The sequence below is a fragment of the Acipenser ruthenus genome, chromosome 1 (genome assembly GCF_902713425.1).
Source record: "Acipenser ruthenus chromosome 1, fAciRut3.2 maternal haplotype, whole genome shotgun sequence".
NCBI classification, from domain to species: Eukaryota; Metazoa; Chordata; class Actinopteri; order Acipenseriformes; family Acipenseridae; genus Acipenser; species Acipenser ruthenus.
The window spans coordinates 44,134,172-44,278,350 of NC_081189.1; the positions used below are offsets into that span (position 1 = coordinate 44,134,172).

The following is a 144,179-nucleotide window of genomic DNA, read 5'->3' on the forward strand; positions in this document are numbered from 1 at the left end:
GATTCAAACATTCAAAATCCTAAAAGGTATAGACAATGTCGACCCAGGGGACTTTTTTGACATGAAAATAGAAACAAGGACCAGGGGGTCACAAATGGAGATTAGATAAAGAGGCATTCAGAACAAAAAATAGGAGGCACTTTTTTACAGAGAATTGTGAGGGTCTAGAACCAACTCCCCAATAATGTTGTTGAAGCTGACACCCTGGGATCCTTCAAGAAGCTGTTTGATGAGATTCTGGGATCAATAAGCTATTAACAACCAAATGAGCAAAATGGGCTAAATGGCCTCCTCTCGTTTGTAAACTTTCTTATGTTCTTATGTTCTTATGTGTAATATAATTCACATATTTATCACAATACATTGTGTTTTTTTGTTATTTAAAAAGCAACAGCATAATTCAAATTAAATTCCATTTCATATTAAAGAAAGGGCTCCTCAGGATGTACTGTTACAGCAGTTAAAATGAGATACTGTGGAAAAATAAGCCTCTCATCTGCTGCACCTTGACAGGGTGAATCTGCATTCAGAAACATGACTATGCACTGCTTAGTCAAATTTGCTTTGACCATTTAATATACTCCAATACTGCTTGTATCTAAAAATTGAATACAGTAGAACCTGTTATATCTGATTTAATTGGTTCCAGGGGTCGATCGGATATGTAAAAATATCGTAGCTCAGAGGGAGTCGTATTACTACATTGCTGTTGCTTTATTAACATCGGGGCATTATAAATTAAAAATGTCAGATACTTCAGTTTGTCTAAAACACCAAAATATGGTACTACGCATATACCATACCAAAAAAAGCTGTGAACATTACTGCAAAACAAAGCACAGTAATACAGTATTTGGAAATTTACAAAACAACGTTCTAAAAACAGCTCTTACTATGCTTCCTCAGTCTATGCCAAAGTAATCCAACAGGATTTTTTGCATTGTGCGTATTAACCTGACAGAAACAACAACTTCAACTGAATCCATTCTGTTCTGCTAAGAGCTGAATTTACTGTTTTAGTAAAATGTGCACAAATCAGTTTCCTTCTGTACCTTTCAGTTGGTAGTAACAAACACATGCCAGAGGTCCATGGGTTAATTGAGGGTATCATATCTAACAGGATCAGATATGAGAGGTTCTGCTGTAATTCAAATAATGTATGAAGAGTTTTGGAAACCCTTAGGTATCAACATAAATTGATCTTTCTGGCATTTACTCTTTAGGACTTGTAAAAGATCATGGGCTTGGTTAACATGCAGTTTAGAAACTCCACAATCTCTCCCCATTGTCATGACAACGTGACGTAGCACACACATTCCTCACGCTATATAGGAAGTGTGCAGCCAAAACATGGTGCGGCTTAAAAGAATGGGTAAACCGCCTTCTCATGTTAAAAGATCATGCAAATTGACAAAAAAATATAAGGTTTTTTTCATAGCAACAAGTTCGAAAGCTTACCATATGTTCATGAGCCTTCAGCAGTGAATATTCGGTTTGTGACGTAACCTAATGCAACTTTCTACTTAAGCAATGGTGCCCGTCGATGAAGGCTCTACCGTGTGGTAGTTGATCACACGGTGGTTGGAGCGAGCGATCAAAATAGGCAAGCACGGCTGAGGAAGACAGTCAGTCTAGAGAAAGAAAATAATACAGAAAATAAATTGTTGCATATCCGAGGGGACATGTATCAATAGAAAGGGAACCTTGGCCACCCCAGTGTATAGTGCATAAGAGTGTAGCACGAGCTGACCGGCTTAGTGGCAGTGTGGGCACTGTGTAAGCAGCACCTTTATTTTGTAGTTTTATTACTATGTTTTATTTTCCCTTTTCTTTTGCCTTTTGTTATTTATTATTTCAGAGCACCTGTGAGTGCACCAGCATTTAACTGTTTACCAGTATTGGTATTTCTGTGGTCCTGTTTACCGCTGCCGCTATTCAGGCCATGGATAAAAGCACCCTCTGCGGGCTAAAAGAATATATATATACAATAATAAAACTGGGCACCAGTGCAGTGTATTCAAGTAAACCTTCTGTCTCCCGTGTGTCAGTGAATTGCACACCACCCTTCCACAGGGGCTAAAACCAATTCCCAAAATTTTTTCCAATATTATAACAGCAAAAGAACATTCAAGGAGAAAGTAAAATGTCTAAGAGATACAAATGGCAAAATCATAGATGAAGAAAAAAAAATAGCAAATATATTAAATGATTACTTTTTTTACAAAGGAGGATATGGACAACATGCCCCACACGTCGACCTGTTCCTATCCAGTTTTAAATAACTTTAGCATAACAGAGACAGAAGTGCTAAAGGGACTAGGAGCTCTTAAAATAAACAAATGCCCTGAGCCAGATGAGATCCTCCCAAAAAAAAAAAAAAAAAGTTATTTACAAATCCCTACTAAGATCATGCAGCAGTCTCTAGAGACAGGGATTGTACCGACAGACTGGAGAATTGCAAACGTAATACCGATCCACTAAAAGGGAGACAAAACCGAACCAGGTAACTACAGACCAATAAGTCTGACTTCTAATATATGTAAACTTATGGAAACTATCCAAAATGGAAAATTATTTATATGGTAACAGTATCCTGGGAGACAGTCAGCATGTTTTTTGGAAAGGGAGATCGTGTCTAACTAACCTGCTTGATTTATTTGAGGATGCAACATCAACAATAGATAATTGCAAAGCATATGACATGGTTTGTTTAGATTTCCGGAAAGCTTTTGACAAAGTCCCGCATAAAAGATTAATTCTCAAGCTGAATGCAGTAGGGATTCAAGGAAATGCATGCACACGGATTAGGGAGTGGTTAACATGTAGAAAACAGAAAGTACTGATTAGAGGAGAAACCTCAAAATGGAGCAAGGTAACCAGTGGAGTATCACAGGGATCAGTATTAGGTCCTCTGCTCTTCCTAATCTACATTAATGACTTAGATTCTGGTATAGTAAACAAACTTGTTAAATTTGCAGACACAAAAATAGGAGGAGTAGCAAACACTGTTGCAGCAGCAAAGGTCATTTAAAATGATCTAGACAGCATTCAGAACTGGGCAGACACATGGCAAATGACATTTATTAGAGAAAAGTGTAAGGTACTGCACGCAGGCAATAAAAATGTGCATTATAAATATCATATGGGAGATAATGAAATTGAAGAAGGAATCTATGAAAAAGACCTAGGAGTTTATGTTGACTCAAAAATGTCTTCATCTAGACAATGTGGGGAAGCTATAAAAAAGGCCATCAAGATGCTCGGCTATATTGTGAAAAGTGTTGAATTTAAATCAAGGGAAGTAATGTTAAAACTTTACAAAGCATTAGTAAGACTTCATCTAGAATATTGTGTTCGGTTCTGGTCACCTCGTTACAAAAAGGATATTGCTGCTTTAGAAAGAGTGCAAAGAAGAGCGACAAGAATTATCCTGGGTTTAAAAGGCATGTTGTATGCAGACAGGCTAAAATAATTGAATCTATTCAGTCTTGAACAAAGAAGACTGCGCTGTGATCTGATTCAAGCATTCAAAATTCTAAAAGGTATTGACAATGTCAACCCAGGGGACTTTTTCAACCTGAAAAAACAGAACAGAAAATAGGAAGCAATTTTTTACACAGAGAATTGTGAGGGTCTGGAACCAACTCCCCAGTAATGTTGTTGAAGCTGACACCCTGGGATCCTTCAATAAGCTGCTTGATGAGATTCTGGGATCAATAAGCTACTAACAACCAAACGAGCAAGATGGGCCGAATGGCCTCCTCTCGTTTGTAAACTTTCTTATGTGATATTTTACCTGTAATGAAAGGGACACTGCAGACAGAAATAATTGCACCAACTCAGAAGAATAAAACCACTGTTTATTTAAGCAGAAACATGTGCTGCCAACAATAGCATTTGAAGCAGGCCCAGTGTGGTCATGACTGTACAAGGAATATCAACGATAGTGAGGAAACATATTAAAGTGAAATATCACCTGAGACCATAACCTGTTATACTTACCTAGTCTTGTGAAGCGCTTCCTCTGCAGGACTCCTGAAGGAACAGAGTCCACAGAGTACACCCTGTGAACTTACCATGACAGCACCAGACAATCTACCTGTGGAAGGAAAAGCAAAGCAACAGAGTTACCAGGACATCAAGGGGAATACAACGGACAGACTTGGAGTGTACAGCCCTATCAACCCTGAGGCCTTGTGAACCAGACCGTGCACCCAGATACTGGACTTTGGCCAGCTGTAGTCATTTTACTACAGAATACTACACCCTGCAGTATATAAAAGAAAAATATTGTTTTTACCGGTTCGATTAATTGGTTGTTCCAAACACATGGAATGTGTACCATCAGGTACATGCAGAGAGTAAACATGCCCCACCTCATGATTTGATGTGCGCTACCAACATTGTGTACATAGTTTGACACAATTTGGTGAGAAACTCAACAACATCTTGCTTGTGAACTCTACTGAAGGGTTCGCGTAAGAAGTGACAAATGTCCACAGTACTGAGAGATGTAGTGGGTGGCAACTGATCATAGTTGGTAACAAAAGTCCTGAGGGCTTGTTGTTCACTCTGTTTTAATGACCCTTTCAGAAGTTGGCAGTGAAGAAGAAATTGTTACACGGTGTTTGCATAGCAGGAGGTGAGATTGGTGTTACTCAAAAGCCTCTGATTGAATGTGTAACTGCAACTGTTCCCTCAGAATGTATCCTTCACCAGGGATTCTTTGTGCATGTTGGTCTCCTTCAAGCTTCTCAACTCAGGGCAGTAAAGACTTCTCAGCCTGTTGTACTCTGCAACTGCAGATGGAAGTGCTTTAATGCAGGTGGGGGTCCATAAGGTGGACGCCACTTAAGGAAGTAACTCTAGAACGTGCCACAAAACTTTGGCCACAGGAGAAAATGGAGTTACCAAGGTCCATCATCACTGTTTTGAGTGTAATGCCCTGGCATTTATGAATGGTGAAGCACTCCATGTGGATTCAGGCACCGCCCAAAATAGACAAACTATCCAATCACAGGGGTAAAGAGAAGATTACTAAAGCATGAGCGTGACACTCAAACAGCGCTCCCGACATGAAATCCAAGGTTCTCGATACGCAAACAAGTCTATGAACTGTGACAAGCTGAAGATCCAGCCTGCGACCAGTTGGAACAGAGATACCGTTTTCGGACACTCTAATACGAGATAACTATTCTAGTGTTTGCCTTGGTGTGGGAGTCTGCTGCGTAAGATATCCAAAATCCTAAAAGTACTTGTAATCAAATCTCTAACTTAGCCCTGACTGATAACCAGAGAAAGAGTTGGATGAACATTTGACGTCGACATAAATTGAAGTATATTCAATTTATTGAGCTAGCAGTGCTGGAGTTTTGCGGTGAAATATCCCAGAAATAACCCGACGAAGAGTGCACATATTGGTGGAGGAATTGCTGTTTCAGTGGAATACCTAAATGGTTAATGACTCTTGTTTTTGTAAAGACATTTCTTTCATACGCTGAAGTGATTTATACAAATTGATGTGGGTTTCATAAGGCAGTTATCATTCTGCGTTTAAGGCTAGAATTCAAATTTAGCTGTCCTGGTAATAGATCATTCTTGATAGGTTGTCTGGACGCAGAGAGCGTCTTTATCTCGCAAGATTAAGAATTGCCTTCGGAACCAAAACATACATATGAGACTGATTTAACAATGCTTTATCAGATATTAACGAAAGTACATATTTGTGTTACTAACGATACCCTTGTTAAGACTAACCTTCGTCTAAATAGCTGTCAGGAATGCAGTTGTAACCTTTAAGAGAATCTCCCATAGATTGCTTTGGATCCATAATCAACCAGCGGGAGTGGGGTGTCGTTTTATATTTTATTTTCTGTACTGTTTAGTTTAGTTAATTCATCCTTTCTGTATTACTTTAGCTTAGTTGTTGCACCTTTAATTTGCCCTTTTATTTAGTTTTATTTCTAATAAAACTGTTCCTTTTATATTCACTAGAAACATTGTCCAGTCTGATTATTTCGATAAAGTTGGGTTCTACATGATTTGAACTCAAATAAGGTATTATATTATTACAACTTAAACTAGTCCAAATAAAAAAAGTTACCATATTAAGAAAAATCCAATAGAGTGCTACGTTCTTTGTGACCTACGTGTTCTACTATTATCGTAATGCAATAAAAAGTCTGGAATAGTACAGAAGTGGCAGACTCATTTATAAGAACTTAATAATAGTGATGAGCCAGTACAGTACACAGTTCTGCAGTAGCACAGTCCTGCATTTTGATTGGTTGAGCAAGTGTCCAACATTCTAGAAGCAGAAGATTTTTTTTTTGGTTCAAGAACACAAACCAATGTCTTATACAATTTATTTTTTAGCATAAAAGAAAGAAAACAAACATTGATTGTCATCTACAGCAAACATTCAGAATATTCTTTGCATTAAAAAATGAACTCAACTTTTTTTTTTACAGAACTGGAAATTAGACAATGATAATCTTTACATTCTAAAGTTTTGTAATGGTCTTACATACATACATTTGTATTTACAGAAAAAAGAAGACAGTAAGTGTGTCAGTGTCTGAAACTACAATAATGGCATGAGCATCCAATATTATTATTATTATAACATGAAAAACAGATATTAAACATTAACAGCAAAATTATCAAATTAAATGAAGGTCTCTTTTCTAAACATGTTAGGCCCATCATTCATTAAACAGAACATGCATTGACATCAATTTAAAATTACACACACACAAATAAAATTCACCCTAGTCCACATGTTGAAATGTGTTATTGTGACTTGACAAGGTTTTTTTCAGTCAGTTATACTTACTTTAAACTCGTAATATTCTAATTTATTTGTAATATATATATATATATATATATATATATATATATATTAAACTCAACATTAAAAAAAAAGATTTTTTGTATTTTTAAAATATAGTATTTTTAGTCTTTGAGCTTTTATGTTTCAGCTGTTTTCTAATGTTTCAGTCATACAGTTTGGGGTTATTATTGTAAAAAGATATTTCCTTTCACTTGTTCTACTTTAGTCTTCCTCTCTAATTATTGGAATCTTCAAAAGGCAAGGCAGTAAAAAGGAGGCACCTCACCGTGTACAGAATAAGCACTGGGATATGAAAATGTTTATTCTCCTCTTTATATTAATTCATGACTTATCTGAGCCCATAGTGCTAAATGGGAAGGGTTGGTAAACCAGGCTTGAATTTTGCACTTAATTACCAATGTCATTCATTTCTACTAAAAGAAGCTGGTCATTCAATATTGGGGATGACACATCCTGTTATGCTATTATATACAAATGAGCTGCTGCAGAATAGTATAAAACTGCAAACATACATAAGAAACCTTTGCATATTAAATCTTGAAAGATGCAAACTATTAGTGTTAAGTGAACATTCAGTTAATACTCTTTGGAAAACCAGAGCAGTCATTACTAGTATTACAAAGAAGGACGTGTTACCTTTGCTGACAATAAATCACAGAGGAAACCAGAAGACGCATTACAATCGGTTCTTAATAGAAAAAGGTACATTATTCTTATTGTAAGATGAGGCAGATGCATCAGTATAATTTGCTTTGTCATCTATCCCTCCAAAATGTCTGCAGAATCTTAAAACATGTATCTAATCAATTTTCACAAATTATTTACACAACAAATGAGACAGTAATCCTTGTATGCTCAATTTAAAAACATATTTAAAATTCAGTGCTAAACTTGGTTTTTGTTTTATAGAAGGACTCTATTGTGAAGTCCTTGCCAATGGAGGTAACAGGGACACAGTTTACCAGAACTCGAACCCTCAGATGGCAACCTTAATTGTACTTTATGCAAGATTGATGCCTGAGGTTTATAAAACAAAACAAATCAAAACAAAAAAACTAGTTTTTAATAGTATCTAACAGCCACATTGGATGGCTTCTACAGGTTACCAAATGTGACATGTAATAGTCTAATGGTTTTAAATACATGTTATTAAATATTGTAGTCAGAAAAATGCTTTTATTCATGTGAAAATGTGTATTAACCTGCATAAATATAGTACATGGGCAGATAATTACATGGGTTTAAAATGGTTAAAACTGTGTCAAACCCTGGTTGATCAGTCACAAATTAGACACCTATGAGATACAAATTAATTCCAGACTATAGGGATTAAGCTAACTTTTTTAACATACAATAGAGGATGACCAGTCAGGTGTCCACTTCACAAATATGCAGAGGAAAATATATCCACATAAGGAGGACCAGTTGAATGCTGCAGTTGTTAGTTAATCTGGCTGTTACCCTTTAGCTTTTAAAATGAACTGTCTCTTAACAAAATAATGAAACTGCATATAATAAGGAATGGCATAATTACAACAAATTAATTTTGATTATTGCTACTATCCCTAACACAGTTGGATACCAAAAATAAGTAAGTACCAAAAATAATCTCAATGCAACACAGACCAAGAGCTTTTAGCTGAATTCACAATTTGGTGGAGATTAAACTACTGTATATCAGCACCGCCTAATGGGGATACTGGTAATCAGGATTTCTGCTTAAATGGGATACAACTCTGGGAGACGGTTCTTCCCAATGCTATTTATGTTGTTTAATTGGGATGTCACTTCGTTTAATTGGGATACAGTATTTTCAAATGATGAACGGAGATTGCTTTTCAGAGCAAGAGGTCGCGTAGCACAGTGCAGTGAGTACGTGATTACCCTGTGACTTGTGTAAAGTGCGTAAACCACATTGAACTCCTGAAGGAGGAGTCTCTTTTGGTTTCCCGGGTTGCTGTTGCAAAGAAAGTTGGCGTGTCAACATCGCAGGTGTGATTAATTTTGCTTAGGAATAAAAAATAAAAAATAAACATTGACTCGTATTTTGAATTATGTATTTAACTTTAGAATTTAATGTGATTGCATTCTTTTTCTTTTCATTAAGAATCAAAAAAGTGTGACTAAGGTTATCCCAACTGCCTCTCATTTAATTGAGACAGCCACTTATTAAGGATATATTTCCTTGTCCCAAGGCGTCCCGATAAAGCAGCACCGACTGTAGCTGCAAATCAATGTGACCCCAACGTCCTTATGATATAGTGAAATACTCTAAATAACTGTCAGAAATAAATAAGCCTTGTTGTAAAACATTTTTCAATGCTTTAAAACTCTTATTATTGAATTGATTTATAAAAAATGTTATTTAATTGATCTCAGAAAGGGCTCCTACCTGCAGTACTAGATAAGACCTAATGAATAATTCTCAACAACTATGATTATATTAATGGCCTCTTCACATGTAGTTAACTTTTATCAACCTTTTCATTTTCTGATTACTTACAATGTTTAACTGTTAACTCAGCTGCTAGATCTTTAACAACCCTGAAAGCCTTGTTGGGGTATTTTCTACTTATAATACTGTACTAGAGTGCTGTTGATTCCAGCCAGCTACATTTAACATTGCTTTAGCTTTTTAGCCACAAAGAAAGGTCCCTGAGTGAGCTACAGTGCAATGTCTGCACCAATAAGTGATTGTCTTTGACAAAGTGACCATTCAGTAAATGGGACATTAAGACGTTGTAGTACTGCCTATAAAAAGCTACAGACCATTCTGATTTGCCTACATTTAAATAAAATATGTGTTTGGTTTATTACCAATTACCAAAGATTGTAGCTTCAAATGGAGCTGTTTAATGCCACTGGCTAACTTCTCTTTCTCACAGCGCTTTTTGTCAATGCTAGCCAGAATGGCATCATCATAAATTGTACTCTTGCTATTTAACACATTACTAATGGCTGTCATCCGTTTTTTTTTTTGTTTTGTTTTTTTTAAGTTGTTTGAAGCCAGCATTTGTACACATCAACACATCATAGCTTTACATTTTGAAAAGAGAAACATTTTCTGATCTTGATAAGCATGTTGCCAGAGGTGTTTTGTGTGTGTGTCTCCATGCGTGTCCCGAACTGTATTAATTAACAGCTGAGTGAGCTTAGGTTTCTGTGATTTGAGATAGTGGATAGCCCTAAGAAAAGGACAGGTTCTTCCCATGGTCTTCTGCATTCTGACTGACTACCAATTGACTTAGCACAATAATTGTTGAAGTTTAAAACATCCTTGGGGCAAATACACCAACATAGTAAGGATATATTTTTGCCTCGTGATACCGCAGTAAACCTGTGTTTATTTTTTAAAGGTTAAACTTTGTATTCATAGCTTCACTACTATAACTACTATTAATAATGTACAGCTATGGCCAAAAGTTTTGCATCACCTAGAATTTTTGGATTGAGACATCATTTAAAAAAAAAAAAAATCTATGAACATAATTTAGATCTTTTAGTTTAAAGAAACTATAAAATGATATCGCAAAAGTCTGCCGGAAGCCATAATAGTAGTACAGTATTTCATGTCAGATTTCAAAATGTCACATTTTTCACTTTTGTCAGTTTCTTGTTAAGTATATGATAATGTAACATTATTCAGCAGGTTTCATTCGACTTTATGTGTTAACTCTATAGAGGGATGTGTTAATTCTATAGAGGGATGCAAAACTTTTGGCCACAGCTATACAATCAACATTTTGTTGAATACAATAAGAGACCTCTCAAGAATCCCAAGGTCACTTTTAGTGACCATTTCAAAAATACATTTTTATTGTCTTTGACCTGTATCAAGTCCACATGCCTTGCAAACGCAACTGCATATGTGGTAAAATACTAATTTTAAATAGATATATACATACATAATAAATAAATACATAACATCTCAAATCAAAATAAAACATATGTTTTACTTTCACTACAAATGTTGACATGCAGTTGCATAAACAAAAAGACTGAAAAGTTTGCTACCTTAATGCTGTTTATGCCAGGATGTACCCGAATTTTTGAGTGAAACAAACTAGGATAGAACACCTTAGGTAGGCTTTGGAAACCAAGAAATTACATCGTTTTGTTAGTATGCCAGTTTTTATTTTTCCCCCCACCAACAATTATGCAAAATTACAGGAACAAATATTGTGCGTTTTGTGTTGTGTGAATTATAGTTGGGTATTAATCATAGCTTTTATCATGCTGTCATCTGGTGGAGGAAACAAGAATAACAAATGCCAACCACCGGGACAAACCAGACGCATCAGGAATTAAAATAGTTTGATACAGTATTTGTAATTAAGTGATCTTCAGTTGAATGCTTATGACTAAAATGACCTTCAGTTTTGTAAAACAACTTCAGATACTAATTCATGAGTAATAACTGTATCTTGTAATCAATGTATCTTCTCATGCACACTAAACACTTTCTTAATATTGTACCACTAGCTTCATCCAATAAAGCATTACAGTTCTCAAAAATGGGTGAATTCAAACCAGATGGTCTTTATAACCGATTATTGGAGCTCGTCTGCTAACAATATAGCTTAATCATTCCCTGAGCAGTCAATACAACAACCAAGGAGAAGAAGCAACAAAGAAAACAAACATAGCAAACAAAATGAATTATTATAAATGGGCACATTATTTATTTATATTACATTTAAAACAGAAAATAGACTTTTGAACAAATGTGCTGTGAAACTCAGAGAAACATTACCAAGCACACACACTAAGTGATTGTCTATCACAAATTTAATATAAAATAACCCCAGAAAACAAAGAAACAAACAAACAAACAAAAACAAATGCATTCGGACATAACCAGCTCTTCAGTGGAATGACTTTCATTACCCTGCCCTAGCATGAGAATCGCTACCGATTCCTTTACATGACATTGTGAAACAAGCTAAGAGGAGTGACTTTTGCTACCACAAAAGTAAATGTTACCAAATAAACTTGAATAACAATGTTAGAAAATATACAGTTTGCACAATGTATTGCAGAAATCTAAGAACGGAATACTCCCCATCCCATAATGCAACTGGTCGAAAGGAATAAGTTAGTGATATAAACTGTTTTTGAAAAAAAGGTATTCTGATATATCATGTTATCACATACCATGGTTAAATGACAGCTATCTATGATATCAGATACGTACATGTACAGTACATTGCTTCTTCTGGGTGATGAGTGAGTTAGTAGCCTAGTCAGGTTACACAAAAACACTCAGCAAAGAAACACTGAGACACCGATATGCATTGGCCACTTGTGACTTTTTGGATACACAACCAGCTAAAGCTCTTCATTGGGCTAAAGGCCAGCAAAAGTTTAGCCGATAACCATTGGATGCGAATGCACAGGAAAATAAACTACAATTGAGAGGGATGTTGTTTAAACACTGTTTAAAAGGAGATTCAAACTTTGGAGGCTGCTTTCTTTGCCTTACAAAATATTCAGCCAAAATATCAATTTGAAAGCATTCATGTACTCCTCAAATATACCTTTTGCAAAAAAGTTTGTAATACAGTAATGCAATTTGTTTGACAATATGTCATGCTCACTAAAATAAAAACTACTATGACCCTATAGCTTTTTGGGATACAGTAGCTTAATAATTATTGCTGTTCTTGAGCCTTCATTTGTCTTCAGTTGATAACATGTGTAGGCCAAATGTGCAAAAGACAGTCTTCAACACTGTGGTCTGAGGCAAGGAAAAATAAAATAAAATCCCCAGACATGCCAAGTGGTGTACAAGCTATGGTTATAGTGCAGTAGTTAGAATGGAAACCCCTCCGGCCGAGCTATCTACCACAATATAGCAATTCTGCTAAAGCAGTCCGGTCGTTGTTGACAATGCTATTTAAAGTATGTCTGTTTGTCCTTTTTTCACAAAAATATTTCTTCATATGGAAAACTAGCAATTAATCTAGTTCATTAGAGGTCTGCAGTAGTCTATGAAACTTGAAATATCGCACCTTCTTTTCATAAAAAAATTATAAATAATCCAGACAAGGCTTTTATTAAATTTTAACCAACCTAATTATTTTGTTCCCAATATATCACAAATGTCTGTTACAAATCTTGTTTCATTTTTACAAATTCTGTACATGTAAAACTAAACTAAAAACATAAAACCAATTATTAGCCTCACAGGCAAATGTTCTCTTAAATTACATCTAAAACAATGAACAGAACAGGTATTACTACTGTATGCTCTGCTCTAAGGTACAGCTACAATATAACTATTGTAAGATTTACTCTTTCAAAACTCACCAACAGATTCTCCAACCTCCCCTGCACACACACCCCCAAATAAAAAACATCTAAAATAAGTTACCCAGAGATAAGATGACATACAGTGTTCTAAGTCTGTACATTTCTGGTCAGTTATGAAAAGCCCCTTTTAATAGGTGCATATTTACATTCTTTAAACTGTATCGGTGAATAAAACTGTATTAAGTGCGGGACATTCCTAGTGTTGCAGTAGTGATTATTTTCAGTCTCCATTCACAGATTGCTTTATTAGTAACAAGTATCTTATTCCAGTGGTTGTAGTGGGAGCTCTGTTTCACTTGGAGCAAGCGGAAGGGTCCGGATTAAAGAGTTCCTTGTACAATGGAGGAAAGAGCATGTTGACAGTTTCAGGGTGTAGCTGTTTAAATGCCTGGAGTTCCTCTGTGTGTAGATTACAAAGTGCTGATAATGTTGGGATCCTAGCAATCAGCTGTGAAATGAAGCAGGATAAATATGAGTTATTATTTTATGTTGCCAGAATATTGTGGAAACTAATGTACATTACAACCAAACTAATTTAGTACAGCTCGGTTTGCCATTTAACTGAGTTTTAGCAGCAGTGCTTATGCTCTTCTGGCTTATAAGCCTCTGTATATATGTTGTAATTATCAACGATTGAACACATATAAAATGGAATAAACATCCCATAACTAATAAAAATACATAATGACCTTACAGAGGGTTTTTTTTGTTTATTTTGGTGTCATTTTTGTAGGACCTTTACAAACCAAAAACCGATCATGAGCCAAGTTAACTTAAGGCCCTAGTTATAAACAGCTGAACTTATATTGGTTTATTTGCATGTCAATATTAAATATGGTCCTCAGTGTTTGGATTCCCCTCAGCAGATGTTCATTTCAATCCCATGAGGCTCCTTTGTTAAAAGCCTGACCAGTGTCTATGATAACCTACTTTTGCCAGTGTGTCATCATCTAAGTGGTTCTTCTGCATCACATGCTGTAGTGCAAAGTAAATCTTCTCTTGCAGCTTTTGAACTTTCCTGGCTTCCATCAGCCAGGGTCGATCTACTCCAATAAAAAATAAAACAAAAACATTGTTATTTTTCATTCCAACTAAGGGGCCTAATAAATGACAATTAATCCCCAAAATCCATCAAATGTTTGTTATTAATGTATTATTTAATTGTGTCAGGTACTTATACTCACTGAATAAATATTTAATACTAAACATGAAGCTACTAAATGATGTGCTTATGTTAAGTTTAAAACAAATTAAGAGAAAACTTTTAAGACATTAGCAGATGTGTAATTTGTGTTATCTTTACCCTGATAAAATATTTCATTGGTAAACAGATATCCCAGTGTCTTAGTAGATAGTCCATAGCACACTTCTTGTCACCTTTCTTGGAAGACTGGACACAGAGTATGAGCAATCCTGTGCCTTAATATATCTGGGTTTGAAAAGTACTGGCAGGACTGTTTCCACAGACAACCATTAAGTTGATTTCACTACATCTACTTCTGCCTACCAGACTCCAGAAATACAAAGTTCTTAATAATTGATAAAAGAATACAAATAAAACTAGTAATGTCTTCTTCTTTGGTCTATACTACGTACCAGGTGATATCAGCACAGCTGCTGAGAACAAAGCGATTTCCTCTTCGGTAAGCTGAAGAGAGCACAAACTCTTTGCAAAGTCAAAGGCTGCACTGACAAGATCATCTGAACCTGATTCAAAACCCAAAAAAGAAAACAATGAAGCAGCACTTCTAAAACAGAATTACAAATCCATAACATTCTGAAGTCAAATATAAGTCATATACACTGGAAGAACCCCAAAAGTTTACCATATTAAAAGCATAGCAAAGTGTAACAAAGCATAGCAAAAGTATGGTAAAGCATACTGGGCAGGATTTTCAAAAACCTGTGTTATTGTATCGAACTTGTGGTATTAGTAACGAGAGCTTTAGTAGCAAGTGATTTTCAAACAATGTGTTAATTAAATCAATCCGTTAATGCTTTGAAATTGAGTCGATGAGGTCTTTAATGGATGCATTTTTTCATTAAAAAGCTTAATTTGTCGCAGGTCATTTACATCACTTCCTGTCTCAATGACTAGATAAGGGGAACTTGTTAATCAAAATGCATGTTAACAAGATCAAGAAAAATGAATGGAAGCATAATTCACTGTTATGGAAACTACTAGCGTACAGGGAGACAGCTCTCCCACCAGCGAGCAGCAGCCAAATGGAAATAAAAAAGAATATCTATTTTGTAAAGTTTTGTGATGCAGAATGTACAATTTACTATATACAACTCTTTTAATGTGCATTTTGCAATCTTTTTCGTTGAAAATAAAAAAATACACAACACCGAACACACAATCCCGAGTAAGTGAAACGTACATCTATATATACTGTTGTGCCGGGATTCAATTACTAATTAATTATTCACTTGAATCCCAGCACGTGAACTAATTTGTGCAACCCCGTGCTCACATACTATTACTTACTTTATTACATACTTTAAATGCACGTGAAGTGTTTGTGCAGTGCCTAAATACAACTATACATTTTAAATCACTCGTGCTACACAGACCCATTTATATCCTGTGCAGCAATATCTATACACCAACATTAACACTCCACACTCAACACAGAACACATAAATACGCACAGGGGCGGGCACTTGGCCACATACCTCCCCCCTTGTGCGCAGCACACATGGCCTCAATGGCCACCTCCCCCATTAAAATCCTCGCTGAAAGTCCCGGGCCAAGAACAGGGACTTTAAGGGGTTCATGGGTGGCAATGTTGCCAGTAGCCTAGCTGCTACTGGCAATGCTGTCAGCAGATATGCTGACAGCGGGGTGAGTTCTTCCTCCCGCTGAACCACTGGTGGTGGAAATGCTGCCGGTGGTAATGCTGTTAGCAGACGTGCTGACAGCAGGGTGGTACACTCCAGCAGCGGAAAGGCTGTTTCCTCCCGTAGCACCCCTGGCAGTGGAAAGACTGCCAGGTGCTGACTCCTTCAGCCGGGGCAGTCTTGGCAGCGGAACAGCTGCTAATGGTAAGACGGTCAGCTGACTTGCTGACCGCACCAAGGCTGTCTTCTCCCGTTGCGCCACTGGCAGCGGAAATGCTGCCAACGACGAGGCTGTCAGCAGACGTGCTGGCAGCTCTAAGGCTGGCTTCTCCAACCCCAGCAAATCCCTGGAGGTCAGCAGCAAACTACCTCCAGGGCAGGTATCTCCCGGCACTAGCGCACGGGCACCCCCAGACGATACCAATGGTGTATTGTGACAAGCAGGCTGTAGTGGTGACATCAGACCCGGAAGAAACACACAGTACTGCGAGGTGAAATGTGAATTGTGCTGTTGCGCGGTTTGATAATGAACAAAATACAAGGTTTTAAACAAAAACAGCACACAGCACTTGAGCCGAAAATAAATAGACAAACAGAATGGACTAACACTAAACAAACAGTGGATGAACAGACAAAACAAACAAGTACCATGCTGGTCCTCCAGCATGACATAGCAATTGCTTTTTCTTTTCTTTAAATTTAAATTACTCCTCTCCACACCTGTTCTCCACTCACCAAACACACAACCCCGAGTGAGTGAAACGTGCATCTAATATACTGTTGTGCCGGGATTCAATTACTAATTAATTACTCACTTGAATCTCGACACTAATTTGCACAATGTGCAATCCCGTGCTCACATACTATTACATACTTTAAATGCACGTGAAGTGAAGTGCAATCCCTGTGCCTAAATACAACTATATATTTTAAATCACTCGTGCCACACAGACCCATTTATATCCCATGCAGCAATATCTATACACCAACATTAACACTCCACACGCAACACAGAACACATAAATACGCACAGGGGCGGGCACTTGGCCACAGTATACCATGTATGTAACATTATATATTTATTAAGCTTTTAAAATTATGATAGAACTCCCTATCCCAATACACAATTGGTTTATAATAGATTGTTCAGTGAATACCTCTAATCATGCATTTCTCTGGTACAACATGATTAGAAGTAGCCACCGAACACTTACAGTATTATAAGAACATTCTATATGCATACAAACGTGTGAAGGTGAAAGTGTACATTGTACATAAAGTGTGGGGGGAGTCTGACAACATTACAAATACGTTTAGTTAAAATCCATGCCAATGATCTCGATCACATTCCTAGTGGATCTGTGTGTCCTTGTACGCCTGTACTTCATTCTTGTGTGGATTAGACACAGGTGTTCAAGCCAAGGACACATTGCAAATCCGCAATCACCTTAGGAAACTTTATTGTAATATCTAATATGCCGTTTTCTATACCAAGATTTCATTATTTACTCTTAGGTTATTATTTGTATAATTCAAATAAAATCTACAATAGAGGTGAGTTGTCATATAATGTACGAATGCAGAGTTCAGATAGGCTACAGCTGCATTGATAATTTCTTGGTAGTAACATCACACTGGGTGCAAATAACGGTATATCATTTTAGCAATACAACAAACGTTCCGTAAGTTTACACATGGTTAAAACAAGTGAATGAATCTCATTCCACAAGTCTAGAAAAGGCTAAAATATTTTCCTAACTACAAATATTGAATTACCTAGGTAGTCTGTAAGAAATGAATTCTGGTCCTGTACACTTTCTCTCTGTATCGTCAGCGTCACAGCCGCGGTCTGTTAAATGTCTCTTTCGTTAATTCAAACCCTCCTTTTTCAAGTGCAAATTAACTCCTGATAAATTATGACAATTAACATGGATTTGCTTTTAAATTCCCATGCAAACAAAAGAAATAGTTACAAGAGCACTGCTCGTTAAGATATCCTAAAATCAACATAATTTCAGAAATCACATTAGGATATTTAATAATGAAATACGCATACGACCACTTGAAAATGCCAAAATCAATGCTACATACAGATTTGTTGATTAACACTGGAGTTATCATTTACGACCTTTTCAAAATCCTGCCCACAGTAGCTAAGCACTGAATAGCGAGGTATGGTAAAGTCTAATTCTCCTCGACCTCTCTGATGCCTTTGATACAGTTGACCACTCTATTCTCCTTTCCTCCCTCGCTGACCTGGGACTCTCCGACACTGCTATTCCCTGGTTCTCCTCCTACCTCTCTGATCGCACATACCGGGTGTCCTGGCGTGGCTCACCCTCTGCCTCTTACTCTATTTCTACAGGCGTCCCCCAAGGCTCAGTCCTGGGACCCCTCCTGTTTTCTCTACACTCGCTTCCTGGGTCCCCTTATCTCATCCCATGGCTTCTTGCATCATTTCTATGCTGATGAGGCTCAGATCTATCTCTCCTTTCCCCCCTCTGACTCTCACATCTCTGCATCATCTTAAACTCAACCTATCCAAATCAGACCTCCTTTTCTCCCCCCTCTTCATTCCCCACCACTGATCTCTCTATCTCCATTCTTCTTGAATCCACCACCCTCTCTCCCTCCTCATCCACTAAGAACCTTGGTGTCACCCTCGACCCCTCCCTCTCCTATGAGCACATCTCTACTCTGGCACGCTCTTGTCGCTTTTTCCTCAGCAACATACGCAGAATTTGCCCTTTTCTCACCAACTACACCACACAGCTCCTAGTTCAGGCCCTGGTACTGTTCTGCCTTGACTACTGCAACTCCCTCCTGGCCGGCCTCCCTGCTTCCGCTATCCATCCGTAGCAGCTCATCCAAAACTCTGCTGCTCGCCTTGTCTCTTCCCTTCCTTGTTTCTCCCACACTACTCCACTGCTCTGCTCCCTCCACTGGCTCCCTATTGCCGCTTGCATCCATTTCAAAACTCTTGTACTCGCCCATCGCTGTCTCAACCTTTCTGCCCCCTCTGTTCCTCTGCCACCGGCAGAATAGCTGTAACCCCCCCTCCGCTCCACCGCCTCCAGAGCTCGCTCCTTCTCCACCCTTGTTCCTCAGTGGTGGAACGACCTACCCACGGATATCAGGACTGCTCAGTCCCTGACCACCTTTTAGCGCCTCCTCCTGTTCAGACAGCATCTGTAAACCTCACCTCTCGACTATACTGCACTATATGGCACCGAATTGTATCAGTACTTGCATCATCTTGTACTTGCACTTAACTGCTCCACACTTTGCTGTATTCTACTACTGCTCTCAATCATAATTATATTTTCTGTATTGTTTCTTGTACTTAATTTTACTCTTAAAGGTAACCATATTCATGTTTTTTGTAATTGCTCTTATTTGAAATCGTTCTTATTGTACTTACTACTTGCTCTTAATGGAATATTCTTATTACCAAATATTTTTTAAATTTAACTGCTCTTGGTCGTAATGTCAAATGTAATTATGTGCTGTCTTTTTAATTCTCTCTCATTTGAATTTACTCTTACTTACTAATGATTTTACTGTATTTTATAACTGCTCGTATGTGATATTTTGTATTGTGATAATTTGTTATGTGATATTTTGTACTGTGATACTTTCTAAGTCGCCCTGGATAAGGGTGTCTGCTAAGAAATAAATAGTAGTAGTCATAGTCGTAGTCGTAGTAGTAATAATAATAATAATAATAATAATAATAATAATAATAATAATAATAATAATAATAGTAATAGCAAACCAGGGTAAACTATGAAAAAAATGTATAGTATAGCCATGGTAAAAGCATGGTAAAACAATGAAAATACAGTGCCAAATATACTGTGGTAAATGTTTATGGGGGAATGTTTAAGTATATTTACAGTTAAAACAAATGTGGTCACAAAATGGTTCATTTTTATCTGACTATAACAATAATCAAACATGACTGTGATAAGCATAGAACACATGTTGTGTAACAGATTTGAAGACACTACTGTATAGCACAGCCTGTAGTCTCTTTCAAGGATATTACCAGAGATTAAGAAAGTGGTTAATTTTACGGGATGACAGAGGATAAATATTTGAAAGGGTGCAGTGTTTATCATCTGGAAATGTGTTGTAAATATGTTAATGCTACATTTTGTTAGATGTTTTTATTCAAAGTACCAAATGTCTGAATCTCAAATGTTTTATAGATATGAAGAGATGGCTTTCCTTACAGGGGTGCTTAAGTATGACTTGTCAGCTCTTATCCAGCAGTATCCTACATGATATTCAATCTTCATTTCTTAAACAAGTGTTAATATCCTATGTTATATTGAAGTGTTACTTAACAGGTTGTAAGGTTTAAAACACAACGCATTACTTTTTCTAGTCTCCTGCTTTGTTGTACGTATTCCTGCAATATCGTTTTCAAGATAATTGCGATTGTTTTGATAGTTTTATTAACATATCCTGGTCATAAATTGGTTTTGACCAGTTATTTTCATCTCACATTGGTTATGTATTGGGTCTTCCCATCAAAATGTCTTCTGAAGTCACAACATCGGCAGCTTCAATCCAACCTGTTTAGAAACATTGGTTCCCAAATCCTTTCCCTACCTGTCCTATCTGCTTGGTTTGGCACAGGTTCAGAGGGGTGGGAACAGATTGTGTTTTAAACCCTACAGCCTGTTCAGTAATACTAAGAATCATATATTAGAATCAAAGGTAATTACACATACCTAGTGCTTTAAACATCTGCATTCCTCCATATTTTCCCTCGAAGAGCACAGTGTTGTTCAGTGGATTGAAGGCACGGCACATTCTCACCAACACCACTTCCAAACAACCTTACAAGTTAAAAAATGAACACCTTGACTCAAACATGCTGCAGAGACAATTTTATCCCCATTTCCCACCAAAAAAAAATATTCTTCTTCTGATTATTATTATAATTGTTGATATAAACAATGTTTCATTTTTTTTTTTTTTAGATTGCAAATAACTAATACGTGTTAATAGTGAAATCCTGGATTTAATGTTGTGCCACAGACTCCAACTGGAAAGCCATTATTCTAAGCAAAATACAAGCTTTCCTGGCTGTTCCACAGACAACCTTACCTGATTTAAGGAGAAGAATTTGATCATTCTGACATAGATCCATAAACCCTGTTATCCGCTTGGCAAATTCAACCACATACTGAATGGCATGTGTGATCTGGATTGCACATTGCTGCCATAACACTTCCTGTGTCTACAAGGAGAGAACCAAAAAAAAAAAAAATCAGAAAACAAAATATAAGAAAAACACTAAAGAACATTTTCTCCAAAAAATACAATTATTAAAAACAAAAGACAATTTTCTTACCATAAATGTATTTTTAGAGCTTTAGTCTCTTTTTATAATAATGATTTTAGTTCCTGAGTAAATCATCATCAACAATTTATTTATTAAAATCAAAGCAATTAAAAAAAAAAATTAAATTGACATTTTTCAAACATGTTTTTTAAATAACCCAGATTACATGAAAAGCCGGTCTCATAAAGGGTAGCTGGCGTTGATGGGGTTAAATCCCCATCCCGATAAAGCCCGTGGGAATGTGGCTGGAGCCTTAATAAGGCAATTGTTTAATGAGTAATTAAGGCTCCAGCCACAGTATAAAAGACCCACTCTGGGCTCAGGCGAGTAGAAGAGAGTTGTGAGGAGAATTAAAAAGATAATGAACGAATGCCACGAAAGCGAACAAGCAACTCGTCGTTTGTATAGAATATACTTATAGTACTCATCGTTATTATAGAATATACTTATAGTACTCATCGTTATTATAGAATATACTTATAGTTCTCATCGTTATTATAAAATATACTTATAGTACTCATTGTTATTATAGAATATACTTATAGTTTTGTGTTTGTTTTACTTTGGCCCGTGTGCCCTTTTGTTTATTGTGTGTTTTGTTTAAATCTTTGTTTTATTATATTATAAAGATATGGCTGCGGCCATTTTAGCCCACTACCTTTGTTTTGCACTTCTTCCTGGTCCGTGACGTCACCATGTTCACCACTGTAAGCCCATCCTTTCACAAGCCATCATATATTTAAGTACTTCATTTGTGTAAAACTAACAAATCTCCTTTGTTTAGTTGGCAGTGACTTTTATTGATGTACATATATATATACATATATATATATATATATATACTGTATATTATTTTACAATAGTGGCAGGCTTTGAAGACATATCATAGGTGTAGCAAACCTAGTAGACATCCAAACCAGCCTAAAGTGAATAGATCAGAGCAAATATGCTAGTCATATACATCTACCCACAATCAGCCTTTCGGCGTTTCAGCTTATAAACTTGGAACTCTGCCAGAAAACACCTTGTTCAGCATATTCTGAAAATTCATTAATGTTTGCTGTCTGATTTCAGATTCATCAAAAGTTTATGGTTTGTTTAAAACATTTACTGAATTACAGTAATTACAGTATATGAAAACTAATGCTAAAATTGAGGAAACAGGTCATTTAAAATACCATTTGGAAGGTCTTTGTATGAACACACCTATTCATAGAATAGTGCAAAGTCCAACAATGTTTGTGTCTTCCGTATCAATTTGGCTATGTACTGACAATGCAATGTTAAGAGAGTTTGACAGTAAGGCATTCAGGAGCTATAAACAATATTACCTTATTTTGATAAATTTTAATGTCTTCATATGTGTGGGTCTGCCATGCCAGCTGCTGCAGCTCCTCCACAGTGTATTGGCATGTCTCCAAATGGGACTTAATAATATTCTGTGCAATTCGATCTGTTTGAAAAATCAGGAGAGGTTATTAAATTGGAATGAAAACATAACATCTGAGGTGAAACACTGGGGAAATGAGGATGTTAAAGTCAGAGTGTGAGCTTCCAAGCTTTGCAACCACAAACTCAAGAAATTAACTTGGAGAAAAAGCCTTCAGTGTGGGGATAATGGATCAGAACCATGTGCATATCCAAGGACAATTAATACCAACTTCATACCAAAAATAAACTCAAAGGCTGAGATGGTGAGATAATGTAAAAAACCCCAACCCCCCCCCCCCCCCCCCCAAAAAAATAAAATAAAATAAAATAAATAAGGGGAGCAAACCGAACAATATTGTGGCTTGAAAGAGTGTATACTGTATAGGCAAATGTACTTGTTCCGTCTCAATAGATTCTAATGCATATTATTAACTTAAATAACTTAACTTAAATATTGAAATCAGCCAATGAGGTTCAGAGTACAGTGGTCATTATCCTATGGTAGATGCACCTTAAGCTAACAGGTCTCTACACTCTGTAACAGCAGCTTTGATTCAATCAGCTTAATGTGATTCAGCACAACAGATTGCATCAAACACACATTTATTCATACACACAAATCATTACACTACCCCTATGCAGAGGGCAATACTGGCTGGATCACTGGCCTTTGTGGTCATCAATTATCTAACAAGTAATACACTGCTGAGAGTACAAGTCCTTAATACTATCTACACTATATGTATGCTAGGAAAAAAGTTTTTATGCTCTCAGACTTAAGAAGTCTTCAGCAAGAGGTGTAATAACTATATATCGAATGCTCTAGTCTTGTCCACTTTCAGCAAACGGCTAGATTAAAACACTTCACAAATAGGGATAAGACAAACCCTGGAACCTGCATGGTGCATTACCAGATTCAAACTGGAGGTTCATCTTTTGTCACTTATTACTTCCTGAACTAAAACAAAAAAAGAGAAAAAACAGATAAAGCCTGAAAAGCCTAAAGTTTTTTTTGCTTGAGGAATACATTTGCCTTGCCCATATATAATTCACTTGGACACAACACGAATCATTCCATTAAAGTTTTTAATTATGCAGTAGGGTATGTTAACACGCAAGGAGATATTCTTCAGTACTAGACAAATGTTTAATGTTGTTCTGACTACTGGCCAAAAGGTGGTGGCAGAGGATAGTATGTTTCATTTCCCGATTAAAAATGCTGTTCATTTTACGATGGTGACAGATTAATGCATAACAATTTATTTTAAAAGTTTGTTTGTATGTTATACATTTTTACCACAAAAATAGAATTTAAATGGATTTTTGCATGGAACCAGTCAGTTACTCATTTGAAATTTTTACAACCAGTAATTCTCAATCTTTTGAAGCATCTTTTGAGAATTTATATTTGAGCACTACTCATATTCAGACAGAAAAGACAAAAACGTGTGGGTTCTTGCTTCTGCAGCCAGTGGGGTAATTAAGGTGGTGTGACTGAGATTCTGAACTCTCTTAACTTACTGTATCATTTGTGTGTAACTACACAAACCCCTACCAAGAAAGACCTCTGCTTAAATGTTTCCTGGTTGTAGCCAGAGGATTCAGCCAATCGTGTTACAGTTAAATACATTAAATCTAAGAAATGCAATAAGAAATAAAAGTCTACAGCTGATGTGCTGGCAGTATATTAATAGTTTCATGCAAACCTCGGTCAGATGACAGGAGTGTTAGTGAATCTATGTGGTGAGTTTTGCTCTGAATGCCAAAGCCAGTTACTGAGGAACTGAAACATTTTAGGTCAAATCACATTTCACACCAAGTACTAAATATCGCAACACATCTCAACCACTCTTCAGTAACAAACTTGTAAAAGTAAAATCCTTACGGGCATAAGTCAAACGCTGACACCATAATATGATTAAAACTGGATTTATTGTGCGTGTACACTTACAACTATAAACTACCATTGACTATAAAGTGTCTGTCTTTATGATTTGAATTTTTAAATAAACTTGTCAATTTAATCTTTAAAGTCAACTTTCATATTTTTGTCTAAAAAGAGCAAATCTAAAGTATAAACTTACGACATAAAAAAGGCTTACCTTATAAACAGAACAAATTTGCTTTTCAGCTTTCAGATTTAAGTGGAACTTCTTGAAAACATGGGGCTTAAATCACTAAGCAGTATACACCCGCTCCTCAGTGTTTACTTACCCATGAAGTACACCAATTTATAATAACTGAATTTGTTTCATAGGTGGTTGTCCTTGCCAGCAGTTCTAGGAGTACAGAGAAGTCGATCTATGTAAGCTGGGTGATTCCTTTTTTACATGTATAATGCTTCATGTTCCGACAGCTGTAAAACCTATTTTGGACAACTGCTGCAAGGTAAAATTAAACATGGAAAACTGGCATGATGTAAGCAGCCCACAGTACTTGGGAACAGGTCTACCTACCTAACTCAGTCATTGTTACTCCAGGGGCTAGCTGACCATCTGTAAAAGAGCTGTATGTAAACAAGTTTGGTACAGGCGTCAGGTCATAAATAGGCTCCTGTTTGATTTGCTTGATTTCAGCCATGTCTATTCCAGACTGATCCGGGGAGGGCTGAGTGGAATCAACACTGTAGTAGGCACTGCCCCCCTCTGTTTTTGGCAGGTCGATTATGTGTCCATTGGAATAAGTGCCTCCGATATCACTGTTAAGGTTGCTGAGGCCATTGCTGATGCTGCTGGTGTAGACGCGTGCCAGGGCCTCCACTTCCCCATTCTGCTGCTGCAGCTGCTCCTGCAGCCTCTGCTGGTGTTTCTGCACCTCCGCATACAGGCTGTCCCGCTGCTTCTTAGACATTCTTCCAAATTTCACAGCTGGTTAGAAACAAAAAAAAAATGCACATGGTTATGAAACAGGGCTCTGTGAAACCGGCCGTTGATCCCTTAGTTTTGGAAAATGTTTGTTGGCTTTTTAAATGTCTCAATATAAAAATAGGCATGTTGAGACATTTGTCTACTTATGTACAATTTAAATTATGTTATGTTCACTTAGAATTTCACTACAGTTTTACTTTTCATATAGTAGCACAAAGGAACGTTTTAGACCACGATGCCCTGTCATGCACTTTTGGTGACAGCTTTGTCCTGTCCTTTTCCATCTGCATTCGTGCCAGTGGTCAGCATAACTTTCAGGGTGTGGCTTCATTTGCATGTTATCTTTAAGCAATGTTGATGATGGCATAGATGGGGGTGAGTGCGTAAAGGAAGGCTTATTTGAAATGCAGGCACAGCCAATTCCACTATGAAAAGGGAACAGCAAGTGGTGAACGAGAAGTGGCAAGCAAGTGAGAGGGAGAACTCACTTTTTCCAAAAAATGTTATATATTTTTTATATTTTCAAATAAACAAGAAATATATAGCTGTGCAAACTGTGATGTGGAATGTGCCTTAGTTAACTTTAGGGCTGCTCTGAAAAATATAGATTTATATCCATCCATCCATCCATCCATTATCATTAACCGCTTACTCCTTTACAGGGTCGCGGTGAGCCGGAGCCTAACCCGGCATACACAGGGCGCAAGGCGAAACTGCACCCTAGACGGTGCAGATACAGACGTGCTCAAATTTGTTGGTACCCCTCCACAAAAAACGAAGAATGCACAATTTTCTCTGAAATAACTTGAAACTGACAAAAGTAATTGGCATCCGCCATTGTTTATTCCATATTTAATAGAAATCAGACTTTGCTTTTGATTTTTTATTCAACATAATATTGTAAATAATAAAACAAATGAAAATGGCATGGACAAAAATGATGGGACCGTTAACCTAATATTTTGTTGCACAACCTTTAGAGGCAATCACTGCAATCAAATGTTTTTTGTAGCTCTCAATGAGACTTCTGCACCTGTTAACAGGTAGTTTGGCCCACTCTTCCTGAGCAAACTGCTCCAGCTGTCTCAGGTTTGATGGGTGCCTTCTCCAGACTGCAAGTTTCAGCTCTTTCCATAGATGTTCGATAGGATTCAGATCAGGACTCATAGAAGGCCACTTCAGAATAGTCCAATGTTTTGTTCTTCTCCATTCTTGGGTGCTTTTAGCTGTGTGTTTTGGGTCATTATCCTGTTGGGAGGACCCATGACCTGCGACTGAGACAGAGCTTTCTGACACTGGGCAGTACGTTTCGCTCCAGAATGCCTTGATAGTCTTGAGATTTCATTGTGCCCTGCACAGATTCAAGGCACCCTGTGCCAGGCGCAGCAAAGCAGCCCCAAAACATAACTGAGCCTCCTCCATGTTTCACTGTAGGTATGGTGTTCTTTTCTTTGAAAGCTTCATTTTTTTCGTCTGTGAACATAGAGCTGATGTGACTTGCCAAAAAGCTCCAGTTTTGACTCATCTGTCCAAAGGACATTCTCCCAGAAGGATTGTGGCTTGTCAATATGCATTTTAGCAAATTCCAGTCTGGCTTTTTTATGTTTTTCTGTCAAAAGTGGAGTCCTCCTGGGTCTTCTTCCATGGAGCCCACTTTCGCTCAAAAAGCGACGGATGGTGTGATCAGAAACTGACGTACCTTCACCTTGGAGTTCAGCTTGTATCTCTTTGGCAGTTATCCTTGGTTCTTCGCACTATCCTTCTGTTCAATCTGGGGTCGATTTTCCTCCTGCGGCTGCGTCCAGGAAGGCTGGCTACAGTTCCATGGACCTTAAACTTCTTAATAATATTTGCAACTGTTGTCACAGGAACATCAAGCTGCTTGGAGATGGTCTTGTAGCCTTTACCTTTACCATGCTTGTCTATTATTTTCTTTCTGATCTCCTCAGACAACTCTCTCCTTTGCTTTCTCTGGTCCATGTTCAGTGTGGTGCACACAATGATACCAAACAGCACAGTGACTACTTTTCTCCATTTAAATAGGCTGAATGACTGATTACAAGACTGGAGACATGTGTGATACTAATTAAAGAAACTAATTAGTTTGAAATATCACTATAAGCCAATTATTTATTATCTTTTCTAAGGGGTACCAACAAATGTGTCCAGGCCATTTTAGAATATCTTTGTAGAATAAGCAATAATCCATCTCTTTTCACAGCTTCTTTGCTTTATTCTATGACATACCAAAGGCATGCAAGTATACATGATAAAATAGCTTTTAATTTCATCACTTTTCAGGAGGAATGAAGCATTATTTCAATGAGCTGTAAGGGTACCAACAAATTTGAGCACGTCTGTATGTTTTTGAAATCTAAAGATCTAGCTTTCAAATGATGTGAATTTATAACGATGTATGCAGTACACAAAGTTACAGCAACTTTATTAATTCCCCCAGTTCTCTGTATTTTTGATCAACTATTGTATGACCTAACTTACATTCCAGCAATCTGTGTCAAAAACAATGTTATAAGTATCTCCAAATGAGTGTAAATGACTGATTGGACTCATTCTGTATAGGATATACAGTAGACATGGCTTTGCTGAATGACACAGGCTAGCAGTGATGTAGTGGGGTCGGAGCGGACCTGAGCGTTGGTTCCCAACTCACATTCATCAAGGATCAATGGCCTTTCAACTACTGTCACTCAATATCATACAGCTCACAGGGTGTATGCCTCAGTCACACAGCACTGGCTTACTGTATAGACTATACATAGAAACACTGACGACATGAAGAAGTGTTCACTTTTCACATTACCATAGCAACCAATAATGCATTGTGTGTACTGTTAACACTGACTTTCACTGTTTTCTGATTACACTATTTTACAATATTACCGGGAAGAAGTCTTAAAAAAGAGACTACCATTTGCTTTTGGACACACGTTGGATTCTAACTTTTGCATTTCTTATGAGGAAAAAGTGAAGTGTCAAACAACGGTAAATGCATTATTATAGTTCAAGTAACTGATTTAACTGTGCTACCTGAGCTAGTATAACCTTTTTTAGTAAACATTAGTTAGTATGTGTATCGGTTAACTCAGTTGGTATTTAATTAAATTAAATATAAATTGTGTAAAGGTTAACTATTATAATGTACCATTATTCATTTTTAGGACAGCTCCAGTGCTTTGTTTTGCCACTACACACCAGCTGCCTGCTTCATAAACTTTAGTGATGATCAAAAATATTAAAATTTTCCAAAAAAATAAAACTGTTTTCTTAAATAAGATAAACCCCATATTTCATACATGTGTCAAGTAATGTATTCCAGATAATTTAATATTTTTAAGTGCACCTTTTCTTTGTGTGTCGGGTTTGAAACATAAACAAATGGTGCTATGACAATAAAGAGCATCTTTTTGTTCATCAGGATCACAGCAAAGGGCCATCATTTTCGTACAGGGAATGTCAGTTGCTTCTGATTTGCTAGCAGCTTCTGTCTTGCACTCTTTCTTTATTGGTCAGCAGAATTCCGAAAGCATCTACCTCAAACTCGCTTCAAAATCACAACATGAAGGGAGCAGTGCAATCCAGCACTTTGCCCTTATAATTGCATTTTACCACGTTTCCTGAAAATTGGGCCCTATGTCTTCTCTGTGGTTTGTGGGAAGAGTTATTTAATGTTTTGATAAAGCCTATCCATGCTACATTAGGAGTGTTGATATCTCAGCTTGAGGAATGATATACAGTGACTTTCCTCTTGACAAGATCATCGCCTACTCATGTGCAAACAAACATACTCTACAGGCCTTATATTCTTTATTTTTGTATTCTTGTTTGTTATAAGATCTTACCATCTCGAGACATTCCGAGGGCAAGACACTTCTGCAGTCGGCAGTGTTGGCAACGGTTTCTATTTGTTCTGTCAATTAAACAATTCCTCTGTCGTGGGCAGGAGTATGAGGCATTATTCTGTTGACTCCTCCGAAAGAAACCCTGACAAACAAGAGACACAAACATGTTACTGAATGGATTTGAGTTTAATATTACATTGAACATGCTTAATATTGTATACAGTGGAATCACTGACTAAAATGGCCTAGATAAGAACAAGGTAGCTCTCCAAGTCGAAACGGATTGACAGGTGGTCACCGGGACTTTTTTTTAGAGATGATCCCACAGTTTACTGTATAACTGTTAACAGTTTTTCACAATTTCTAAAAAAAAATAAAATAAATTACTGTGAATGTAATGAGTTATATACAGTAGTTTGACTCCTTTATTGAACCAGTCAGCATTAGTTTTAAGCACTGCTCGCAAAGCGTTTTTTTTTTTTTTTTAATAAAGATCAATTATAATCTTATGTGCTTGTTTTGCAGTTAAATTTTTGTTCTAGAAGCAATGAATCTTTTTTTAATTCTATGCCCACTGGTGTTCCATGTTTAATAAAATCAATGTTACATAATCCTTCTATAAACATTATAACATTGAAACAATGATCTATCTAAGGGCCCTCTACACTGGGAGAGTTTTCCCTGATATTCCGTACTCGAGTACAGTTTGTAACGCCTGGCTTTCAGTGCGAAAGCTTCAAACATTCTCTACCAGAGGTATTGCCTGCACTTGGTAGCAAATGACTAATAAGGGTACCAAACAGGGTCAAATATTATTTCCTTTTTACTCAGCCAGAAGCTGTTGTTACATACAGGAGGCCATGGATTAAAAAAAAACACCTTGCCTATTTTTTTTTTTTTTTAAAGCCATGGCTTTGAACTGTTCACTGGGTAGATAAAACTATGATCTATATTGAGAATAACAATGTGATTTCAAAATGCAGTACAGTTCTTGAAATCTGTTCCACATATGCTGTTTAAAATGCATAAAAGTCTGCTCGTAAATGCAGCCAGTAGCCACATGACTGAAATAATGTTGCCCTGAAGTGGACCATTATTGCGTTGTTCAAGCCAACTGGTGGGGCGGTGGAAGTGTGCCTTTGCTGCAGATTGAGGGCAACCTTACTGCTCAATGATACATTGACAAAGTCCTTGAGGCAACAGTGTTTCCGTTCCTGCAAGCCAATCCGGAAGTGTCGATTTTCCAGACCACACAGTGCTAGGATTACAATTATACAACTTCAAGCAAACAATGTCGAGGTCTTGCCGTGGCCAGCTTTTTCTCCTGACCTGAGTCCAACAGAACATCTGTGCCATCCACAGGAGACAACCGTGACCAGCCAACCTTCGCTAGCTGGCTGCAGCTGCACAGGAAGAGTGTCTGATCAGGTGTATTAGTCAATGCTGCCAGGATTGTGTTAGTGCTCAGGGAGGTCATACCCAATACTAAATTTGTAATGTTTTCATTTTGACAGTGTGTCATGCACTTATCCGGACTACACTGTTCTATTGTTCACAATAAACTGTATTTGCACCATGAGCACTAAAGTACGCACTGTGGACTTGTGATTGTGTTTTGTGTTTTACGTGTGGGTGTTAAAGATCTGGACTATTATTATTTCGGGACTAAGCCGTGTCTCTCAATGTTAAACATGTTTCTCAATGTTATTATTTACTGCCTTTTGTCATCAGACTTTGGTTTGTACAAATAAAACACCATTGCACCTGGATTATCGTCGTCTGTCTGTTTATTGATCACCGCAGCACTCCTGCACCTGTACACTGTTAACCACTTTGCCACACCCCTCCTGGACTACATCCCCCAGACGAGTAGCAGAATATATCTATATGATTGTATAATAAATGTTAACTGCTGCACATTCGGATCATTATTTCAAATGTATATATAATGCATATATCTTTGCATGTTACATTTGATGCAAAACATTCCCTCATTGATGGATGTTTTGTCATTAAAAAAATAACCTCAATATGTAATTGAATTATTTTATTATTGACAAATAAAAAAAAAAAAAAAAATAAAAAAATAAAATCAGTATTTCTTTTCATTTTATTTTTGAAAAATCTGTAGCAAATTATTTCACAACTATTATGTTTGAATTGCTTCCTTTCTTTAAGTAGTAGTGTGGAGTAGAGGTTAGGGCTCTGGACTCTTGACCAGAGGGTCGTGGGTTCAATCCCAGGTGGGGGACACTGCTGCTGTAACCTTGAGCAAGGTACTTTACCTAGATTGCTCCAGTAAAAACCCAACTGTATAAATGGTTAACTGTATGTAAAAATAATGTGATATCTTGTAACAATTGTTAGTCGCCCTGGATAAGGGCGTCTGCTAAGAAATAAATAATAATAATAATAATAATAAGTGGAATATAAAGGTCCTTCAGACACATAAAACACCAGAATATCTTTGTGAATAACTTTAGATTATTTGGAATGACAATTATTGGTACATGTTTGTGCTCCTAAGGATCCCACTGTAAAACAGCCCCTTGGCAGAGTTGGGCCAGCAAGCTAGGTTAAATGTATAGTGTATATATGCATGTGTGGTTGTAATTGCTTATCCTTTACAATTAATTAATCAAAAATAACCTACCTTACAGCCTTCACATGTGATAACACCGTAATGAATTCCAGAGGATTTATCTCCACAGATTTTGCATGGTATCACTTCAATTTGTGCTGCAAAGAAAATATAAATACATACATCAAGCTTTCAAACTTCCTTGAATTGTTCATTCAGGTTCTAACAACAAATGTCATGAAACTAAATAGAGTCACATGAATGTTACTTCAGAATACTACAGAGAGGAAATAAATATAAATGTTAATTTCTTTGGAATGACAATGATAAATCAGACTTGACAGAGGCAATACAAAACTACACATCATTCTCAGGCTGCTTATTCAGAAACCAAAAATGTCACATGACTGCAATCTGGTCTCCCTATTAGGTCTGAGATCAAGGCTGCTGGTTCATTTAGTAATCCAATGCCTCTATATTACCATGCAATAATGAAGTCTGCATCTCAAATGTCTTCTGAGATGTTGAGATATAAAGATGGCAGGCATGATTGCAGTGAATTAGGAACAGTATGCACACAACAACAGCCTGGATCCCTTTAATTAATGGAATTAAAAGAACACATAATGAGTTCAAGCTTATTGAACATAGGTAAGCACTGCAAAGTCCAGATAGTTACGGTAAAGAATATAAAAAAAAAACAAAAAAAAACAAACATGACCAACAGTAAATATGGTGCAGTCGGTTCTATTGGAAAATGCCCCAGGCACCAGTACCTGATACTACATTACATCCTGACTGTACACCAGATGGTGACATTTCAAATGATGTGGCACTAACACATTTTAAACAGTAACTGAAGCTAACTCTTCTATCTGAAAAAAGAAAGAAAATATATATTGATTGGAAAAATAAATTGAATGTTTGTATTTTTGCAAGAAGGTTTGATTAAACAAAATGTATATTTATTATATTAATACTATAATGTACATCGAGTTACACTGCATAGTATAACCATAGGAAAAGTATGGGAAAACTGCAAAATGACCACGGTAAACATTTATAAAGGTCATAATGGCAATTTAAACCATCAGTGTGGCATTATAACTCCTGATAATAATTTATAATTTATGTACTTTGGGTTTTAATGCTTCAGTTGAATTGAACCAGAGCTCCTAAAGTGTACATCTCATCAGGCACAAGCACCAGTGATAAGACACCAGTCATGAATTGATTTTAATAACAATTGTTACTCATGAGATACTTTCTCATGAGATAGTCTTTCTTTGAGACTAATTTTGCTTCAAGAAGTGCCTGCCTATATTACTGTTTGTGTGTGTAAACTCTCCCAGTGCTGAGACAATATTCATATTGGCTAATGATACAGAGGTGGACTCTAGAGTCTAAGAGTTGCACTTAATGATTTGTGTTATCTTCTAGTTCCATGGTTGCTGAAATTCAATTCAATTTTTGGCAGTGTTTCCAAATAAGGGCTTACTGAATATGGCTACACCTCGTCCTTTCTTTACCTGTCCTAAGGTTATAAGCAAAAACACATTTTTTTTTTACTCCTCTTCCTATTAAAAATGTGGGTAATAAAAATGTCAATAAATCAATATTCTATTTCCATCATGCTTTCCTCTATCATCCACAGAAGTTATAATTAACTCTTATAACCAAATATTTTTTAAGTTTAACTGCTCTTAGTCATAATCACTCTCAAACGTAATTATTTACAGTATTTTTTTTTTATTTTCTCTCATCTGAATTTGCTCCTACTACTGATTTTACTGTATTTTATAACTGCTCTATCTGTAATGTGATATTTTGTATTCTGATATTTTGTAATGTGATGCTTTGTGTAACAACTGTAAGTCGCCCTGGATAAGGGTGTCTGCTAAGACATAAATAATAATAAATAATAATCCAAAGGGATTGGATGTTACCTGACTGAACACAATGCAAGTACAGCATGTAAAAGGTACAGCTTTAGAATCAGCAATGACATTTATTATTATTATTATTATTATTATTAGTTTTTATTATTATTTGTTTATTTAGCAGACGCCTTTATCCAAGGCGACTTACAGAGACTAGGGCGTGTGAACTATGCATCAGCTGCAGAGTCACTTACAATTACGTCTCACCCGAAAGACGGAGCACAAGGAGGTTAAGTGACTTGCTCAGGGTCACACAATGAGTCACTGGCTCAGGTAGGATTTGAACCGGGGACCTCCTGGTTACAAGCCCGTTTCTTTAACCACTGGACCACACAGCCTCCTATACAGTCACAATGGGGAGAAATCCTGCTCTCTTGTGAGCTGAAACGATATACTGTATCTGTTGTGAACTTGTTTATTAGAGCAAAGCTGGGGTTTTAAACTTCATAAGCATAGTCAACTTTTAGTCAAAGTTTTGATGAGAAGTCCTGTCTTCATGCCGTATAATGTCACTCTGTAAACCACACGAAGACATTAATAAAGATTTTCAGTTCAAATGACTTACTTACAGTGTCTTTTTAGCATTTTATATATTATTTGATTGAGATGGATAAATACATCTTAAACTGCTTAGCTTCAGTTTACAGTAAAAAACAAACAAACAAACAAAAAACCCTTTACTTTACTTTTATAGATCTGTTTTAGAGCTTCAAAACATTGAGTTGCATTAAGGAACACTCTAGTCAAGAGGTTCCCAACTGGTGTGCTGCGAAATTTCACAGGCAGACGGTTAACACCAAGTCAGTATATCCCACACCCTGTCGTGCCTTATTGCTTACTTATTACTCTTGAATTTTGCTCTGAAGTCTCTGCTTTTACTAGTGAATCCTCAAAATGAATCACCAGTTCTAACTTTTTTTTATGAATATTAAACTTTTTGGCAATTTTTATATTCACTTCTTTTTTTTACTTAATTAATAACAAACAGTTGAACATTTCAATGGTAACTTCTTTTGTTCAAGAATACCAACTTTTACACTGAGAAATGCAAGACTGTTATATAATTAGCTTTTCTGCAATTTATAATTCAAAATCCAAAAATGCTGGGCAATTGGATTTCGAAACATTTAAATCTTACATACGGGATAAATTTGAAAATTGTATTACAAAGGTATCTAGGCAAAATATTACCTATTGCTCCGACTTGTAGCCTGGGGCATTGAAAGGCGTTCACTGTAAAAGGCTTAAACTGATAAGAAATTCTTTTGAGGGTGGCTTGAATTGTTTTTAGGAGGTTTAAAACGTAGAAGCTTTTATTAGAGGGCGAGTTCAGTTGGAGAAAATAGGGTGGTGTGCCTCAAAAAAAAAGATATATCAAGGTGTGCCGCAGCAGAGAAAAGGTTGGGAACCACTGCTAGTCTGGACACGACTAAGACAGAAAAAACAATTGAAGGACTTGGTTTCACTGTCTCATCCCACAATTCCTCATGCTATCATCAAATCTACAATTAAGTACCAAGTTAACTAGCATGAGGAAAGTACTTTTGAATACTTTATACATCATTTAATATTAGGATTTGTGTTTGTACAGACGTGCTCAAATCTGTTGGTACCCCTCCACAAAAAACGAAGAATGCACAATTTTCTCTGAAATAACTTGAAACTGACAAAAGTAATTGGCATCCACCATTGTTTATTCCATATTTAATAGAAATCAGACTTTGCTTTTGATTTTTTGTTCAACATAATATTGTAAATAATAAAACAAATGAAAATGGCATGGACAAAAATGATGGGACTGCTAACCTAATATTTTGTTGCACAACCTTTAGAGGCAATCACTGCAATCAAATGTTTTCTGTAGCTCTCAATGAGACTTCTGCACCTGTTAACAGGTAGTTTGGCCCACTCTTCCTGAGCAAACTGCTCCAGCTGTCTCAGGTTTGATGGGTGCCTTCTCCAGACTGCAAGTTTCAGCTCTTTCCATAGATGTTCGATAGGATTCAGATCAGGACTCATAGAAGGCCACTTCAGAATAGTCCAATGTTTTGTTCTTCTCCATTCTTGGGTGCTTTTAGCTGTGTGTTTTGGGTCATTATCCTGTTGGAGGACCCATGACCTGCGACTGAGACAGAGCTTTCTGACACTGGGCAGTACGTTTCGCTCCAGAATGCCTTGATAGTCTTGAGATTTCATTCTGCCCTGCACAGATTCAAGGCACCCTGTGCCAGGCGCAGCAAAGCAGCCCCAAAACATAACCGAGCCTCCTCCATGTTTCACTGTAAGTATGGTGTTCTTTTCTTTGAAAGCTTCATTTTTTCGTCTGTGAACATAGAGCTGATGTGACTTGCCAAATGGCTCCAGTTTTGACTCATCTGTCCAAAGGACATTCTCCCAGAAGGATTGTGGCTTGTCAATATGCATTTTAGCAAATTTCAGTCTGGCTTTTTTATGTTTTTCTGTCAAAAGTGGAGTCGTCCTGGGTCTTCTTCCATGGAGCCCACTTTTGCTCAAAAAGCGACGGATGATGCGTTCAGAAACTGACGTACCTTCACCTTGGAGTTCAGCTTGTATCTCTTTGGCAGTTATCCTTGGTTCTTTTTCTACCATTCGCACTATCCTTCTGTTCACTCTGGGGTCGATTTTCCTCTTGCGGCCGCGCCCAGGGAGGTTGGCTACAGTTCCATGGACCTTAAACTTCTTAATAATATTTGCAACTGTTGTCACAGGAACATCAAGCTGCTTGGAGATGGTCTTGCAGCCTTTACCTTTACCATGCTTGTCTATTATTTTCTTTCTGATCTCCTCAGACAACTCTCTCCTTTGCTTTCTCTGGTCCATGTTCAGTGTGGTGCACACAATGATACCAAACAGCACAGTGACTACTTTTCTCCATTTAGATAGGCTGAATGACTGATTACAAGATTGGAGACATGTGTGATACTAATTAAAGAAACTAATTAGTTTGAAATATCACTATAATCCAATTATTTATTATCTTTGCTAAGGGGTACCAACAAATGTGTCCACGCCATTTTAGAATATCTTTGTAGAATAAGCAATAACTCATCTCTTTTCACAGCTTCTTTGCTTTATTCTATGACATACCAAAGGCATGCAAGTATACATGATAAAATAGCTTTTAATTTCATCACTTTTCAGGAGGAATGAAGCATTATTTCAATGAGCTGTAAGGGTACCAACAAATTTGAGCACGTCTGTATGTCTGCTTGAAATAATGTTTGAAAGTGCCCAGAGGCTCCGTATCATTCTGCTGATACTGCACACCTACAATAAAGAGATTACATCTCTAATCCTACATTCTTTACTACATATGCTTTGCTATACTTGAATAAGGCTTAGCAGAGCCAGCATTCTGCAATTAATCTCAAACTGCTTTTACTTATTATTCATGTAAGCCTGTCAGGATTCATACACCCCAAGATGTACAAATACTGAATGTGTGACTGCTCTTTTAAGTGAGATAAATACATATTTTGTTTGGCCAGTTATTTATATGTTTTATTTAGGTATAGCAGCTATTTTCACACAAAATATAATTATTTAATTAAGGACACTTGGTTGTTTTATTTCTGTGTACAGGGCCCAGTTCTGTGCACAGTACATGTATGAAAGTGTCTCAAAAAGCAACATGTACTGCTGTTATCAGGAAGCTTTTAAACAATTTCAAAAGCACTTTCCGATATTCTGAATATTGTCCATACATATTTATAATAATAATATATTTTATAACAGATGTGCCGCAGTGGCCACAACCACTATTCAGCAACAAATCATCTCTGGGTTCAACTTTTTTGGAGCAAACTTTATTCAAATAGTAGTAACAGACATGTTTGTCCTTTTTAAATGCAAACAAGTGAATACAGTGACATCATCTTGTACTGGCCTAAATCCTCTTTTCTTTATTATTGCTTAGATTTCCCAATACTGGGAGAAACATTCATGTCGTCACATGTTAGGATTTTCTTCCAGAATTTGGATGGATATTGGAATATTCTTTAGTTTTTTACAAGCTGAAAATAGTGTATAATAAACAGCAATGCATTACAGTAATAACATATCTCGATTACAAAACCCTGTACATCCCCAAAGTACCTTGCAGCCTATCATCAGCCAGGAAATACAATAAAGGTACAGGTAGGTGGCTAGATACTTATATAAATGTGTGTTTGAATATTCAGATATTTGCCCAGCATCATTTTAAATTGAAATGACTTGGTTTTATAATTTTTATTTTTAGTAACTGGATGGATTTAAAAACTGCTTTTTATTTGGGATACTTTTCAGTGTTGTCTTACGCATTCTTATTCAATTATATAACTTTAATACACTAATTGTATTTTTGCATAGAACACACTAACTATTTAAAAGTATCTTTAAATTGTTCAGTTTGTTTATTGAAGCTACACACTTTTGAAGAAAGGATTTATTACTTTGTGTTATATCAAAGATACTACTGCTTGATGACCAAATATTAGGAGTTTTGTTAAATAATACATCTTTTGTAGCTACTGATAGATTATAGATTTATAGATCTATAGATTTTGAGAAGTTACATATCACTTACCCACAACAACTGTTTTCATTTTTAGCTGATTTTCACACATACTGCCAGGAAATGCAAAGGGCCACAGAATATTGCAGAGCTGTGAGAACAGTCCTTTCACTGCCTTGCCAATACAGTTTCTCAGGATAAGTAGCAGAGTACATTAATAAGATTAAAAAGGAAGACGTGTTGAAGACGGAATGTTCCATCTCACTAAGCAGGGGATTTGGCTGCTATGAAAAACAATTGCTGAAAAGTTCTTTATTTCCAGTATTTTGCCTAATGTATCATTCATGAACTCTGTGTTGTATAGGTCTCTCTATTTTCAAAATGTGAAAGAAAGCATTTAAAGTTTCTGACATGTGGTCATGTAAATAACAGGTCCTTGCACTGAAAATATAATTTGCACACTGTTCATAAATTGACAAATGAAACTTGTGTTCTATATCTACTGTACTAGACTTTAATAATTCAAGATGGCATGACCTTGCACTGAGGGTTTATTTCGTAATTAAGATAAACTTATTTTTCCCAAATACAGCTGAAAAACAAACAGCAGTGACCTTCAGAAGATGATTTGATCACCTGGGTTTAACAAATTTGCATCATGCTCCTGTTTAGGCATTTAATAGCATAGTTAAAATACAATGTATAAAACATGTAGGGTCTTATTTTTAGGCTAAATGCCATATTCTGTCTAATCTAACATCGAAGGCCATTACTGTTATGTGTTTTTTTTTTTTTTTTTTTAGTAGTCGCCAATTGTTTTTATAATTTTTTGGAATAGCCAATTATTTTTAGGTTCAGCTCACTGCTACCACCTCCGTGCTGACTCGGGAGCGGCGAAGATGAACACACGCTGTCCTCCGAAGCGTGTGCCGTCAGCCGACCGCTTCTTTACACACTGCAGGCCCACCATGCAGCCACCTCAGAGCTACAGTGTCGGAGGACAACACAGCTCTGGGCAGCTTACAGGCAAGCCCGCAGGCGCCCGGCCAGACCACTGTGGTCGCTTATTTCCAGTATTTTGCGGTGAGCTAAGGACACCTTGGCCAACTTAAGCTCCCCCTCCATCTTTAAAACAAACCTAGCTTTAGTAGAAGGCGCTATAAAACTCTAGTTAGTTTGTTCTAACTACAGACAACATCATACTCTTTTATCATGTATGTTTAACAGCTCTACTAAATCTTGTATGTGTGTGTATGATATTTTGTTACAATGCAGCATAAATCCATCAACACAGTGCTTTACTGTTCTTAATTACAGTACTAATGATGGTCTAATAGCATTAAACAAATTAAATGTTTGCTGAAGTTGACTGATTTATTTATTTTTGTCTCTATGATCCGATTACTGAATATTGTTCACTTCACAGTAACAAGGCAATACTCAAAATCAAACAGTAATAATGGAAAAGGGGATCATTCCACTTTCCTTGAATCATCCTGCCAAATCTTTTCATCTCTATTCTTGACATACTGCATGGCAGGAAGAGGTAGCTCTTTGAACACTAGCTTTGCTGGCACTGTACCGGACACACACGTTGTAATGCAGGCTTCTAACGCAAAGCACAGGAAATTAACACAATATTCTGAAATAACTTTACAAAAAAACTGAGATAAAAGCATTCAGCTCACTTCAAGGGTACTGTCCCCCCTCATCAAAGGCACCAAAATGACAAAAACAATTTAGAATAGTCTCTTATCATGAAGTATTTCCTAGCACATTGCTTTTGGTTGATATTAATTCATCTATAGTACGTTAAGTGCCGAAGTGCCCAAAAATAGTTTAGATAGTGAAGCACTTTTCCAATTGTTGTACAGACCTAGAATCACAAAGTTCTGCACTGTAGGGAGGCAGTGTGAAGGAGACTCAGGGTCCTATAGTATATGACAGTCCAGGACATTCATGAAGCACTTTTGGACAACCAAATACTTAATCTGCCCAAAGAAGACCCATAATAAAGATACCTCAACAATAACTGTATGTTAAAACGTTTACTTTGCAAAGTTTAGAAAACCATTTCCACTTTTCTAAGAAAGGCATTGGATCACCAAAGGTTCAGAAGTTAAGGGATGGGGGTGGGGCTGGATCACAGTTATTGATCACAATGTCATTCAAAGCTCAGATACATTTGAGATAGAGATTAGATTTTGGTGTAACTCTCATGGAAATAGCAGGGAATGACCCACTGGAAAACCTTCCATATTTTAGGACAAAATAATTTAATTTGTAAGTTCCCTTTGGGGTACATTCTCTGTTAATTAGTCTAAAGACATTTTCTTGGACTTTCCAACAGCTGTACGAAAACCCTGAAAACTGAAACATTGTATTGGCTTATGTTTTAGTATACTGTACTGTACAACAAAATTTCGTTCAGATCATTCTATACATGGGATGACATTTATACACAATATAAGAGGTATAGGAATGTTTGGAAAAGCTGCTCTGTGATTGGCTGATTTCTCATATGCGATTTATAATACTTATCACAATCAAAGAATGGAGTATGACTGCACCCAGGGGTGAAATTCTCAACGAAAAAGTGCAGGTACTCATATGCACAGCTGGGTGTAAACATTAAAAAATGGAGACAATTTGAGTGACTTTTAAAATGTATACATATCGGTAGACAAAACATTTATGAATACAAATAAGCCTTACAAAAATAACCAATTCACCATAAACAAAGAACCTGAAAATACTGAAAGCTTTGTAAACTCTGCAAGTATCACTCAGTCATGTACTGTAATATAACACTTAAGTTGAACCTTAAATGACAAGCATTAAGAAATATTGAAGCAGGAATCTATGAAAAAGACCTAGGAGTTTATGCTGACTCAGAAATGTCTTCATCTAGACAATGTGCGGAAGCTACAAAAAAGGCCAACAAGATGCTCGGATATATTGTGAGAAGTGTTGAATTTAAATCAAGGGAAGTAATGTTAAAACTACAATGCATTAGTAAGACCTCACCTAGAATATTGTGTTCAGTTCTGGTCACCTCGTTACAAAATGGATATTGCTGCTCTAGAAAGAGTGCAAAGAAGAGCAACCAGAATTATCCCAGGTTTAAGGCATGTCGTATGCAGACAGGCTAAAAGAATTGAATCTATTCAGTCTTGAACAGAAGAAGACTACACGGCGATCTGAGTCAAACATCCAAAATCCTAAAAGGTATAGACAATGTCGACCAAGGGGACTTTTTTGACCTGAAAAAAGAAACAAGGACCAGGGGTCACAAATGGAGATTAGATAAAGGGGCATGCAGAACAGAAAATAGGAGGCACTTTTTTACACAAAGAATTGTGAGGGTCTGGAACCAACTCCCCAGTAATGTTGTTGAAGCTGACACCCTGGTATCCTTCAAGAAGCTGCTTGATGAGATTCTGGGATCAATAAGCTACTAACAACCAAACGAGCAAGATGGGCTGAATGGCCTCCTCTCATTTGTAAACTTTCTTATGTTCTTATATTCTTATTACATTACACTATGTAACACAATTTTTGTTCCTGGGTAGTAAGTGTTATTTCCTAATTGCTTATGCCTCAAAAGTATAGAAAATGGCTATTATTCCCCACAAACTTTGCTTTTGTGACCAGGACAGTGATATTTTGAAATTTACCTATTTCCAATGAGAAAACGGGCGAATTTGTGTCTTTTCGTTCACACAACATATGAATCCAAATTAACATGTATTTATACTAAAGTAATACAATAAATGACTACAAAAGATTTAGAAGTGAGTAGTTTTTCGAGATTTACGATTACACTGTAAATCACTTTCACGAATCAGCCCCCAAATGTAGTCTCCCATCATGTTCTCGTTATACTGTCCTTGGTAGCGGCGTTCAAAGTCCAGTACATCCAGGTGGAAGCGCTCGCCTTGCTCCTCCGAGTACGCTCCCATGTTCTCCTTGAATTTATCAAGATGAGCATCAAGGATATGGACTTTGAGTGACATCCTACAGCTCATTGTGCCGTAGTTCTTCACCAGAGTCTCAACCAGCTCCACATAGTTTTCGGCCTTGTGATTGCCCAGGAAGCCCCGAACCACTGCGACAAAGCTGTTCCAAGCCGCTTTCTCCTTACTAGTGAGCTTCTTGGGGAATTCATTGCACTCCAGGATCTTCTTTATCTGTGGTCCGACAAAGACACCGGCTTTGACCTTTGCCTCAGACAGCTTAGGGAAGAAGTCTTGAAGGTACTTGAAGGCTGCCGACTCCTTATCTAGAGCTCTGACAAATTGTTTCATAAGGCCCAATTTGATGTGCAGTGGTGGCATCAGCACCTTCCGGGGGTCCACCAGTGGCTCCCACTTGACGTTGTTCCTCCCCACAGAGAACTCAGTCCGCTGTGGCCAGCCCCGCCTGTGGTAGTGCGCCTTGGTGTCCCTACTGTCCCAAAGGCAAAGATAGCAGGGAAACTTGGTAAAACCGCCTTGGAGACCCATCAGGAATGCCACCATTTTGAAGTCTCCTATGACCTTGATGCCATCTCAGAAAAATGCAGATATGTATCCACTTAGGCAGCTGGAACTAAACTGAACTGGTGGGCTTAAGGCCCCTGTATTTATACTACTATTTATATTACTGGAAAGTTCTAGAAGTTACTCTGTTTACTCAGCACTGAATCTATCTGGAATGTTCTGGAAAATAGGTAAATTTCAAAATATCACTGTCCTGGTCACAAAAGCAAAGTTTGTGGGGAATAATAGACATTTTCTATACTTTTGAGGCATAAGCATTTAGGAAATAACACTTACTACCCAGGAACCAAAAAAAAAAAAAAAAATCGTTACACGGTGTTATGCAGTAACTGCTGTAGAGAGGGAGTTTTGTTTCAAGATATCCTGGCCATGCTACAATGATAGCCTTGGATTATAACATATATCCCTATTTTCTTTTATTTTTATTTATTTATTATGTATTACTTATCCTACAATAATATATTGTGTGTGCTTCTCTGTTGTGTTTAAAAGCCCAACAGTTTTGTTCATAGTCCCGGGCCATGAAGGAAGGCATACATGGCAATGTTGCCAGTGGCGGAAACGCTGCTAATGGCAACGCTGGCAGCAGAAATGCTGACAGTGCACAGGCTGGCTTCTCCAGCCTGGGCAATCCGGGCAGTGGAAATGATGCTCTTGCCATACTGGCAGTGGCAATGCTGACAGTGGCAATGCTGTCAGCGGAAATGCTGACAGCAGGATGGCACACTCCAGTAGAGGCAATGTTGCTTGCTAGGGACAATGCTGACAGCAGAAATGCTGACAGTGGGGCGAGGTCCTCCTCCCATGATACCATGGCTCCTCCAGCCAAGAATGTTCTGGCAGTGGACATGTTGCCAGTGGCTGCAAGGCTGACAGCAGGGTGGCGGTGGTGTTGCGTACTCCAGCAGTGGTGGTGGTGCTGGCAGCGGTAATCCAGCCCTCAGCGCGGGACACTCCAGCAGTGACAGCGACGCTGTGTACTCAGTAGTGCAACTATTGTGGGGGGAGGTGGTCTCCTCACCTCTGCCCCATTCTCTGTAGCTGGTGGCTCCATTCTCTGGGGCTCCGGCCCCAGAATTTCCAGCAGCGCATACAACTGCTGGATACAACAAAGCCCTGGGCGATGACAAGCAGGCATCCCCGGACGGTGTTGTGCAGGCCTCCCCTGGTGATGGAAAGCTGGCCTCTGGTAGGGGGCAGTTGTCCAGAAAGTGCCCCTGCTCCCCGCAGATGATGCATCAGCTTGAGGCCTCAATCTCGTTGTGGTAGGATGGGGGAGGAAACATTACAAAGGTGGGTGAGTCCACCTTTGTTGGCTGGACAGCCTTGAGGCAGAGCCATTCTTCACATGACTCCACCTCTTGACCAAAGTAGGCCTTTTTGAAGAGAGGGTCTGGTCTGCCCATGGGCACTCTCCATAAATGTGCCCAAAGTCCCCACACTCCTCACACATAGACACCCCTTCTGCCGCCAACAGGTGCTGCTGCTCTTCCCATGCTCTCGTCCGGCCCCCTTTTCTTTCTCTCCTATAGTCTCCACTTCCAAAAACACACACACAATAAAAGTTTTTTTCCCCAAAAAAATTCACCGCATTACCATTCCTGGCCTGCATATTGAAGACACTGGTTCCCACTTCTTGACACCATATGTGAACAGGAAGGTTTGTGGTGACATCAGGCCAGGAGACAGACAACAGTTTTGTGAGTGAATGTAGTGTTGCGCCGGTTTATTATAATAAACATATAAAAAGTTTGAACAAAACAAAACAAACACTTCTGATAAAACAAAATGGCACGATGGCCAAAACAGACAGACAGACACGGAACAAAACAAACAAGTATTGTGCTGGGGTCTAACCACCATGTGCAGTTATTTTCTCTTATATTTACTCTTTACTGCCCGAATCTCATTCTGCCTCGGAACACACCAACCCCGAGTGAAAGATGTGTGCCTCTTTTATTCAGCTGTGCCTGGCTCTATTGCTTGTTAAATCATTCAATTAGAGCAGGCACAGTCTGCACGTGAACTAATTGTGCACTTCCCGTGCCCCATACTTTACCAACTTTAATCTGCACTTGAAGTGATTGTGCAATCCCCGTGCCTAAATACAAATATACATTTTAAATCACCTGTGCTACATAATCCACACTCTGTGCACCACTACATACATACATATAAACATAAAATACGCACAAGGGACAGGGCACCCCGCCACATGTCCCTCTAAACTTCTTTTAAGCCAATTCTGTTTCCTAATTAAACACAGAAAAAAGCTGTTAATTACTAAACAATGTCACTTGTTTTTACCTTTATATCTTGACTGAGCCTGATTCTATTTTGCTTAATTTTTATTTCAAACAGACGTGACAAATTACAGTAATTGCTCTTCGCCAATCCTAATTGCACTTTCATTCTTGCAGCCATCTAGTGTATCATGCTACAAGTTGCAGGGATTTACAGGCCGAATTGGAACCACGAACATTATTATAATGGAACCTCACGCCGTATAGTAAATTATGCATCATGTGCACTTTCGTTGTTAAACATCGAAATTGTGTCATTAACAGTTTCTACACCCAGAAGTCAAGTTTTTTGGCTCAGAAGAGATGCTCCAGAAGAATGATTTTGGACATTGGCAGTGCGGCATTATGCAAATGTTTGGACGCATACGGATTATTATACAATGACCAAATACATTTGGAACAGCAAGGTGGGATAGTTTATGTTTTATTTTTCATGTAGTGTTAATGTACCTGTGACAGGGTGAACGAGTGGTGACGTCAGGCCAGAAGCAGGAACCAAAAAACTGACACCAGTACTGCAGATACGGTGCAAAGGCACTTGCGCCATTTTATTTAAATACAAAAATAAAATAAAATGTTTAAACAGAAAACACTTGCTCACAGAGCGAAATAAAAAAGATAAAACAAAACAAATCTTGAACACAAAATAAACAATACCGGTCAGGCTGGGCAGTAGACTTCACTGATCCTGTATTTAATTTAATTTGACCTTACTTCTCTCGCTCTTTCCTCGCTCTCGTTCCTCCTCTGACCACCCACCCGGCACTGAGAGTGCTGCAGGTTTATATGCAGATGACCATCTCCCGATTTAGCAACAAATTAATCACTTAATTAATTCGGGAGATGGCCACCTTCTGCACAAGGTTTTTTTAATTATTCCTGGTAGAGGATGAGTACCCACTCTAAAGATAAATTCACTTGTATTAACATTTACCAGCTAAGAGAGGTCAGAGGTCAAAAGGCAGGTACAAAATATGGTCACTGCTATGCACAGGAGAAGCTGACCCGGTCAAAAACAAGTGTGAATCTTTCAACTCCAGGACGGAGGGTTTTCTTTGTGTCTATGCCTACAGTATTCCAACTACTTCAGGGCCATTTTAATTACTTTTTGTTTTAAAATCACTGTTTTCAACACTAATGGGTGTGTTTCAACATAGCATTATGGCACTTTATTTTGCGGAGATTTGTTTGCAATACTAGCACTGCACTGTATTAACTGGACTGTTCCAGAGGTACCGGTATGTGAATGACCTGCCTGAAAACTGCCCTTACTACTTTGTATCGTAATTGCAAATCCAAAGTCTAACAAATGCGGTCCGTATAGTATAAAAATCAAGAAACTACACACAACTACCCACAACTACCCACATAAAGAAAATAATGCAAGTTCCTTACAACTGTGTTTGCACATGGAGACCTAAAGTCTGTCATTTTGTTATGGATTTCTGTGGTGACAGACAGATATTTATTGCTGCAGAAACTCTTCTGATATTTATTGCTGCAGAAAACCCTTCTGATTGCTCACTGTTCTCCCGCTCTTGTTACCTGTACAGAAAACTAGAGAATCCTGCTTCTATCCATTAATCATTTTGAGAATTTTGCATCCTATGGCAAAATTTTGAACTGCAGTAATAAGAGATTCTGAAATGCACAGTATAAAGACATTTGTCAGCTGACAGGTGAATTTTATGTAATATTCTATATTCTTGACACCTATCTAAACAAAAACTAAAAATAGAGGCATACTATTTATAACCACTGGCCAACACATACTGAAGTGCTCTTTAAAGCTACATATTTGTTAGTGCTGTGACAAATATCTGAATATTCGAACAAATATTTTTTGACATGTATTCAGATACAAAAACCAGATGCTTGTATTCGCTACAAATGACAAAAATACCTTGCACTTATTTACCGTCTCACCAGAATTTGCTCGACAGTTTCAAAAAATGGCAAATGAAAAAGAGCTCTGTGTGATATATATGCGAGATGAACATTATATATATATATATATATATATATATATATATATATATATATATATATATATATATTTGTTCACCAAACCACAGTCAGAGCCATATTGTCCAAATGGAGAAAGTTTGGAACAGTAGTGAATCTTCACAGGAGTGGCCGTCCTGCCAAAATCTCTCCAAGAGCATTGTGTAAAATCGTCCAGGAAGTCACAAAGAACCCTAGAACAACATCCAGGGATCTGCAGGCCCCTCTCGTCTCGGCTAAGGTCAGTGTTCATGACTCCACCATTAGAAAGACACTGGGCAAAAATGGGATTCATGGCAGAGTAGCAAGGCGGAAACCACTGCTCACTAAGAACATGAATGCTTGGCTCAAGTTTGCCAAAAAGCACCTGGATGATCTTCGAGAGTTCTGGATCAATGTTCTATGGACAGATGAGTCAAAAGTAGAACGTTTTGGCCGACATGAGCCCCGTTATGTCTGGAGAAAACCAAAACACTGCATTCCACAATAAGAACCTCATACCAACTGTCAAGCATGGTGGTGGTAGTGTCATGGTTTGGGGATGCTTTGCTGCATCAGGACCTGGACGCCTTGCCATCATTGAAGGAACCATGAATTCTGCTCTGTATCAGAGAATTCTACAGGAGAATGTCAGGCCATCCATCCGTGAGCTGAAGCTTAAGCGCAGCTGGGTCAAGCAGCAAGACAATGATCCGAAACACACAAGCAAGTCTACATCAGAATGGTTGAAGAACAAGAAATTTAAAGTTTTGGAATGGCCTAGTCAAAGTCCAGACCTAAACCCCATTGAGATGTTGTGGCAGGACCTGAAACGAGCAGTTCATGCTCGAAAACCCACAAATGTCACTGAGTTGAAGCAGTTCTGCATGGAGGAGTGGGCCAAAATTCCTCCATGGCACTGTGAGAGACTAATAAATAACTACAGGAAGTGTTTGGTTGCAGTTATTGCTGCTAAAGGTGACATAACCAGTTATTGAGTCTAAGGGGGCGATTACTTTTTCACATGGGGGCATTGGGTGTTGCATAACTTTCTTTAATAAATAAATGAAATATGTATAATTTTTTTGTGTTATTTGTTCACTCAGGGTCCCTTTTATCTAATATTAGGTTTTGGTTGAAGATCTGATAACATTCATTGTCAAAAATGCAAAAATGCAGAAAATCAGACAGGGGCAAATACTTTTTCACGGCACTGTATATATATATATATATATATATAAAATTCAACAAAAAAATATTGGTAGGGGTTGAATACTTCTGCAAATCACTGTATATATATATATATATATATATATATATATATATATATATATATATATATATATGTATATATACACACACACACACACACACACATACAGTTGTCCCGCGTTATACCGTCTCCCTTTATAACGCCACCCTCGCATACCGCCAGCTATTCTCTGTCACCAATATAAAAACAGTGCTATTTTTACCTTTCAACTTCCCAAGCCAAGCAAACGTAAATATAAGCATTGTAGTTTCCCTCATTGTAGCGCCAGCGAAATAATCATGGCCAATTAAAACAACAAAGTTATGCAGTTAACCTTTGACTCGCTTTCCTAATTCATTGTTTACAGAACGTTCACACCAGTGTCATCAACACTCCCGCTCCCAAAGCAAAACAGAAAGTACAACATGGCGAGTCGACCCTACATTTAACACCAGAGCAAAAGAAAAAAAATCTGCATGTATGCACCTGAAAATAAGAAAGCAAGTCAGCAAGGCATCGCAAATGTTTTCTCGCCTAAGTGAAGCACATACTGTTAATCGAAGGATAATTGGAAACATTCTAATGGATAAAAACAAATGGCTTACCTTGATGGAATGGGTCGATCTGTTTAACCTGAAAAAGGCTTGACTAAAATAAGTGACTTTTATAAACACAGTAAATGTTAAAAAAAAAAAAAAAAAAAGTACGGAAAGAGGTTTGGTTACGTGCAAGTTTTGCACAAATGAATGATAACTTAAACTAAAGCATCAGTTTTGTAAACAGCAGAATAAATATATATATATATACTGTATATATACTATATTTTACTTTTTTTACTTTTCATTTACAAAAAGTGTTTGCCTGTACATATTCAATGCATTTGTAAAGCATAGTATTATTAATAAAGGCTCCCCTCGTATAATCGGCGTCCTCGTTTAAGGGCCGCAGTTATTTTTGTTCAATTTAAAATAAATGCTGCAGCGCCAAACTGAAGTAATACGGTATACAAAAACACAAGATCAACACAGCAGCTCTTGAGCCTCTATTTAAATGTTTTAGACAACAAAAAAGTAAAAAAATAAAAAGAGATTATGCAAGCACACACATAGTTCTCTATGGAAAGCCATCTGGGACAAAAATGTGTTGTGTTGCTTTAGAGCGAGCCAGAATCTCATGTACCAGAAAAAAGGCAACACGTCATTTTGAAATGCCTCGATTAAACAGTGAAAATGTTTAATCCAGAAAATGTTGTGTAGTGATTTTTATATAGATTGTATATATTCTATATATGTTTGTTGCGACTTTCTGTTATGTGGAATGTTATAAATGAGAACCAAAACAGTGACTTTTTCCCCTTCACTTTACAACACCATTTTCCACGTTTGTTTTATTTGAAGTTCAATTTCAGTTTTTGTTTGCTTTTTCAGCTACAAAAAGGCACAAGTAAACCTCATGTTATTACTTTATGAAAACGTGTCTATGGCCACTGTTTACTGTGAAGAAATGGCAATGGCAAGGAATATCCTGGGATATTTTTATATTTGAACATGTTACATATTGTAAGGTCTTGCTGCAAAATAAAGGCAAACACAGGGGCCACGGCCAAGCCCCTTGACCCTGCTGCTAGGCTGTCTATGCCTGTGTTCAGAGCAATATAATGGCTTCTATTACTTTTTGAAAAACAAATGAATATCCAAACGAATATTTAAATTATGAGCGAATATCTGAACATGAAAATCCCGTGTTCGTCACAGCACTAATTTGTACAGTAAATATGAGAAGGTTTTTAGGTAGGTTGTTTCAAGACAAGTTTACACAAAAAATTAAATAGTGGAAACAAATGTTGGTATAGAAAATACAGTATGACATAGTCGACTAATTTTACAGAATACTGTAATTACATACTGTAATTATAATTTGAACAAAACTCTAATCCATATGTAAAGAAGAACTGTATGATGGTAAATGATGTGGACCAATCTACAGAGAAAATGTAAAACAGTATAGAAAACTTGATATGTATTTATGTATTTGTTTATTTATTGAATGAGTATGTATGTATGTATGTATGTATGTATGTAGTATTGCTTAGATACAGGCCCACTGAGTGCATCCTGCTAGGTTGTATTCACAGCCCAAAGAGTTACAAATGCGATACATGAAATACTCAAGGCATTTGAAACATTGTAATTGGCATAAGTTCATCCAATCTAAACAAATCAAACCTCTAAATAACCAAACATTCTTCTTTAACTAGAGTGAAAATGAATACAGTACGAGTACTGTGGGACAGTACAACATTTAAAACGGGCAGACCATATCCTTCAGTCAATCAGCCTAAAGGAGCTTTGTAAATATTTGAATTAGCGCCGCCCTTGAATAAGCGCTGCTCTCAGATATCAGATTTGTAATACTGCTATTAGACGCCACCCTCGAATAAACGTTGTGCTCAATAATAAAACGTACATTTTTTCCCTGCCCCAGCTCAAATAAATGCAGCACTTAATAAAGAAATGCATACAAAACACAGTATGGCAAAACATTACAAATAGAAACAAAATGAATTTAATAAACTTTAATAAAATGTATTTAAAAGAATACAATTACACACTGGAGCATACCGGTATTTTACTGTAAAGTTTATGGAACCCAAACAAAAAAGAATACCATAGGTACACAGCATTATGTACTGATACTGGTGGAGGAGTAAATACAGCAGCACTAAAAGAAATCAATTATATATATATATATATATATATATATATATATATATATATATATATATATATATATATATATATATATATCAGTGCCTTGCAAAAGTATTCAGACCCCTGACCAATTCTCTCATATTACTGAATTACAAATGGTACATTGAAATTTCGTTCTGTTTGATATTTTATTTTAAAACACTGAAACTCAAAATCAATTATTGTAAGGTGACATTGGTTTTATGTTGGGAAATATTTTTAAGAAAAATAAAAAACTGAAATATCTTGCTTGCATAAGTATTCAACCCCCACACATTAATATTTGGTAGAGCCAGCTTTCGCTGCAATAACAGCTTTGGGGTATGTATGTACCAGCTTTGCACACAGTGTCGGAGTGATTTTGGCCCATTCTTCTTGGCAGATTTGCTCCAGGTTGTTTCAGGTTGGTTGGACGACGCTTGTGGACCGCAATTTTAAAACAGTGCCACAGATTCTCAATGGGATTGAGATCAGGACTTTGACTGGGCCACTGTAGGACATTCACCTTTTTGTTCTTTAGCCACTCCAATGTTGCTTTGGCCTTGTGCTTGGGATCATTGTCCTGCTGAAAGGTGAATTTCCTCCCAAGCTTCAGTTTTTTAGCGGACTGAAGCAGGTTCTCTTGCAGTGTTTCCCTGTATTTTGCTCCATCCATTCTTCCTTCAATTTTAACAAGATGCCCAGTCCCTGCTGATGAGAAGCATCCCCACAGCATGATGCTGCCACCACCATACTTCACTGTAGGGATGGTGTGTCTTGAGGCATGGGCAGTGTTAGGTTTGCACCAAAAAGCTCTATTTTGGTCTCATCTGACCACAAAACCTTTTTCCACATCGCAGCTGGGTCACTCTCATGCTTTCTGGCAAACTCCAGACATGCCTTCAGATGGTACTTTTTGAGTAACGGCTTCTTTCTTGCCACCCTCCCATACAGGCCAGTGTTATGCAGAGCTCTTGATATGGTTGACTGGTGCACCATTACTCCACTCCCAGCCACTGAACTCTGTAGCTCCTTCAAAGTGATTGTTGGCCTCTCTGTGGCTTCTCTCACAAGTCTCCTTCTTGTTTGAGCGCTGATTTTTGAGGGACGGCCTTTTCTTGGCAGTGCCTGGGTGGTGTGATGCAGCTTCCACTTCCTGATTATTGATCCAACTGTGCTCACTGGGATATCCAAACACTTGGATATTATTTTGTACCCTTTCCCCAATCTATTCATTTGTATTACTTTATCTCTAACTTCTGTAGAATGCTCCTTTGGTCTTCATTTTCCTTCAGATTCACAGCCTGACCAATGATCCTTCAACAGTGGGGTTTTTATCCAGAAAATGTGACAGCAACTTTAATGGTTCACAGGTGGATGCCAATGGTAAGGTAATTGTGTCCTCGTTAGGGCAATTTCTTTCATCGGTGTAAACCCCTTAAGTTAATACTTTGTAGCGCCACCTTTTGCTGCGATTACAGCTGTAAGTCGCTTGGGGTATGTCTCTATCAGTTTTGCACATCGAGAGACTGAAATTTTTGCCCATTCCTCCTTGCAAAACAGCTCGAGCTCAGTGAGGTTGGATGGAGAGCATTTGTGAACAGCAGTTTTCAGTTCTTTCCACAGATTCTCGATTGGATTCAGGTCTGGACTTTGACTTGGCCATTCTAACACCTGGGTATGTTTATTTGTGAACCATTCCATTGTAGATTTTGCTTTATGCTTTGGATCATTGTCTTGTTGGAAGACAAATCTCCGTCCCAGTCTCAGGTCTTTTGCAGACTCCATCAGGTTTTCTTCCAGAATGGTCCTGTATTTGGCTCCATCCATCTTCCCATCAATTTTAACCATCTTCCCTGTCCCTGCTGAAGAAAAGCAGGCCCAAACCATGATGCTGCCACCACCATGTTTGACAGTGGGGATGGTGTGTTCAGGGTGATGAGCTGTGTTGCTTTTACGCCAAACATAACGTTTTGCATTGTTGCCAAAAAGTTCGATTTTGGTTTCATCTGACCAGAGCACCTTCTTCCACATGTTTGGTGTGTCTCCCAGGTGGCTTGTGGCAAACTGTAAACAACACTTTTTATGGATATCTTTAAGAAATGGCTTTCTTCTTGCCACTCTTCCATAAAGGCCAGATTTGTGCAGTATACGACTGATTGTTGTCCTATGGACAGAGTCTCCCACCTCAGCTGTAGATCTCTGCAGTTCATCCAGAGTGATCATGGGCCTCTTGGCTGCATCTCTGATCAGTCTTCTCCTTGTATGAGCTGAAAGTTTAGAGGGACGGCCAGGTCTTGGTAGATTTGCAGTGGTCTGATACTCCTTCCATTTCAATATTATCGCTTGCACAGTGCTCCTTGGGATGTTTAAAGCTTGGGAAATCTTTTTGTATCCAAATCCGGCTTTAAACTTCTCCACAACAGTATCTCGGACCTGCCTGGTGTGTTCCTTGTTCTTCATGATGCTCTCTGCGCTTTAAACGGACCTCTGAGACTATCACAGTGCAGGTGCATTTATACGGAGACTTGATTACACACAGGTGGATTCTATTTATCATCATTAGTCATTTAGGTCAACATTGGATCATTCAGAGATCCTCACTGAACTTCTGGAGAGAGTTTGCTGCACTGAAAGTAAAGGGGCTGAATAATTTTGCACGCCCAATTTTTCAGTTTTTTATTTGTTAAAAAAGTTTGAAATATCCAATAAATTTCGTTCCACTTCATGATTGTGTCCCACTTGTTGTTGATTCTTCACAAAAAATTACAGTTTCATATCTTTATGTTTGAAGCCTGAAATGTGGCAAAAGGTCGCAAAGTTCAAGGGGGCCGAATACTTTCGCAAGGCACTGTATATATATATATATATATATATGCACTACTGGTCAAAAGTTTTAGAACACCCCCATTTTTCCAGTTTTTATTGAAATTTAAGCAGTTCAAGTCCAGTGAATAACCTGAAATGGTACAAAGGTAAGCGGTAAACTGCCAGGGATTAAAAAAAAAAGTTTAGGTTACCAAAAACTGAAAAATAATGTACATTTCAGAGTTATACAAAAAGGCCTTTTTCAGGGAACAAGTAATGGATTAACAACTTACAGCTGTTCTGCAGCAATGGAAGTAAATTAAGCCTTGAAAGTTGATGCTAACAATTCCTACAGGTGTCCCAACTTTTGTTGATTACTTACAAACCCTCTGTCTGTATAAAAGCAGTGTTGGAACAGACTGTGTTACTACACCCTCTTAAGCATTATTTGGACAGTATTGTACTGCAGGAAGTAGTATATTGCTCTCATAATGGCGAGAAAAAGGCAATTAACAAAGGAAGACAGACAGACCATTATAACCCTTAAAAGTGTAGGTCTTTCCTTTAGAGAAATTGCAAAGAAAGCCAAGGTGTCAGTGAGTACAGTTCCCTACACCATCAAAAGGCACTTGGAAACTGGAGGAAACTCTGACAGGAAGAGGTCTGGCAGACCCAAAGCCACAACAGAATCAGAAGACAAGTTTCTGAGAGTCAACAGCTTGCGTGATAGGCGGCTCACAGGACAACAGCTTCAAGCACAGCTTAACACTGGTCGAAGTAAGCAAGTCTCAGTTTCAACTGTGAAGAGAAGACTTCGAGCTGCAGGTTTGACAGGTCGAGTGGCAGTAAGAAAGCCATTGCTAAGATGGCAAAATAAGAAAAAGAGGCTTGCCTGGACCATGAAGCACCGCCAGTGGACTACTGAAGACTGGAAGAAGGTCTTATGGACCGATGAATCAAAATTTGAAATCTTCGGTTCATCACGCAGGGTTTTTGTACACCGTCGAGTAGGCGAAAGGATGGTTCCTCAGTGTGTGACACCAACTGTCAAACATGGAGGAGGAAGCGTGATGGTCTGGGGCTCTTTTGCTGGATCCAGAGTCGGCGACTTGCACAGAGTGAGTGGCACCCTGAACCAAAACTGCTACCACAGCATTTTGCAGCACCATGCAATACCTTCTGGTATACGCCTAGTTGGTCAGGGGTTCATCCTACAGCAAGATAATGACCCAAAACATACCTCCAGGCTATGTCAGAACTACCTTCGAAGAAAAGAACAAGACGGTAGGCTTCAAATCATGGAATGGCCAGCACAGTCTCCAGAGTTAAACCCCATTGAGCTGGTTTGGGATGAACTGGACAGAAGGGTGAACGCAAAGCAACCTACAAGTGCAACACATTTGTGGGAACTTCTGCAACAGTGTTGGGAAGAACTTTCCGAACAATATTTGATTTCCATTGTAGAAAGAATACCACGAGTTTGTTCGGCTGTTATATCTGCAAAAGGTGGCTACTTTGATGAGTCAAAAATTTAGATTAAATTTTGTTAAACAAAACGATTCCATGATTTCTTTTTTATCTCCAATTGTTTATTTGTTCTATGCTTTAATTTCAGAGTACAATGAGACATTAAACTGCGTAAATTTCAATAAAAACTGGAAAAATGGAGGTGTTCTATTTATATAATATATATATATATATATATATATATATGTATATATATATATATATATATATATATATATATATATATATATAGGAATTAGCAAGAAAAATAATACATTTTAGTTGTAATGCAGGAGCTATATGATTATTATTTAAGTTTCTAAATGCATTTCTGTTTTGGTTGTATGCATGGTGTTTTGTCTAATAAGAGATGCTGTAGAGTCCCAATCCAGACAAGAAGTTAGTGTAGCTTTCACTAGCCCCCTTTCCATCCATTTATCGAGCAAGTTTATAAGTTACTCGGTAAAATTGCTACAAAAATAGTAACAACATAAGGGCGAAAAAATTGATTTCCGTTCACTGCTATTTCTAGCGAGTCGAAGGGAATTCCCTGTGAAGTTTCATGATGTCATAGCCAATTTACATGTGTCGCAACGTTTTCTGCCAACGTTTTCTGCCAATAATAATAATAATAATAATAATAATAATAATAATAATAATAATAATAATAATAATAATATTTCCTTACAGATACTTTTAGTTTACATTTTATTAGAAATTTTCCACGCGTTTATTGAAAAACTATTTTGTTTCTTTGGTGCGTTGATGCAGTATATTACAAAAAAAAGAGGTTTTGGAGTATGCATATTTGAAAGCGAGTTACGCAAATGGATCCCTGATGGGAAAACACACCACTGCAAAAAACGCTTCTGTTTGGAAGATTACTACTGCTTTTGCTGGCTCAACTTGTCTCCACCATGAAAATGATTCAACGGAGAAGGTGGCAGAAGACTAGCCCTCCAGGAGCTGGACATGTCCATACAGATGTTGGGTATACCGTGCCGGTCTCCAACTGACACATGGCAGTACTACCGCACTCGGAGGTGGTGGGAGAAAGAAGTGCAACAACACTTCACACACAAACACTGGCTCTCCAGTTTTCGTATGACAAGACCAACATTTGAGCGATTATGTCAATTGATTGGTCCCTACATTGCTCCAAATCCAGCAAGCCACCGTCGTGAGACTGTGGACACTAAGTCCCTGCAGAGTACTGCCTATAATTTTGCTAGAAACTAACTATAACCGGGCGGCTAGTCTGTTTACCGGTAATCAAAATACTTTATTTGCTCTATGTTTTAACTCACAATCCGTCTTTCTCCAAACTCCCACACGCAATAAACCACTTGGTGTTCCCCCAAAATCAGACGCAGCTGATCGGCATTTCCCATTGATGCACAATGAAAACGCAACAGTCTAAAGGGGCTTTCACACTGGACGCGGCGCTGCACTAGCAATGGTTTTCAATGAAGACGGTTACACGCAGCGGCAGAGGGATGCGGCGCGCAAGAGATTAAATATTTTCAACTTTTGCCACGTCGCGTCGTGACGTAACCTACCAATAGCCAATCAGAGAAAAGTAGGAGGTTCCTTTGCGAGGAAGAAATAAAAAATAAAATGAAGGAAAAGCTGTTAGCTTTAATTTCAGATTTCCCGGCGTTGTATAATACAACAATTAATAGTTACCGCGATATTGAGGTCTGTGGGTGTACAAATGGGATTACCGAGTGAATATTAAATATACATAATTACGTAAATGAGGTAATATATATTTTTTGTGCTAAACTCCACATTGAAAATAATTATGCACCTGCTACTATAACATAAGCATTTTTTTTGATAAATTAACTGCAGACAAACTTTTAAAAGATAAAGCAAAACGTTTTATTTGGTGTACATGTGTTATATTTCTATTTTTATTCTAAATTAATTAATTTGGAAGAAATTAATTTTATTGTACCTCATATAAAGTTTTTGGCAACAAGAGATTTCGAAAGTAGCTGGCACAGTTTTAATAAAGTACAGTATTGGGCCATATTGGGGGATTGGGAAGCAATTGCAAGGGAATATGAAGTACACTGCTGGCAAACTCACTTCAGAACAGGAAGCTAAACATCTCTGGAAAAATCTAATGAAACCTACCCAATGATTTACATTTTCAAGCATACCAAACAAATGCAAATACAGCAGGCAAACAAAACAGACAGTACAGTATACAGCAGGGCGTTTTAAGTTTACTTTCAAGTTTTTTTTTACTTATCTGTCATTCCATGTCAATTCAACCAGTCGTAAACAGTCATATCAAAGAAACTATTAGTTGAGTGTTCAGATTTCAGATTTTGTAAAAACGTTTTTACTAACTTTGTACAGATTTTCATCCAAATCTGAGACGTATGGGTGACAATGATGAATTGACACGGAATGACCCATAAGTAAAAATGTAAAAAATTGGATAGTAAACTTAAAAAGACCTGCTGTATTTGTTTATTTAAACAATGCTGTGCTGCCACTTCACCTGGAGCATCCGATGGTATTCACCGTACTTTTTTCTTTTCTTCATGATGTCATGTACCCACAACGATCTTACAGTTTTTTTTCTTTCTCTGGTAGAGCAGAGCGATCGCAATTATTTTTTTTTGTTTGCTGTTCATTCTTCAAAGTATTGTATGTGTGTGTGTATATATATATATATATATATGTATATATATATATATATATATATATATATATATATATATATATATATATATATATTTTAAAAGAATCTTGTTTTTATTTTATACTTTTATTTTTCAATTGCCTGATGTTTTGGGTGTAGTGAAAACTGCTATTTTTATTGAAGCGTTGGAACAGCAGGCAAACGGACACTCTCTTATTAAATGATTTAGCTCAGATAGACAGCTCCCGGACACACAGCTCCTAATTCCAATTGCTTTTTGTTTATTGAAGATCGTTGTTATTGGGTTTGTGATTATTTGTTTCTATCAAAGTTGTAATTTGCTTTGTTAAACTAATGATCTGATTGACAGCTTTACATGGCCCGGCTTGAACAAAACTCTTGTTCGTCGAGGAACACATTGATTCACATAAAATAAATACATACTGCCTGCTGGATACGAAGAAAGAAAGAAGTCTGTCAATACTTGTAAATGCAATACTGTAAATGGTTATGATCTTGTATATAATAGGTTCTAAAAAAAAAGAAAAAAGCAAGACGATAATGTTTTGCCAAATAGAATAAAATACAAATGCATACTATTATATGTATGCGTGTTATATATTCCATATTTAAGCACATACATTAAACACTTTCTGCTATTTGTTTACTGTATATTGCTGCCAAAGGAAGTTTGAGATTTTTAAAATTAACAGCACGTGCTGGTCCGCGAAGTTGTTCTTCATCTGCTACAGAACGTTTATCTTGAAAGAGACCTTCTTCACAACGCGAAGTAATTTACTGACAGGTGGGTAAAAGCTATTATTAATCATTTGTGTTGATTTAAGAAACCCCTGAAATAAGGATGTATCAGACAGCAGTAGAACATCCACGAGTAAAATAAAAAGTTATTGAACTTTTGTTAATGAAGTGGGTCAATAACAATATATTTTTTAGAAAGTATAAGACATGGCTGATGACGATAATCAATCGGCATGAATTGAGAACATAAATAAAATAATACTACTCGCAGCAAGTAGTCTAAAGCCGGTAAAAAAACAAAACAAACAAAAAAAACCCCATTACAATACAGTATATTATTAATAGTGACAATACAATTGTAGTAATATTCGTATTGTAATTGTTTATGTGTAAAACTCATCAAGACAGTAAAGTACAACTATACAGAATAGAATTATAGGCAATTCAATTTAGAAATTCATGTAACCTGTTATTGTTATTATTTCATTTTTAATAAATACTCTTAGTATATCACAGATTATTATATACATTTTCAGATATCCAAATCACTATACAAAATTCTATTTATTACATTTCAGAAACCTTTTTTTCCTTTGGTGGTTGGTCCAAATATCTCCTATCTAATTTAGGTAAGAACTGACAAGACTTGAAAGATGCGCCTGACAGATAGAAGAGAGAAGAAGCAACGGCAAATCCAATATGGCATCAAGACCTTAAAGCACACAATGCATCCGTCTGCCTAAAAACCTGCAGGATTCTTACATGATCTCTCTAGAGAGAGTGGACAGAGCCACACAACATGAAGAATAACTGCTCCTCGGCAGTACTGTTCAAATAATGTCACCAGCTCTTCAGCCTCAGGTACAGCTCTTGCTTTCCCCACTTTTCCAGCCTCAGATAGAGCCACTGCTGTCCCCACCTCTCCAACCTCAAGTACAGTCCTTGCTGTCACCATATCTGCAGCCTCTCTGGCAGCCGTTGCTGTCCCGACCTCTCCAACCTCAGGTACAGCCTTTGCTGCTTCCACCTCTTCAGCCTCCAAGGCAGCCGTTGCTGTCCCCACCTCTCCAGCCTCAGGTACAGCCATTGCTGTTGCCACATCTGCAGCCTCAGGTGCAGCCGTTGCTGTCCCCACCTCTCCAGCCTCAGGTACAGCCGTTGCTGTTGCCACATCTCCAGCCTCAGGTACAGCCGTTACTGTCCCCACCTCTCCATCCTCAGGTACAGATGTTACTGTCCCCACCTCTCCAGCCTCAGGTACAGAGCCGTTGCTTTCCCCACCTCTCCAGCCTCAGGTACAGCCATTGCTTTCCCCACCTCTCCAGCCTCACGTACAGCTATTGCTCCTTCCACCTCTTCATCCTCCAAGGCAGCGGTTGCTGTCCCCACCTCTCCAGCCTCAGGTACAGCCATTGCTTTCCCCACCTCTCCAGCCTCGGTACAGCCATTGCTGCTTCCATGTCCTCAGCCTCAGGTACAGTCCTTGCTGTCCCCACCTCTGTAGCCTCCAGGGCAGCCGTTGCTGTCTCCACCTCTTCAGCCTCCAAGGCAGCCATTGCTGTCCCCACCTCTCCAGCCTCAGGTACAGTCAATGGCAAAAACTTTGTTAAAGTAACGTTAAGGTTTGTTTGCAAATGTCCAAAAGGACATGTTACCAGTCACTATGACTTCCGTATGGCCAGTCTTCGGGGGGAATTTGTCATGTGCTTAGTGATGTCATTGCCCATGTCATTGATGATGTCATATGTGATGTCAAGTGTGACAGGAAACATACACATAAGGGTGCAGAGTTAAGGTTGCGTGGCTACCTTAACTTGCAATTTCCAAACCTTTTGGACATTTGCAAACAAACCTTAACGTTACTTTAACAAAGTTTTTGCCATTGAATATATATATATGCTCATGTTAAAGTTATGTGTGCAGAAGTATGTATGTTCAATGAAAGTGTCATTCATATCAACTACATTTTTTCTCATTAAAAATGTGTTTGTTACACATAAATAAAATACATTTAATATTTTTTTGTTTTCAAAGTTTGCAATATAAACCCTGTGTGGGAATTGAACCCAAGACATGCTTCTAATGCAGGTTGCAGTGCAGGCGCGGTAGCTTTCACACCACGAAGCAGCATGCAAGTAATGTAGCAGTAAAGTTACAGTTTTTATAACAAGTAATGAGATGAACAAGATTTTGTAAATAATGATTATGTATTATCTTGATTGTATTGAACGTTTTCATCTAATTTTGCAAACTATCATAATAAGCTTGATCAGTGTATTTAGTATATTGTAACGTGGTCATGTTTAGGAAGTAGTACTCGGGGTAGGGCTGCCATTTTTTCCACAGACCAAACCCGGACATATTTCTCAGTCAGCCTTGGTCTATCAAAACTGCAGTATACTGTAATACAGTTTAACACAATTAAGCAGGTTGGTGATTCACAGTCTTTACATCAAGTATGCCGTTTACCGTTAACAGAATGCATTATGCTACATATTATTTTACTGAACTAATATGAAATGACGGAAACATCATTTATATTTTTTATCCCCGTACAAAGTTATGAGACTCTTATACCAAATATGTCTTATACATTGTTTTAACTGTGAATCTATTTAACGAAAGATGTTACACGTTTATGTACTAACAACATAAAAATACTGTATATAATTCATATTAGTACTATATTTTGTAACAAACTTTTGAAAATGTAAATGACATCTTTCTAATTCCTGTGACGGAAGGTATAAGAAAAATACTAAAAATATCAACAGTATGTATGTAGCCTGCTGGGGTCATGTGACTGCAACTTGGATTGTTTACATCATGTGGATATGTTCGTTGTCTTTAGCATTATTCAAATGCTGGGGACAAAGTAGAATGTACAGATCAGTACTAAACAGTACATTTTTCTAAATAAGCAAGTTACGTATGTGTTGAATTCTCAAATGCTCTGCAGCATCCGTAAACAACAATACACATTCTCCCCATTCACTAATGGCGTGACCCGTCCCATTCCCCTTAGAATACATGTAACATAGACAGACAATACAAACTAAACAGACAACAAGTCCTGCAACAAACCAATTGTTACAATATATTTTTTTAATTTGAAAGTAAAAATATATGAAAGCATGGACGACCTTTATGTACAAAAATCTTCACTAAATATACAACTGAACAAGAACTATTGAATATTTATTTTCGTTTCATACAGTATTAAATGTCATTGTTTATATTTATATTTATATTAATGTATTTATGTATTCGTGTTTTACTTTTACCAAATATATAGGCTATCCTTCAGCATAGCTAATTCTCAGAAATGATGTTCCTTTTTTGTCTGATCAACCAGTACAGAGACAGGAAATCGTGCCTTCTTGTCCCAATAGGGACCATCATGAGCATTACACTCACAGGAAACCAGAAACATTCAGAGCTCCAGCTCAAAATCTCAGAATGAGAATGATGAAGACAGATTATGGCTCGAAAAAGTTTGGAGAATTCTCAGCTGGCTGACTTCATCTTTCAAAATACTGCTTGTCTCAACTAATTGTGTTGCACTGACAGTTAACACAACACGCTTGCAATCTGAAGGTTGAAGGTTCAAATCCCACATATACCAGTGCCACTCTGCCCTGGCGAGAATCTTTGTTTAGTTTTCAGTTTGGGTGTCTTAAAGGGAAACACCCATTTTGTAATGTTTAATATTCCCTACTTGAAAGGGAACCAGTCATGCTTTGCCAACGTATTCAAAATTAAACCATGAAAACCACCGTAACGTTAAAATCAATATTATTATTATTATTATTATTTATTTCTTAGCAGACGCCCTTATCCAGGACTTACAATTGTTACAAGATATCACATTATTTTTACATACAATTACATTATTTTTTTACACATTATTTTTTACATACAATTACCCATTTATACAGTTGGGTTTTTACTGGAGCAATCTAGGTAAAGTACCTTGCTCAAGGGTACAGCAGCAGTGTCCCCCACCTGGGATTGAACCCATGACCCTCCGGTCAAGAGCCCTAACCACTACTCCACACTGCAGCCCCAGTACTTAACTTCCCAATGTAAGCAGTGCAGTTCACTCGGCCACATCCCCTTTTGTACCTTCAGCATCGCCCCCTTGGCTAGCGAGTGCAATCACTTTTCCTCCAATCCACGATTGCCACATCGCCTCCCGTCTGGTGTGATGACTTGGTGTACTGTGGCTCCGCTCCCCTTTCTAGATGGCCGACTTCCACCTTTCCCTGGAATGAATTGCCAGACCATCCAGTCCAGGGCACACTGTTCCCTTTACACAGCGACCTCACAGGTCTGGAGGGAGATTTATAACCAAGATTCATTCTTTCTCTGTCACACTTTGTCACGTATTGTTCCCTCCTTTGACATTTTGGTAACTTTTTCTGGTAGCATTTAACAAACGCTCAATATAGTGCACACAATTACCATGCGTAAAACAAGCCTAGCAATGAGAAAGACGATCACTGATTGGCTAGAGATGATGAGAAAGCATCCCAATCCTGCACTAGCAACAGAAAATGTGAGTGTGACATTTCCTTTTTAAAAAAACTTGCGGTGTGTTAAAAAAAGTTTCAGTGTGTTAAAAGTTGCGGTGTGAGCCCCCTGAGTGGCGCATCCAGTAAAAGTGCTCCGCGTGGAGTGCAGGATACACCCTATAGCCTGGAGATCACAGGCTCGAATCCAGGTTATGTCACAGCCGACCGTGACCGGGGGTTTCTAGGGGGCGGCGCACAATTGGCTGAGTGCTGCCCGGGAAGGCGGGGACTAGGTCGGCAGGGGAATCGACGGTTCACTGCGCATCAGCGACCCCTGTTGCCGATAGGGCACCTGCGGTTCTGCAGTGGAGCCATCAGAACTGTGTTGTCCTCAGGCACTATAGGTCTGGTGGCATCGCTGTGGATCCGCAGTGTGGAAAATGACGGATTGGCAGGAGCACGTTTTGGAGGACGCGTGTTCCAGCCTCCATTCTCCAAGTCGTCGGGAGCTGCAACTGTGAACCGGGATGCGGAGAACGATTGAGCATTTCAAACCGAGGAGAAAACCAGGGCAAAAAACATATTGGCGATGACTAAATTGAAAACAAAAGTTGTGGTTTGTGTGTGACAGGGAGAGCCCTGTCGTTGGTTCCTGCTGAGGGCAACCGACTGGGCAGTTAGGCTCGCCGAGCGCCGAGCGGATCGGGAGGTCTGGATGGCTGGGAGGTGCGCCCAGGGATGCTGCGTGGAGCTCAAAAAGCATCTGCGCTCTGCAGGACAACTACTACAGAACCCCTCGACTGCACGACGGTGCCTGTGAAGGCTGCTCAGCCAGGACCGTCACCATAACCCGGAGCCGCTGGGAGGCCGGGACTTCAGGAGCAACAGCAGTAGGTTAGTTTAGGAGATGTTGATCCCCAAAAAAGTATAGCGAGGGTTGCCGTAGAGTAGTAGGTTCCTGGAGTGGGACATCTCGTTTAGTGAGACTAGCGCTCGCCGTGTATGGCAAACTTTTATTTTGAACTTTGTTTTGTTTTCTTTTCTTCATTAAATCTGGCAGTAGGATTACCATTGTTGGTACCCTAGCATCTGCCTGTGTTGTTATTAAATCTGCACACCTGTGCAGCATGTTAGCACCCAATACTCGGTGTCTGCCTCATGATTATTCATTGACGAACCACACACATAACATGTGCCCTGTTACAGTGTGTTAAAAGTTGTGGTTCCCGTAACAAATTCACGACCCGCAATTCTCTCACAGCCTTAATAATGATCAATTATGCAAATCTGCCGCCAGTGGTCATTCTATATTAACTAAAAATGATGCACAGTATCTGGAGGACTATGCTTTTTTTTAGGTCTAGGAAGATCTGAACACATATACTTACCTATACTTAGACCATATTTGGTAAGCACAAGGAGTGTGCAAGAGAGTCTGCCACCTCAGGAACGGTGCATTTCAACATTCAAAATTCACCTTTCATTCTATTACTACCTGTTGCCAAATGTACAATTACACAGTAAATAATATTAGGAAACAGTTATTAAGTAAACATATAGGCCTATGATGTGTGGTTTGGCTTTATGTCAACAACCTAAATGAGTTAAATTATAACTACTGTATACAAATAACCACCTAACATCCAAATGAGCAGTTACAATTGCTGTAGAGTTGATCTGCACACTTTTCATTGTCAACCATCTGTCATTTGTGCCGTCACGAATATAAAGTCAAGCTTACCTAAACAATTTGCTATCTTGCATATTATGACTGAAACTAGCTTGAATTAGGCCACGGCTGATTTCTATGGATTACGGAATACATGTCAGGGAGACCATTTGATTAACAAATTAGTTAGCCAGGTGAGGACTGGCCCATTTACACAAAACCTTCATTCTGAACAGTTTAACCACAAGCTAAAAACAAAATGTGGGAAATCATTGTTCATATCTGTATGAAAAAAATAGTTCATATTTATTTAAATATCCATAGACCATTCCAACAGTTTTACCTTCGGATTAGATAACATGGTGTGTTAGGGAATTCAATATGCCAGCGCAAATAGACCTGTCTATATTGATAGAGGCTCATTCTTCAGTACAATACAAGGATAATTTGCAATTGCTCACAGCTACATAGTTTACGATCAATTATAAACCAACAGCTTTTATGTCTATACATTATGCCATACTATTCGTATACTCCTTTTTCTCTCTCAAGGGGTTTTTCAACAAGATAACGTTTATGCATGTCAATGAATGGGTCCCATTCTGATGTAAATCTGCACTCATTCAAGCTTTCATGAACCTGTTTCAAGGCTGATTATCTGTTGTGTTTACAATATGAAGCCAAGAAACTATACTAATTGATTTCAAATTGTCTGAAGTACTCTTCAAAAGAGCAGTGTTTTATGTAAATAATAAAAAAAAAAGAAACGAAAATCTATTTCAAAATGTTCATAGCTGATATCAAAATGGTGCTATTATTCTACTCTGGTATTGCACTGTGTACATTATATTTTAATCGCTGTGGACAGTCTTCTATATCTAGCTTAAATAACACACTAAAACCATCAGGACATGACAGCATTTAATTTTAGCCTTTGGATAGCAGACCAATAAACAATGTATTCTTTCATACTTGACACGGATATGGACAAAATACTAGACTGGGTTGACTGCCTATAGTGTAGTACTGATGCACTCCGCTCATATTAGCTTGGCTTCATTAGGGCTTTGCACACTGCAGCCAAATCCACAAATAACTTTTTCATCAGTTCCATGTCACAGTGACAAGATTATGATTACTGTAAGACAACATCCTTCTGTTTGTAATGTCATCCAATAGTTAATGTGATCCTTATTGTTCTTACTGTTGGTAATCCACATGATATAAGTTCTACATTCAGATTCATTTCAAATAGCGAAACACAAAAAGGAAGGATTTCATATTGGACTTGTTTATAACGTTACCAGTAAAAAAAAAAAAAAAAGCATTAAACAACGCCTGAAATAATGGGACAAGCTTTCTAAACCCTGTTTCATTTACTTGTTTACCAAGTATGCATGCAGTCTTGTGCAGAGGTAAATATCCAAACATTGCTTTAAATGTGCTGTATTCAGAGGTCAAACTGACCATGTTCATATTTTCCAGAACTATTAAAAATTATCACATGATTCATTGGAAAATAGTCAAAAGCATGGGGTCAGGTTTTAAGTATCTTACAGTTTCACGTCTGCAATATTTCTAATTTGTAATACACTGCTATAGTTCGGGAGGAAGGACAGCCCCATCATGACATCACTCTTGTTACTGTATAAAATCCCAGATTTACAGTCAGCCTATCATGCTTGTACTGGCATCAACCTCCCTCCACCTTTTATTCTCGCAGACTTATGTGGGGGTCTTCGAGCAACATAAAAATATCTATCTATGATTGCTTAACTTAACCAAAGCAATATAGTGCACACAAAAGGCCAAATATTGGACCATTATAAGCACAATCTGTTTTCTGTCTATATCACATGTATTTATTGTATATTGTCTTTGCACTCTGTTAAATTAAGTCATATTTCTACATATAAAAGGCGTTTGAAATTATATATACATGAGCAGTCAATTAATCGCAGTTAACTTCTGACACTCTTAATATACCGGAATTCAATCTCTGTGACACTATTTTAATATACTCAAGTGCATGTAACGCAGTAAGTAGGAGGGAGGGGGACTGTGCTTGAACTGCAGTGAGTAGCCGGTAGTAAGCACCCAGATGTCTGTGGTGCACTGACGCCAAAAGGCCTGAGAAGGGGCCCTGGGCCTGTGGCAGCAAATTCCTAGAGCTGCTGCTAAGTCTGTGACTTGGCCTACGGCTTGTCTCTTTGCAGCACGGCAGAACCTATTAAAGCCTCCAAACATCACCTCTGGCAGCAGGCGCAGTCATCTGTGCCAGTCTTTGAGGCTGCTGGGGCCTAGGGCACCAGTTTGAAGCTACTTTACGCAATGGTGGTGGTCTCTTGGGAAGCAGACGAACCAGCTCCTTCGTGGATTCCCGAGCAGTGACAGCACTGCAAATCGGGGCGTCTAACAGCGGTGCCTGTCCCTGTCAGGCACGTGTGTCTGGGAAAGCCAAAGCTGCCTAAGAGCAACTACCAGTGCAGCCAGGTTCCTACCCACAGCCTGCCCGTTGAGTTTGGACTCACAGAGCAAGTTCTTCATCCAACTGTTGTGGTGAGGGCCTGTGGTTCTCAGAAAGGGACTTGAGCAAATGGCACTGGTAGGTTACCAGGATGCTATTATAATTGCCCAGCGTTGCGGCGAATGCACTGGTAACCTTGGTCCCGGTTCTGGGTCAGGAGTGGAGCAGGTCGGTGACCTCAGTACCAGTACGGTACAGGTCCACCAGTTCGCAGTCACCGCGGGTGGCAACATACAGAGATGCCCACCTGTACAAGCCACTGGCAAACCACTCAGTCAGTACCACAAACGAGACTGAGGAAAGCCTGCTTGTTAGAATGATACTAACAGCCTTCGTAATGGTGATGTTAAAGCTGTCACCAAAATGGCAGCAAGATACTGTGGAAGAGATTGCAAGCAATCACAACCGAAGCAAGTATCTTGGTCCTGCACAGTGCTGCTGAGCCCAGCAGCTGCTCTTGCTGCACGTGTGCTATAGCAAACATAAAACACACGAGAAAAAACTCCCAACAAATACAGTCATTTAAACAATTACATAATAATATAAAACATCTCATATTTTTAGTCAAAGCCAAAATGAGAAATAAATAACTCCAGCCTGAGCTATTGCAGCCTGGAGGGAGAGCACAAAGTCAGCCGGACATGTTGCTGGATCCCTGGGAAGGAGCGACTCTAGCCACTTGCTTCATGCGAGGCACACGGCTCCAGAGGGACGTAACAAGCAACAGGCTGTAGTGCACAAATTACTAAAAACTATTACAGCGATTACATTAATATCACATATCATTTCTGTAAAAACACAATAAATGTGAAATATATAGCAGATAGAAGTAACAAGTAATTATCTGAAGAAGGCTCTCCGGTCCAGTCAGTCTTGAGTGGAAAAACGACGCAGAGATCTGTGTCTTATTCAGGTTTTGGGTCATGAAATACCCATACAGTAATGGTTACATTTCGTACTTGAAAGGGAACTCCACCTTTATCCCAGCATTTGTATAGTAAATGTAATCAGGTCTGAGACTGTGTGGATTCAAGCAGCACAAGCACAGCTGACATCAATAACTTCAACATAAAACTTTTGTATATGAATGAAGTATAATGCAAGCCAACACAATGTTGAATTCCATCTGGCTACTTGCATTGCATTGTTATATTATATACATAATTAGGTTGACATATTATATACATAATTAGGTTGATTTTTTTGTTAATCAAGACTTAATACCAAAAACATCTATATTAGCATCATGTGCTTCTCCTCCCTGTGAGACTTTCCTGGGGTCAAACATCATCTATCATCACAATAAATTCTGTTGGAATAGCTTTCACACATGTCAGCTAAAAATGACTTATATTCCAGTTGGCACTCCCCTTCCTCCACCCTACCCCCTGTGTTTTTATAGATGACTACATCTAAACAACTTTGAAATGTACTCTGAATTCTAATGTTAACACTCAAATACAGCATGACACACTTAGTTAAAGAATCTACGTGTGTATACACTATGTCACCAATGTTTACAATACAGCAATACAGTATTTTGTATATAGCTGCTGCTGCATTATGTTGGTCTATTTAAAGCAGATAATCCAAGGTAAAATAAAGTATTTCATTTAACATCACTAGTGACTTTCTCTTGCTGTACACCAAGAGATTACTGTAACCCAAGATTTAAGATACGACAAGTATCTTATCTTTTCTTGCAGTACTAACAGTAGCCACAAGATGTCATTAATTACATTAAATCTGGCGCAAACCGTCAAGATCTGAAGAACTTGTTCAAGATAATGCACTGGGAAATTTATGCATTGTGTATTTTATACAGTGGATCTCCTAAATGTGTTTATGTCACACTCCACCTAATTTAAATGTTCTTGCCAATGGCATCAATATACAGTACTGCTCACCACACAGTGCACACAAGTCTACGAGAACGTCATATTTTTAAACCTTAGTCTAAGTCTTTTATTTACTATTCTTGTACAAACAAGAGAAACCACTACTCAGAAAATACAGAGATAAAATGAATCAATGGGGTACATATTGAAAGAGCTTACTACTGTATTCTGTTAATTTCATGTTAATTCCATGTTAATGTTACAAAATCAGAAACAAACAACCTGAGTGTTGTTCAAGATGCATTGAATTATATTACTTTATTTTCGGTTCAAGTTTTCAACATTTCCATATGTTTTCAGTGTTCAAAAAATAGGAGTTAATTAAAGACTAGAGTTAATGCTTTGAGAATATGCCCCCCCTGTTTTCAAGAAAAAAATGTTGTCTTTTGTTCCCAGTGTGCACACTCAGGAGGCAGTCACCCCCAGTTGGCATGGGTTCAGCTGTAATGAGCAGAGAAAAAGCTGCTGTCATCACTGACTGGGAGCTCTGACAAGGACACAGAAGGGGATCGCTGGCCATAGTCCAGAGTATCACCGAGGAGCACAGGCAACAGCACACCATTTAAAACTGTAAATTGACAATTTCACGTGTTGTAAGCATACATCACCTGAAAGCGATTTTTCATAGTGTTCCTCTCCCAGTGTTTGATCGCAAGTAAAGAAAGGCCTTATATTGCTTCCTTGGCAAACAGCATAGCCAAATAAAACCTTTATCTATCAAATGCCTAAATGTTGATATTGGATGCTGGGAATGGGACAGGGTGGACTTAGAGATTGAATGATTCTTAAATGACCAAGAATTCTGACTTTTAGCTTCAAAATGATCCAAACATTGTTTTGTTTTTATTAACATTGTATCAGATGCACACAGAACAATTTCCATTACATTTCTACAAACTCTTTTTCAAAGAATGGAGAGTTATATTCTTGGTGGGATCTGTTGCATCAACTTAAAAAGATCCTTCAATTTTATTCAGATTTTATGATTTGAGTTCGAGTTGGGTGTTGTATAGTGCACTGGAAAGCAGCACACATTTAAAATTAATCTTTACGACTGGGTTGAAACACATACATGCTGTTCCTAGTCTTTGATGGCAAAGACATTGGCCTCCCTCATATCACAGGGTTTAATCCTCAGTTTTAGTTCATAAACACTAAAAACAGCTTTCAGTAGGGCTGGGTATCGGCAGTGTCTTCACGATACGATACGTATCACGATATAGTAAATGAAGCATGAAACATACAAATCACACAATTGTCTCATTTGCTTGTGCACGTGTTTGCAATAACACTGGCAAAGCACTTTTGGTCAAATAAACTTCATGGCCTGTTTTGCTTTTGTTTCCTGTTTATTATTTAAAATACATTTATTTAAAACAAAATTACAAAATCAGGGCCAATGGCTGGGGGCCACTTCAGGAGCAAGTTGGTTGCTATCATATTCAACTGCTTAAAATACAACAACTAAAGTGATACTAAAACCTTAACAATGTCTGTATTCACTTGTTTGCTGCCAAATTCTGCTGAATGGTTAAACTATGCAGCTGATGACTGCAATGAACTCAGCATGTTTATATTTTAAATATAAATATGTTGTGTCTGGAATTGTTGACAGCACCTCTGATTGTGTACAGTTGTAACATGGGAAATAGCATGCTGCAGCTCCCATGCTCAGTGTCAGTGAAGTCCTGATCTGGCAGCATGTAAAACAGACAGCTCTTATGATTACATGTTACTGTGCTCTGGCTGAACTTGGTATAAATAGAACGCTCCTGCAGGTACGAGATAAATTCAAGAAACCGAAATATCTGTACCTGCAGGAGAGAAAACGCCTGCAGTCCTGCGGTCAAAGCTCGAGGTCCCAATTTCGGTTCTGAAATTGGCATCGGACCATTTGCTGGAATCCTCATCCTCCCAGACGTCCTGTGAAATACCAGCCCCATCAATACAATATGGTAATTGCAGCAGCCATCATTTACTTTTCTAAACTAAAATATGCTACCGCGGTAAAGTTAGCTTGACATTTGATATTTGTTTGATATTCGACTCAAGCTAACGCGACATGAATGAAAATGGCTGTATCTCGCCAACCACAGAAGCTAGAGTGCTCAAACCAACTTTAATTTAAAGGAGACCAATTGTGAATTGTTTCACAGTCTCTGTTTTACATGTGAATCCTAAGAATAATTTCTGAAAAATAATAACATACCGCACATACGCACACTTAGCCTCAGCCACGCGTAAAAAGGGCTTTATCTCCCCAACCACAGTAGCTAGAGCGTCCAAACCAACTTTAATGTGAAGAAGACCAATTGTGAATTGTTTCACAATCTCTCCTTTACATTTGAATCAAACAAATAAATTGTGAAAAACAATAACATACCGCATATACGCACACAGCCTACCTGACACTCGTAAAATGGCTTTATCTCCTCAACCACAGCAGCTACAGCGCTCAAACGAACTTTAATTTAAAGGATGCCAAATGTGAATTGTTTCAGTCTGTGTTTTACCTGTGAAGCCTAAGAATAATTTGTGAATACAATAACATATCGCATATACACCCCACCGTCCCAGCGTCAATTAAAAGTGCTTGATATCCCCAACCACAGCAGCTAGAATTTTCAAAACAACTTTAATTTAAAGACTAGTTGTGAATTGTTTCACAGCTTCTGATTTACATGTGAATCCTAATAATAATTTGTGAAAAAACAAATGGTTGGGGATATCAAGCCATTTTACGCATGTCAGGCTAAGTGTGTGCGCATATGCGATATGTTTTGTTTTTCACATAATATTCTTAGGATTCACATGTAAAACAACAGCTGTGAAGCAATTCACAACTAGTCTTCTTTAAATTAAAGTTGGTTTGAATGCTGTAGCTGCTGATCCAGGAGCATCGTCTGATGCGCCTGGAGTACAGAAGGATGTACCGTCTGATTGCACGCACCGCTGCCAGGCAGGATCGGCAATACAGCTACCTTTTGGAAAGGCTGGACCACGCTGATCAACAGCACCAAGAGGTAGTTGCGTTGCATGTCGAATTTCTGCACACAATAACAATAGAACTGCAGGTGCCTACCCCAGCTCCCGCTGAGGTGGGCACCCATTCTGCTGTGCACAGTCCTGCCGAAGAGCTTCTGCAGCGCACAGGTGTACGGACATGTACTGGTGACGGCTCCATGTCCACCCGTACAAGTTCCACCAGTTGGTCAAACGTAGCTCAGATGACCCGAAATGTTTCAATCGATTGTTCGTCAGAGAAAGACTCGTGAAGCACAACCTCCTCCCACCAAACAGAGGGATGATGATGCGCCCGCATTCGTCTTTCCTGCCGATACACAAATAGAGGTCTGTACATACGAACAAAGTGGATGAGGGTGTCTGCTGGAAAGAAAGCACTAGATAAGAAAGCAATAGATGCACGATTCCTTTCCTGCAAACCCATTGCATGGGCCTGAAGGAGTTCTTCCCATACAAGACTTAATCTAGCCAGTGTTTGTCTGCGTCTTCTCCATTCATTCATTTTTGTCGCAACTACATTGTAAGTAGGCGTATGATTTTATATACCCTTATAACTAATTAGCAAATACACACAAATTATGTATTTATTATATTAACAGTGTTTGTGTAAGTTTCCACATTTTCTGCATAATTTTAATATTTCAACAAAGTACCTGTGTTTGAAACCAACACATCATGAGTTGTTTTTAATATATTTGTTCCACATTAACGCATATTTGTGATTATTGAACGCATAATCCTTTTGTTTAGCACATTAACAGTTACGCAGTTGGCTAAGACTAATATATATCAGTGTGTGAAAGGACATCAGTAGCCGAAAAAACATAAGAAAAGCAGTAATGGGAATTGGTGAGTGCTGTCGGTTTTTGTACACATACTACTTCTACCATTTCTAGAAAAACGAATTCTAAACAATAATAGTAATAACTATTATTATTTTCTTCTTCTTGGCAGCATGAACTGTTTTAACTGCAAGCCTTTTGCATTCTAGACAGATGGGGGGTAACCTTCTCTTCATCTCTCCCTAGCGCGTAAAGCCTCATGTAAACCCCTATGCATTATTTGAACGTTATACTTTATCGTGCAGCATCTCTTTTCAGCACGTTTGGTGATATTTAAATAAACCCTAACATTATTTTATTATTAATGAGGTCGTTTGCACTTGGACGACTAAATTCTCTCTCTAAAATAAACTCTTGTGTAAACGTGGAAGTAGAACTGTCATGACCAAAAAAGCGCGAGAGATCTGTTGTCACGCTTTTCAGTTTTTGCTTGTAAACTGCCCCATTGATATTCTTTATCCGTGGCAGTATAGGGATGACAGATACAGAAAGCACTTTAGAGTCTAGTCAATTTTTTTACCTGTATACCTGTATATTACCTGTTTTACCTGTATATCTTTAGTGAGCATGTTTTAACGTTGGAGTAAAATACAATTATATATATATATATATATATATATATATATATATATATATATATATATATATATATATTACATTTTATTTGAAACATATCTGCAGACTGGTTTCAGTTAAGAGCAGGTTATATAATCACTTTATCTAATCAAAATGCATTAAGAGAGAACCATAGTGGAACATGAAGTCACATTCATAACTTCCTGCTGCGATACATACTTGTCGAGATCGATTCTAATGCACACAGACCAAGGAAAATTTGATCCGATAAAGAAACAATATAATTCTCTGATAAGTCTCTATATACATATGAGAGAGAGAGAGAGAGAGAGAGAGAGAGAGAGAGAGAGAGAGAGAGAGAGAGAAAAACACTAATCCAGTTGTAATGAAACTCTCCAAGGACACTCTTTGGCATAGGTTGTTGAAAGTATCACTACAGTATATGGTGGTAAATAGATGCTGTCTGTCCAGTTGTCTGTCAGTGGGTGTAGATTTTAGTAATCTACTTTTTCACATCACTGAGAGGTTTAATTTTGTTTTTACAGCCATGAAGGCAGACATGCTTGTTTCTATCATTAAAATAATCACAGAATATCAGACTTGTCTCAGTGAGCAATATCCTGGATTTATAAATAACATTTTGTGGCAGCAAAAAGTTATTCTTGCATAGGAAATGCAAAAACAAACAAACAAAAACATTGGTTATTATTATTATTAGTAGTAGTAATCGTAGTAGTCGGATCACCAATAACAATTAAATTGCAGTTGGTTGAATGTGAAATATATACCTTTTTCATAAGCATGATTGTCTCCGGCATTTCCTCCAAAAGAACAGTGTTTTTCCGACAAATACTTGACGCTCTTTCGGCATGTTCCGTTTCTTCGGCAATGATTTGATGTTGTGAGCACCAAATAAACCAAAATAACACAGAAAGCACAGCACAGCCACGGCATGTAAAGTATTATCCATGTTGGGCATGATGGAAAAAGTTTTTTCAGAGAGAACTTCCACTCTAGTAATCAGCAAGAGAGCCGAGTGTGTTTGGAAAAGTGCAACATGAAACCAATAAAACTCTAGTCTGGATGAAGCTGCAAGTGAACCAAACAAAATTAATTTGAATGCACCTTAAAAGAAACTCAAGTTCGCTTGATTTTTTCTGGTGTGAAACGAACCGAAGCAAACTTGAAAAAAATGTGTTTGTCTGCAAGTGAACCATGACTTTAATCACTTGTAAGTGAACCAGGTGTGAAATGCCATAAGTGTATACTTAGATTATTTAACTATGCATCGCCAATGTTTCCAATACAGCACTACAGCAGTACTGTATCCTTGCAAGTGCAATGCAATCACCAGATGGGGAACATCAAACATTAGGTTCAGTTGTACAGAGGGGTTTTATTATTATTATTATTATTTGTTTATTTAGCAGACGCCTTTATCCAAGGCGACTTACAGAGACTAGGGTGTATGAACTATGCATCAGCTGCATAGTTCACACACCCTAGTCTCTGTAAGTCACCTTGGATAAAGGCGTCTGCTAAATAAACAAATAATAATAGGTATTAATGCTATATTTACTAGTACTTTTACAGCCTGAGGCCTAAAGACACAGCATATTTGATTCTGAGGTATGGACCCTAGACTCGTTAACGTTTCAGTGCAACAGTTCCTGCACTTGAACTTATTATTAACTGAGTGGTAATTTCATTTTTGTAATTTGACTTTATACCAGATTAATTGTTTATCTACAGTAACTAGCCAAAATAAGTAGATATTTTCTCTTTAGTTAATTTACTTGCTTCTGACATCACAAGTCAGTGTGTTTTTTTCGTTAAAATTACTACATCTTTATTTCATTTATTGATCAGTGACTAACATACAATTACTGTATAAAAACTTGTCACAACAAGATGCATTCCATACTCAATATAGCCACTGGCACTGATGGGTTATAAAAGCACTTCACCAGAACATTTCATTTATTTATTTATTTATTTATTTTTACTTTTAACGCAATTATTCTGATAACATACAGCTGATAAAATGCATACATAAAGTGCAAAATGAGTTCAGAAATATTCTGAACTTATTCAATAAAAAGGGCACCAATATACAGAAGCATGACAGGACCATTTGCATCCATACAAATATCAGGAACAGCCATTAAACTGGTTTAAAACAGTTAATAGAGATGCCTGTGTATTTATTAATAATAATAATACTAATATAACTACTACTACTACTAAGAAGAAGAAGAAGAAGAAGAAGAAGAAGAAGAAGAAGAAGAAGAAGAAGACCGCATCAGGGAATTATACAGCTTGGTATTACTATTCACTGCTGTGACCATATCATTTTACATTCATTGGATGGGGTTAAAAATATAGCTTATTCTAATGTAGCTCGAAATGATCTTGGTCTAAACGGCAAAATCCATAGAATATAACATTTGTTTACAGTCCAACCTGCATTAAAGTGGTTGTAGCTAACAAAATAATACCACTTTTGAGACACCACCCCAGACTCTCTCGTTCATATTACGTCAGAAGAATATTCCTGGTTCCTGCTAAACAAAAACGGCTACATCTGCAGGTGGACACTCACAGTTAAAACAAACAAACTGCCACTCGTCAGACACGTCAACAAAAAAGTCGCCCTACATCCCAGAACAGTTCCATGTTTACTACCCAAAAACAGAAGTACTGGGGAAAGTGATGGATGATTCTACAATTGCCAGTCAAGACAACTCAGCATCTTTTCACAGAAAAATGGGTGTACAGAGACCTGTCGGACGACCTAAAAAAAAAAAAACTGACGCAAATTCAAGTGAGCCCAAACAAGCCAGTATTCTGCAGTTTGTAACTGAGGTAGTTTGTAAATAATTTCCAGTGATTATGAAAATTGAAAAGGCTACAGTCCTAATGTTTGGTTTGTATTTTTTTTGTCTGCTTAGGATTGCCTGCTTGTTCTCGAGTTTGTTTCAACATGTTATTTACAGTTTTCAAAACATTTACGTAAATATTTTTTTTTTTTGTATAACTATAACTATGTGTACTAATTATGTTCAGGCTCATTTGCTTATTTCCATTTGCTACACTGGCCTTAAAAGTGCAGTTTTGAAAGAAACAGATGTCTTTGCGAACATTTCAAAATATGATACTGGTATTCCACTAGGTTAAAGGTTTGCAAGTCTTCCTCTCAGGTAGTGCTTCACTTCTTTTGTCATTTCACCAAGAGACTGAAATGGTTCCCTATCCTTCAACACCTTTCTTTCCTGTCATGAACCAACCAGCTGCTTCCTGTAATGACTGACATGCTTTGCAGACAGTCACATTCTTTGACCCATGATTCACTGCTGAGGCAGAATAATCTAGTGAAACGTGAAAACTTTCTTTAACCCAGTATAATAACATATACTTATCATGTTTTAAAATTAAAATACATGTTTGCTATAACATGGGCAACACTAAGATGTATGGCATTATTTTGTTAGCTACAACAACTACTTTAAATGTGATGGGGTTTATTGACAGTGGCAGACTAAATCAGTTTTGAAGTAATGGAGCCTAGAACTACTCAGTGATTGCAAACATCTGACAATCCATTAAACTGGCATTTGATTCTATTTAATATTTAATTAATTAAACAACTGAATAAGCCACCAACCAGTATAGAAGGACCAGTGATGAATCTCTGTACACATACATTATTTTCTAATTTTAAACTGATTCTATAAGGGTTATAAAAAACACTTTAGTCCCTTGAGTGGTTGTTGTAAGAAATTGACTGTATTGGTGCCTTTCTCTAAGGGGGTAAGAATCCCGTAATTTATAGCCTGTCGTAAGTAATTTCCCTTCATGAGTGCATTGAGAGCAGATGCAAATTTAATGCATTTATCGCTGTCTATCAGGCTAATATTTCTATACAAGGCTTGTGTAGCCCGTAGACTCATGGGAGTTTCTGAGATAGAATGCTCAGGTGTAGTATTCCAGAAAGAAAGAAAGAAAGAAAGATATCAAATGTTTTAAAATCCCTTTAATTCTCTAAACAAACATTTCCCACCTAAACATTGTCGGTACCTGTACTAGCACGTAAGTCTTACTGCATCATCAACATGAAAATAGTTCAGGTTTTTCTGAATTTATTTTCACTTTGACTAAAGCCCCTTAAACACTGGCACTCCTACCCGGGTCCTGACCCAGGTTCTGGCTACCTGGGTCACAATCCTGCATAGTGTGACACCACATACCTGGGTCGTACCCGGGTTAACCCAGGTCGCAGTGACCTACCTCAGGATGTGGGTCGACACGCTTTGACCCGGGTTGAGCGAGACAAAATGCATGACAGCCGTTTGTAAGCCAATGAAACAACAAACAGCCACGCCTGTGTGAAGGTTTTACTTCCGCAAGGAACATTTCTGATTATTCTGTTTAGTCATATTTTTGTTGATTGAGACACGCCATGAGCCAGACTATTATTATTATTTGTTTATTTAGTAGACACCTTTATCCAAGGCAACTTACAGAGACTAGGGTGTGTGAACCATGCATCAGTTTCAAAGTCACTTACAACAACGTCTCACCTGAAAGACGCAGCATAAGCAGGTTAAGTGACTTGCTCAGGGTCACACAATGAGTCAGTGAGACAGCCGGGATTTGAACCAGGGTCCTCCTGGTTACAATTCCTTTTCTTTAACCACTGGACCACACAGCCTCCTATGGCAGCAGGGATAAAGAAACATTTGCTCTAATCAACATCTGGGCCAACGGATCAATCCAGAGAAGCTTGGATGGAAGCATCCGTAACAAACTGTTTCCGGTGCATTGCTACACGCATTGTGTACTTGCGTCTGTCACCCAGGTCAACCCTGCTTTATCAAAAGCAGTGTGAAATCGCGTAGCCGACCCGCATGACACCAGGTCCTGACCCGGGTAGAGCATGCCAGTGTGAAAGGGGTACTAGATTTATCCTGCCATCACACTATAAATTAAATTTCTGTGCAGCACATTAGAAAAAAAAAACCTGTTAACACCAGTACTCGAATTATGGGACAGCACAATGTAATAAATTATTAAATAAATTATTTAACTTGCAGAGCACACTGCTACAGTTTTGTACTTTACAAAAAAATTCAAGGCTGAAACCTGGGCCAATCCCAGCTTTTGAGACATCTAGTAAACCTATTTGTGACTGTGAATTTTAACCCAACTTTTAGAGAAAAGTTAAAAAGCAGCATTGGTTTGTGTGATACTGATGGTCACTGTAATAGTTAATTATATATGTAAGTAGGTATTTAAGAAAAAAAAAAAAACCACCTGGTGTCTTAACCACAATAAGGAAATAAACTCCCGCTCACAGGTACAATCTCTTGCTGCACTCATTCTACATCCATACTGTGCACGGCCAAAACAGCAGTTTGATTGGTAGCATCTTCAATCATTCATAATGCTTGCAGACGAAACAGCATTTTGTCTGCAGCATCTCCAATCATTCATATTACATTCAGCCCAAATAGGATTTTGATTGGTAGCATCTCCAAGCATTCATACTGCACGGCTGAAACTGCAATTTGGTTGGTAGTAAGCAGTGGCATAGCCAGGAATTAGTTTGGGGAGGGGGGTGGAGTTGCAGATGGGCAAACATTTATAAAAATGTTTCTGCAAGTAAGAATTAACTACACTCCAAACCTGCAATAAACTCGACACTGCTCTATTAAGAACTGTGATGTTTCACCTTACAATCACGTTTAGAATCACTACTATGCAGTTATCAAACTTACAAGTTAAATAACAGAAAGAATAATCTACTTTACCTGATGTTTAGATACCCAAGCCCATCGTTTTTCATTGCAAACTTGTCGAGTACTTATAGGTCTCGGTTTTACAACAGCCGTTTGAAGCATGATTCGCATGGGACTAAAAACCAGGTGTCCTCATTTGGTCTACTAACCTCCCAGATTAGTTTTTGTCAACAAAAGTTGGTAAATTCAAAATGGAATGCGATGTTGTGGCAGATAAGGGGCTTTGTGCATGATTTGTAAACATTGAACTGGGTTTAAATAACTAATTTCATTGTATCTTCTTTTTCAAAGGCTACAATAACCATTTTGTCCTTTAAGTGATATGCATTTCCATACATATCTTCATATGCACCATTAAAAGCATTCATATTTTAAGAGTCGCCCCCAATTTGGTTACGCCCAATCGCTATGTTTTACTGAACTGTAGAATCTCAGAACAGATCGCACCAATTGTAATATTATATTATGGTTTATTATGAAGGCTGGTATTGCTTTGAGGTGAATACCCCGGAAATGCTATATCAATTATAACATAACAATGACATGGTCAATTTGCATGGGAGTAAAAATACACAGGACCCCTAAGTTTGAAATTTTATAGAAGGTACTGATGTCCTGTAAAATAATCAGAAGACCTCTGAGAAAATGATCTGGGATAAAAAATAAATGGACAGTTCGCACTGGACTAAATTTCTCTGAAACCATCTGTTTATGTGGTGATTTTTAATCCGTGCGAATCGGGGTTTAGATTGTACATAGTTACTGGTACACCTGGCGGTCCCTACTGGAAGCACTGGTACTTGAGATGAAAAGTTTGAAAACCACTGGTTTAAAGGCAGAAGGAAATACAAAAATCACTGATTTTTTTGTTCTTTTACCTTTTTCCCATAATGCTAGTATTAGCTGAGGCCATAATTTCTACTGTATATTAATCTTCGACTTCAACGTCTCGTCGCACATGTGTTTGAACAGTACGTGCACACACATTGTCCAATCAAAGGAGTCGAAGGCTGAATCTGTAGTAAAAATGACAGGACTCTGCCCAATCACAACTAGATACGGGTTTGACTGATTTATTTATTTTTATTTTTTGCTTTTTTGAGTGTGCTTAGGCGGGCAGCGACGCAAACAGCTCACGGGTCAGAGCTTACATTGGCTGGGTCGGGGGTTTACCGTGTCGTAGGTGGCTGACATTTTTTTCTCTCCCACGTCGTTGAATAATGAATTTCGGTGGGGGAGGGGGGAGATTCAAACCGCTAAAACCACCTGTCTAGCTACACCACTGGTAGTAAGAGAATGTGTATGCTGCCATGTTCTCTGCAGAAAGCGGCGTTCAAGAGGAATGCAGCTTTGGCGAGTGGAGTTTGTGGAAGCTCACTGAAGCTTTGTTTCCCAAAGGAGGTGTTGATGTTTGAAAGCTGTTATATTTATACACAAGTTTTAAAAAATACAACACAATTCATTTACTTAACCGTTTTACTTTAAATACATAACCAAATATGAAGTTTGTATCTCAAAGTTTTTGAAAGTGTAGCTGTGGTGGTGGATTTGCATTTAATTGTAAGTCTCCTGCCTTCTGTAAGAAAGTCAAGTAAGCAGACACTGGACTCAACAAATAAAGAACACGAAGTCAGGACAAACAGCATCCCACACTGTTTCAATATGGGATAGTAAATATGTTCCATAGGATACCCTGTATTACACAGTAGCTTTCACAGAATCAGTGTTATTTTTGTTTGCCGTAACAAAACAACAAACAAAACACAATTGAATTTCAGGACATCAACCATACCGTTTCTACTGTACATTATTCTCAATATCTATACAGTTGACGTCACCTGCTTGAAAAAAATCATACTTTAGTTACTTTTAAGAATTCCAAAGTCAAAACAGTGACATCACAATTGGTCAAGTACTGTACCTCAGCAAAATATAAAGCAGACCTAAATATCTTGCCTGTGTATGGATTATATCTACAACACTAATAGTCCACATGGAACTAATCCACCCATTGCATAGCAGTTTGAACTTTTTCGTAAAGTTTGTAAAATATTGTTTAAATATATATGTTTAAAATCCTAGTATGTGTGTTCTCCGTCATCATGTTGCTGTTACTGTTTATATAATTATTTACAAGGCTTACTAACTATTCCAGAAAAAAAATAAAATAAATAATTCAACTACTTCTAAAAGGCGGTTTGAAAAATGAGTTAAGAGGTGTGCAACAGTAATTTCTCGCCCCTCTGAAACTGTTTCTTTTTTTTTATTTTCCACTTACTAACTCGCAGTTGCAGTGGGGCATAAATACAGCTGCAAACCTCGAGTGGTCATTACTAAATCCACCCCAGTTCAGAAAGTGATTAAAAAGGGATCGTTTTGCTATAATACTCAGTAAGGATGGTAAATCACAATAAAAAAACACACATAACAGGATAACAATAGGTAACACATTAAATATCATGAAAATATAGACAGTATAAAATATGACTTTAAGTACACCCAGTTGTGTCCATGAAACAAAAGGCACTTGCTGGTCTGCCAGAACTGCAGATTTCTTATTATTGCTGAGCTGGTAACCCAGAGTCTGTTTCAGCAGATAGAAAACACACAACACAAGACAACACAGCCAACTGAGGCATATGCTTTAATGTGTCCCCTTATCTTAGAATTCCAGTCACAAATTGCACTTCTGGATGCGTTTTTCAAAGACACACAAGGAGCTGAACCTAGGGAACAGCACAGAATACCAAACAGACTTTGATGGAGTAATTCCACTGAGGTTTTGCATTCCATGTAGTTCTATATAAAACACCCAACCAGCAACACCCCCCCCCCCCCCTTGAACATGCAAAGACTCCTCACTTCTAAAAAGTTACTACTTTATAATTCTTTAAAACTAGAATATATGAAAACTGTTCAAAACCTTAAAAGACACCAATTTCAATAATATATTCAGTGCTGTTAAGTAACTGGTCACAGTATACCTTTTTTTTGAGCTTTTCATAAAGTTATCAATGGCTTCAGCATGTACTTGTTTCTAGTGTAGAATATAGGGCTGGATATTCCACCTCCCCTAATTGTTTTGTTGAAAATTCCCCTTCATTTAAGGTTAAGTTAAATAATCAAAATCTAAACAACATGTAATATGATTACACATGTAATTAAACAAAAAAAGTAAAATTCTGAAGCACATGTAATAACATAAAGTGTGATAATATCATACTTTTTTGGCCTAACTAAATGAAATGTTGTGTCTCATCATTACAGCACAGGAGGAAACAGGAAACAGTATCCACAACATAAACTCAGCACAACTGGGACTGGACACAGAAAGAGGGCAAGGATTGGCTAGGTATTGAGACCAAATTGCTTCCTCACTTCTTTTAGTAGACTGGTCCCACCAGGGAAGGCTCAGTCATGGTTGCAAAGCAATGTGGAGAAGCTCACAAATACTTATGCCTGTGCTAACCTTGCTCTGTTCATAAATATCAGAGGTTTCAGTTGACAATTGCAGTAATTTAGCTGGCCTTTCCATACAACAAACTTTGGGAAGGAAAAAAAAAAAATCATGCATCTGACAGCTTTGGGGTATGCAAGCAGGCTTTACTTAAATATAAATACTAATATTTCAATATCAAGTTGTTTATTAATTGAAACTTCTATTCAGTTTTGAAGATATATGTTAAAAAATGCCCTTCAAATAAATCTTTTGAGTGAGTAGTTTAGATATGTTTCTACTGGTCGCCAGTCTAGCTATCAACATGCTTGTTAAGAACAACTCCTCCAAAGCTCCATACTGTTTTATTATATCAACATTTTTCATTTACAGTCACATATTGACTTTCAAATTCTATTATCATTTATTTTTTTATTTTTAAGAATGCATATTTATAATAGGCTCCTACACGGTAGGTGACTTTTTAATTTTCTAGTAAAGTGTGGACCTCAGCCTTGGAGAATCCTCATTAGGTCAAACACAGAGCAGGCAGATTCTTGCTGTTCAACTCCCTGCTATTACTTTATGCCAGCTTCATCTGTACTCTCTTGCTGCCCTTTAAATTTTAGGTTTTAACTGATAAAAAAAAACAATAAAACACATTTCTATTGCAAAAATGTCCAAGCACCTGACAAGTTATTCCAGCTCTGCATCGCCATTTGTACACCTTTCTGTGATATAACTGTACCATCTCCTAGCATTACTGTAACAAGGTATGGGAACAATTGTGGCCTCCGGGAACTAATCAGAAAAGACATTGGTTCTTTTCATCCACATGTTTTACAAGAGTAACATTTTGGCAAGGAAACACATTTTCTAGACAAAAATAAACCTTGTTCTGTCCACACTTTGAATTGTACAGCTTCAAAGGTTCAGGTTACTTCCTTTTACTGCATATGATCAATAAGCCATTGTATCTCAACCATGCTAGCATGGTTACAACATTTAGTGTTATGTACATACACATAGTACGTTTTCAGTCAGTGTTTTACAAATAAAACCTTAGCAGCAACACCTGTTTTCCAAATTTATCTTTATTTTGTGGGTCACAAAATACTTGTAACTACAGTTTTTTTTCAGTTCAACCAAAATAATGGTATCGACGTATAAAACAGGTATTGCTCACAGTATAATCTATATTTCTTTATGTCTTCTTATGGACTGGTTGACGTGACTATTTAGTGTACACAATAACGGGTATCTGGGAATCAGTAAGACAATAAGAACGTTTTCATGACTGTGAAATGAATTGTTACTTAAAGTCTAAAGTCTGGCCATTAACTGTTCTAACATCTACCCAAGCCCATTATTTATCCTACAGATGTGTTCAAATTAAATTAGATCCCTTGGAAATCTTTACCAGATGCTTGTTGCCTATGAGAAACCATGGTTCAGTTAATTAATATAATTGGCAATCCAGCAACAATCTTACAAGACTATTTAAACTGCGTTTTGACAATTATGTGAGCAAAGCATCAGCACACCAATTACTGTTTTAGCCACAGACATTTCTTTGCCCTCCATTTTTTGCTATAGCGCATAGAATGGATTAAGATTGACTGATTCGAGACTAACAGCATTTCTTAAATCCACCACAACAATATAAAATGTCTGTGATAATGTTCAGCTTTTCATGTCACTTTTTTTTTTAAAGGCGAGCATCTAAAAAAACTGTAGATTATTTAATACTATCTACATTTATTATTGAGATTAATGCTTCGGTAAAAAAAGATTTAAAAAAAAAGATTTTGTTTCAAAGTTACTTAGTAAACTTAGTACAACCTGTAACAGTAAAATAAACAGTAAAGACTGAATTAAGTATGTATTAGACCCACTCTGAAATGACAGTTAAGCACATATATTAGCATTGCAAAAGTTTTATCCCATAAACGAAATTGAATCTTTACTAAGAAATTGTATTACGTACATGATGCGCCAGACATTACTATACGTTGTTTTACAATTTACAGTACGTATTACGTTAGCATAATACATTTTATAGCATTATATTATTATGTTAGATTTGTTTTAGTAAACAACATGAAATAACCTTTCACATCACAAATACATTGAAAGTTATATTTACAACAATATTTACAATATGTCCGTTATTTGTATACATTATAATTATTCAAACCTGTCAGTTTATTAAATCGCGGATTACTCTCTTCCAAAATTGTTAAATTCTTAAACGTATTACATTCAACAAAAAATGTTTTCACTTTACAACAAAAATGAAAAAGATAAAAAAGAGATTAAACTCATTTAAACATTACTACTGCATCTGCTTGAGAAGATGATATTTTATTTTTATTTTAAAACATGTTACACCAGATTTATTAAATATGACGAGGTATGAACACTTGTATGTATTCTAATTTACAGTAGTCTATATACACGAATTACCCTTTTTAACTTTAAAGTAAGTGAAATATTGCAATATTCCAAAATTGTTATATTTATTGTAGTTTTGAAAATATAGCCTACCTTCCTTTATAGACTTTCTAAAAGCAGAACATGTCTGTTTACATTTTTGTGTGGAATGTAATAAAAAAAAAAAAAAAAAAAAAGTAATACCCACCTCACAATTATATTTTTTAATTTGTAGCACAAGACGTTTTTTGTAGTTATTTTTTAATAAGGCCTGATCAAACCAATTCACCACTTTTAAAAAACATTTGATCCAATCAACATTAGTGTGCGCACGAGAAAAGGCAATGCACTGTTTGGGGCTTAACGTCTGTCTGTCGTCTCAGCACTGATGCTGCACTGAGAATCTTCAGGAGTTGTGCTTTAACTGATAGAAGTAGGTCAGTAGAACACATGACAAGCAGACCTGTAGATACTTTCTTTGCTTCTAAGGATACCTGGATGTTTCCAGACGAAAAACTAAATTACTGATAACCCCACTTAATGCTTTATATATTTCCAATGTTTACTCACACAACTTATTTAGTTTTGTATTTGCATGCCCCCCCCCCCTTTATTTCACATCCACTCATTATGCTATTTAACAAAGGAAAAGCACCGCAAAGAATAATTTAAATACTGCATATAGAATAACATATATGGATATGACATACACAATATTATATCTATACAGAACACACACATATATATAATGTGTAAACTACAGAAACTATGTCATCACATGTTACTGTGGATGTTTATGTAGTGTATTTGTTATTTTGCAAGGCGCAAAGCATATATACGTTAATTCCCTGTTGCGCAATGTAGTCATAATCCACATTAAACTGAAGATGAAAGTAAAATAAGATGGTTACAAAATAAACTAGGAAAGGAAAACCAGACTTCATTGACTTGTCACATTATGATAAACTTGCACGCCGCCTAGTCTTATTTGGCCATCAGTATGCACCTTATTGGATGAACCCAATCTTACAGCGATAATAATAAACTTAATATATATATATATATATATATATATATATATATATATATATATATATATATATATATATATATATATAGCGAGATGTTATCAGAGAGTTTTTATAACTCGACTATGTAATAACGGGTAGAGTTTACATATTTCACTATCTGTCAGAAACAGTTGTGTCCTTACCTCGCATGGTGACGACTCTCTTCTCAATTCAGTCATGAAGATAGAAACATAAACATTAAAATACAGAATCCTCAGCAAAAGTTTAGTATCAATAGTTGCAGGAGGATGTTAGATTCTGGCTAAAACCATTCCAGAAGGCGTTGTGTACAGAAAATCTGTGTTTCTTAATAGTGGTCGACAGTTTGAAAGAATAGCATATGGGTTTTCACATGACATCTCTGTCTGCAGATCCCAGTGTGATTTTCACTGTTTGCAGGAGTGAGGAGAGAGCTGCTGAGAGGCTTATAGCAGACAGGATTGGACAGACACGTCAAGCTCCTCCTACTTTCTTTACCGTCTCCAATCATCAACTTCAGGTCTCTTTAGGGACACCGTGATGTCTAAAAACACTGCAATTTAAAACGTAAATGAATTTACCTGAAAACCATGTTTTTACAGAGTGCAGTCAGATTTGGACCTGAATGAATGCGTAAAGAGCGTATTACCAAGACTGGAAGTAATGTTAGATTTGTTCTGCGCAAGAGTGTATCGTATGATCTAACAAGAGTTGATTTGTATTGTGAAAGTGAACTGGTAACTAATCGTCTTGTGGAGCTAATAATTAGCCCAGCTATTTCTCTCATTAGTAGTTCAATTACTGTGCTCTGTAGAACGATCAGTACTGTTGGAGTATATAAAAATGCAGTATTGACATTGTAAGTAAATTGATGTTATTGTTATTCTTTTAATATTATGTATTATTGCTAACCGAGAAACGTGAACAAAGTCCCATATTCAGTCAAGACCTGCCTTTTTGGGGGGGGGGGGGGGGGGGGGGGGCTAAATAATACAGGTTTCCTTTTTTATGTGTCTGCAAAGCTCTTCTGTATATTAATTATAACGCAAAAGTTTTAATGAACAATAGACGCTACTTTGTTTTGTCATATTGTAGTACTGCATAACTGTATACTGAAGTATTTAACTACTTTTTTTGTTACGTACTTGTTACATAGTTATTTGACTTCCATATTTTTTCTTCTTTTTTTTAATGTTGTATTTTCTGTATGGCTAGCTATTGAATAACATGCTTGGGGAGCCCTAATTGGGCTTCCAACTGGGCAATGCATAGTGTCAGGCCAGCTTGGTTAAGGACACTCTCCCATCAAAATGTGCTATTGGTATGATATGTTACAAGTATGAATCAAAATATCTTCCTTGTAAAAAAAACAATATTTGTCTTAATGTGCAACCTTCCCCCAATAACAGGGTAAAAAAAGAAACAGATTGTTATTTCAGTGTATTTTATTAGTTTCATGCAATTACATATTTGAGGTAGTTAACTTCGTTAACCCCAGCTCTGTGGGGCTGATGTGCTCTGTTGTACCCCCAATCTGTGCCTAGCCTGCCTAAACTAGATCTCTGTGCATTTTGGTGGTGTGGTGCATTGCTTTGGGTTATGTTACAAGGAAGCACACAGTTTAGCGATTGATGCAGGAGGAGCAGCTATGGCTAGGGTGCAGCCCATGTGTTTCAGTTGGAAGAGGAAGGAGTGCAGTTATACCCCTTCTCCACTGGCACATCAGACACGTCTTTAGCAAATCATATTTTTAAAACCTTCTTTTTCCCCTTCAATAAAACTCATTTAACTTTAGTAAGTCGATATAATCAGTAACATTTGTGGATTATGTTGATTATAAAGACATTCCTAAATATACGTACAAAATAGTGATACAAGATACAGTTGTACCGTTGGTTAATTTTTGAACACCATTTGTTTGTGCATCTTTTTGGCAAACTGAGTTAATTAATAACAATTAATAATAACTGTCTTTCATTGCGTGTGACGTCAGTAGCACGATTCGGTTCTGCTGTGGAAAAACAACCCAGAGGGCTCGGTATGGACCCAGCGCGGCTCAGTTGTACAGTGGAAAAGAGGCAGAGTCCAAATAAGCTAAATAACAGTGCAACCAGCCAAAGGGCTGAGTAGCCCTTTTTTCATCCAACTTTTTAACATGCTAAAACTTATGTGCACAAGCAGATTCACCCAAAACATGGCATGAAAAAATGTTTTATTCAACCTGTTACTCGCATGACAAGTTCGCTCGGCAGAGGTGGTTTTATTTTTTGCACGCTGTGACATTTTAGTCGACATTTGCATGGAAAACTGTAGCGAGTGTATTTCTGGTCCTAGCGCCCTTGCTTCGCCATTCAAGTGACGTCAAACTGTCTAACGCACATGCTCTTGGCCCAAGTGGTCATACATTAAATGAGTATAATGTTGCCTCTGCACTAATGGCAAACGACAGTGTAATGTTGCAATATTCCTTTTTTAACATTTGCATTACCTATTGCAGATGTTGTGTATCCACTAGCCATATAGTGATGACAAAAGTCCCTTGATTTGTTTACATGTTTTAGGTTCAACTTTTCTACCCACTCGTCAGTATTTACTTATTTCAAGTTATTTATTATTTTTGTTTGTTTGTCCGGAGCTGTCGCTAAGGGCCAGCACTGAACCTGGAACAGCACTGCACATTTTGTCACTCTTTAAACTGTATCACCCACGTGTAGTGGTGTGTGAACTATGCATCAGCTGCAGAGTCACATCCAACGTCTCACCCGAAAGACAGAGCACAAGGAGGTTAAGTGACTTGCTCAAGGTCACACAGTGAGTGAGTCGGGATTTGAACCAGGTTACAAGCCCTTTTTGTTAACCACGGACCACACATTAATGGTTGTGCATTCAGTTTAGGCAAAAAAGCATCTTATATGCTTAAGGGTCCATATTGAATATTGAAAACCCTTCCATGGTTTGGGCAAAACTTTTGAAACACCTGCCATTAAATTGTCAATACTTATCAATACGTAATATTTATGTTCTAACATTGTAAGGAATAGAGGAACTGGTTCATGCCTGTATAAATATTGTATACCAGTACTTGATCATCTATGTTTCTTTTAGCTCAATAGAACTGTCTTTTACATGTCCTAAAATCTTTGTATGCAGCGTGTTTATGTATAATGTATTTGCATTATTCAGTAAAAATAAATAAATAAATAAAATACATTCATAGTATGAAAACATGTATATAATCAATAGAATAGGTTAAAGAGTTTCTCACCAAAAAGTATTTGTAGGTGTACGATACAAGTATGTTCTGGGTAATTATTAGCAATGAGTTGAATAAACTATTGTGAATACTAGGCTGGTCCTGTACCAGATAATTACTGGCTGCAGTAATCACAGTGGCAAAGTGAAGTAACTAATATTTCATCGTCTAACCCATGACTAATACGCTAACAGGAGAACATTTGTTTAAAATTCTAAAACATCTCAGTGCTCATTATGTTTGTTGAGGTTGATCATTTATTTTCATTTTCATCTAGCAAATGTTACTAATCAGTATCCATGTATTGTAATTACTTCATGTAGATGTCATTCATAAATAATTCCTAAAATATATTAGCAATGAAATGTTAACATGATTGTACACTGTTCTCATTGATTAATTACAGCTTGTGATACATTGCAAGATTCATAGCATACACACCAAAATAAAGTGTCAAGCTGGTATAAAAATATGCTGTAACTCTCCCGCTCCCACAAAACACAATAGCAGAAGCATAGAACAGTATAGAACAGATGTTTTTTTTCTTTTACCAGATGTTCTTGGGGTTTACAGATTAAACCATATATATATATATATATATATATATATATATATATATATATATATATATATATATATATATATGGTTTCATCATATATAATTGAGTAGATGACTGGATATGACTGTGTGCAACTAAGTAGTGTTTAACACCAGAACTGCCACGACGGTTTGAGGTTTTCAAATTTAAATTACTCTGCATGTCTGAAAGTTATATGGTTGTCTGTTTATGACTTTTCCTAAATACATGTATTGAAAGGCAGGATCTTGAAAATAAGGAAGTTATAATCCTGCCCACCTAGATCCGCCAAAGCAGTCATATTGACTGCCTTTTACAATACATGTTTTTATTTTGAATATAACCTACAATATTCTATTTTTTATACAAGCCTGTTGCTATATCTCCCCCACTGAGTTTACAGCAGTATGTCTTTGAATAGACTATGGCTCTTGAAGTATAGACATGTGCTATCCAAAGATCTATTGTAATCCAATCAATTCTTTGGAGAACTGGCGTATGGCTGTCTACGTGAGCATATATAGTCTGCTGTCATAAAGTATTACTATTTTACCCTCAGGTACACTGACAGAGACTAGGCTGAAACTGAAAATATCTCAAAGAATATGCATGACCACTCAAGAAGTGATTGATATGCTGTGACAGGATGGCGTGTGTGATGACGTCAGGCCAGAAGCAGGAACTGAAACAGATACTGCAGGTAGGGTGCAATGGCGTTTGCACCGTCTTTATTTTTAATTTTTAAATAAAATAAAAGATTTAAACAAAAACAATGTGCTCACAGAGCGAAAATAAATATTTTAAATAAAACAAATCACAAACACAAAATGAACAGCCAATACAGGTCAGGCTGGGCAAATGCCTTCACTGATCCTGTATATGTTTTTTTTTTTTTTAATTTTTCTCTCTTGCTCCTCTCGCTCTCGTTCTCGTTCCCGCTGTCGTTCCTCCTCTGAACATCCAACCCCCTCTGAGCCGAGAGTGGGTCTTTTATATTCGTGGCTGGGGCCTTAATTACCTATTAATAAATTACCTTATTAAGGCTCCAGCCACATTCCCACGAGAGTTCTGGTGTTATGCAGGAAAGTTTGTTGAGTGTATTTGTGTTTCCCTTGCCTTGCAGACAAAGGTATCAGGACGATAGTACAATTGTTTGTTTATTCTTTTCTTTTGGATTGTGTACAATTTGATCCTGGCAATAAACGAGTATTGTTTCTTGTTGAAACCGAGGCAGAACCCTGGTCTTTTATACACTTCCCCACAAGACCTAAAATGAACCCACTTACATGTGGTGTGAGAGTGGGATAGCGCCCCCTACTGGAAAGCAGGAGAACAAAAAGCAAAAAATAAAAAGGTTAGCCAGAGACAGCAGCCCACAGAGGTAGTCAAACAATCCACAGTGTCTCCAGGTGCCTTCTTGACCAAGATGGTTCCCGCCGATGATCCAGAGGCATTTTTGACTACCTTCGAGGGGGTTGCTACATCCCAGCGTTGGCTACCAGATCAATGGGCCATCCGCAAAGCTGCATTTGGAGCTCTTGGCGATGAGGAAGCCCAGGATTACAGCCAACTGAAATCTGCCATTCTTGACCACTTAAATCTCACAGAGGAGGCCTAAGGGCAGCTATTCCGGGCTGAAACATATCAGTTTGGCACATGTCCCTGAGCATTTGTCCAATGCCTGACAGACCACTTCAGGAGATGGCTCCGACCTACACAATGGTCAACGTATGAGATCCTGATTAATATCCTCCCTTCTGAGGCTAAACAATGGGTCTGCCGACACCGGGTCATGACTCTAAGCTTAGTCACCCATTTGCTGGAGAACTTCTTTGAGGCTGAACTTATCTGTCAGAAATCAAATGAGGAAATCACAACTGCCTGGTCCTGGTTGGGAAAAAGACCAGGACGAAGACCGGTGTCCAAAATGACTTAATTTATGTGCAAGTGAATGGTAAACCGGTTACTGCAGTGGTGGATTCCAGTTGATGGTGGACACTTGTGTAAAAAGTGCCTCCTATTTTCTGTTCTGAATGCCCCTTTATGCCCCTTTGCGGTCCATTGTCGGACTGGGTCCGACATTGCAATTATTCCTCTCAGGTCCTTTGTCGGACTGGTTCCGACATCATTATAGCAACGCAAAAAACGGGTTTCTAGCCGTTTTTTCTCCGGAAAAAGCCGAGAAAACCATTCAATTGCCGAGTGGGAGCAACAGGAGCCGAGACAAAAAAAAAGGCGTATCTCATGAATAGTCATACGTGGCCCTGGTATCAGATAACGGGGCGGTCGTAAGTAAACAAGCTGGCTGCCTGTGAATCAGCGCACAGAGAACATGGACATTTGCAGAGCTTTTTTGAGATGTTATAGTAATAAAATAATGACTTGGATCGCATTATTGAGGAGTTTGGTGATAAAACGAGTGATCAGGAGATGATTGATCGGTATGTACAACTATTATTTTTATTATTATTTATTTCTTACATAGGTGAAAGCGATAGCGAACGAAAGGGTGGGGCGGAGCTGAAGATGCCTAGTGAGTGCTTTGTTGATATGCAGGGCCATTTAAACCCGTTTGACTGTGGAAAAAAATACTTTTATACAGCGCGTCTAAAATTACCTGCGCGTGTGAGAATTAATTAGACCTGATGTGCCTGACGCACAATTAATAAATGGACTGCAAAGGGCTGATCTCCATTTGTCCTTATTTCTTTTTTCAGGTCGAAAAAGTCCCCTGGGTCGACATTGTCAATACCTTTTAGAATTTTGAATGCTTGAATCAGATCACTGCGTACTCTTCTTTGTTCAAGACTGAACAGATTCAATTCTTTGAGCCTGTCTGCATACGACATGCCTTTTAAACCCAGGATAATTCTGGTCGCTCTTCTTTGCACTCTTTCTAGAGCAGCAATATCCTTTCTGTAACGAGGTGACCAGAATTGAACACAATATTCTAGATGAGGTCTTACTAATGCATTGTAAAGTTTTAACATTACTTCCCTTGATTTAAATTCAATACTTTTCACAATATATCCGAGCATCTTGTTGGACTTTTTTGTAGCTTCCCCACGTTATCTAGATGAAGACATTTCTGAGTCAACATAAACTCCTAGGTCTTTTTCATAGATTCCTTCTTCAATTTCAGTATCTCCCATATGATATTTATAATGCACATTTTTATTGCCTGCGTGCAGTACCTTACTAAGTGTCTGCCCAGTTCTGAATGCTGTCTAGATCATTTTGAATGACCTTTGCTGCTGCAACAGTGTTTGCCACTCCTCCTATTTTTTTGTCGTCTGCAAATTTAACAAGCTTGCTTACTATACCAGAATCTAAATCATTAATGTAGATTAGGAATAGCAGAGGACCTGATACTGATCCCTGTGGTACACCACTGGTTACCTCGCTCCATTTTGAGGTTTCTCCTCTAATCATTACTTTCTGTTTTCTACATGTTAAGCACTCCCTAATCCATGTGCATGCATTTCCTTGAATCCATACTGCGTTCAGTTTGAGAATTAATCTTTTAGGCGGGACTTTGTCAAAAGCTTTCTGGAAATCTAAATAAACCATGTCATATGCTTTGCAATTATCCATTGTCGATGTTGCATCCTCAAAAAAATCTTCCTTAAAAAAATAATTTACAAAGTAAAAGAAATAATTACGTACCCGAGGGGACGTGTGTAAGTATACGGGGAACCCTGGCCACCCCAGTGTATAGGAACAACTGAGTGTAGGACGGAGACCCGTTCTGACCGGCTTAGCGGCAGTGGGGGCACTGCATAAGTAGCACTTTTGTTTGTAGTTTTATTAATGTGTTTTATTTTCCCTTTTTCTTTCGCCTTCTGTTTTCATTATTAATTTCGAGCACTTGTATGTGCACTGAACGGTATACATGTATTGGTAACCCTGTGGTCCTGTTTTACTGTTGACAGTATTCAGGCCAAGGACAACAGCGCCCTCTCCGGGCTAAAATAAATAAAAGAAAAGAAAAGAAATAAAACTGGGCACCTGTGCGGTGTTTGCAAATATAATCTTCTGTCTCCTGTGTCAGTGAATACCCCCACCCTTCCACAGCGTGACAAAACCTTGGACTGTTTATTTTCACGATTCTATTGGCCCAGCATTTACCAGGAAGTCACAGATTATTGTGCCTCTTGCCCCTCTTGTCAGATGGCAAGTCAAAAAGGTCAACATAAAGCTCCCTTGGTTCCTGTTCCTGTAGTTGAGACCCCTTTTAAGAGGATTGGAGTAGACTCTCGAGTCTAGTAGCTCCCGGTTTAAATACATCTTAGTGGTCTTAGACTATGCAACCTGGTACCCAGAAGCTGTTCTACTGCTGACCATGTCTGCCAAGGTAGGGGCTACTGAACTTCTAAAAATATTCTCTAGGGTAGGCCTGACCTGAGAAATGTTAACCGATCAGGGAACCAATTTTATGTCCAACTTATGAAAGCAGTATGTGTTGAATTGCAGGTAAAGTCTGTACAGACCTCTGTCTACCACCCCTGGACTGATGGGTTGGTAGAGTGGTTTAATAGGACGCTAGTGAGCATGCTGTGCCATTTTGTAACAAGCAACATTAACCCTTTGCTTACGGAAGGACAATTCTGAACTCTATCTCCAAAATGTCAGTTGCTTGGCAATCTTTTTCTTGCTCAGTAATGGTAGGTCCTACCCCCAATATCATATATCTTTTAAAAAGCCCACAAATTGCACTTTCTATCTATATCATTTGTTTTATTTTATTTTATTTTATTTTTTTACATAAATTGCCATTTTACCCCCATTTCCCAGTTACATACAAAAAAAACTTACAGGGTATGAAAGCTGTACAATTTTATAAGCATTTCAAATCAGAAATGAGAATTGTTTCTTCTATGTTTGTGGGGCTACACACATTTTTGCTACACAAGCTTGGAGCCTCAGCAAACAATTTAAACATTGTTATTTATGTATGTTTTTCCACACAAAAAGATTAAAAGTGTAATATTTAAAAAATACACGAAAACTAGGAAACCTAACAATATAACATTCTGACATGATTTTATTTTCAAATAAAAGGAATACAAATGTTCAGATATAAAAAAATGCCAATTTTTATTGTTTTTCCAGAAAATGAGTTTATTTTTATTTATTTTCTGCTTTCAATAAATAACGTGAACAACAAATATGAACATATAAATAGTCAAGGGGCAATGCAGGTGTTACCAGAGCACCACTGTGGGTCATCCCTATATTTGTCACCTTCTGTCGTGTTCTACACTTTGAAATAGTTACGTAACTTGTTCAAGCAGAACGGTTAGCCATTACATCCTGGACCATTGCAGTAAAAAGTGGACTTCACTTCAGTTTTGGTCATTTTGTAGCACAGGTAACAGTTTCTTCTCAATTCAGCAAGCTCAGGAATATGGTCAGCATGGAAAGATGAAGATGGTGGTGTTGGTCTGTCCAGGTTGAGATGAGGGGCATACAGTGGCACATCAGCGTCTTTTTTCAATGCCCCCCAGCTGACATGCCAGTTCCTCTCTGAATTCCAGCTGTACATATCTGGAAATTCTCATAACATTTTCATTCTGTGGATTTTGGGCTTGCCACTGTTGAAATAAAATGTAGCTGTTCACTACTGCAGTATCAGTGGAAGAACAAGGTCTTATATTTCTCGGTCAGCTGGTCTGATTTGTCAACACCTCCCATGTTCTGGTTATAATTGTGTATTGCCAGTGGTTGCGGAAGATCTTTGACAGCCCATTTCCCATTCTCCTTGACATGTCTCATGAATTGTTACAGCATCTGTTGCCCTATGCAATGTGGAAAAAATTGTGACAGTGTGGGTATCCTTCCACTGCATGGCCAAGATGTTTCCTTCTTCAATACGGTGCCACCTCATATCTCCACATGTTGCCTTCTTGTCCCATGTCTTGTAGTCCTTCAAAGGTCTTGGAAACTGTCTCCTGTTGGGATTACAAGTCCCACAAACCAAAAATCAGCTAGCAGAGATGGGGATGTGTAGTAATTGTCAAACCAAAGATAGTAACTTTGGTTCATCAGTGATTGTTACAATTGAAGGACAACTTTTTTTTGCTAGGTCATATGTATGTCCCTCTTTACTTCCAGTGTATATACTGAAGTCATAAGTGTAGCCAGTGTTAGACCAGGCTATCACCCATAGATTGAAGCCCCAACGTATTGGTTTGTCATGGATGTTTTGCCTCATACCAGATCTTCCCTTGGACTTCATCATCTGCTCATCAATAGACGGTTCCTCTTTGGTTGGTAAAGTGTTTGGCATGTTGGCTTCATGTGATCCAGCAGGTAACGCAGCTTATGCAACCTGTCACTGCACTCCTCTTCATCCGGATGCACTACATGAAGTATTGCAAGGAATGCCTGGAAGCACTTTGTGCACATTTAAGCACATGCCCAGAGACCATGTCGAAGAGGTGCTGTGCTCCAGTATTTGGAGACACGTGGCAATGGAGTTACACCAATATATATATATATATATATATATATATATATATATATATATATATATATATATATATATGAGGCCAATGAATTTTAACATCTCCTCCACTGTCACATCGACTCATGCTCCATGTGCATCACCATAAGATGGCTTGTCAACAATGTGACACCATGCATATGCATGGGTGTACTCACAGATCTTTGAGAGTACTGCACTGGTGATAAAAAGCATGAAGAAATCTATTTATTTTGCCATTGATCCACGTGTAATGTAATACTTTACTGTAAATAATAATAAGTAGTAATACTATGTGATCCACCTATTTCTACAAATACATAATACCTATTACCAATACAGGGCATAACATGGCTATAATTTAACATATAGTATAAGCATAAACTCTCTATGTTACTGTAGCTGCAGGAAATTTCCACTGAAGATGTCCATTTTTGCACATGAGTAGGACCATAAAAGTTATAAATAATACTACAAGATGGCACAATAAAATTGTTGTAAATAGCTTGATATATTTTGTTGGTTGCGAATACAACACACATCCAAGCTGCCAACTAAACAAAAAGACAGCACTAAACTATAAATCCAAATGCAAAAATTATTATTATTTTTTTTTTAAATGCTGCAATGCGTGAGGAAAAAATGCCACGAAACATATGTATCACTGAACACAATAACCAAAATACTCCATTGACTATAGAGCCAGAAATGTTTTGGATATTATTATTTGAGAAAAACAATAAAAAAAATTTAAGATGTACAACTCAATGCTTCAGTACTGATCCACAGTTGTAATTAGCTGTGAATTATGTTGGTTACAATTATAACACACATCCAAACACAGCGCTGAGCTGCGGAGACAAATTCTCAACACCGGTACTGTCAAAAAATAAAACACTGTGTATGAGAAACACATATATATATATAGTAAACCTTGAGCTCTGGTTAGGATGGCAACAGGGTGAGAGACCAGCTGGAGGCAGTAGCTAAAGTAAAAAAAGGTGCAGGTTTTATTTAGTGTGCAAAGGAAAAAATAAACTCTTTGAAAATTAAAATAAAAACCTAGCCCACTCATCGGGCCCTACGCTCACTTCTTCTGGGCCCTGACTAAGGATTTTGGGTGGGGCTAGTCCCAGCCCAAACTGTAACACAACACAGTCCACCCGCTTGGGTATGCTTTTCGAATTCTTCTTAAGTGCTGCAAGGTATCCACTTGGAAATCCTCAGGTAAGTAAACCTTCTCTGAGGCTTGTCAATTGTTTTATTCCTGCTATTGGGTTTGTAATGTTTCTCTTCCCTTCCACAAGTTGAACAGGTAAGTATGGGTGCCCCCTTCAGGTAAGTTCTGGGCTGTCGGAGGGGTGCAATACTAATAACATGCAACGTTTACAAAGGTATGCATACCAGCGCCCTCTGCTGGTGTAAATAAAGAATCTTGTGACTTGATATCAACTAAAAACGAAGGGTTTCAAACAAATGCCTTGTTCTCTTTTATTCGTCACAGTCCCAGTTATATTTATAATTAACACAGGTCGTTTGTTGCAAATAGACCACCCAATCTGTCTTTTGTTGCACTTACTCTTGTGTATTATTTGGTCGTTGGTTTAATTATGCCGTTCCCAATCCAGGGTAAAACAATAGCCTCTTTACACAGTCCTTGAGCACGAGTCCAATTTGTGCCTGATTATAATTTAAAAGCTTTTCTTTGGGCTGAAACGCACAGCCCTTATTAATGCTTTTAAATGTAAACCCAGTAGCACGGTCTTCAATACTTTATTGTGTACTGACTTAGAAACAACACAGTCTTCGGGCGCTTGTCCAAACACACAGACTAACCAAGGTTTGCAACGATAACAAAGGAGCGTTTCCAAAAACCACACACACTTGCAAGATAAATAGAAATGTACAACTACCTTTTTTGCTTCGTAGCTGTGTTCCTTTGTCTTTGTGTTGAAGTGCTGCTTCCAGGACTGCTCTGTTGTTTCTTCCAGTTCTTTCTTTGCCAGTCACCACACTCACGAACACGCTGTTCCAACCAGAGGTTGGCAGGTTTGTATTTTGCACTGAAGAAAGCTCAGTTCGTCTTCAATCTTCAGTGTTGACTCCTCGATACACACTTTTAATTTTTTGTTTTGTCACTTTGGTATTGCTGGTGCCAATCACTAACCACTCCCTGTAGTGATTCAAGTCGTCATTACCTTATACTGCCACTCCACACAATGTGGTTCACTCATCTTCTCCACCACTACATTCTCTCTGTAGACACTGTGGACGATACTACTGCACACTCTCCTTACACTACACACCTGCTCAACAGTACACCTGTTCTCCCCCCCTCAGTGCACCGCTCCTGCCTTTCTAAGGTTCCACTCCCTTCCCATTATTCCTGCTGCTATTAATTAGTCGATCCTGCGCATCTTTGGAAGTGGAGTCCTATAATGCAGGACAACCCGTAGGCTATTTTAAAACAAACCATTCTAAAAATAAATAAATAAATAACTTGTGACAAATTTGTTTGCAATAAACCCAATTACAGAAACCCACCTTTTCAATGCTGAATTAACCCTATGCCACCTCCGGGGAATGACCATATTTGGGTGTGAATATATGACAACTTTGTGTTACCACTTGTAGTTTGGTAATCAGAAATCAGAAATTAAAACCTAACATATCAACAGAAAGGCATTAAGTAGACCTTTCCAATGATATAATATGTTTGCTTGTGGGATGTGTTATATTTGTATAGGGCCCTATAGGGTGTGTAGAAGGGGAGATATAGACGTTTCAAATGTGTGACTACCCCATTGAACTCTGCTGTAATGGCAGACGCAAGTTAATCATCCTTGTAGTTAAATAAAAAAAAATTCCCACTCGCCCCAGCCCTAAACCAATTACATGGAGGCATTCACCCTAGTCATGGCTATGACTCAATGAAAAAAGAAACACAAGATTGCTGGCTGGACGGCTGAGATATGATGCGTTTTGTAATCTACATCATAGTATCAAAATTAGAGCATGTTGGCAGCAAAGGGTTAATGCACAACCCTACACATGTGTCACTATATATATATATATATATATATATATATGTTGTAGTACAAAGTTTACATACCCCAATGGAAATTTATCATTTCTAGAAATTTCTCGAAAACAAAGAATTTCAAGAAAGATCTTTTGTAGCAAAAGTTTTGCTTTTGTGGATGAGGAGAAAATGTTACAAGAAATAGATGTCTACAACTATTTATTTCAGCACTTTTTCTGCAAAACTCCAAAAATGCTAATTCAAAAGTATTCATACCCTGACAAGGTAAATTAAATTAGTAGCTAGTTGAGGGACCTTTAGCAATAATAACCTCTTTAAAATGATTAGGATATTTGTCAATGAGATGTTGGCATAATTCTTTAGTGATTTTTTACCATTCTTCAGAGCAAAATTGTTCCAGTTCATTCAGATTCCGAGGACTTTTCTTGTGCACAGCCTTCTTCAACTCATACTAAAGATTCTCAATTGGATTTAGATCGGGACTTTGACTAGGCCATTCCAGAACCTTGATTTTATTCTTCTTTAACCATTCTGAAGTAGATTTTGATGTGTGCTTTGGATCGTTGTCATGTTGAAACATCCAGTTGCGCTTTCAACCAAGTTTTGAAGTGGAGGGTTTCAGATGATTGGCCAATATCTTTTGGTATGCTATGGAATCCATTTTGTCATGTATTGGAACTAAATTTCTTGTGCCATTAGAGGAAAAACAGCCCCATAGAAGGATATTACCATTGCCATGCTTGACAGTAGGTATGGTGTTCTTAGTATGCCTCACCAGACTTTCTCCAAATGTAACGACTATCAGCATGGCCAAATAGTTAGATTTTTATTTCATCACTCCACAAAACCTTTGACCAGAACTCATATCCATCGTTCAAATGCCGTTTTGCAAACTTTAAGCAATAGTCCTTGTGACGTTTTCCTAAGAGTGGCTTTTTCCATGGCCTGTGACCATTGAGACCTTCACCATGCAATACTTGACCTATGGTTAAAATGGAAACCCCAGTCCCACTTGCAGCCAATTCACTTTGAATATCTTTGGCAGTCAATCTCGAGTTGTTATTAACCTTCCTCACAATTCTTCTACTTTTTATTAGTGAACAAACCTTCTTTCTTCCAGACAGAGGGAGCGTTGTGACAGTACCATGAGTCTCGTACTTCTTGATAATAGAAACAATAGTTGAAATTGGGATACTCTAATGCTTGGAAATCTTCTTGTATTCTTCTCCAGCTTTATGACAATACATCATTTTCTGTCTAAGGTCTTCAGATTAGAGTCCTGCGTTGGGTCGGGTACCCGCAGGGCCCGCGGGTGACCCGCAAAAGCGTGTCGGGTTCGGGTCGGAATGTGAACTTTTTCGTGGTTTGTGGTATGGGTACGGGTCAAAAAAAATAAAATTGGGGGGTCTGAATTTGAACGTTTTCTGTCCTTTCAGCTTACTCATCTGTGACCCTTTCCCAAATAACGTATTAGAAGGTAAATGTACTGGTATTTCCTGCACTAAAGCAGGAGGCGATTAGGGAGGAGTCAGCTGACCAAAGACTGTTCTCACTTGTTTGATACATCACAAGATCTTTTTATCACGTTTGCTTGGTGATATAAAAAATGTTTGTGAACAAGGTGAAACAAAAGATAGCGCAGGGTTTATATCATGTCGTCGGATACTAGTTCGAGAGGTAAATCAGAAGGGTGGAATTATTTTGGAATCATAGCAAATGAAAATAAAGAACATGTGAATGGATTCGTTGCTTGTAAAACGTGTCATTATGTTTTTGTAAATGACAGCCACAAAACTGGTACATCATCTCTGCGAAAACACAGGTGTAGCTCCCTTTCAACTGGTGGCACGAAAGGAATAGACAGGTATTTTATAGTAAAGTAAGTAGAGATAGATAATATGTTACAATGTTAAAATATATGCAGACCAATAGAGAAAGCTACTTGTGTAAACTCAATCTGTGGAGAATGGTAGCGATATCTGTGTGTGAATATGAGAGCGTGAGAGAGTCAGTTGACACAGGCAGTAGGTAAATGACAAACACTTGCAGGTTTGGGTCGGGTTGCAAGTCTTATTAAAGCGGGTCGGGTCGGGTCGCAGGTAAGAAGACGGTGTTGCAGCGGGTTGCGGGTTCGGGTTGGGCCATGTAGTAGTGGGTCCGGGTCTAAAGCGTGTTGTAAAAATCGGACCCGCGCAGGACTCTACTTCAGATAGCTCTTTACTTTGTCGCATTTTGACTTATTGGTAATGCCAGCAAACATCCTATGCCTAACCCTTTTATACTCTCTAAGAATGGTCAAAAATCACTAAAGAATCATGACAAAAGCGCATTGACAAATATCCTAATCATTTTAAAGAGGTTATTATTGCTAAAAGTGCCTCAACTAGCTACTAATTTAATTTACCTTGTCAGGGTATGAATACTTTTGAATTAGCATTTTTGGAGTTTTGAAAAATAAAATGCTGAAATAAATAATTGTAGACATCTATTTCTTGTAGGGATAGGAATTTCGAGTAATTTAGTGCTTGAGTACTCGAGCCTAATGCCAGACAATATTATTCTACATATGCACCACAAAAATTACCACAAGTTAACACTAGAACCACCGTGGATACTCCTAAAACCGCCCCGGCAGTCATTATGACGGTACATTTTAAAAAACACCAATATTAAAATGAAAGACAACTTATCGGATACAACTCAAAAGTTTTATTCTGGCACATCATATTTAATCGTATTTAAATGAACATAAACATAAAAGGGTTTATTTTCTAACTTACCACATATAAATCACTACTTCAAAAAATGAAAAACTACAATAAAATAAACATTTCTAAAAGAAACTAGTGTGTAAACAGGTGTGAACAGGTATATGTACATACAAAACTGTAAAAATGAAAGTAATTTAATTTAACTTAATACTTAATTTAATACTTTTCACTATTTTCCGAGCATTTTGTTGGCCTTTTTTATACTGTCCCCACATTGTCTAGATCAAGACATTTCTGAGTCAACATAAGCGCCTAGATCTTTTTTTTATAGATTCTTTCTTCAATTTCAATATCCCCCATATGGTATTTATAATGGGCATTTTTATTGCCTGTGTGCAGTACCTTACACATTTCTATATTAAATGTAATTTGCCATGTGTCTGCCCAGTTCTGAATGCTGTCTAGATCATTTTGAATGACCTTTGCTGCTGCAACAGTGTTTGCCACTCCTCCTATTTTTGTGTCGTCTGCAAATGTAACAAGTTTGCTTACTATACCAGAATCTAAGTCATTAATGTAGATTAGGAAGAGCAGAGGACCTAATACTGATCCCTGTGGTACACCACTGGTTACCTCACTCCATTTTGAGGTTTCTCCTCTAATTAGTAGTTTCTGTTTTCTACATGTTAACCACTCCCTAATCCATGTGCATGCATTGCCTTGAATTCCTGCGTTCAGTTTGAAATCTTTTATGCAGGACTTTGCCAAAAGCTTTCTGGAAATCTAAGTAAACCATGTCATATGCTTTGCAATTATATGACATGGTTTACTTAGATTGTCGATGTTGCATCCATAAAAAAAAAACTAAGATAGATAAGTACCGAGATGTCTTTTCAAAAGTCCCAGGACAAACTCATCTTGCAGGTCATGTTATTCACACGGAACCAGGTGTGACTGTTAAATCATGTCCTTACTGTATTCCTGAGAAACTCAGTCAGGGGGTAAAGAAGGAGCTACAGGGTATGCTAGAACTGGGAGTGAAGGATGAATCCCACATCAACTGGTGCAGTCCAATACTGATGGTTGCGAAATCTGATGGGAGCATTTGCTTCTGTGCTGATTTCAGAAAAATGTACAATATTTCTAAATTTAATGCCTACCTGATGCCTTGGGTGAATAAATTGTTAGACCAGTTAGGGTCTGCCAAATTTATCCCCACCTTGGATTTGACAAAGGGACACTGGCAGATCCCCTTGTCCCAGCTTTGGCTACTCCTTTTAGGCTGTACCAGTTTAAGACCATGCCCTTTGGTCTTCATGGGCACCAGCTAACTTCCAACGCCTCATGTATCGAGTGTTGCGGCCAGATAAACAATGTGCCGTAGTCTATGTAGATGATATAGTGATTTATAGCTCAATTGTAACCTGAATCGGGTCGCTGCTGTATTAGATTTCCTCAGGGTAGCTGGACTAACAGCAAACCCGGAGAAATGTGCCCTAGGGAGGTCCGAGACTAAATTACTAAACTACTTATTAGGGAATGGGCAGTTAAAACCTAGAAAAGTGGAAGCATCCCCACATCAAAGTCTTTTCTGGGGCTGGTAGGGTATTACCGTAGATTTCTGCCCCATCGCTCCACTATTTCTGCTCCCTTGTCGGACCTCATCAAGAAATCCACCCCAAATAGAGTGGTGTGAACGTCATCCTGTCAGGAAGGCTCTGAAGTTGGTCTAGGGGTGTCTGTCGCAGAGCCCCCCTCTAGAGCAGGCCACTTATAGAATGGCTGGACTGCAAAAAAAAAAAATCTAAGCCGTCTCAGGGTCAGCTTAAAAGTGGCTAGTGCAAACGGGGTACAATAGTTTCCACGTTTAGAAACACCTCCTAAGAGAACACTTCACCTAAGAGAACACCATGTGGCTAAAGGAACAGTAACTTCGCTGAAAAGAACACCTTCTTAGCACCGATAGTGATTCGTTCACTGATACAGTACTGTCTTTTAACCTGTTAACTCATCATCAATTTTGAATTAAAATGGTTTATTCAGTCTTTTCAAAAGTGACTTTTCATCGCGAGAGTATCTTGAGGCACACTGATTGGTTTATTCAATCTATCAAGAACCGTCGTAATATCATTCTCGTTTTGTATTCTGATTTCCACTAGTGCACCTCATCTCTACAAAAATGTAAACAAACGTCGAAACGCACCACTGTTTCTCTTACTACAAAAAGTTGGAAATTGTTTGAGCTCTTGAAAAAAACCTGAATCAGACACAAGTTGCAATGTGTGTTTCCTGTTCTGGTGAGTTGCTTCACCATTCTGATAAATATTGTTGTGCACATCTTGAATATTGCTCCTGTACATGTATTCATAATTAATCTAGAGCTGCTGCTGCATTTTTTAACATGTGTAGGGGTGCTGTGTTAATGTAGTTTGACAGTTTATTAATGTTAGTTTGTCTATTACTTTATTTTTATAGTTTATTAACATTCACTTGCATATTGCTGTTCTATTACTTATTCAGTTCATTTCATTTGTTGATGCATGTGCGTCATGACAAGTAATAAATATTTATTGATTGATTCATCTTAGAGAACACTTTGTTTGCTTCCCAAGGGGTCTTCTCTTAGCCGGAGATCACTGTGTTAGAGGGGTCTGAAACTCAGTTTGGGATATTACTCTCTGGGGTAGATGTACTAAGATGGGCGAGTCGCAGTGCAAGCATACCACAATTTGCATTTTCATTGCGACACTTAACAAAGTAAACATTTTGTTGTATGTACTAAGATCAAATATATTAATGAAGAGAGCTGCAATACACTAACTTAAATATTTGTTGCGTCGTCTTAGCGAGATCTCTAGCATTATATATTGCAAGAGTCCTGCGACATTGTTCAAATAAATAGCAGGAGTTGAGGTTTGCTGCAGCAGAGGGTGCCTGAAGGATAACATCTATATATGCAAGGGTGCAAGAATCAAAATAACATTGTTTTTGTTAAATGTAAACATCATCTGTACAATGCATTCTTTTCCATTTTCATTTGACCTATTTTAATACTTTTATAGATATCAAAATGAGAGGCAGTTTAATCCCATCAGATTCTATAGTGGGGCCCTCACATTCATCCCCAAAAAGCTTTTCATAATCATGCTGTAGCCCCTCACTAAACCGGAAATGTTTGTCCGACATAAGGAGGTGTCGGGTTTAAAAACAATATAATAAAAACACATATATTTTATAGTGCTCAGTGCCCTGAAATAACACTAATGTGTTTTGGGTAGGCTTCATTACATGTATTTTTTTTTTTTTTTTACTTTTTCCTACTTTAGGCTACCGGTAACACAAAATAAATCATGTTTCTTTTTTTAATTATTATTATTTTTTAACTTGGCCTACTTAGCCTAGACAATTGTGACAGGACGGCAGAGTAATGACGTCCCCAGACCAGGAAGCTACGGGTGAAAGCGCTGGTGCGCGGATTTGTTAACTGACACCAAAAATAAAAAAGATAGACAAAAACACCGCTCACAGAGCCAAAATAAGAGTGTATACAAAACAAATCTCGAACACTAAATAAATTCATCCACCCCAATACAAGTACTGTGCTGGTCACATTCTGCACGAGCTTGCAGAATTGGGGCTTTAACCCTATCCACACTGCCAAACAAATTCCAAACATAAAACAGTATATTTGAATCATAGAATAAAAACATCACCCATTCCCAAACAATACAACAATAATAACAAACCATTACTTTTAAATCATAATACAATTATCAGCAGGACTTTGCCCTGCCCCCTATTTACACGCAGGGCTCTGCCCTGCCACAGTCCTATACAGATGCTCAGAATGAGCTGGAGGGGTTAGTCAGTGGCACATGTGTATTAAGTCTATTGCTCTCAACACGTTGGGGAAACCAGAAATGTCACAGAAATGTATTTTCAAGGCTTGAAAGTATACCCTGCCTTTTGTGAAAATGAGGTACTTGGGTATTCGTTCGCCTCAAAAATGCATTGAGCACAACTGGCAACGCTCGAGAAAAAAGGCGACTGGGAAATGCCAACAACAATTGCGACTGTTTAAAACATGCTTTCAAAGTTGTTAGCAAATTGATGCAATTGTGTCACAATTATTATGTCAGGTATGACGCAAGACTCTTGTACTTACAAACGTTGTTGTTTATTAAATGTCAGAACAAACACTCACTAACACGCAGCTTTATTTTAGACTGTCTGACTCTGTGTTCCTAGCCCACGCTGTCTCCACAGGAATCGTCACCCGATTTTCCCAGTCCCCCGTTACGTCACCCCTGTAGCATCGAACATGCAAAACTCTAAACATAACAGCAATTTCCGGCAGCTTTCGTACATCTCATTATAATATTTGAGAACCCTCATTTGCATCTCTGTTGAACCGCAAAGAAAAACTGCTGCCACAAAGCATTCCCTGAAAAGTTACAAATAGCATTGCGCTTGTTTAGTACATTTCACCCAAGACTTCTGACTCGTTTATAACTGGTTTGTGACTATTGCAACAGGTGCAACACCTTAGTACATCTACCCCTCAAAGTGTCTCAGTAGAGCAACCTCAAATGTATACTTAGTGTAGGGAGGTTACATAATGTACCTAATATATGTGTAATATATAATGTATTTAAATTAGGGGGGTTGTGAATGCACTGTTTTGATTTTTTTTTTCAAATACTGAATGATTTTCATGATGTTTTGAGAATGGAGAATAAACTGAAATACGACACTGAGGATCAGTGGGCCAGTTTGATTTGAATTCCACATTTGAGTGAAGAACCAATTTTCCTTGAAAGTCCCATGTTTGAAAATAAAAAAAAAAACATGTTTTTCTTTTTAGTTGTACAATGGAGCTAAATTTGTCAAAACAGTTAACAATTAAACATGTCATTAATTTTAGGCTCAGCCTTTATTAACAAAGTCTATACCTTGCCCTTGGCAAAAAAGAAAGAACACTTTCAGATAAAAATAATTGCAGACATTTGGGCTTGTGTTGAAAAAGTGGGACAGAATGTTCATTTCAGTCTCAATGGTGCTGGCCTTTACTTAACACTTACACTTTGAATAGTGTTTTTTCTGTTCCATAAAACTGTAAATGTGTTTCCGAAGAGTTATAACACTCTACAGTTTTAGTTAAAACCAAGAAAAGAGTGAAGGCTCTTTCAAGAGATGTAATAACCTAAATGATTAATCTAAATGAATTATGTCAATGCATTTGTTAAATGATTGGGGAGTAGGGTTTTTTTATGTATTATTTATTTATTTGTTTGTTTTATAACTGGCGTAGTATTTGCAAACTGGTGAGGAAGTGCAACAACCAACCCCAGGTGTATATTCTATGGTCCTGTTACACAAGAGCAGGCAGAGTGCATAAAAAAACATGAACTGGATAAAATGCAGGCAAGGCCTTGATATTTTTATATGGACATATACAAAAAACATGTTTATAGTTTGATGTACAAACTTTTGGCAGTTTGTTATGCAACCTAAAGACGTTTTCATTGCATTTCTTTACTATTTCACCACGGGGTTCATTTGTTATGTTGAGTATTATAAATATGTGAAACAGGGTGACCCACGTCACTTTATTTAGGCACGTTTGATTTTGTTATTGTAGTATATTCACGTTTTGATTCGTCACATTTGATTTAATGTTAGTTAGTTTGCTTTATTTTAACACGTTTATAAAGCATGTTTATTTTGGCCTGTTACTTTGTTGTAGATTTGCACAGATCTCACTGGCACGTTGATGCTCTCCTGTTCTCAGCCTCCATAGGTGCTAATTGAATAATTTGAAGAAGCTGAGCACCTGGTATAAAAGTTCCTGATTTCATGCATTCAAGAGATTGTTTTTGGTCCAGTGTGATGTGAACCCAGGTTTGTCCGGAGTGGAGGTTGGATGCACAGCCAGCAGGAGCAAAAAAGGAATTCGGCTTGTTTGTGATCGGCGGTGGGCTGGGGAGAAAAATGAAAGAAACAGCCACCAACATTTAGAGCGAGGCTCCTGCTGTGCTTCCTGTCTCCCTCTGTGTGTGTGTATGTTTTAGAAATTAATATTTTAAAGGCATTGGGGTTTTAGAGGAGTGCTGGAGACAGGGAGTTTTTATGGTTTTATTGTTGTTTTTAGTAAGCCTCGTCTCTGTGGTATTGAGCAGCACTGCACTTTGTTTTTAATTATAATGACCCATGTATTGTTTTTATTGAACAGTGCAAACCCCATGTCATGACTGTGTATTCTAGACTTGTCCTATTTATTAACCCTTTGCGGTCCATTCGTTTAGTGCCAGTCAGACGTGTCAAGTCCAATTTATTTTCACATGTGCTGTTTATTTTACATGCACTGTTTAAAAGTAATTTTATTCACAGTAAAACAGGTTTAAAAGGCACTGCATAGCAACAGGACACTCAATATTGCATCTCCAGCCCTGCCCCACTCCTTGTTCGCTGTATTTATCACATATCTCTTTATAGTAGTGCATACTGATAAATCATCACCTGATCACTCGTTTTATCACCAAACTCCTCAATAATGCTATCTGTAACAGGGCAAGATCTGTGCTGGCTCTCTGATGCGTGCATGATCCTGCAGGAGGAGCTCCGTAGCCATGAAGGGTCCACCTGTCAATAATGGCAGTGACACGGAGAGGTTGGGTGAGGGCTCTCTCTCTCTTTGAGTGGTCGGGAGGCGGGCCTTGAGGGGTGCTCGACCTATAAAAATAATGCTCTGCTATTTCTCAGGTCTGCCCCTTTAGGAAGCATAACAGCGGGAGCTCTGGTTGGAAACTGCGGTCCAGACTGACAGGCAAGACAGCCGTGAATAGAAGACCAGACAGTCTGAAATAGTTAACGGAGAAACCCTGGGCAACCCCATAAAGTATAACTAAGGAATAACAGGGCACAGACTGAAGACCCAAGCCTTACGAGTAGCGACGGTGGGGGAACGCTGCAAAAGCAGCAACCTTTATTTGTAGTTTTGTTACTGTGTTTTATTTTCCCTTTTTGCTTTCGCCTTTTGTTTATATTATTATTTTGACACACCTGTGTGTGTGTGTGTGTGTTTGTGCATTAATTATTGGCTCCTCGTTTACGATTGATGGTATTCGAGTGAGCCAGCAGCACAGTGCCACCTTGTGGTAGAATTAATAAAGTACACCCCGGCGGGGTGTTCAAACCTTTACCACTGTGTTGTGTCCAGTAAATTTCACCACCCTTTCACACTATCCAAGTCATTATTTTATTACTATATCAAAATGCTTGGCAAATGTCCATGATATTCTTTGAGCGCTGGATGCGGAAGCAGCATCTTGTTTGTTTATGTCGTTATGTCTGTCGTGAAGGGACTATGCGTATTGCTCAGATCCGCCTCCTTTTTTTCCGGCTTCTCTCAGCTTCTATCGGCCTCTCTTGGCCATTGAAAGCTTTTCTCTGCTTTTTCCGGAGAAAAAAGACCAGGGACCTGTGCTTGACATCTTTTTAATGATGTTGCACAGGGTCCGACATCAGACAGGAAAGGAAAAACTGTAACCTAGATCAGGCCATCCCTCCAAACTGGATAACTGAGCAAGAAGGAGACTGATCAGAGAAGCTATCAAGAGGCCAATGGCAACTTTGCAACAGCTACAGGCTTTTATGGCCAAGACTGGTCAAATTGTGCATGTGACAACAATATCCCAAGCACTCCACAAATCTGGCCTGTATGGTAGGGTAGCAAGAAGGAAGCCATTACTCAAGAAAGCCCACCTTGAATCCCGTTTGAAGTATGCAAAGAAACACTCAGGAGATTCTGTAGCCATGTGGCAAACAGTTTTGTGGTCTGACGAAACTAAAATGGAACTTTTTGGCCTAAATGCAAAGCATTATGTTTGGCGCAAACCCAACACAGCTCATCACCCAAAGAACACCATCCCTACTGTGATGCATGGTGGTGGCAGCATCATGTTATCGGGATGTTTCTCATCGGCAGGGACTGGGACACTTGTCACGATAGAAGGGAAAATGAATGAAGCAAAGTACAGAGAAATCCTTGAGGAAAACCTGCTGCCCTCCTCAAGAAAGCTGAAACTGGGATGGAAGTTCACCTTTCAGCATGGCAACAACCCAAAGCACACAGCCAATGCTACAGTGGAGTGACTAAGGAACAAAAAGGTAAATGTCCTTGAGTGGCCCAGTCAGAGCCCCGACCTAAATCCAATTGAAAATTTGTGGCATGACTTGAAGATTGCTGTCCATCAACGCTCCCCAAGGAACTTGACAGATCTTGAACAGTTTTGTAAAGAAGAATGGTCAAATATTGCCAAATCTAGGTGTGCAAAGTTGCAAAGTTGGTAGAGACCTATCCCAACAGACTCACAGCTGTAATTGCTGCCAAAGGTGCTTCCACCAAGTATTAACTCAGGGGGGTGGAGACTTATCCAATTATGATCTTTCAGTTTTGTATTTTTAATATATATATTTCTTCTCAATAAATTTTTTTCCCCCTTAACAGTGTGGAGTATGGTGTGTAGATAAGTGGAAAAAAAAATCATCATTTAAATGCATGAAACTCTGAGGCACTGACACAACAAAATGTGAAAAAAGTTCAAGGGGGTGTAGACTTTCTATAGGCACTGTATATAGTAAATAACTATAGTTCTTTCCGAGATGCCTTTCCTTTCCTACTATCAGCTGAGATCTGCAGTCCATATTTCTTTTATGAATTAGTCAAGAAAGTAAGCGAGGCAAGCTTGTGTACTAAATATGTTTTTATATAATTTGTTTAAATATAGCTGTTACAGAACAAATACATAAATAACTGTCTCACTGTTGCATAGAATTCTCGGAGTCCATTGAGTTTGTGAAGGTCATAGTTATTTATGTCGTTGAGTTGAATTTGTTTTAATTTTAGGATGTTTTATGTCTTTAGTGTTTGCAGCATCTTTGTTTTGTAGTTTATTTTGTAATTCATTTTCTGTAACATCAAAAAATCGCTGTCCAGAGAGATGCGGGCTTGTGTGCCATTTTGCTTTTTGTGTGAAGAGAGGATGGACGTTCAGAACGATGATGTAATTTGAGGGAGTGTGTAAAAAAAAAACTATTGACCGAAAGCAGCGTCACAGGGGCAATAGTTCGATCTATTTTTGGTCATGTGATAAGGTTTTAACCAATCCCGAGGTGAAGCCAAGGGCCTTCAACCACCCAGGGATGCATATTTAATGGGAACCGGCTATTTCAATGTCATTTGGGAGAAGAAAAACAATTAAAACACTTTGTAAATTTTAAAAAAAAAGTTTACTTGTAAACATCCACAGTGTTATATTGTCCCAAAGGACAAAACCTTTCATTTGTATTCAAGAATTAGTTTTAAGTTACACTTGTTAAAAATAAACTGTGCATTTCCATTTATTATAAAGTTATGCATTGAAAAAGTGGCAGGGCACATGATGATGTGGATGGGCTAGGTGGAATTTGAAATGAAACTGAGGAAGGATGTGGATCAGCTCTGCACTGGACAAAGGGGGTCTCCAGGCCTGGGTGACACGAAATCCTGTACATTTTCACTATCCGGATCAGCCATATGCGAGGCACGCATATTCAAGTCAGTTTTCATCCTTTCGGATCTCAAAAGATGTTTTTGTCAGTTGGCGAATACCCTTGTGCCCACATCATGCCAGGTTAAACCAGACCTTGCGTACCAAACCGACAGCAGAGTCCAGTGAAAGTGACTCTAATTCCCACATGTGCTTCAATTCCAGGTCGGTAAAGTGGAGTGTCAACAGAAATGTTAAAACTTCTACTGTTAAAAAAACTCATTAGTATGCAAGACATGACTACGCAATTTTTAGAGTACGGTCATGTGATGCGGTCATTTATATATATATAATCAGACTTGTATGACTCGAGTCCGGGACGCAAAAGACTCGGACTCCACCTTGTGTGAATCAGACTCGGACTGAAACATTCAAGCTTCATAACACAGAGATTATTAACAACGAGTCATTTTTTGTTTTCAATTACACAAGAAATTCTACCTTTCCAGTCCTGCTTCCCCTAAAACTTCCACCAACAACTACATCTCTCAGAATACAATGTTTTCAGTTACTAGAAAACTGTGCACAATAAAAACCCGCCCAACAAAACATTATCCAATCAGTGGTTAGACCTGTTGTCTTTGCAGCCATTAACAGTAAGAATAAGAAATTGGAAACGTGTTAGCTTGTAGCATAAACACCCCCCCAGACAAATCCACCTGCAACCATCGCAGACCAAGTTTTTTTTTTCCTCTTTTGCATTAAGTTTTATAAGGAATAAATAACATCAGAATGGTAAACAAGTAAGTAATTATTTGGTTTTTAACAAGCATTTCTCTTTACTACTATGTTCTAAGTTTTTTTAAGCACTGTAGAAATACATTTCTAAAACTACATTCTTTAAAAAATATGTAATTTGATTTTGCTGAGCTCCCTCAATCTCTGTAATATAATTGTTTGTTTGCACTGAAAACAATAGAACATTGGTCACATTAATAATTGTAAATAAGAGTTTACTGAAAACAAAAATGAAAGAAAAAAGGAAAAAAGAAATCATATAAATTATAATCATACTTATAGAGCATCTTAATTCATATGAGAAAGTCGCTGTGTGAGAAATATTCTGTGCTTTGCTTCTAATCTCCACTCGTTCCCAGCACACGCCATCACTGTTTGCAAGCAACGTCAATGAATTCGCCTGGCAAATTCAGTGTAAAACTAGGCACTAAAGTCTCAAATTGAAAAGTGCCTACCGCCAAACAGGCAGATATATTAGACTGATATGACAGAAGGGCTGATTGATAGCAAAAAAATAACTTAATACCACTTAATTTACCAAAATGAAAATAATTTATTATGGTTGCGGGAAAAACACATTAGCAATACGCTGTGCAGCGTCAAGAAATCTGACTGTGTGAGCTTCATGTTTTTATTCCATTATGCATCTACACAAAGGAGGAATACATACATATAATATGTTTTTGTGTAATAGAAAAAAGATAACAAAAAATACATTATCTAAAATCAAATGAACTGAAGCACAATCTCGTAAATGCATCATTGTATTACAGATTTAATAAAAGTGCAAATGCAATGAAAGTGAAACATAACGTTTTGCAAAACAAATAATACAAATAACACAAAATGTACTGTTTAAGAACACAGTATATATACAGTTCTGGCAATGTCTAAATCAGATTTTACCCCAAGTGAAGTCAAAGTAGATGCTATAGTCAGAGGTGAAAGTAACTTACATTTCTTACCAGTGTAGTGTTATGTTTAGGTATGTGTTAAAAAGTGGTACTTGGCGCACTGCGTTTGCTCACGCATCCCTGAACAACTTCTGCTAAGAAAGCTGTTTTTGGTCGTTCACATCTTTTTAAAATTCAATTTATCATATTTTACATTTTTTTAAAAATCGTTTTTAATGTTTTCACCATTAAGAAAATAGTATGCAAATATTTATCATATGCAATACATTGGGTCTTGTACATTTTTTTTTTATTTACTTGTGCAACTTTCCGGTGGAATTCTCGTGAATTGTTTTTTTTTTTCTTTTTAAAGAAATTAATTGTCTGTTGCCAGTTTATGTTTGCAAAAAAATTATTTATAATTAATGGTAAATGTACCTCTTTAGACAATAGGAAAACACCCATCAGATCGCAACAGTTTGATTGCACATGTACCAAAATATGACATCGTACCACTTTCTGCCATTACATGAGTCAAGTTGTGGTATGCATACCACATTCTGATGATGTACCACTTTCTAACACTACATTGGCTCTATAGTCCAGATCACGGCTTCAATCAAAGTGAAAAACAACGTCCACAAACTTGAACTTGAAGCTTATCTATAAACTTCAGGTGCATCCAAACAGTATTCCAATTCCAAAAGACAAGTTGAAAAAGAAATGCAAATAGAATAATCTAGCTAGAAAAAATAAATTGAAAATATTTTTTGGTATTTTTATTTTTTATTATTTGTGCATTTTTCCTGAGGGATATCAGACAACATCTGTTAGGTAAACTGTTCCCCCACGACTACCATTAGTTTAATGAAAATTGAGTTTGTTTCAAGGACTCGGACTCGGACTCAAAGTTAAGTATTCTGTTTGGATTTTGATCATCGCGGTTTTCTTTTGAAACTTTGCACTGATAAATCAGTGAAATTGGCGGGGTATGGGATTTGTAGTTTGTAATGTGTGATTAACAGTGGGCAGTGGACACCAATAAACTACATACACAGAGTACATTACGATTGAGCTATGAGAGTTTAGATCTGTTTTATATATATATATATATATATATATATATATATATATATATATATATATATATGTTTTTTACTGTCAGCTAAAAATTCACATTTATTTTTTATAGTCAACCTTCAGGAATTTCAGGGTGCATTGGTTAGTCGTGAGGGGAAATGATTTATAGCAGCTTGAAGAGCACCATTTACTTTGAAGTGGGAAAGAATGATAGGAAAGCAAGTCTTGTGATTGGGAACCTTGGTGACTGAAGACTGGTCTTAATGTCCCTTGAGACCTGGAAAACATAAAATGTTAGTCCCCTACTCACTGGAGGTCCGTGGCGGTGACTTGGATGTGGATGCAAGCCCATAGGGGGAAAAGGATAGATGACCCGTCTCGGCGGGCAAAATGGACTTACGATTGTGCCCTTGAAAAGGAAAAGAATAGGGATAGAGAGACCCTGACATTTATGTTGGCATCGGCTTTAGGGGTACCCTGAATAGGAAACATATATGGTTAGTATACAGTTATATAAATAAGAGTGGAAAGACAGGCAACGATACATTGAATAAAAGCACAGTAGAGCATGAGCTGCTACAGGACAGAATTATTTATGGGCGGGGGTCCTGCTGGCTAGAAATCCTGGAGCTGATAATGGCGGATGCCACAGAAGGCTAGAGGAAGTGTGATCACTATCCCCCCCAAAAGTTGGCCTCCCAGCCCCCCGCTAGAAAGCCTGCACCTGTGAGGGGAAAGAAGACTGCACCCTGACGACATTCTAGGATGAAACACAAACAAGACATAGCAGAATAACTTTAGACAACCTAAAGGAAAGCCATCCGCATATTGGAGAGGAAAAACCCCCTTTCTTTTTTCTTTCTTTAGGTGGAAATCTTTGGTGGTCCCAGCAGAGAGGGTGCCCTCTGTAGCAGACGGCTGGTCTGGATACTGATTTGCCGAAGCTGCTACTGCACTTAGATGTCTAGATGAGCGGGACCCGTTCGGCAGACATGTTCCTGTCCGATCCAGCTGGAATTGCCATCCCTGTCGTTCAGAGATTTGGGTTTCACAACTCCAGTCATTCTCCTAATAGTCAACTCCTTAACTCATAATCAAGACAGAATTCCAGTCTCATACCACGTTTCTCACCATGTAGTAATGCTGTAATATTTGAGATGAGCAGACATATGAATAGATTGATGAGGAAGTCAAGCGCCCTGTATTTTGATTAGATGGGGATTAGTGTTAGGCTTGACTGTGGAAATGTTGCCAGATCTGAAGCCGCTGCAGAACCTGAGAGGATGAAGAATGTGTTGCTCTGAGGCTGCTGCAAAACCTATTGATTTGGTCGGGAGCAGTCTATGAGTGTATTGTCTATTGCTGGGTAGGAGGACACTTTGACTGAAACATTGATAATCGTAGGACATGGTTTCCGTAACTGACTGGCAGCTCACGTTGATGAAATGATGACTTTAAAAGTTGAATAAAGTGCCTTGATGAAGTTGGTTGGTTTGGAGGAGCTGAGCCAGATGAGGGGATTTGCAGGCTAGCTGCTTTTTACATTTTTAATGTAACAACAAGCTAGCTCCTAATTAGTCAGTTAAAGATAACTAAACCTTCGTCCCAATAAGCTTTTCAGCTCGCACAGGTCAACCACAGCCTTGCATGCTGCAGCAGCAACCATTCTATTATTATTATTATTATTATTAATAATAATAATAATAATAATAATAATAATATCAGCTATGTTGATTCACCAAACTGTTGTTAAATTCCCTGTACCAAAGAGCACCAAGTGATGTCACTTCCGACTCAGCGATGCAGAGCATCGATGAATTTAACAACATACCCAGAATGAATTAAAATTGAAGAATGTCAGTTGATATAGGTAGGCAAAAGGTTGAGGCAGGAGGGGAACTCCCGAGAATCCCTCGGGGTGACAACGAACTGCAGGAATGGATAGAAAAGTTTGGAGTGTGCGAGCATAATATATATATAGAACTTGTGGTGTTATACTGCCATCTAGAGTTATTGTGATTGAAATTCTTGTCTATGTATAACAACATTTGTGTATTCTTTTTAGATTTGAATGTTTTAGGACAGTCATGTATATAAATAAGTTAACGTAGGTCTACAAGACGAGCCTGCAGTATTTAGATTTAGTTGAACTCGCCCCTACCAGTTGTGAAAGCTCAGCAACAGGAAGCCAGAAGATTGCAGTACTGAGGCACAGAGTTCGCAGTGCCTGATGAAGCTGCCTGGTCACCAGGGTCTGTGAGGCGCCAGTGGAACAGTTGCAGTACAGCAGTGTCATTGGAGCATGTTGTGACCAGTCAAAATCACGAGCCGCCACTGGTTGAAATGGAGTTTGTAATGGGCTGGATAGGTCTTTTAAAACACTGAACGTACCTGATGGAGATCCAGGAAAGGTTCTTCTGATGGAATGGTAAATTGTGCTGGTTCTGTGGGAGCGGGTGCTGAGTGGGGAGCGGGGGCTGAGTGGGGAGCGGGGTAGGGGTGCCTGATTGCAGACGAGGAGTAAAGACAGATTCAGCAGACAAAGCTTTGTGGATTTAAATAGAGCTAAGGCAAGGCAATCACTGACTGTTGGCCAGTCCTTGTAGTACAAGCACTCTGGCAGGGAGCAGCTCTTTTCCCACGATGGGGCTGGGCCACCAGCATCAAGGGGCTGTCTTCCAAATCGAACGGAAGGAGATCTGCAATTGGCGATTCCATTTCCAGACAAACAACAAAAGGGGGTAATCCGAAAGGATGGTCGTAAGTCCGTTAGCAAGGGAGATCCGAAGAGAGAGAGACATCAGCCAGATACAGGTAGGAATAATCCGAGAAAGGTAGTCGATATGCAAAAACGGTCAAACCAGGTACGAAAATAGCAGATAAGGAAATGGGAGCAAATACAAACAAACTCAAAAGAGACTATGTAGAAAAATAGGAGTGTTTTATAGCAGGCATGTCATGAGCTGATAGGGAGATCAGATTACATTGACTCACAAATACATCCCGAAATTCAACCAAAGTTAACACTTCTAGTGGCACATGTGCGCCTAAATTAAAATGTAATTTTAGTTGCATATGCAACCAAATTAGTCACACTATAGAGCCCTGTTATGTTTACTTTCCGAATTAGTTCCTGAGAACAGTCGCAGTTATTATTATTGTGGTGTACTTGCCACTCGCTGTGTGTTACTGTTTTCTGTAAAACCTTGACATCCTGTCAGTTAAGAAAAGGCTTAATGCAAAGCTTGTTTTAACATTGTCTTTTTTCCCAGCCAGAGACCTGTGTTTACAACTGTATTGTCATATTTTCTACATTTTTCTTTAAATTCTCAAATTAATAAATCGAAACCGGGTAGTAGGTATTTTGAGCTAAAACTCTATGCATTGATTTTATTCTGGATATCATTTCTCCCAGTTAATGTAGTTTGACTTTAAAATAACACACAGTTTCTTTCTCATGAAATCAACTGACATCAAGCCTCAAATCAGATTTGATTTTTTAATGTTTTCGATGAGACTACAGTGTTTTCCATTGGGCCATTTTACTCTATCCTTCAGGACGGAAAATCCGCAATGTGGATTATTTAAATTTCAATTGAACAGACGAATTAATGACGGATGATGAATCTGGCCAGAGACCTTGTCCATGGGTGCTGACCGCTATCCTCAATGCTGGCCGACTAACAAATACATGATGACATGCCACAGATAGGAAGTGGCTCCCCCCAAAAGACAAAGCCATCAAACCATGACAGCCAAAAATAGGAAAAGGATGAATGAAAAGTAAGCAGCTGAGACACCCAAGCATGAAATCCACTGAGGGAGAACCCGGCCTCTCCAGCCTGCCATGCACCCTGCAGAAACTAAATATGAACCGCCCAGCACTCAGGTAAGGAAAAAAAACCCTACTTGCTGGTAAGAGGAAACTTTAGGGAATCCATGGCTCTAAAGACGGTCGTCTACCTGTTTGGCCTTGCAGCGTGTGACTGAGAGGCCAAACAAAAGAAGTGACATGAATGAAAATCACACAGAGTTTTTATGGTGCTTGGATATGACGTGTTGATTATTTTAATTCCAGAAATACACCCAAGTTTTCCAGGTAAGACCTCTCATTGTATTTTCACATCTCACAAATACGATGCTCTGAAACGCATTGCATCCCTTTCTCAATTTGGCCAATGGTTTGTCCCAGTTTGAGGTACTGGCAATGCAAGGGATAAGTATAGAAAAAAGTGCATAGTTAATCAGGAGAGCAAATTCAGGTACTATAAATACAATTTGAAAACTAAACAACTAGAAACAGAAGTTATTACTAGTAAATACTGGGTCTTCTGTAACTGGTTCCCTGTGTAATGCCATTACTCATTACACATATATTTGATTATTGTTTCTTAAACTAACTTTGTGTGCTTAACCAATGTTTAAAAACAAGTCTACAGTAACATGTTTACAAGTTATTGTAGACATGCATTGTATACGGCGAATTAAAAAATGACGTAAGAACACATTCCCTTAAACATTGTAAGACATTGTATTTCTTTTCTGAAACACTGAGGCAGAACTTTTGAAGACTGGAACAAGTGACATTGTCAAGGTGTCTGTGACTGTCCCATGGAGGCAGAAAATACACTTGAGAACATAACAGAACTATACCACAAGTGACATGGGCAATTTCTGAAAAAATTACTTCATCATAATTTCAATCCAAAAAAGATTGAGAGAAGGCCCTGAAGGAGCTTTATTGTGTCACCTTGAAACAGCAGAGAAAATGTCTATTAAACTTTAGCCTTTTCTATAGTTTAAATCAAGAATGTTTAACACTTAAATTCATAAATTCATATATTCATATATATATATATATATATATATATATATATAAACAACAGTGTCAGTCAAGGGAGTTTTTTGTGAGCTGTGCATTCTACTTTTAAAACGGCTACAATTGTTTCATTACATGATATTGTCTGTCTTTTATTGTCATTTAAAGTGTTAAAATTGCCTCAGTGTTGGGTCCCTCTGGAGATAACCTCAAGGGAACAAGAAATGCTGCCAGTATTGTTTTGAAGAACAAGGTCATTAATTGTCATGTGGGTTTAAGACGATGTCATCATGAATAAACTCCATTAAATTATCTTTCTGATACAGTGAAATTTGTAAGCAATAAATCGTCAAAGTTGAAAGAGCAAATGTAAAGCTGCCCCATGAGGTGGAAAAGTAGAAATAATTGAAGAAAGAAATACCTAGCTGTCTACCATACATGACAAAAGAATAACATTAAAGCAATACCATCTTAAAAACAACTGACAGTTAATAATCTTTTTAGAGAGAGCTAACATTCTGTACATTTGTATATACCCCTCGAGGGTACCAAAAGTCTTTGTAAACATAGAGGGCATTACTGTCTGGTGGTTGACTATGTTGAAACACAGGCTGTGATAAGAAACCAGTAAGCAGTGACTTTATTGGTGTTTTAAATATTTTAAATCATTAAATTTCACATATTTCCCTTTTCAATTCTTTACTTTCCTTTATTATCATTAGCCATTCTATGTGAAAGTATGCATATACTGAGGTAATCTACCAAATAAATCTCATACAATTAAATCATAATGCACACACATATAAAGCAATATCATTCACAAACACAAAGTAACAGGTTTCACAGTTTGCCAGTAACATATATTTAAGTGGTAACTGGTAACATTAGAAAGGAAAGTGGTTGGCTTTTTAAAACACTTAAAATTGCAGGTGCTGTAAATGAGAATACTGTACAGTACAGTACCAGCCAAATGCCAGCCGTGGACTGTGCCTGGCCATCTCTACCTGAGATGATAAAGGTAAGCTAACAGCATTAGCAGTAAGGCACATCTACACATCGATTTCTAAAAAGTGTTATGCATTGTGTTTCTGCATGAGGCACATGATGACTGCTATGAATATGCAGTTATTCTTTTTTTTAGCAAAAAAATGCTTTATAATTGCAGAAAAGTCTGTTTACATGACAACACTTAAGCATGTTTTTGAAATAATACCTGAATATTATAGGCAATTTCAAAATAAGAATATCTTTTAAAACTATTATGAAATGTGTTTATGTAAACATACAGACAGAAAATTAAAAATAAATACAAAATATCATGTGTTTGAATAAATGTGACTCTGGATTGAACTTTACTTCTCAGTCTGCGAAGTTCACTTGTCAAGTCATGGCAAAGCATACGTTTTTCAGGAAGGTCTGAGGTTGCAGGAAACATAAACAAAAAGACATAAAGTCTACTGAGAAGAGTAAAACAGGAGCACCATGGCTCAACAGCCTTTGGAAACTTGTTTGTATTTCTGAAAGGAGAATCTGCCCCTTAATCAAATATGTAATCATCAAACCATATTTGATGATATATATACCCTCTTTCAACTACAGGCCTTAACGTTCGTTCATTTTTTTGGTTTTAATAAAAGTTTATCATTGTTAATTATTATAGTTTTATCTCGAGGTTAATATTTTGATGTTGTATATGTGACTGTAACAAGCTTCGGAGCAGTGTATAACACTGGCAATCGCACCATCAACTAAATGAACCAATACTTTATTTATTTTTTTCTTTCCACAGGTTCTTAAAAATCCAGCCACCACACTGAGAACCAAATGGAAGCACTTAAGCAACCAGACAGGCAAGTAAGTATCTTCATATATTTTTATTCTTAAAAGTTGCACAATTTAATTCTCAAAATCTGGTTTTCCCCAGTAATCCCAGAGCTCTATCCTATGTATCCTCCATACACAGATCACTTTTATATCTAAAACAATTCCTATTTAAAAACCACACGTGTATCCCCCATTTAAAACACAAGTTTTTTTTTTTGGTTTGTTTCTGGATTTTACATAGGCACAGTTCTTCCAGGAAGTACAAAAAAAACCAAAAGAAAGTTCTCCAGGAGGGGGTGAAGTCGCCGTGTGCCTGCTGACATGCAGGCTTGACTACTCAACATAGCCGATCTGCAAACTCTTGTCCAGTCGCTCCACGGTAACAAGGCGAGTTGACAGCTAAAAAAAAAAAAAAAACACAGCACACCTCAGTCCCCGTTTAAACTTTCTCTAGCAGCAGGTTACCTACTCCTTGCCCAACTCCCCTCCCTAAGCTGGATATGTGGCCGTCCATCTCCAGGGTCTATTTAGGTTTCTTGCTCTGATCTCCGCCACTGGTGAACCATCTCCATCAGGGGCTGCCTCGTTCTTGCACCCTGCTGCCTGTCAGTCACGATGCTCAGCTCCTGTAGTTGCCGGGGAGTCCTGGAATAGCCAGTATTCATCCGGCCAATTACAAAAAAAAAAAAAAAAAAAAAAAAAATCGATACAAACAAAAGCAAGTCCCAAAAAGCTATCGCTCCCTTTTTTTATGACACTTTTTGCCAGTTTTCAGTCCAGCCCTGGATTTCTTCTTCTGCTGCTCTGTTCTCCTCCCGTCCTTACTGATCTGTCTTTCCTTTTTTGTATTCCTTCCTCACCGTGTATGCTTGGCTGCTGATTTTATAAGGCTGGAAATGTCAATTAGTTGAAACAGCAACAGGTGCGCAACAAGTAGCACCTGATAGCTGTCAGCTCTTTTTTTTTTTCTAGGGCACGTGGAATGCACTACATGCAACTAGTTAACTGTAACAAAAAACGTGCTTATACTAAAATCATAACAATCGTGAGAAAATAAATAAATAACTTAAACAAAATCTTAAAAAACATTGTGTTCATAAAAAAATCGCCAAACCGAATCAAAATGCACACAATCAGAAATATTTGTGATAAAACAAAAAACATCCTATATGTGAAATTAGTGGTGACATTCCTCTCCACTTCCTACACTGGCAAGGTCAAGTAAACTTTCTTTTCTTGCCCTCCTCCTACTAGCGGGGCAATGGCGTATCCAGGAACTGCTGCCGGCACCACAGGTCCTAGTGCAGTATTCTGCACAACCCACCACCGCAAAGCTGGCCAGGCCAGGAAACATTCTCTGCATAGGCCTGCTCTTCCCTCGGCTGTACTACTGGGGGCAAAAGCAATTCTTAATAAACAATGTGTTCATAAATATCGCCAACAAATCAAAGTGCACACAATCAGAAAAATATCAAATATTTGTGATAAAACAAAAAACCTATACGTGAAATTAGTCACACTGGTGACATACATATTAAATGGCACACATAATTCTGCTGAGATGGGAAGTAAATGGGGAAAACACCCACGTTTGTCTCTGGTGCTGGAGTCATTGTTTTCATCAGAGTTGATGCTACTGTTATTTTATAAAACAATCCACAAATGTGAATTCTGCTAATTGAATCTGCAGAGTCTAAGTGGCAGCTGCAGACCATGGTATCACATACCATATATAAAACATTGCTAGTGGACACTCATTTCATTACAACCAAGTCTGATATATTTGTGATCTTTGTTCTAAGGCAATCTGGATAAGCGGAAACATGTGCCTGCGCTGTGTCGTGCTGTGCCTTGCTGCACTGCACTGTTCTGTGGTATGCTGTGCCGTGTGTGAATTGAGAGATATATTGCTGCTGGAGGTTGCTGCTGTTGCAGCAGTCATTTTCAATGCTTCGTTTTGTATTACACTGCCATGCTTGTTTTTATATGTTTTACCACACCACCCTGCTTCAATGGGTCACCGGCACTCTCCCTCTCCTCAGATCAGATGTAATATTATTCAAAACAGCAAAGTTATGGTCAAACAATACCATGCAGCAAACAGACAGTGCTGTTTTCATCATACATGCAGCTAGTGCAGTGATGTCAACTGTCTGTTCTTGTTGCCTCTACCCTGATAAACTGGAATCTATCCACTCACTCACACACTCACTTCTTTCAGATTAACAAACAATTCAAACGGTAACTTCTTCGCTCTCTGGGCATTTAAATTTTGTCATTTGCATTATTTCTCAAGTCAAGACATTCATATCTCATCTCATCGTGCTGTATACTACAGTCACCACTTGTTTAGAATTTCTCGGGATTGAACTGTATTCACTTTAATTTCTTTCTGAAATAATATGGTATGATTTACCAGTAGGGAATTGATGTTCCTCATCATGTACGAATCAAACACGTATTTGTGATTCAGAGTTCAAACTAACGGCTAATTAGCTTTCCAAAGCACCCAAGCATCCTATAATATGGGGTGGCAATTGTTATCCGATTCTGTAATCAATCATACTTTGTTAGGTCACATACTGAATTATACTGTCGAATTTTTATTTTTGCTTATCAAATATAATCGTGTCTCTCTTCTCATACTCTTATTTATCAGGTTCCAATATCACTTTTGGTAATCACAGTTCAATCATGCCCCGTCATGTTACTGAAAAATTCTACTGTAGAATCGATTACTTTCGGTTATGTCAACTGCAGAAAAATTCTACTATAGAATCGATTACTCTCGCTTACTCACTGTGCTTGAATCTGTAATAGTTCATTTTGTACGATACTCTGTTACTGATCAGGTCGACAATATCACCTTTGCTACTCGCAATTCATGTTTATTAAAAAATAAATGAATAAATCGGGAAAGAAAGGGGGTTCATGTTTATTTATATTGCAATAATCATATGTCCTTTTTCTGCTTTTTCTAGCTGCCTATCGATGCATCTTGCTGCAGTCTACAATAGTCGCCTGGACTTCATTCATTAATTATATCACCTATTTATTTTTTGTGCTGGATTTACTCCATGCTGGATTTCCTTCCGGCAACTACCCTGGACATTCCTTCAGAATGGTGCTGAAAGGAATGTTCTCCACATTTAATCAAGGCATCGAGGAGATGGACCTCAGGAGCTTTACGAACTGTGTATCCGAAAATGTCAATGATACATAACTGCTCAAAAAACATTAGTGTTAATTGTAAAAGATCATGTAAGAAGGGCTACCCTTAACCATGGATTCCCAAAGATTTCCTCCTGCCACCTTGATGGTAAGCAGGGTTTTTTTTCCTTACCTGAGCACAGGGAGGTTTAATTTTGCGAGATGGCAGAGGCTAAGGAGGCCTTGTCCTTTTTTGGGGAAAGGTGGCCTCAAGTGGCACTTATCTTGCCTGCTGGCATTAGTTTTATCTAATTCATATATTTCATTCATCGTAGTTTTATCAGTATAGGGGCAACTAACATGCTACAATGGGCAAGGCCATGGTCCAAATTCAAATAACTTAATCATTTACGGGCATGTTTTATCTGTCAATTCAATATATAATTCATTTCATTCCATTGGTGGTTATTTCCTTTCTGAATTGGTATACTTAGTGAATACACACAGTAGTTTTTGTCTATAAGATATCTTAACTAATTGTCCAAAATGAGTGACCACAGTAAAAAGTTAAATTAATAAAGTGGCGATTAAGATAACAGACAAAGAAAGTCAATGATGTAGCATCACATGAGAAATCTACTTATGGTTGTAAAACAAACTGGGTTTGAACTAAAATAGGGTAAAACTCTAAGTAAGAACACTGGAACTGAAAAAAAAACACCTCACCGCCCCACTTGGGATATAACCTTTACAATGCAATAGCAATACACATCTGTACTTCAGCATGAAGACGATAATAAATTAACAAGATGGCAGGACAGTTTCAGCATGCAAGAAGGCATTAAGCAAGAAATATCTGTTTGAAGATTCAGAAAGCATCAAAGGTTAAGGCATGATGAATAGGCCCAAGTATTATATACTATACTGTAAATACAAGGGTTGGATATCTAAAGGTAAAAGCATGTCTCAAAGGCGAAATGGTTACTTCAGCTGGGGAAAAAGATTGTACTCTTATGAAGAACAAATATAGAAATTGAATAATCCTTGTGAATTTAGCATAAAACACAGACCAACAGTACAAGCTCAATGTAGACCATATTTCAGGGTGTTCAATTTCAGGAAACATTCTAAAACATGAATTGATACAGTGTTACATGGGCTAAAGTTGTCAAGCTGTATTACAACGGATTGTTAGAAAAGTTATTAAAAAAACATGTCTTACTAGCACAAGCAATGTTATCACTGGTCTCCTTTGGTCTGTTGGATAATGGAATACTTCAGCTGGTGTATAGAAGAAAACTTGATGGTTCTTAATCACTTCACGCATTGTAGTTCTACGTGAAACTCTGCAAACTCTGACCTCTAACTGCAATCAGACATTATCACTAGGCATGCTACTATGTTTTTTTTTTTTTTGCCAAATCGACAATTAATATTGATGTTTATTTCAGAAAGAATTTACTGTTATTATTCAATTCAAGCAGAGAATGGGTGAAATCAACCTTTATGCTTTAAAAGAAACACAGACTTTTTATGCCATTGAGAAACGTTTCATTTAGCGAAACCCCTGTATCATATTCAACATGCAAGAAAATGTTAGGTTACTTACCGTAACCCTGGTTCCCTGAAAGAGTAGACAACCACCAAAACATTACTTATGGGATATGCCTGCCTATTGGTAGGTATTTACTGATCTCTTTATATCAGAGTTGCCGATAGGCCCCGCCTACCGAGGGATTAAACCCGTCATCCCACGGAAGTCATTTCTTTTTTTGAATCGAACCCGTAAGGGCGACCGATGCGACTTCGCTGGCTGGTGGTCGTCTTCTCTTTCAAGGAACCAGGGTTATGGTAAGTAACCTAACGTTCCCTTTCAATTTGAAGACGACCACCAAAACATTACTTATGTGAAAGTATACCAGAGCCATCGCGAGGGAAAAGGAACGGCAGCATATGAGGGATGCATCAGAACCGCATAAACCAAGGTTAGCGTTGTGAGCGTGCAACCTCAAGGACCCTTGTGCCTAATGAAGGCAAGGAAGGATCCATCACGTTAAGGCGATAGAACCTAGAGAAAGTATGCGGCGAAGAAGAGGGCCTCTGAAGAGGGCCTCTGGTAGAATGCGCGGCTACCTTCCCAGGTGGGGGCAAGCCAGCACTATCATACGCTGTGGAGACTGTGTCCACAATCCAGTTCGACAGTCACCGCTTCCAGAGGTGTCCTAGAGTCCGTATCCTGTGACAGACAAAGAGCTGGTCAGAATGACGCAGGGCTGTTGTTCTAGCCACGTAACACCTCAATGCCTGCACTGGGCAGAGGAAGTTCAGTCTCCTATCCTCTTCTGAAGAAAACTGAGGTGGAAGACTCCAGTTCCACAAACTGGTTCACGTGGAATGCTATTGTGCTGCCATCATCCCAAATAAGCATACAGGAGCTGTGCACCGACAGCACCTGCAGCTCACTGACCCGCTTTGCAGAGGTGATAGCCAAGAGGAAGGCTGTCTTCATTGACAGATACTTCAACTCCATGGAGTGTATGGGCTCAAATGGGGACTTCGTGAGAGCCTCCAGTACAATATCAAGGCTCTGACGAAGGCCCCTCCTGGGAACGTAACCGCCGAGCACCTTTAAGAAACCAGGTTGCCAAGAAATTCGCACCCGGAGATACGGTCTGCAGTGGCATGGCATGCAGAAATAGCCGTTAAATACACCTTCAATGTTGAAGGTGACCTACCAGCATCGAGCACTTGCAGAAAAGGCAAGATAACTGGCATAGGGCAAGAGACTGGGTTTGTTCCACCTGGGGGCCACTAGGAGAACTGTCGCCTTCTTGAACCAGACCTTTTCTAGAAAGTCCAGGAGCAATGGTATAAGCAGTAGAGGGAGTACCACAGGGGGCAGTGTGTCGTCTCCACCGAGGCGAAGATATTGACCTGCGCTTTCCCGAATTGTTCCCAAATGCGCTTCATCACCTGGGGGTGGAGCCGACACTGATGGATATGCACCCTCCCTCGAAAGGAGGTCAGCTGCTCAGTCCACAACTCCAGGAAGATGCATCACCCGTAGGGACAGCAGGTTCTTTTGAGCCCCGTCAAAGGCCAGAAGGCAATGCGATGCAACCCTGGAGACCGTAGGCCACCCTGGTGGTTGACATACGCCACCACTGCTGTGTTGTCTGTCAGGACCAACACATGTGTTCCTTGCAGCACCAGTAGGAAGTGTTGGAGGGCAAGTAAAACAGCTTGCAACTCCAGCATGTTTATGTGCAGGGACGTCCAATACGTGCATCGTACTGGAGTCCAGCCAGAGAACCAAGTATGTTGTGCACTGCACCAATGTAAGCCGACTCTTTGCATCGTTGATGGTGAGGCCCAGCCTAGCCAAATGCTCTGTCACAATCTTGGTGCGGGCCACAGCTCCCTCTCGCAACTGGGAACAAATCAACCAGTCATCGATATAGTTAATTACTCTGATCCACTGCAACCACAAGGGGGCCAGGATACCGTCTACGCACTTTGAAAACGTATGAGGAGCTAATTAGAGGCCGAACGACAGCATGGCAAACTCGTAAACACTTCCCTGAAAGGCGAAGCGGAGGTACTTCCTGTGCTCTGGACGAATGGGAACGTGAAAGTACGTGTCCTGTAAGTCCACAGTGGTAAACCAGTCGCCCGGCTGGATGGATTGGAGAACGTGATGGTGAGTCAGCATTTGGAACCTCCTCACCTTCAAAAACTCATTGAGGAGTCTCAGGTCTAGGATGGGGCAAAAGCCAACGTCCTTTTTGAGGACCAGAAAATATCTCGAGTAGAACCCCTCTCTATAGGAGATGGGGTCTACAAGACGAATGGCTCGTTTGCACAGCAAGGTGGCCACTTCTTTCTGAACTACCGAGACCTGAAAAGGGTCTGTCACTGATGTATTCATGACCCCTCGAAAGGGAGGAGGCCCCAAGTGGAACTGTAGTGTGTAATCGTTGTGCACGGTAGCGAGCACCCAGGTGTCCGAGCTGCGCCAGTATTGCAGCTGGTGTGCGGAGAATGGATGGGTCTGAGGCCGCAAGCCTTCGGGGCCCCTGCTGGGGCTGCTGAGGTTGGGGCTGAGCCCTTTGAGGCGGCTGCTTAGGGCGACGTCCCTGGAACTGCCTCCTAGAACACTGCTGTATGGACGCACCAAGCCTTGCGTTCACCTTTCTTTTCTGTGCTCTGAAGAAGACCTATGGGTCGAAACGTGTTAGCTATGTTTACTGTGAAATTTTAAATATATGAAATAAAGACTATTGCTTTTATTGAGAACACGGTGTGGATATGGACTTGATTCTAATGGGAGTTGCACTTTTCCCTTTCATGGTTGTCCACTGGAGGAGATTCTTGTATGCAGTTGTCCCAAGACAAAGCATTCCGTGCTTGAAAAGTTTTTTCAAACACTTTTGTAGCGCCGGTGTCATAGGAAATAAGTTGATCGTGCAAGCTCAGTAATGCAAAAGTAAGGTGGGGCAACAGTTTGATTAAAGGGGAGGTTCACTGCATGGCTTTTTATTTTTATCTGACCATTTTATTTGCAAGACTGTGTATGTTGGTGTGTGTTCGTGCCACAGTCTTTTCGTATGAACTTTAAAATGTGTGATCAACAACTCTGTATATGTTAAATTGTTCTAAACCCCTGTCTTTTTATATTTCTATAATATCATTGTCAATCAGATGTAGTTTATGTGTGATCGTGGAGATTTATTTATATATTAAATTATTTTAACCAAAATGTTGTAAATCTTTAAACAAAATTAAAATGTTTCAGTAATATAATGACATGATGCATCCATATTATTAGTATGACAAGGTCGTATTTTTACATTTTGATATTTGTATAGCTGTAACTTTACTACAGTTTAGACATGGCAAAATGTAGGCCTACCTCTGCCGGTTAAAAAAAAAAAATAGTATATACAGTAGTACATTGTTTTGTCTGCATGTTTTAAGCATTAACATTTATTGTTACACATACAATTATGTTTATTTAAAAAAAGGTTCTAGGTTTAGGGTTGTGGTTTTTAAATTGGGATAGGGTGAAGAAAATTAACCAGAAATAGCCAGACAAAAGCTTTTTTTTTTTTTTTTTTTTTTTAGAAAGGATTTGTGTCGTGTACATTTGTGTTGTGTCGGGTTGTGAATTAAAAAAAAAATTCTCATGTTGTTTGCACACAATACATTAACACAAATGGCATATTCTTCGTAAATATGACAATTGTATTCCTTTCAGTAATATATAGTATTACTAAGGGATAAGATTTGTACTATGTTAAACATCCTCTGTAGATAGGACAAATAAAGAAATGAAAAATATATACCTAGGTAGATATGATTGGTTATGCTTAGTACTCGGTTACTATGGCTGAATACGATTTTGGTTCTCCCGATGAAGCAGCTATGATAAAATTACCTACCTGTTACTACCCAAATTGAGAAATAAAAATACCGTCTCTTGACAGAGTGCACACAACTCATTTACATAAATAAAATAAAACGTTTTATTGATTCTTCCAATGAAGCGGCTAAAATAAAACTACCTGCAACCCAACAGTCTTTTTCTTTACCAGTGACAAAGGTAAGTGTATATAATTGATGTCGTTTACAATTAGAAATAATACTTCAAATGTGTACCAAAGATTATCTGTATTTATCTATTATAATGTATCTAAGTATATACATAGCATGTAAATATAAATGCTTTCTTATACATTTTAACAAATAGTTCTACTATAATGTATATGCATACAGACGTGCTCAAATTTGTTGGTACCCTTACAGCTCATTGAAATAATGCTTCATTCCTCCTGAAAAGTGATGAAATTAAAAGCTATTTAATCATATATACTTGCATGCCTTTGGTATGTCATAGAATAAAGCAAAGAAGCTGTGAAAAGAGATGAATTATTGCTTATTCTACAAAGATATTCTAAAATGGCCTGGACACATTTGTTGGTACCCCTTAGAAAAGATAATAAATAATTGGATTATAGTGATATTTCAAACTAATTAGTTTCTTTAATTAGTATCACACATGTCTCCAATCTTGTAATCAGTCATTCAGCCTATTTAAATGGAGAAAAGTAGTCACTGTGCTGTTAGGTATCATTGTGTGCACCACACTGAACATGAACCAGAGAAAGCAAAGGAGAGAGTTGTCTGAGGAGATCAGAAAGAAAATAATAGACAAGCATGGTAAAGGTAAAGGCTACAAGACCATCTCCAAGCAGCTTGATGTTCCCGTGACAACAGTTGCAAATATTATTAAGAAGTTTAAGGTCCATGGAACTGTAGCCAACCTCCCTGGGCGCGGCCGCAAGAGGAAAATCGACCCCAGATTGAACAGAAGGATAGTGCGAATGGTAGAAAAAGAACCAAGGATAACTGCCAAAGAGATACAAGCTGAACTCCAAGGTGAAGGTACGTCAGTTTCTGATCGCACCATCCGTCGCTTTTTGAGCGAAAGTGGGCTCCATGGAAGAAGACCCAGGAGGACTCCACTTTTGAAAGAAAAACATAAAAAAGCCAGACTGGATTTTGCTAAAATGCATCTTGACAAGCCACAATCCTTCTGGGAGAATGTCCTTTGGACAGATGAGTCAAAACTGGAGCTTGTTGGCAAGTCACATCAGCTCTATGTTCACAGATGAAAAAATGAAGCTTTCAAAGAAAAGATCACCATACCTACAGTGAAACATGGAGGAGGCTCGGTTATGTTTTGGGGCTGCTTTGCTGCGCCTGGCACAGGGTGCCTTGAATCTGTGCAGGGCACAATGAAATCTCAAGACTATCAAGGCATTCTGGAGCGAAACGTACTGCCCAGTGTCAGAAAGCTCTGTCTCAGTCGCAGGTCATGGGTCCTCCAACAGGATAATGACCCAAAACACGCTAAAAGCACCCAAAAATGGATAAGAACAAAACATTGGACTATTCTGAAGTGGCCTTCTATGAGTCCTGATCTGAATCCTATCGAACATCTATGGAAAGAGCTGAAACTTGCAGTCTGGAGAAGGCACCCATCAAACTTGAGACAGCTGGAGCAGTTTGCTCAGGAAGAGTGAGCCAAACTACCTCTTAACAGGTGCAGAAGTCTCACTGAGAGCTACAGAAAACGTTTGATTGCAGTGATTGCCTCTAAAGGTTGTGCAACAAAATATTAGGTTAGCGGTCCCATCATTTTTGTCCATGCCATTTTCATTTGTTTTCTTATTTACAATATTATGTTGAATAAAAAATCTAAAGCAAAGTCTGATTTCTATTAAATATGGAATAAACAATGGTGGATGCCAATTAACTTGAAACTGACAAAAGTATTTCAGAGAAAATTGTGCATTCTTCGTTTTTTGTGGAGGGGTACCAACAAATTTGAGCACGTCTGTATAAGACAGTCACGTTTTTATATGTTAAACAGCAATGTTTGAACTTAATTTAGAAGCATTAGCTGTGTCATTATAATACACATTAATCGAAATAATGTGATTCACCTGTGACATCTAATATTCTACTTATACTGTAATTATCCTGTACACTACACCCCTATAAACTGCTGCTGTACCCTTGAGCAAGGTATTTTACCTAGATTGCTCCAGTAAAAATAGGTAATTGTTTGTAAAAATAATGTGATAAAATTGGAACAATTGTAAGTCGCCCTGGATAAGGGTGTCTGCTAAGAAATGAATAAATAAATAAATCTCATTATATATAAATATTACTATTAATAATAATAATAATAATAATAATATTATATATATATATATATATATATATATATATATATATATATATATGATACTGTAAATACATTAATGAGTTGCAAAACAGTGAGTCTCAATAAATATGGTATGTAATTAATATGTTTCTAAATAAGTGTTCATTTTTTTTTTTTCCCCCCCAGGTTTTGAGAAGCCATCTGAAAAGCAGTTGAAGGATGTTTGCACCATGGAAGTCCATACAAAACAAATTCCTACATGCAAATCAAAAAGAATCAGCAGAGGAATAGATCCATTCTATTTGCATGTCATATCTAATGGGTCATGGCTTTTAGATGAGCATATTGACCAGGACCAGTACTTATGAGTAGGGCTACGGAAAATTAATGGTACTTTTTCAAGAAATTCACGAATGACAATAAAAAAAATATATATACATTTCACGGATTGTGACCATGCTGCACAGTACTGACAAGAGATCACCTTAGAGCACATAGATGTGCAGGTGCAACAGGGCAGCAGGTACTGTGGCTTGTTTGCCATAGCTAATGCACTTTTTCTTTGCCAAACAAATGATCCTGGAAATGTTGTTTGGGGTCAGCACCAAAATGAGGGAACATTTAGTTAAATGCTTTAAGTCTGGGAGACTGACAATGTTCCCTTACAAAAAAGAACAAATAAGAGCCACGTAAAAACAACAACTGTAACATGGCAACTACCTTTGCAACAAAATGGTACAGTTACTACACTGACTGCAAAATATTCCATATATATATAATATAACAAAAAAGGCATGTGTGCACTACAATGCTTAATATTGACAAGGTGCTGACCAGTATAAGGTAATTACATGCAACAAGAAATGAAGTCTCTACTGAAAAACAAAAGTTCAGAATTCTTTCAGTCAGACTACCAGTTTAAATGGCTTACCAAAAAGTTTTTGTAGAGACATTCATGGTCGCACTCTCATCATTTTTCTTCAAAAGGATTAATTAAACTCCTGCTCATTTATTTTCTTAATAAAATTGATCTTTATTAATTTAAAACCATGATTGTAAAAAACAACGCATTTCAACACCAACGTGTCTTCATCAGGTTCACATTAAATGTGAATGGAAGTAGGCTTTACATTTATACCAATTAAATTAATAATTAGTTTAATATCTTATGTCTGTGTCAATTACCTAATTTACTTGATCATGTAACGCCTACAACCATTAATATTAAAACAGAATGCGATTAGCAACAAGTTACCAAATAAATGAACAATTTACATTATCAGTAATCGACACACCAAAATATTCATTTGTGCATTAATCAACTTCAGTTAAATAACAATTATGCTTTAAACACTCCTTTACATAAACATATCAGCTGTATCTACTTAACATATAATCCAGTTCAATTCCTAACAAATGACAATATATCTAGATTATTAGAGATAAGAACTAAGATCCAGGGTTTTATTTAACCCATATGGTTCCATTGTTTTTAAAGTAAAAATCCCCAAAGACTCTCTTCTCAAAAGTCTTTTAATTATATTACCTCCTCTTTCAGATTGTCACTTTTTCAATCGCTATATATTTTAAGCTTGATGCAGAGCCATGATTCAATTTTGTATAATGTCGTGCTATAGCATAATCCATGTTGTTGTTTCGAATTGCATGTTCACCAATACGTATTTTCAAGTTCCTTTTTGTTTGTCCTATATAAACTAATCCGCACAGACATTTAAGCATATAAATCACATGAGGAGTATTGCAATTAAGTATTGCAGTATATACAAAGACACAATTAGTAATAATTAAGAAGATTACCAACATTTATCACTTGCTTCCCCCAAAAAATCTTTACATCAGACATGGGATCAAATGCATTTACATTTAATTGCAAATGACTGCATGTATTTGAACATCTGAATTTGCTCAATGCAAATGTGGTACATTTAATACCAAACTAAATACAAAAGCAAGGTGAGAAATACTAAATGCATTTCCATTATTTTCCTATATGTCAATTGGATATGTTATTGACTGAATTATTTTCATTAATTAGGCCTTTATCCAAGGTGACATACAAGTTTATATAATAGCAACATAAAAACAATAACAATTACCAGGTAATATAGGAAGTAAATTACATAAAACAGTGTTACCTAATCTCAGTCCTGGGGACCCACTGTCTGCTGTTTTTTGTTCTGAGTTTTGAATTTACCCCTCAATTGATCTAATATTTTCTTTTAAATCAGAGCTTTTGAATTATTTTGAGCTGGCCCCAATTATCACCAATCTTGGACTAGGTCATGTTAACTCAGGTAAGATAGTCTAAGATTTGTGCTGATCAGAGTCTGTGAAACCAGTTAAAAGAGGATATTTCAAGTTGTATCTAAACTTGTATTAAGTAACACATTTTTTGTTCAATTGGGTACATTTAATAATTGAGAACTCAGTTGGAACAAACGCAGCAGACACAGTTGATCTACAGGACCAGGTTTGTGAAACACTGACATAAACTATGTGCACTGCAATTTTTTCTTACTTTCTAGGGTGATTGTTACATTTAATAAACACTACGTTCTCAAAAGTGCTTCAGTTTATATGATAAAGTTGATAAACTTTACCAGCAATACTGAAAAATCACTACTTTATTATTAACATTAATATTATTGAAAAGTATTTAAATGCATTAGAAATATTTTGTAGATTTCCCATGATTTTAAATACAAATGGAAATATTTATTTAGAATAGTCAAATCCAAATAGTTCAGCAGATTACATTTAAATACAAAAGCATTTGCATTTGACTCCACATCTGTTTTACATTGCACTGCACAGTACATTATGAAATACATTCTAAAAAAAGGCACAATTTATAATAACTTGCTACACCGCCAGCTTGAGAGCATCATTGATCTGTAAGTATTTCCTTGAAAAACATTTTAGGTTGATTATGTAGTAGCCCTATGCTGACAGAAATATAAGAGTTAATTCTATTCATTTAAAAAAAAAGAGTAAATTGCAATTAATTATGTATGGGTAACAACAATATTAAAAAGAAAGATTTCACATTAGTATAGTGTCCTAGCTTTATTTATTTTGTCTTCGCAATCGTGCTTCACGTATGATTATACAGAGATGTATTTATGATTTTTCTTAGCTTGAAATAAATGCAGGTTTTACAAGCGTACTTTATATTCTTCTTGAGTTAACAAAAGTTAAGATAATACATTTTTGTCATCACCATGATTAACTTCTACCTCTATTTCCCACTTTACAAGCACATGCAATTGCATGGATATAAAAAAAAAAAAAAAACTACCATAGAATTGAGAGGTCGTAGTTAAATAACACAATTTAAAGGTGTAGGTACAAATGTATTAGCTGTGGCCTTTTTTATTTTCTACATCTAATGGTGTTTATGCATTTTGTCTTATAGTTTATTCAACAACTTCAACAGCAGGTCACATACCCATTTAATATTGCCAGCATATTATTATACTGAAAAAGCCATCCCTCTGTTTTGTTTTGTAATTGTACACGTGTCTTTTCTGTCGTTTGCCTTGTTTATTAACACCTGTGTAGTGTTCAGATTATTACAATACTTACTAGGACTAATACTAGGACAGATTTATTTCTTATATTAGGGACATGTAATGCTTATAAATATGTTTTCAAATGATATACTTTGTATGCAGCAAACTACTGATGACAACAATGTATTTATAAACACAAATATATTGTTTCTAACAGACTCATAAACAAATGCCTTAAAAAAAATATGGAGGCCAGGAGAACTGCCTCAAAAAGTAAGAGTATTATGTTACCTGTGTATGAATGTAATGATGCGAAAACATATAAATGACTATGATTGAAATGGTTGTAATGTGAGAGTTAAACCACAGTGGAAGATGTCTATTTTGGATTATTTAAAGACTTCTTTACTTTGTTACCTTATAGATGATGTCTTTGTAATATGTTGCAACTAAAGTGTTGACAATTCAGCTGATTTTGAGAACACATACTGTAAATATACCTGTAAAGCAATAAGAACACTCATATTGTTTACAGAGGTACATGCTTCAATTCATTGACCACTGTTGTGTTTGTAGTGATTGCAATCAACCTTGTTGACACTACATATCTTTTTCTTCACAGCATCTGTGTGGATTGTTGGACACAGTTTTGTCCACTGGGCTGAACAGCCGGCCAGAAAAGGGCTCGGGCTGGACCTGCAGCTCCAAGGCGCCTCCATCCGCTGGTTCGGATGGAGGGGCCTGAAATATTTTTTAATTTTTTTATTTCTTAGATTTCTAATTGTTCACCTCCTGATGTCCTGGTCATCCATGCTGGGGGAAATTATTTAGTGAAACTTAAAAGTGTGGAGATAATTCGTGTTAGGAAGAAGGATTTAACTAAATTGCATGAGAAAAAAAAAAAAAATATATATATCAACTAGATTTGTTCCCAGAGAAAGGAAGTGGTATCATAATATGAAACTTTGAAAACATATCTCACTTTACTGACGCTACCGTTGTCACACCACAACGAGCATATGGGTGCACACTATCTTCTGGGAAAAGTAGTTTATCTGGTACACACTGAAAGGTGTTTCCAATCAGCAGAAATGCAGAGGAAAACTACAACTCCCCTAATCCACGCATGTCAACAATGCTGGCTTCGATTAACTTTGGTTTAATGGGGACTAAACAGTCATAGGTCAAAATCTCCTTCCACCACCCCATAATTGTGCATATTCAGTAAAGCTATAATTCAGCATGGGGTGGGAGGGTTTGAGTTGCTCCTCCAATTAAAACCAGGGATTAGACTACGTCATCTGCCATTGCTAGTACTGTACTGTGTGTGGTTATAGTCAATGGAGTAGTCGAGGGTATACACAGGTAAACAGCATTACCCTCTTTTAATTTGGGCAATATAGCATTTAACCACTTCTCATATAAGGGATACAGAGTTTACTCATTTGTACTCTCCTGTGATATGCAAATACTGGGTTAAAGACATGATATTTTAACGGTAAGTGTCTGTGTTGTGTTGCTGCCATTGAGACTGACAGGTGAGAACTCTCAGTCAGAACTGTGGCGCTAGCAGGGGGCGTGGCCACTGGACTGTGTGTTCTGTGTGTGTTCTGTGTGTGTGTGAGAGTGTTCTGTGATTGGTTGTTTATCTTCTGTTAATGTTCTGTTAGGCACACTGGACCTGCAGGGTGGTGCTAGAAGCCTTCATCCTAACATGGTGTCAAATTAAAAGAGGCAGGATGCATATATTTTATATGGAGAAAATCCAGATCTGTCGAATTAAGCGAATGGTCGAGTTACCCACCAGTCGAGTTAACCGAGGTTGACTGTATGTTCGATTATATACATGACTTTGGTCAAAGCTCGAAATAAAAAATGTAATTACTTATTTCAGGCTTTGCCCGGGCAAACCGCGTTCTGCTCACTGCTTCTCGGGCAGAGTCAGAATCACTCCCTCTGTTCTTTCATTCCTGTTCTGAGTGACAGGCAGACCCCATTGACATTTGCGTAGTACCATCGGCAACAGATAGATATCGAGATATATATAAAACCTATGTAACATTTCAGAATATTATTATATAGGCATGTCGTCAATAAAAATACATTTTTTAATATATGCCTATTTTCTGAAACCGGACTTCCTGTGTAGTTTTTATGAATGAGTGAGTGAGTGACGCTACTCAGGTAGGCGGGTCAAACAAGCTCTTCAATCGTAACACTGTCTCTTTCCCCCGAAAACATAAAATGAAAGCTCTTCATATGAATGAAAGCAAAATAAACCTGTGAATTGCCCAGTTTCTGGGTTTGCCCGTAACATGTATGTGTATATATATATATATATATATATATATATATATACACACACACACACACACACATATTGTAACCGAGCTTCACTCACACACTGTTTGTTCGTCCCTTTAAAAACAGACCCGACACAGAAATTTCAGTGTTTCAGCACTGATGCACACATTTAATAATAAAAAAAAATAGGGGCTCCCAAGTGGTGCATCCAGTAAAGGCACTCTGCATGGAGTTCAGTATGCGCCCTATAGCCTGGAGATTGCAGGTTCAAATCCAGGCTATGTCATTGCCGACCGTGACCGGGGGTTTCTAGGGGGCAGCGCACAATTGGCCGAGTGCCGCCCAGGTAGGGAGGGCTTAGGTTAGCAGGGGAATCCACGGTTCACCATGCACCAGCAACCCTTGTGGCTGATAGGACGACTGTGGGTCTGCTGTGGAGCCATTCAGATCTGTGTTGTCCGCCGGCACTATAGGTCTGGTGGCTTCATTGTGGATCCACAGTGCGAAAAATGATGGATTGGCAGGAACAGGTTTCGGAGGACACGTGTCTCAGACTCTGTTTCCCGAGTCGCTGGGGGGGTTGCAGTGGTGAACCAGGATAAAAACAATAATTGGGCATTCCAAATTGGGTAGGAAACCGGGGTAAAAACATTGGCAACAACTAAATAAAAAAAAAAATAATAATACAAAAAATAAACAAAACAAAAATAAACACCTAGCTCTTCTGCGCACTTACTAAACAATAGCAGGTCGGCTAAGCTATTTACCTGACATACAAACAAACACTTTTTCACACAGTTTTAACCAAAACCCTATGGTTCTCACAATACCTTTTTCCTCTTACCAGCTCCTTGGTGATCTCTGTTTTACTGGAGCTTCAAACTCTTTTTATAGTCTATGGCTGTTCCAAATTGACACCAATCATCTCATTTGGGAACAGCCACATTCTCACATGTTTTTGGCAGGGAGGATTTTTAACCCCCTCCCTATGTATATAAAACCTTAAGCTGGATCAACCAAAGTGTATTTATAGAAGTAGAAGCCATCTGCTTTCATTTTTGATGGTAATACACTAGTAAGTGTAGTAAGTGCAAGCACTAGATGGTGCTTGCACTTACTAACAAAGACACTTTGGCTTATCTAGCCTACATTTATGGTGTCTATGGTCGGCAACTACTGTATAACTGAAGAGCAGCTTCTGAACTCATAATCAAAGCAACTTAACATTGACTTCTCAAGAAATAAAAAACACAATATTTTAATCAGAATGTTTACAAACAGCATAAACATGTAAGGGAATAATAATAATAATAATAATAATAATAATAATAATAATAATAATAATAATAATAATAAATGTAATTCAGACTACTTAATTTTATCACAAAAAACAACCAAAGAAGATACTCAACACAATAAAATGTGTAATGTAAAGATATTAATGAAGCTAATAAGAGGTAAGTAATTAATTGTACTGGTTAACAGTCATTTAAAGTACAGGAAATTCAGATTGTTTTCTGCTGAATTCACTCAGTTATAAATTAATTAATGCAAATTGTCCTATTTTGACTATCCAAGTATTTGTCCTGTATGATAAAACAGACTTCTTAGCTATCAATAGCATCATTACGAAACCAAAGTAAAAAATAAAAAAAACAGCTGATCCATCTTTGCTCTAAGCCCTGAGAGACACCACAACTCATTTTTAAGCGCTCATTAATTCAGTTTTCATTCCTCTTGTAGCAGGTGGAGTATTTTATCCTCATGTCATTAATCACTCACAGGCTGGGGTAGAGAGACCCATTAATACCTGGCCAGAGACAAAGACAGCCCAATCCATAACAACTCCCATAACAGCACAGCCAGCTGTGGATCTAATGCACTGTAATGCTACCATGACTAAAATAATCCCAGCAAACAAACAGATGACACCTGTATGGAAAAGAAAAATCTGTTTGTACTTGCCACATAGTTTCTGCACAGGGCAAGCAGAGATGTTTAACTGCTTACTACGAAAATGAATAAAACCTGCCTCAAACACAATGTTCACTCTGAATAACAGTTACTAACCCAATTCATAAATGAAATAACCTATGTCACATAACATCCTGATTGCACTTTCTTCCTTGAGAAAATAAATTGTTATCACACCCTGACAAAGAGCCATGTCTCAAAGTGCTTCAGAATTTCTGAGCACCATTGACAGAAGTGGCAGTAGATTTGTTCTAGAACACAACAAATCAGCTTCCATTTTCTGGGGATATTTTGTCCATTCTAATACATACAGTATACTGGGACTTTGGTAGAGTCACTAACTCCACCTGACCTGGTGTTTAGGCCACTTTTCCAAATAGTGACCATACTTAACCTTACTTCTGAAACCTGATTGGTTGCAACCATGACATCTATGTGAGGGTTTATAGGGCAAAAATATACATTTTCTATTAAATAGATGTATTAACATTTATGAAGTATGCTGTATATACCATATGCAGAATGTCTTAGATTCAACAAAACAAAATTTAAAGTACGCTTTTCAAAATAAAATTGTAAAAAGTAAATATGTTTTGCAGTGGTTAATTAAATGACATTACAAATAATATTGTCTGATCTTTAATTGTCTAATGAAGACCTGGCTATAACGTGAATCTCATGCAACCTATTAGCATTTTCTATTAATCAAAAACATTAGTGCAGTTCTGTGTTTATGGGTGAAACTTAATATCAGCAGTTCACCATGGAATATGTCTCTTGTCTTTTAATGATATAAAAAGGTATATAATATGTTGTGGTAGGGCAGGAGCCCTGCACATGAATAGGGTTTTTTTTGTGTGTGTGTATGTATTGTAAATATTGTGTGTAATGATTGTAATTAATGAAGTACCTGATGCTTCTGAGATAGCCTGCCTGCTGTGTGTGATTACCAGCTGCAGAGTCCTAATCAGCTAGTAGGTGTGTTCCAGAGGGGCATCAGGTATATAAAGTTCCAATTTATACACCTCAGGGCTGCTGCAAAGCTAAAGCCAACAGGTTGAACATCGTCCACACTACCTGGACAAAGAGAGCTAAACATCTTGCTGAAAGCCTCAGAACGGCATGAAGGTAAACCGGGATCACAGCCGAAGAAAGAAACCGAAACCACCGATGGCCAGACGTGTAGCCGGGGTCGGAGTTTGTTTATTATTGAAGACTAAAGATCAGTTCAAGGATTGTAGATCCCCCCTAAAGTATAGCAAGGTCTATAAGCGGGACCTCCATTTATTAGGCGTAATGCCGTTGTTTTGACAGTACTTTTTATTTTATAGTTTTTGTACTGTGTTTGTTTTTGCTTTTCGTGCACTGTGTTGTATGTCCTCTGTGCGCTAGCATTATTGGTAGTGTCATGTGAGCAGTGTGTTGTCTGCATGTAAATAAATCCTGTTTGCTTTCAGGGCATATCAACCTCAACCTCCGTCTCGATCTGCCTGTCAATCAGCAATGAATACGCACCCACATGGCTCTAACATGGTGGCAGAAGGATTTGCTGTATTTCGCTGAGGCAAGGCTGGATATCCAGAGATCGAGATTCCATGGGGGAGGACTCCTGGGGAAAGAGCTGAAAGATGAAATAACATACAAAGTAATCACTAGAAAAGTATTCACATGCCTATGTAAGTGTCAGAGAAGAACCTCATAAAAACACCTCTGGATTAATCAAAACAATAATAGAAATTGATGACATATTAAGGTCAATTATTAATATGTTGAAATTCCAATTATAACAGGAACCATTTTATATGCATGTACTGTACTTGCAATTTTTTAATACTTAGCTAATTAATACATCAGAATCTGCTCATGTCCTTATGAAATGCATCTTGTAATTGTTACTGAACCTAATCATTTAGACCCAATGTTTTCATCACTGCAGTGTTTTATCTGGCTGTGGACATTTAACATGTTGGTTTGGCAGTTGCCAGGGAATCATTACTGGCACTCCTGTAACATTCTAATGAGCCAGTTCACCACCTTATTTTCCATGAGACACTTTTTTTTCTTTGTATCAGCTGCAGTTCTGTGCAGCAAATCAGCTTCTCAAGAAATGCTCAAGGCATTCCCAAATGTATTGCCTCTAGATCACAGAGATTGCATAGCAATGGTGAAACTTTACACAAGCTTCAATAACATTTTAGTTAGGCAGGCTTTTTAGTTGTCAGCAATCTCTGATATTAAAATACAAATGAGGTAGAGACTCTTTATTAAAACAACTAAAAACAAAAATACAATAATAATTAGAAGTCTGTTTCTTTCTATATGCAATGCAATCATTACATTTAGTTATATAAATGCAAGCAACATATGACAGTATAAGCCCGTTGTAACTTCATCCACATCTTTAGAAGCATACATTTATGTAATTCTACTGTACATATAAAATAAACCACATACACAAAGAATTATGTGATTTTCAAATGTTTGCATTTGCATGTTTTATTCTACACTTTACCATGAAACATGTGGAGTCAACTGAGTTGGAAGGTCACAATATCACATGACTTCAGATCAGGAAATCATGTGAAATTGTGAATAATTCTTTTAGTAAGCCACATTTCCATCTGCACCATGGAACCAATCTATAAAACTCAACCTCATCTCATTCCAATATCAAACTGGCTGCAGCCAATTCCATCTGTAGTCAACAATCTACAATTCAATCTGTAAACCAAAATTAAATAAAAAATCAAAGCTCACCTGTATGTATTATTTAAGCAATATGGCACGAGAGAGCATGGGTTGTGCTGGATATTGTCACATCCAGGTGTCACTTTCTTATTGCTTTTATAAAATGAATTTTAAAAGAAAGGAGAAATGTATATAGTTTATAAAGATTTATTAACATTTTGAGGTGTAACCTTTCACAACAGAAAATAGTTGTCCCTATGAACTAAAATAATATTCAGTTAAAACTAATTTGTTGTTGTTTTTGTTTCAATATTTTTAATAAAGACTTTAAATAAATCTTGCTTGTAATCCAGTGTTGGACATTTTCTGTATTAAGGTACTGTGGCTGCTATGATTTGTGTAAATTTGTGAGGTGTCTGTCTTCCTGCATATTCTAAGTAACATTGTTGTTAGGTAATTCACTCCCATTGGCTCTAGCATATACCATACAGCGCAAGAGTTTAACACTAGAACTGCCACGGCAGTCATTTTGACTGTTTCAGGTTTTCAAATTGAAATTACTCTGCGTGTCTGAAAGTTATGCGGTTGTCCGTTTATGACTTTTCCTAAATTCATGTATTAAATACCCTGACGGCGGTGAAAGGCAGGATCGCGAAAATAAGGAAGTTGTAATCCCGCCCACCTAGAACCACCAAAACAGTCATTTTGACTGCCTTTTACAATAATTGTTTTTATTTTGACTGTAACCTACAATATTCAGTTTGTTTTTATATACAAGCCTGTTGTTATCTCCACCCCCACTGAGTTCACAGCAGTATGTCTTTAACACTAGAAGCCCTGCGGCAGTCATGTTGGCGTTTTTTGGTTTTAAAATGTAATTTTCTCCACTCGTGTAACACATATGGGGCTGCACGTTCAT

The 144,179-nt window shown here is 37.8% G+C and overlaps 1 protein-coding gene across 4 annotated transcripts; it reads right to left on the bottom strand.

Moving 5' to 3' along the window:
• Nucleotides 1-6,961: 6,961 nt before the first annotated feature.
• Nucleotides 6,962-87,277, bottom strand: rorb (RAR-related orphan receptor B). Of its 4 annotated transcripts, none has more exons than XM_034034159.3 (10): nucleotides 87,031-87,277; nucleotides 32,177-32,262; nucleotides 29,524-29,665; nucleotides 25,253-25,663; nucleotides 22,697-22,818; nucleotides 21,128-21,260; nucleotides 20,749-20,856; nucleotides 14,762-14,872; nucleotides 14,096-14,211; nucleotides 6,962-13,613 (listed from the first exon to the last, which is right to left on the bottom strand). In XM_034034159.3, exons 1-10 carry the CDS (start codon nucleotides 87,035-87,037, stop codon nucleotides 13,458-13,460), a joined length of 1,392 nt encoding a protein of 463 aa, XP_033890050.1. In that variant the 5' UTR covers nucleotides 87,038-87,277; the 3' UTR covers nucleotides 6,962-13,457. The 4 variants fall into 4 exon arrangements, with proteins under 4 accessions (XP_033890050.1, XP_058881579.1, XP_058881570.1 ...); XM_059025596.1 differs by lacking the exon at nucleotides 87,031-87,277 and adding an exon at nucleotides 86,026-86,296; XM_059025587.1 differs by lacking the exon at nucleotides 87,031-87,277 and adding an exon at nucleotides 38,633-38,740 and having other exon boundaries at nucleotides 14,096-14,208.
• Between the last annotated feature and the right edge of the window lie 56,902 nt (nucleotides 87,278-144,179).

Bases quoted from the DNA above. Each gene is read 5' to 3' on its own strand.
- rorb (XM_059025580.1), bottom strand. From the start codon at position 38,672: ATGTGTGAAAATCAGCTAAAAATGAAAACAGTTGTTGTGG. The intron at 22,819-25,252 runs GTAGGTAGACCT...TTTTTCAAACAG, and splicing joins AGTAACAATGACTGAGTTAG to ATCGAATTGCACAGAATATT. The intron at 14,212-14,761 runs GTACGTAGTATA...TTTTTATTGGAG, and splicing joins AGCTGTGCTGATATCACCTG to TAGATCGACCCTGGCTGATG.